Source organism: Ruditapes philippinarum, unplaced genomic scaffold (genome assembly GCF_026571515.1).
Source record: "Ruditapes philippinarum isolate M1 unplaced genomic scaffold, ASM2657151v2 ctg505_1_1_1_1, whole genome shotgun sequence".
Classification (NCBI taxonomy): domain Eukaryota; kingdom Metazoa; phylum Mollusca; class Bivalvia; order Venerida; family Veneridae; genus Ruditapes; species Ruditapes philippinarum.
Window position 1 is genome coordinate 39,738 of NW_026856897.1, and position 144,179 is coordinate 183,916.

The 144,179-nt window shown below is 32.1% G+C and overlaps 7 protein-coding genes across 11 annotated transcripts; 5 read left to right on the forward strand and 2 right to left on the reverse strand.

Annotated features, from left to right (window-relative positions):
- Positions 1–7,221: 7,221 nt before the first annotated feature.
- Positions 7,222–15,892, forward strand: LOC132748064 (large ribosomal subunit protein eL28-like). Its single transcript, XM_060737605.1, has 5 exons — positions 7,222–7,358; positions 11,176–11,270; positions 11,933–12,056; positions 13,767–13,885; positions 15,770–15,892. The coding sequence occupies exons 2-5, from the start codon at positions 11,184–11,186 to the stop codon at positions 15,851–15,853; spliced, it is 414 nt and encodes a 137-aa protein (XP_060593588.1). The 5' UTR covers positions 7,222–7,358; positions 11,176–11,183; the 3' UTR covers positions 15,854–15,892.
- Positions 15,893–18,804: 2,912 nt separating this feature from the next.
- LOC132748066 (uncharacterized) lies at positions 18,805–49,344 on the reverse strand. 4 transcript variants are annotated; one of them, XM_060737608.1, is made up of 11 exons: positions 49,149–49,344; positions 40,891–40,999; positions 38,155–40,506; positions 37,177–37,290; positions 36,571–36,649; positions 36,054–36,180; positions 35,597–35,722; positions 34,950–35,037; positions 34,061–34,301; positions 26,926–26,949; positions 18,805–25,715 (listed from the first exon to the last, which is right to left on the reverse strand). In XM_060737608.1, the coding sequence occupies exons 2-11, from the start codon at positions 40,909–40,911 to the stop codon at positions 21,925–21,927; spliced, it is 6,963 nt and encodes a 2,320-aa protein (XP_060593591.1). In that variant the 5' UTR covers positions 40,912–40,999; positions 49,149–49,344; the 3' UTR covers positions 18,805–21,924. The 4 variants fall into 4 exon arrangements, with proteins under 4 accessions (XP_060593591.1, XP_060593589.1, XP_060593590.1 ...); XM_060737606.1 differs by having other exon boundaries at positions 26,926–26,964; XM_060737607.1 differs by lacking the exon at positions 26,926–26,949 and adding an exon at positions 32,423–32,446.
- Positions 49,345–57,696: 8,352 nt separating this feature from the next.
- LOC132748067 (U4/U6 small nuclear ribonucleoprotein Prp4-like) lies at positions 57,697–73,366 on the reverse strand. The gene is made up of 16 exons (XM_060737611.1): positions 73,249–73,366; positions 70,882–71,058; positions 70,489–70,565; positions 69,713–69,785; positions 69,124–69,248; positions 68,569–68,648; positions 67,356–67,446; positions 66,589–66,683; positions 65,710–65,768; positions 65,269–65,392; positions 63,934–64,026; positions 63,056–63,178; positions 62,531–62,638; positions 60,138–60,256; positions 58,467–58,516; positions 57,697–58,090 (listed from the first exon to the last, which is right to left on the reverse strand). Exons 1-16 carry the CDS (start codon positions 73,250–73,252, stop codon positions 57,932–57,934), a joined length of 1,557 nt encoding a protein of 518 aa, XP_060593594.1. The 5' UTR covers positions 73,253–73,366; the 3' UTR covers positions 57,697–57,931.
- Positions 73,367–76,737: 3,371 nt separating this feature from the next.
- LOC132748068 (uncharacterized) lies at positions 76,738–80,848 on the forward strand. Its single transcript, XM_060737612.1, has 7 exons — positions 76,738–77,023; positions 77,350–77,532; positions 77,847–77,893; positions 78,292–78,333; positions 79,342–79,389; positions 79,823–80,002; positions 80,201–80,848. Exons 1-7 carry the CDS (start codon positions 76,890–76,892, stop codon positions 80,323–80,325), a joined length of 759 nt encoding a protein of 252 aa, XP_060593595.1. The 5' UTR covers positions 76,738–76,889; the 3' UTR covers positions 80,326–80,848.
- Positions 80,849–85,494: 4,646 nt separating this feature from the next.
- Positions 85,495–91,483, forward strand: LOC132748069 (uncharacterized). 2 transcript variants are annotated; one of them, XM_060737613.1, is made up of 6 exons: positions 85,495–86,789; positions 87,839–87,978; positions 88,329–88,367; positions 89,103–89,150; positions 90,308–90,466; positions 90,720–91,483. In XM_060737613.1, exons 1-6 carry the CDS (start codon positions 86,599–86,601, stop codon positions 90,911–90,913), a joined length of 771 nt encoding a protein of 256 aa, XP_060593596.1. In that variant the 5' UTR covers positions 85,495–86,598; the 3' UTR covers positions 90,914–91,483. The 2 variants fall into 2 exon arrangements, with proteins under 2 accessions (XP_060593596.1, XP_060593597.1); XM_060737614.1 differs by lacking the exon at positions 89,103–89,150 and having other exon boundaries at positions 85,497–86,789.
- A 1,468-nt stretch (positions 91,484–92,951) lies between these two features.
- LOC132748070 (E3 ubiquitin-protein ligase rnf168-like) lies at positions 92,952–98,462 on the forward strand. The gene is made up of 7 exons (XM_060737615.1): positions 92,952–93,058; positions 94,960–95,196; positions 95,906–96,027; positions 96,338–96,376; positions 96,740–96,787; positions 97,644–97,799; positions 98,071–98,462. Exons 2-6 carry the CDS (start codon positions 95,006–95,008, stop codon positions 97,703–97,705), a joined length of 462 nt encoding a protein of 153 aa, XP_060593598.1. The 5' UTR covers positions 92,952–93,058; positions 94,960–95,005; the 3' UTR covers positions 97,706–97,799; positions 98,071–98,462.
- Positions 98,463–108,277: 9,815 nt separating this feature from the next.
- On the forward strand, positions 108,278–113,494 carry LOC132748062 (uncharacterized). The gene is made up of 6 exons (XM_060737601.1): positions 108,278–108,512; positions 109,517–109,656; positions 111,129–111,167; positions 111,446–111,493; positions 112,348–112,500; positions 113,008–113,494. Exons 1-6 carry the CDS (start codon positions 108,319–108,321, stop codon positions 113,166–113,168), a joined length of 735 nt encoding a protein of 244 aa, XP_060593584.1. The 5' UTR covers positions 108,278–108,318; the 3' UTR covers positions 113,169–113,494.
- The last annotated feature ends 30,685 nt before the right edge of the window (positions 113,495–144,179 follow it).

Consider the following 144,179-nt stretch of genomic DNA (forward strand, 5'->3'; position numbering starts at 1 on the left):
TGTATGTATGTAGTTTATGCTTAATGAGGCACAAAATGCGGCCTTATTTGTCTAGTACGGACCCCAGACATATCACCAGTCATGCCTAAAAGGGTTAATTTTGAAGAACAAAGTGGTGATAATTAACCTCCATGCAATTTCCACGGAGTATTAGCCAAAGATATGAATTTTGAGCCAAAAGGAGGCCACTGTACGGCGTTCAATGAGAACATAAATGTACAGTAACCTGTGACAATAAGAAATGGTATCCCAAAAAAGGTATATGTTGGTGCCAGCAAAAGGCCTGCCGTTCAAGACGTCTAACCGGCTCACGCACCTTAGCACACCATCCTCGTCGATCCAAGAGCCTACTTTGTAGGGCATCGGCAGCTGGTCCGCAGCACAAGTTCTGATCTTTTTTCGCCGTCCCCAGTCTTCAAATCTTCTGCCGATGTCCTGTGTCTTCTCTACGACGTACATGTGCCGAGGGGAAGAGAAAGGCTATATTATTTTACTTCACAACTTATTTAATATGATCAGTGAACTTCAAGCGTTTGCAACATTTGATCGTATAATTCATTATACCTCACGCAAACTTTTTACTTTTTAGTGAAAACGTCACATGTTGTTATTTCGAGATGAAATATCACCTTGCAATATTAAACAGGGGCGAGTAATCTATATAGACTAAAGAAAACTTTATGTTCTAGTTCTCTTCCTTGGTCGCTATGCTCTCTCTTATAATAAAATAATAACATATGTATCTCTGGGTAATATTATATATATTGTAGTAACCATTTCCCTGATATAACACCATCTGCTCTGCACTATTACCCCGAGAGTATGTTTATCAACGATTTTCACTGTCAGGTATTCATGTATGCTAATGTGCGGAGTCTTGCATACAGATATTTTTTCATTAATCGCAAAAGTTGTTTGACAGTAAGATTAGGTAATGTATAAAAATCAGTCCATAAACGAGTCCTTGTATGAACATAATCAGGCTGCACTCGTTTTGCAAAATGATGACGTATCTCTAATACTGAGCCACTGACCGTCGAAATAAACCAATTTAGCCAGAATATCTTCACAATTGCTGGTTCGGTTTTTGTCCACTCACCAGCGCTGATGAGTGGATATTATAAATTTCATCCTTGCTGGTGGTAGGATGCGACGACAACTTTTTTTCAAAGCATTTCTTTTAACAAAATAACCCTTAAGGCTTTGAAGGACCACATCCTCCCGAGGAAGTCACAATTAAAAGTCTCCCAATCATCCCGGGTACATACGATGACTTTACCTTGACCTGTCGTGTGCTCTCTTCTCTGAGAGCCTTCCTCCCGGAGGCGGGAATGAGGAGGATTTGGAATAGTAATGATGAATCTCTACAAAAAAGAACTTAACATTATATTCCATGCTGCAGTTTAGTAAACATAAAAATATGTTTTAAACAATTTAAAATTGCGGTTTACCAAAATGTTTCAAGTAATTCAAGTGATGCTAATAGTTATTTACTTCAATAAAATGTTAGAATATATATTTTGTTTGATAATCTATATTCACGCTTCATTAGTAAACAGTACTTTTTGGGGGGCGGTTCACAAACGCACAAACTGTAATCTGTTGTACAAAAACCACGTGCGAGTAGTTGTTATTTTCATAGGTTCAACCAGTTATCCCCCCGTTTATTAGAGAAAAGGGTTAACACAATCATACTTTATAACGTACTTAATTGCTTCTTTCCCCTTGAAATGCTAAATAAAATGAATATGTTCGATAAAATGACAAGACAACGATTTGATAGCAGCAATGTACGTTATACGAACATAATAAGGGACAATAGTGGATTATCTTCCCCTTTAAAAAACCCGGGGGTTAAAAAAATTTTAAAGAGGTAAATTTTTTGGAACCCTTTTGCTTTTTAGGGTTGATTTTTATGTAAGACAGGTTGAAAAAATTTTTTTTAATCAATTTTTTCCACATGCTTTCAACAAATTTTGTAAAAAATTAAAAAAAAGTTTCTTTTTTATGCAACAGTTTCTAAAATTCTTATCGCAATATTTTTCTAATATTACAAATGAAAATTAATTAGCCCAAATTTAATTAAATTTTGCTAAAAAAAAATAGGGAAAAGGGTCCGAGTAATCCAATTTTGTTTGGGGACCATTATTTATACGGGGAAAAAGCCCGGACCCGGGGCCCCGAACCCCCCGCGAGGGCTGTAGCGCTTTTAATAACATGTAAGACGCGTATAAATTTCAAAAGAAATAAATTTTAAAAATTTTAATAAAAATTTTAAAAAAAAATTTTATATATCCCAAACCTAATGAGCTGCGAAAAAATCCTTAGTTAGCGAGCGCCGCCATTTTGAAATCTATGTTGTAAAACGCTTGACAAGCGCCTCTTGTAAAACGCTTAACAAGCGCCTCAATGGCTGAATATTTAGACTGGTTTAAATGTTATGAATAGCGGGCGCTTTTTGATTTTTATTCCGAAAAGCGTGTAAACTACACTGATTTTTTATCATTAAACGGCCCAGTCGTCTGCTTTTTTATCGCTGTCGTCTCAACAGACTGAACGGTACTATTTTGGCATAATTACATTTTCCTATTTAAAGTCCTAGAATTATATTTACTTTTGCATATTTGGACTTCCACAAATTTTACATGTTTCTTTTTGTACATTTAAATATTTTAACATCTTTAATTAAGTTACTTATGCAAGTTTATGCAATAACGTTCACGTCATGTCATATATATAAACGGGTACGCTGAAGACCTTAAGCTAGCATACTGGTAAATAACTATGTCTATTTTCAACAAGCATAATTATTGGCTGGACAACAATATTGTAGGAAATCAATTCCAAGAACTTCAAACAAAAAAAGTTAAACATTCAAATGAAATATACCAAGAAAACAATTATTGTACAGAAGTAAATAATGATTAACAGGCTTGAACTACACAGGTATATTTACTCTCTCCAAATCAATCTGAGCATTTACATATGCAGAATGATAATTACAATGACCATAATTATTGTCTGAACAACAATGTCAACCACTAACTGATACACTTTCACAAATATAAATATCAGAGAAAATATACTTTCCATTATATCTCCAACAACACATTTCATCACATTCAATTATTTTTCAATTAAACAACTGTTTCTTACAAGCATCTATGGACAAAATTAGATAAATTTAAAAGGGACTAATAACAGAAGATTTTTTGGTGGGTGGTATGTCAACCACTAACACTTTCACAAATATAAATATCACATAAAATAAACTTACAATTGTATATGTACTTTCACCAATACATTCAATTACTAGTATTCATGTATTTTTCTAAATCTACATTAAACATATTTTCATCATTTCGTCTACATCTTCCTCTCAACATTTTTGGTCATAATGATTTTTTTAATTGATGACATGTTTATTATTTCTATGTTTCTTTTCAAAATATTCCATGACATTAAATGTCATCATCACATTTCACCACTGATTAAAAGAATATGTCTAGATTTAGAATTTAACACCATGAATAGCTACAAAACTGTATAGCAACTATTTATTTAGACACTAATAAAAAGAATTTAAAGTCCTACCCATATGTTGCTCATTTTGATTATTTTCAATGTATTTTTTTCTTACTAGCATGCTTTTATTACTTAATCACATGTATATATATGTAATTCAAACATTCATGTTATTAATTCATATTGCATATTTCTTTTATGATTATTAAGCTAAATTTTATCATCAATTATTCACATTCGTAATCAATACTTTTAACATTTATTGATCACAGTTTTTGGAATTGGTTAATAGTTAGTCAAATTTTCTTTAAATATTGTCATATAAATACATTTTAATATATTTAAACTATGTAGTTTTTTTTCACATGAAACAGTGAAAAACTTTTTCTGTTTTGTTCTTTTCACAGATGAATCATCTGATATTTGCAACTGACTCAAGAGGGCGTATCATATAAAAATTTGTATGATGGTGTTCATGCAGATGAACATCTAAAGAGAAATGGTTCACATTTCTTTGTCATTCTGTAGAAAATGATTTAAGGTCTTGGGACTTTAAACAATAAAAAAACATTCCTGTTACACAGTACTTAAATACATAAGGACAATCATCAAAATTTCAATTTAAATTTGCTTACATAACTGAACGTCTTTTAATGTTAATAAATATTCTGTAGTGTGGGACATGTCAGTCTCTAACCAACAGAAACATTTAACGCCTTTCCCCCATGAGCATATTGTGAAAAATGGCCGTTTTCACTGAAAAGCCTCCTGTTACAAGTTCAAACTGCTATGAAACTATGAAAAATGCTTCAATACTAATTAAACTTGGCACAAATATTGACTGGACCATTGCCTTTGTAACGACATGCTCAGTCTTAAATTTCCTGTTACCATGGCAACGAGGGGACATCTCAAAAATTGCCAAAAATCACTATTTTTGCCTCGATTTTTTTCCATCAAAAATTTATTTCAAAGTGCTGCAACTTCTCAAGGGATTGAGATAGAGTCAAAGGCTTTTCAGCGTTTGGTTAAACGTTACATTATTGGTCGACCTGGGGTCATTTTAGCCTCTCACAAGTCCAAAATTTTCTTGGCGATGAGGGGGACTCCGCCCCCTTCAAACCCCCCTAACAGAAGGGGGCACATCCCCCTTCTGGCAAACCCCTGATGTATCTTTTGGATGGGGGGCGGCGCCGAAAAAGTGCTCCATTTTTTTGGCAACATTTCTCAAACGAAAACTTATGTTTAGGGCCCAAATAGGACATTTTTTCACTATTTGAGGCCCCAAAAAGGGGGGGGGGGTCGAAAGTGCGTTGTTTCGCGTATATATGTGGTAAAGGGTTAATTAAAAAGTATAAATCTATCGTTATTAAATACCAGCTATATATAAATACCAGCTATATTCAATAAATATACGGGGAAGTCAAAGACCGGGCCCGCAAAGCGGGTCCGGGTTTTGGCTTGCCCGGCTATTGACTACACGTGTATATTTAAAAGTAAATCAAATAAAAAACAATTAAGAAATATATAGAATTCTATACCTATCAACGAAATTTTCAGTGTCACTTTAGTCGGGCGCCGCCATTTACAATGTAACTTAATGATAATTGGCGGGGTATTCCGATAACGGAACAAATCTCAACTTTTCGGATAAATGATAATCGTCGAGTATTCCGAGTGAAAACGGTTCAAAGCGGTGCATGTAATACCGAATGACACCTTCAAAACGGAAAGAATGAAAGGAATTTTCATTATTACCATTACATTGTGTTAGATAATGTAAATATTCAAAATATATACATGTATTTGTTTACTATATATATATATATATATATATATATATATATATATATATATATATATATATATATATATATATATATATATATATATATATATATATATATATATATATATATATATATATACAAACACATTCCTCCATTTACGGGGCATCGGTCTATTTGAGACCATACTTGTGGGGTGTATATTTAATGTGGGGCATACATAAGGCCTCGCAACTCTGGCATGTTTAAAACGATGTATGGGGGCGTAGGCTACCCTTCTAACATAGTGCCGTAGGCCGGTTTTAGTAGTAAATGATATATGTCCCACAAATGTATATATTTTTAATGGGGTTTTATGTTATTGGTCAATATGTTTTCACCTATGGTAAAATTAAATATATAGTTTATATATATAACTTAGTACCCCTTAGTTCTGTTGTATGGAAATGTTCATTATAGGCCTATATAGTGGCGTATATAAAAACTGACTGCATGAAATAATGCCACTCAACTCGGTCTTATATATGGGCCCCGTAAGTGAAGATATGTGTGAAATATATATATATATATATATATTATATATATATATATATATATATATATATATATATATATATATATATATATATATATATATATATACATGTTTTTTTTTTTTTGTTTTTTCTTTAATTTTTTAAATGTTGATAAATGTTCTGAAGTGTGGGACATGTCAGTCTCTAACCACCAGAAACATTTCTTAAACAAAAAAAGTATAATTCAAATTTTCAAGGTTTATTATCTTTAAACACCAGAATATTTAAAAATGAAACAAAAATTCTAAAATCACATAATTTTGATCAGAGGTAGTGTTGAACATTATCAATATAATTCAGTTAGATAATTTCTTTGATACTGCATAATTTACATGAAGATCTACATGACTTTCCGCGCCATAGGTAGCACCTTATTTCATATTAGGGAGTACTCAGGGGAGGTTATTCACTAATGTCCCCCATTTCTACTGTAAATATCATTATAAGGAACAAATTGCACATTCTCGAGTCATAAAACATAAAGTGAAACAAAGATCGTGATTAAACTTATTTGTGTAAAAACCACTGCATTTAATTATCCATTACAGGGAGAGTATATTTAAATTTTACCTTATTTAATTAAATAAATTTGATTTTAAAGGGTATTATTTTTATTCTTGTAACAGTTAAATACTGGTTAATAAAAATATGATTACAATAAATAAAAAAATAACTTTAAGCTTTAACATGATATCACCTAAAATGTTAAAAATGCTGATTTAAAAGTTACTTATTTATTTTCACAAACACGCCAGATATCCCTTAAGTTAAACAATGTATGACCCCTGTCACTTATTATGCAATTATCCAATAAATCATTTATGTGTCACCTTCCCAGGCCTGTCTGGTCATATGGTCTAGTTCACTAGAAGTGCACACGTTGTGCACTTCTATTTCAGCTCTAGTACACTAGAAGTGCACAAGATAGGAAAGTTTAGTGAGAACTCAACTGTAACTGATAATTAAGTTTTTGTTTCAATTGAAATTTTGTCATATAATTCTTAATTAATTGAGATACGAAGAGTATCATACTAATAAGCATGTTTGCGTAGAAACTATCATCATAGAAGAAGTATAAGCATGTTGCACACAATTTTAAGAAAAACTGGCGATATTCCCTTCCATAATTGTTCCCTTCTATACTTTTTTCTTCTTTTTTTCAATAATCATAATGATCCTTAATTTTGCTTTAGGTCACTTTCTGGCAGTTCTTGACGTAGATCAGTAGAAACTTTTCTTTGGGTTCAAATGCTCTCTAATTAATCCGCAGAAAAATAGTTCTACATTATATTGAAATAAAATAAGACGTTTGCAAAGACAGATGTAAAAACAACATTGACTGAATATAGTTCTCTTTTTTCTTATGAATATACAACCGATAATTTTTTACCAAAATTCGTTTTACTTTCGTCTTATTTACTTCACCGGAAACGAACTAATTTCTGCCTTTTAACTCCGCGTAAGAAACAAGGTACCACATGTGAAATTTCAGTGTTCATTTTTATGGTATTTTTAAATGTTTTGCCAGTTGTCGGGCATTCTTTACATACTAATGATAAACTTTGATAAAAGGCAAACCTTGAAAGCCTTTTAAGCATAAAACTTGTGTCCTTCCAGTGACGCACCACTTATTTTTTATTTCAGCTTTCATCCCACCCACATGTTTATCATGGGATTTGGCCAAAAGGAATAAATCTAGGATATAAATTATAATCTTTAGAAGAAGTTATCACAAATATGAGTTAGCAAAGCCGTTAAACGAGAAGTCAACTTAAGAAATCAAATTGACAAATGATTCTAACTAGGGATTAAATTATTTTTTATGTCTGATTAATTAAACGTGCTATTTTTCCTGATGTTCTGCATTGTCCATGTGTTTAGCGATGTATATTGTCGACGTAGCCAGCCGGCATATATTTCTGAGTTCATGTGACTCAATGTAGAAAGAAGACTGAAATATATCCAATGAATCCACAGGAAAATATCCCAATTGAAAGTTACAAAAATAAAAATATTGAAATTTGAATACAGAATTGAAAAATCTTTGAAACTAATGGCTTCTTCGCTGTAATAGTGCTTAAATGTTTGAAGATGCCATCCTAGACAGTGATTGCATGCATTTAATCACTGAAAAATTTCAGTCATGCATTTTTCCCAGATTTTAATATAATATGGCTGAAATACACCCATAAACACTTTCAATATGATCTACGAAATAACCTAGGTATATCTAGTGAAGAAATACGAGTTGCTTCCCTTATCTTCGATACCGCTTATGCTAAAACAAAGCAAAATAAGCCGTTTTTAAACCGCTAGTTTGTTGTGTTTAAATGTCCGATTTTAACGAGGGGACATCTCAAAATTGCCAAAAATCACTATTTTGCGTTGATTTTTTCCATCAAAATTGATTTCAAAGTGCTGCAATTTCTCATTGGATTGAGATAGAGTCAAATGCTTTTCAGCGTTGGTTACATTGTACCTTATGATCGATCTTAGGTCATTTTTAGCCTCTCGCAAGTCCAAAATTTTCTTGGCGATGAGGGGCTCATCCCCCTTCTGGCACCCCCTTGATGTATCTTTTGGTTTGGGGGCAGCGCCGAAAAAGAGGTCACTTTTGTATTAACATTTCTCCAACGAAAACATGTGTTTCGGGCCCAAATAGGACATTTTTTCACTATTTGAGGCCTAAAAGAGGGGGGTCGAAAGTGCGTTGTTTCGCGTATAGGGCTGCAACGATACACCAAATGTTCGATTCAATTTCGATTTAAGACACTCCGATTCGATTTTTTTCGATTCGATACATTTCTGATTACTAATTTATTTTTGGTATATAATTCTGCTTGTCTGCTCCAAAAGTGAGTTGCCTTCAACCTAGTGCTCTGCTTTTCTGTTGTAATATAACTATTATATAAACTGATTTGACTTAATAATTGTGTTTATGAGAATAAAAAGCTCTTGTCTATTTGGAAAATAATATTAATCAGGCAAATAATCATTAATCTCAGTAACATGACTATCACAGATACCTTCTGCTGACTAGGAATTTAACAAAGTATGTAAATTGTAAAGTAAATAACAATGTACAAAGTTTCACAAGGTTGTCAGATCTGATATTCAGATATTCTGTTTATAATTCCCATAATATGTAAAACTAATGTCAGTGTTGCACACAATACTTCTTAGTCTAGTAAACAATACAGAAAAAATGAAATTCATGAAATTATCACTTTTTTCACAATTTACTAAAGAAATTATTATCAATCCCAATGTCAAATATACATACTTACTGTAGTACTAATCAAACTTATTTCGAGAAGGCCAGGACACGGATAAAGACGATGATGACGTCTTGCGACCTCAACTCCAGTAAAGTAAAGTAAAGATTACCAAACAAGTCCACATCGTGTTTTCATATGTTGCATTAAATTAGACGTACTGCCGGTACTTATAGTAAAACACATTGTTATTGTGATGAAACTTTGCACAGATGTGAATGTACTACGCACTATTTTATTTTATGTATGTATGTAGTTTATGCTTAATGAGGCACAAAATGCGGCCTTAGTTGTCGAGTACGGACCCCAGACATATCACCAGTCATGCCTAAAAGGGTTAATTTTGAAGAACAAAGTGGTGATAATTAACCTCCATGCAATTTCCACGGAGTATTAGCCAAAGATATGAATTTTGAGCCAAAAGGAGGCCACTGTACGGCGTTCAATGAGAACATAAATGTACAGTAACCTGTGACAATAAGAAATGGTATCCCAAAAAAGGTATATGTTGGTGCCAGCAAAAGGCCTGCCGTTCAAGACGTCTAACCGGCTCACGCACCTTAGCACACCATCCTCGTCGATCCAAGAGCCTACTTTGTAGGGCATCGGCAGCTGGTCCGCAGCACAAGTTCTGATCTTTTTTCGCCGTCCCCAGTCTTCAAATCTTCTGCCGATGTCCTGTGTCTTCTCTACGACGTACATGTGCCGAGGGGAAGAGAAAGGCTATATTATTTTACTTCACAACTTATTTAATATGATCAGTGAACTTCAAGCGTTTGCAACATTTGATCGTATAATTCATTATACCTCACGCAAACTTTTTACTATTTAGTAAAAACGTCACATGTTGTTATTTCGAGATGAAATATCACCTTGCAATATTAAACAGGGGCGAGTAATCTATATAGACTAAAGAAAACTTTATGTTCTAGTTCTCTTCCTTGGTCGCTATGCTCTCTCTTATAATAAAATAATAACATATGTATCTCTGGGTAATATTATATATATTGTAGTAACCATTTCCCTGATATAACACCATCTGCTCTGCACTATTACCCCGAGAGTATGTTTATCAACGATTTTCACTGTCAGGTATTCATGTATGCTAATGTGCGGAGTCTTGCATACAGATATTTTTTCATTAATCGCAAAAGTTGTTTGACAGTAAGATTAGGTAATGTATAAAAATCAGTCCATAAACGAGTCCTTGTATGAACATAATCAGGCTGCACTCGTTTTGCAAAATAAAGACGATGATGACGTCTTGCGACCTCAACTCCAGTAAAGTAAAGTAAAGATTACCAAACAAGTCCACATCGTGTTTTCATATGTTGCATTAAATTAGACGTACTGCCGGACTTCCGTAAAGCATATTTTGCAAGTAGCTTTATCCGTGTCCTGGCCTTCCCAAAACCCAAAGTGTTCCCAAACCGTTGATTTTAATTTTTAGGAGGATTTTTTAATTTTATTTTATGAACATTGTTGTTGGTAGCCATTTTGACTTGTTTGCCGAAAATAAAACATTACGCGCCCACTGATTGGATGACCGAGTTTTAACTGGCCAATCGTATGTAACGTGATAAAGCGCGAAGGGAAAGACTAAAACTCTCACTGTTTCCATGTTTATTTTTGGGTGGGGAATCGAATCGAAAATGTTACCGTTTGTATCGGAAATCAAATCGGCGCTTATAAAACCGGTTTTCGATGCATCGAAAGGTATCGTTGCACCTCTATTCGCGTATATGTGAGGTAAAGGGTTAAGTAAATCTAATAAGTTATGATAAAATTATAAAGCTTTTTAAAATACAAAGTGTAAAAATAATAGCAAATGAATTTATCTGTAAAGTCATTGCAGCAACTTTAGGGAAGGTCCACTGAATGAAGCCTGGGGAATTTGTATTTTGCATATATTTGCATCTTTGTTTTGTTGTTGACCATGTGAAAACTTGTGTACAATACTCTTTTAAGTATGTAATGAATTACTTGAATTAAACTTATATAATATAATTTCAGACTTGAAAATGTGTGCGTCACCAGACTTGTTGTGGGGCATCATTAGAAACAATTCCAGTTTCCTTCTTAAAGGCAGTGGACAGACCTACAGTCGGGTAAATAATCTGCTCTCATCTTTTGATGTTTTAAGGTTATTATAATACTGAATTCTGTTGGACAAGTACACAGTTGTCAAAACTATGTTGGACAAGGCGCTAGCAGAGTCTGATACTGGATTTGCAGCTGTGTACAAGGAGGAATAAGAATGAATTGATTTTCCTAAAGTGTTCAAATATTTTCTTTATGTTGAGAAAAGCTGATTTATGGCATTTCACTGTACATTCATATTGTGCAATGCTTTATGATAGATAACATTGTTTCATCATCATGTACATTGATTTGTCTGGTTTGAAACTGAAGGAAGTCATTTCTGAATGTTGAAAACTGACTTTAGTGAGCTGATAACAATTTATTAACTAAGAACATTTTAAGGAGAGGACTAGATATTTATAAATATAACCTTTAATTTTCAGTTGGGGCTAGATACAATTGCTTATTGAAATACTGTTAGAAACCTTACTATTTTTGAGAAAGTCTAAATTGATAATTTATATTACAAAAATTGAAGTATGCACTTTTTCTGAGTGACAGAAAAGTAACCAATGACAAGCTGTGTTTTTAGTGGCAAATGGCTATTTTTAAGGACATATTTATCATAATGTTTTTGTAATTGTAACGTAAATGAATGAATTTTATGATATTGTTATTTCTACAATAGGAGGCCAATAATTTGAGAGCCCGTAATTCATTCAGATACAATGGATTAATCAACCGTAAAACTATTGGTGTTGAACCAGCTAAAGATGGCAAGGGAGTGGTTCTCGTAACAAAGAAAGGCGGAGGTAAGGACAAGATTAATAACATTAGTTTACATAATGACGGGTATTAGAGCAAATACAGGCTTCAAAGTGCCCCATTGTCAATGACTTAACAGCTTTAAATGCAGAAAAAGGTCTGGTAGTGCCTTGAGAATTCAGAAGATCAGTTCATGTATAGTCAGTTTTTACTTTCATTTCTGCTTATATAAGCCAATTGCTTTGGCATATCTGATACCATTGCAGTGCTTTTGTAAAACTTTTTGATTTTTCATATGAAGAAACTATCCAGCTGACTTTTGGAGGATTAATGGTTCCAGAGCAACAGATAAGATGCGTATTTGCGTATTTACGCAATTAATTTTAGAAAAAAAACAATTGATTTTTTAAGAATGCGTATCAAAACCCATTTAAAAAAATAAAATACGCAATTGTCTTGAAAACCTGTGCGTATTGTCATTTTCATCACCGCAAAATTAATCTGTAGTACGCTCGTTGTTTTGGACAAATTATATCGATATGCATGCTATCCGAATAATCCCGAATCAATGCTAACTAATCAACGGTCCCCGGTCTCCAATGACCGACTAAGCAATATCAATAAAGCATGAGACCGTCGATTTGTCTACTCAGGTCGACGGTCTTTACAGACCGGCAGAGACCGTTGATTTTGCAGAGACCGTCAATAAGTAGGTCCCAGCTGTATCAATAGACGCTTTGAAAGCAATTTGGCCTCGTGCAAAAGGGAAAATGATTCGTAAATAATCAAAAATCACTCAGAAAACGAATTTGTTAAAAATATTATGAAATATAACATGAGCATTTTATATAAAAAAATAAAACAATTGTGAAAAGTTCTAGTAAATTGTTAATCCTATTTTCTTTTTTTGATATTGAAACCATAAGATTCATATCTTCATAATTGAATACCCAATTGATCTTGAAATCATAGGGTATCGAGTTTTTGGATACCCAATTAAATGGAGCCAATACCCAATTCCAAAGGAAATGATGGAGTAATACCCAATTCACTTTTAAAGCTTATCTGTTGCTCTGGGTTCTACTAAGTACCTGCTAAGTTCTTGCACCTGAAGTGATACTTAATGGGGCACCTGAGGTATTCTTCAACCAGTAAAGCTGAAAAATTGCTATGAGTCTGTGTGACTTGAAACTCTATAAAACATGCAGGATTGTCATGTATTAGGTTTCATTGTGCATGTCTTTTCATATAATTTTTGCACACCAATAACATTTTTGAGCAATTTATTTTAATGAAGTCACTATTTTTCAGTACTGAACCATTCTAAGATGGTTATATGTTTGCATTAGAAACCAAAACTTGTGTTTCCTTGAAAATTTAGACCACTGAGGTTCATTTGAAATTTAAATCAGTATGTTCTGCTTGCCAATTTGATATAACTATTGATGTAGAGGTGTAAACTTTTGCAACCCTAATCTCCTGAGTAGATTTTTTCTATGCCACCACACCATCTGTGGCATATAGCGATTCACGTGTATATCTGTTAAAAAACTTCTTGTAAAAGAACACCGGTTCAATTTCAACGAGACTTGCCAAGATTGTTCCTTGGTTGAAGGGTGTCCAAAGTTGTTCAAAGAATATAATTCCATGCAGAAATCTGGATGGCAACCAAAAGAAATTTGGTCAAGAAATGACCAAAAAATATGTTTAGATAGCAGTAAAAACAGACAGACAAATAAGTGACTGCTATGTTTCAGTTATGGGAAGACCTGGCAAAGCTTTCAACCGTATTGAGTTGAAGAAGGGTGGACGTAAAACATTGACAACCATCAGAAACTCCGTCAGGAAGGGCCGCTACAGGAAAGATCTTAAGATGGTAGCTATGATCATTTAATCTTTTTATCATATGTAAATTTGTGCGTATTGAATAGATATTTAAAATATATAATGCTTGAATTATGTAGAAAACAGTATAGAGCCTAGTCAGGTTGCAAAAATGTGCATACTAGTGTGGCTGTATATGGATGGCATAGTCTAATGAAAGGCATTCCATTATTGCTACCAGTTTAAAGTCAGGAATAAATTTATCAAAACACTTACAGGTCATAGATATCATGATTAAGTACTTAATGAAAATATAAAAAGTGTATTAACAGTTTTTTGTCTAGATTTTTAATACTCCTCAAACTATAAAGATAATGATAAGAGATGATTGCAGATTATGAAGCTTTTTAGCTTATCTATTTGAAGAACGGGGAGAGCTATTGAACTCACCAGGGTGTAGGCATTCACAGTCACTCTTTAATTAATTTTGCTTATGCAAGTTGGTATCTTCAGAACTACTGAAGGGAATTGGTTGAAAACTTAACACACATTTAAGAGCATAATAGGATTTGGTATCCAAAGTCCATTACTAACATGGATTTTAACAGAATTATGCCCCTTATCAATATTGCAATATCCAGGCCCTTGTTTTACTATCAAGCGCTGAGAATAGTCAATCACGCTGTTCGACTAACAACTCTTGTTTCAATTATTCCTCTTTTTGGTTAGTGTTAAATTTTGCCTTAACCCATTACTTCATATACACGCCTTTATCACCCCCCCCCCCCCCCTTTTTGTTGTCTCAAATGATGAAAAAATGCCTTATTTAGGCTCCAAACACTTGTTTTTGTTTGAGAAATGTTGTTAAAAAAAGTGACCTTTTTTTCGGCGCGGCCCCCCAACCAAAAGATACATCAGGGGGTTGCCAGAAGGGGGATGTGCCCCCTTCTGTTTGGGGGTTTGAAGGGGGGCGGAGTCCCCCTCATCGCCAAGAAAATTTTGGACTTGTGAGAGGCTGTAAATGACCCCAGATTGATCATAAGGTAACGTGTAACCAACGCTGAAAAGCATTTGACTCTATCTCAATCCATTGAAAAGTTACAGCACTTTGAAATCTATTTTGATGGAAAAAATCAACGCAAAATAGTGATTTTTGGCAATTTTGAGATGTCCCCTCGTTGCCATGGTAACAGAAAATTTAAGCCTGAGCATGTTGTTGCAAGGGCAATGGTCCAGTCAACATTTGTGCCAAGTTTGATTAGTGTTGAAGCAGTTTTTATAGTATTATAGCAATTTGAACTTGTAACGGGAGACTTTTCAATGAAAACAGCCATTTTTCACAAAATGCTCATGAAGTAATGGGTTAAGTTATTGTTAATTTAGTTTTGTTATTCATTATATGATGTATGTTGAGTAATTCATATAAAAGTCAAAAAATAAGTTAAATTGAACCAATTAAAGTGACAAGGTCATTTATCAGTGTTTAGTTCAGCTGAATTAGTTATATATATCTAAAGATTGACTTTTATAATGGCCATTGACCAATAATTGATAATTAAAAATGTTGAGGATAAAATATAAATACTACCCAAATTTAAATAAGACTGCCCAATTCTTTTTGAAATTGAGCACTAATTTGCGAGTGATATTTACAGAAATTTCCTAAATGGTAATGTGGATTAATTGATTATTTCAAAGGAATTTATGAAATTGAACATAATTATGTCAAAATGTAAAGTTATTTTGAGTTTTACCTGTGCTCTCACCACTTACACATGGATGGACATATGTCACCAAGTATTTGACCAATGCGAACTAGTCTAATGCATAGATTATTTATAGAGACCAGAAGACAAAGTCATGTTATACTACTGATTTCATATTATATATTGTATTTTAATTGGTATATAATGTGATGTTGCTGTTTATTTTCCAGGCTGCAGTACGACGAGCCAGCGCCATCCTCAAGAGTCAAAAGCCCGTTGCTGTCAGAAAAACTGTCCGTAAAAGGAAAGATTAATGTACATAAACATTACAAAATAAAATAATGACAAAGAAATTTAGTGTTCTTGTTGACCAATGAAGTAGTGAATATAGACTCATTGGTGTATTTGAATTTTTACCTCACATGAGCACAACATGCTTATGGTGAGTTTTGCTGATCACCCTCTGTCCTTGTGTGTTGTTGGTCGTCTACAATTTCTATAAATTACATCTCTGCAACCAGTGACTGGCTATTAAAAATTTAACCAAATGTCATGGGAATAATCCGTCGGTGGACTTGTATCAAAGTTGCTCAAGTTATTCTGGTCTATTGCAAAAGATGGTCACAGGGTCTGAATCTTCTCGGCAGAAATTTGATCTGCCTGGGTCATCAATTTTCCCTTTATGCATATTGTAGAAATAATTCTGAAACCTGTAAGATGGTCGAGGTTTGTCATTAAAAGTAGAATATCAATTTTGAGGTTAGTTGTAAAAGGTGATGATCAATGAGGCCTTGACCACTTAAATCTTGTCCAATAAGGTTATTGGCAAAAATGTTTTGGATTACAGGGTGGACACTGTTGAGGTCAGTAATGACTAGAAGATGACCCAAATTTGGGTTTTTCGAGGCTAATGGTTAAAGCTTCACGATGCACTACCAGTCGCAGTAAATTAGTCAACCTGTTGCACTTAATTTCGAAGCTGTAAAAGTTTGTGTGTAGCCCCGGATTGGCTCGGAAAAACCCAAATATTCTTATTTCTGGAGTCTTACACTTTTTGTTGGTCAGTAAAATTAATAACTAGAAGAACCAAATTGATTTGTGGGCATTGATCATTGAAAGCTGTCTTGACCAATAACTACAGATGATCCCTTTGATCTACAGTCCTTAAATTTAGACGATCCTTATCAATTTTAATGTCAGCTGTTAAGTTGGATATCATTGAGGCATTGACCACGTAAAAGCTTGTCACACCAGTAATGGAGAACACTGGCTAAGAGACCGAGCAGATTTGTCATGAGTAGTTGATGAACCCTGTCTAACCAAGTTATCCTGTTATCAGGTCATAAAATGTCTGTCAAATTAAGATAGTTTGACTAATAATTGTAGAATGCTTTGGAAAAAGTTAGGTGTAGCACTATTGCATTTGTGATATATGAACTGACTGTGAATTTTATTCATAGGTTATGTTAAAACAGGACTTTGCTGTGAGAAACATACACTTGCAACTTAACACTGATACCATTCTGTCCTCCGGTGAACACTTTAGGCTCATTGGCCCCCTTGCATTTAGAATTTAAAAAAATCTTGATTAACAAGTGAAGCTGCAGTTTTCTTGTTGTTCACTTGTGCTCAGAGATGAACGTGTGGGATGGCAAGTTGTATTTATTTATACATTGTAGAAATTGTACACTTTATCAAAATTGGCGCTGATTTTTGGATCTCTTTAAGTACATAGAATGTTTGTTAGACATAAGAAAAGGCATCTAATCATTTTGTGTTTTATAATAACTTGATAGTATAGTGCTATGATTTTGTAGCATTAGCTAGTTGAACTCTACAAATTTTATTAATCATGCCCTTTATCGAGTCCCAATCCATGATCATTTTGCTAAATTCATTTTTTTTTTAAATCAATTTAGATATTTCAGTTAACAACAAAATTCTGAGAGCTTAAATGTATGAAACAAAATTTTGTGACCCTCTGCAAAAGTTACATAAGTTATGCTATTGGGACCAAAATTAGCCCTGCTTTGAAGCCAAGTAAGAATACATTGACTTTTCATGCCCTATGCCTGCTATTCGTAATCAGATTTGATTGTTCAGCAGTACCATGTAGATGTACAGGGTGGCATGAATAAGTTTTAACTGTCTATCTGCCTGTCCATCCACTTTTTGTTCAGTCAGTAACTTTGTTATTCATCATGGATTGATTTTGAAGTAAATGCTACATTGAAACAATGTGCTGTTTGCAAGACCCAGGTTTGAGGGTCCTTCTTGCACTAGGTCTCAAACTCAAAGGTCAAGCCACACTACTATGACTCTAAAGTCATGTATTAAGTTTCATGTGAATACCTTCAGAAGTATCAGGCTGATGCTAAATGAAACACTTTTAAGAAAATCTTTTTTCAAGTTCGAAATGGACCGCTAATCAGTCAAAATCAAAGTTCATGCTAAGAGTTATAGGGCCTAAATTTTACAAAGCACTATTATTCTGTGAAAACCCACACTAGAGTTATGTGGTTTGGTCAGTGACCTCATATTGTGATGTCAGACGTGAAACTGCCATGGGGGTGAGTAGGATTGCCCGAATTTTCTTCATATTAATGCTTTGGGCATCTTTTGTTCTTCCTGTTTTTCTATATACAGCAAGTCATTGTACTCCAGCAATCCCTGTTATGTGGGCATAATTAATACAAGATTAACTTGTGGTAGAATGCTAAAATTGCTATACATATATATCCAAACTTTGGGCACTATAAATTTCGAGATTTTAATAGTCTGTTTCCTATACAGGTCTACATCATGTACATGGCAAGTGTCTTCAAAGCAATGCCATATTCGACTCCAAGAGCTTGATGCATAGAAGTTCTAGGCAATGCTACATGCCAAAGTTCTAAAATACATAGTTCCGCAGATATAAATTTAGGTTTTTGTAAATTAAGTGACTCCCCAAGGGTGACAGAAATTTTAACAGCAGAGAAAAACACTATAATTATGTAACCTATGTAGCAACGCTACAGGCCATATAACTAAGCTTCATTGTAACACTTCAAAAGGGAACTTTTTGTGAAAAATTTCAATTTTTTAATGTCTTTTGCTCTTGTACTAAGTCTTGTGCCTCAGAATGGAACCATTTATACTTATATAGTCAACTTATGAAAAGGACCATCAAGGGATCAGATCTTTAATTATTCCTTTAAAGGCTGGTCACAATCTGCCATGCACTTAAGAAGATGCATAAATAATACATAAACAACAGTTAACTCTTTGTTGTATATATTTCATTTATAATCACAATTTTGTACAATTTTAATCATAATAAAATATAACATTTAGAACCCATACTCTTTAACATAAAACAAGAGGTTTGTAAACTTAAATTTACATGCAGACTGACATGAAAATGAAATGTTCTTGACATTTTGATAAAAAAAAGAGCTAATAATATGTGTAAAGACTAAGCCTCATATTCATCAATTAAATAAATTTATTATATAATCTAAAAATAGCTTTGAAATGCCTTTCCCTGATTGGCTAACAACCAATTTTTGTAAAAGATGAGTCAATATCGGAGTATATTAACTGGTTTTTTCCTAATAGATTCTCAGAGTTATAATATTAATTGTTTTTCTTCTAAAAATAGATTTTCTGGAAATTCCCCGAAACACACGAGACTATGATGTGACATCACACCAATTCTGGAAAAATGTCGAGTGACACGTAAATAAGAGTCAAATTAGTCTTTTTTAGTTACCGGCTTTACATTTTAAGACCAATACGAATTGGCGTGCCAATGCTCTCATTTAAAAGAAAGGGCAAAATTATGGTAAAAGTAGACAAGCTGAAAAATACCGATTTCCGTTGTATGCAATGGCAGATTTGATAAGCAATATAAAAGCTATTTATAAATTATATAATAAATCAGATATGTACTTTTTAGCTGTTGAATATGATGTGATATGTACGGAAAAATTAATACCTTGGCTATCGCCCAAGTCAATATTAATTTTTTCAGTACATATCACATCATATTCAACAGCTAAAAAGTCCATATTTGTATAATGTGTACTGACTAATCCTCATAGTCATCAATTAAATAAATTAATCTTACCAACCAATTGTCATTCATCAGTAGAGAGAAAGAGAGGGGGAAAAAAGAAGATAACAAATGCCATTTTTTTCAAATTTGTAAATATGACAACAAATATTAGATTTGCCACAGGAGTGACAACCATTAGTCCCACCATCTAGATGACACAGGATTTCATGTAGGTCCATCTATCATTATTTTTATGAGTTTGAAAAAAGTCCTTTTCAAAGGCGTATAGAATTTTTGTGCAGACTCAAAATTGTCTGAATTTTGTTTGACTTTCAATGGTAACCTTGAGCCAACACAGTGGCGGTGTGGATTCTGACAATCAACTTGTTGAAATAAATGTAATGAAATCATGTAAAAGCTATGTCTAAAGAAGGGGTAAAAAGTGGACCCTTTGGAGCTGTAGTACTGACCAACAGATGGGACAAATTGATACTAATAAAGCCGCCTCTAAGTACCATGGTAGCGGTACAATTATCTCCAATATCTTACAAATATCCAACAATATACATGTAAATATGTAACACCAATTATATACAAAATTTTTCTTTGTACAATTTCAACACACATACATGGTATCAGGAAATAAATATGTATTTTCTAAGGTATTTAACCAGTTACCTGCTGAATATTTTAAACAATCTTGTCCAGCTTCTAGTTTAACAACATTACATATTCATTTTCAAGACTGAAATTGTGAAGTTTGTTAGCCACCTGCATAGAGTCTGGTCAGAATGCATGGTATTGTGCAAGCTTGCCTGGCTCTATACTGGTGACAGAGGCTAATTCCAGCAGGAAAAAGGTTAAAAGTATATCCCCTTAAGTCATAATATATTGACAAAAAATAAATAAACCAAAAAAAATCATGGAATTCAATTGAGCAAACTTAATAAAAGTGCTTAATTCAAATAAGTTATAAGTAAATAAATATAGAAAAATGACTTGAAAATATTGCTTAATGTCTGGTATGAAGACATTAAAAGCTGGTTATTAAAAAAGATTCTGTTTAATAAATGGCAGAAATTAAATGCATGTACATCCTTGATATAACAAATGAGAAAAGCATAGTTTCAAAGCCACTTGTTTACAATTTAACAAAAATTTTGTACAAAGGAACTACGTATCTCCTGTTACAAAAATTATTAACATTAAGATTCTTTAAAACATTCAGTAAGTTATTTTCTCTTTAGTGAAAATACAAAAATTAGGCTGTAGCATGACATTTGTGGCATTTAAATAAGACTGACTGAATTAAACATAAATAATAAACAAGCAAATTCGTTGAATTTATATCCCCCGCCGAGTACTGGTTATTATTAACACAACAACTGAAGACATAAGGCTTTATTTATATATTAATCATGGCATAAACTGTAATATTCTTTGAACTTGAAGCCTTGTACCTTCAAACAAGAAGATTTTTTAATTTTTTTAAAATACCCAGGTGCACAACTACACATGCTGATCAACATTCCTGTAAACTATCATGACTCTAGGTCAAATACTTTTTGAGTTACATGCAACACAAGTTGAAAATTATAAAATTTTACTAAGTCAAGGGCAATAACTCTAAAAATACTAAAAATATCCGGACGAAAATACCCAGGTGCACAACTACACATACTGATAATATTCCTGTAAAGTTTCATGACTCTAGGTCAAATACTTTTTGAGTTACATGCGACACAAGTTGAAAATTACAAAATTTTACTAAGTCAAGGGCAATAACTCTTAAAATACTAAAAATATCCAGACGAAAATACCCAGGTGCACAACTTCACATGCTGATCAACAATACCATAAAGTTTCGTTGAATTCCATCCATTAGTTGCAGAGAACTACTCCGGAAACGAAATTCGGACAAAATTTTACTGAGTCAAGGGCAATAACTCTAAAAATACTAAAAATATCCAGACGAAAATACCCAGGTGCACAACTTCACATGCTGATCAACATTCCCATAACGTTTCGTTTAATTCCAGCCATTAGTTGCAGAGAACTACTCCGGAAACGAAATTCGGACAAAATTTTACTGAGTCAAGGGCAATAACTCTAAAAATACTAAAAATATCCAGACGAAAATACCCAGGTGCACAACTTCACATGCTGATCAACATTCCCATAACGTTTCGTTGAATTCCAGCCATTAGTTGCAGAGAACTACTCCGGAAACGAAATTCGGCTGGACGGACGGAAGGACGGACGGACAACGCCAAAACTATATCCCCCTCCCGATTCCATCGGTGGGGGATAATAAATATTATAGCCAAATGGTAAAATGATGAACATTCACTCTGAATCTGAAAGAACAATGATATTTTCACTACTACTAGATGAGATCTGGTTAACTTCTAAACTATATGGTGTTGAGTCTGGTTCTTGGTATGTTTCTATAAGGCTCGCATTTTCATCCTCTTCTATCCACTGAGCCCTACCAGAATTACGCGGAGGTCGTGGGACTATGTCCTGAGGTTTTGCCTGAGATCTAATTTCTTGTTCTGGTTTCGATTTAACTATAGCTTTTTCCAGCTGTATAAGTTTATTTCGAATGTCTGGCACAATTTTTACATTAGCATGGCTGTCAACATCACAAGATGTGCTGCTTATGCTGTCGTCATTTTCGATGCCACAACTTACTTCATCATCATCTTCATTATCATCATCATCTCCACTTTCATCATCATCATCTTCATCATCACCCTCATCATCACTAGCCTGCAAATCATCATCATCATCACCTACATGCTGGTCATTGGCTTGAACTGATGTGTCTGACACAAGTTCAGTTCCAGTTTCAATATTCGTGATGGTACTTTTGCTATTTCTCTCCAAAGCTGACTGTTTATCATTGACATTTCTTAGATTTTCATACCCTTCATCCTGACATGCTGCATTCTCTTCATCATTTGAGACATCTAGTCCCTGTGTACAGGTAGATGGTTTGTTTTCCACTGTCACAACACCTGTAGATCCTAATGTATCATTAAGTTTTACACTATCAAGTTTTATGGCAGTGAAAATTTCTGTTGGTTCTGCTTCTTCCATGTCATACTCATTACTTTCTTCTTTTTGTAACTCATCTAAATCTTCAGGTTTTTTATCACATGATTCACTACCGTGGAATGACTCAATGCTTTCGCATTCATTACTTTCAACTGTACCTAATGAGCCTTCAAAGATGTCAGGAATACTTCGTAATTCCTCATCCTCAGCGACATTTTGTTCTAATTCATTGCTGCTAGTTCTTTCTACATCTCTTGGTTTTTCTTTCAGATGACTCTCCTGATTAAATTCTACACTACTGACTTCTAAATGCATCTTTTCCTTGTTACCACTTTCACAAATTTCTAGTTCACAGTCTTTATTTTTGTTACTTTTAACACTTGTTTCTTCAATTTTGGTTTTGCTTTTCACAAGTTTAGAGTTTGATGTGGAATTTTCAGTTGATAAAGAGCCCTCTAAATGATTTTTCTTTGAAGTTTCACCTAATTTAGAACACTGAGGGGAAATTGATGAGTTCTGAGCACATTTGGATTCTGTCTTTGTGACTTCAATTGTATTTGTTCTTTCTTTCTCAGTGTTTTTAATGTTTTCACTAACAATATATATTGCATCTTTACTAGTGTTTCCACATTCTGGCGGATCATCAATACAAATTACATCATTTGCTGTGTCATATTTTACAGCACATTTTTCTTTATGCTTGGAAGTTTTCTTCTTTTTTACAGGGACCTGATCTACCTCATCACAGTCTATTATCACAACATCATCAATAACTTTTGAAGCAGTAAAAGAGGCTTGTTGCGCTTTTGCCCTTTCATTTGAAACTTTCCTCACTTGATTTGGAGTGTTAGGAAATTTTTGCTGAGAATTCTGAAAACCAGTACTTCTTTTTTGACTAAATCTTTGTGTAGTTTGACCCTGAATGTTAAACCCTTTGTTTGAAACATGTTTAAATTGACTAGAATTTGTCCTGGCTGGAGTAGACCCACTAGAGCTGCCTCCTTTAAAAGGAACAGCTGTAAATCTTGGAGAAGACTGAGGTATATTGTAATTTCTCTGCACAAAATTGGAATGCTTTGGAGATTGAGCATTCCAGTTTTTATTTGTATAAGGATAAGGTTGGTAGGTATTTGACTGCATGCGAAATGAACTTCTTGGATTCATTTTAGAGCCTGTATTCATCTGTTTGAAACCTTGAGTGTATTGTGATGTATAAGATGGCCCACTAGTGTCTCTTCCAAATTTCTGCTGCTGTACTTTCAAAGGGCTGTTTGAGGTAAATTTCATTTTGGAATTCATATTCATAGGAGTCATAACTTTGGAGATCCCACTATTATTTTTTTCAAATTCATTTTGTTGAACTTTCCATGAATTATTGGATGTACACCGAGAGTTAGAACTCACAACAGTGTTCAGTTTTGTATTTCCCCCCATGAATCTATTAGTGTTATTCAAATTTCGTGGATACTGCTGAACACATTTGGACCCTGTATTACCTTTGTTAAAATTGGCTGGTGATTTTTGGGGCTGACTATGCCAGTCTGTATATGATGAAGGACTAATAATGTTAGAATTTGATGACAAAGGCGAACTCATTTTTGTGCCTCCTTTCATAGACAGTGTGTTCATATTGCTAGAATTAGACGATTGTTGTTTAGCAAATGATTGCATATTTGATGGTTTAGTGGTATTGTTTCTTGGTGGCGGTGACTGATAATTTCTGCCTCTATTCTGAACAGTAAAATCAGTTCTGGAATGCAATCCATTTGGACCTTGTACATTGCTGTTCTTTACCCTGTTAACTTTAGTGAAGTTAGAATTGTTTCTTTGCAAGCTACCTGATATATTGTCAATTTTTCTTGCCACATTTCTTTTCTGTATAGTTGGACAAACTGGCAAAACTTCATTTTCAACATCATCAATTATCATTACATCTGGTTCACTGTTTAATACTTCATTTATCTTTTCAATAATTTTATTATCAATATTATTTGAAGGTTTCTTTATTCCTTCATTATCTTTAAGAACTGGCAGTATTTGTGAACTCTCTTTGTCAATTTCTTTCTCAACCTCTGATGGGAGTTTTACAGATTGCTTTACACTTTCGCTTGAACTATTAAGACTCGAGGTATTTTCTTCAGATGTGTTTTTACCTGATACAATCCCATTGTCAACATTTTCATCTTCCTCTCCATGCAATTTACTTATATCACTTAAACTTACATGATGTGCGGAAACTATTTTCAGACCCAGAGATTGATCATCACTAACATTCTTGTCTTCATCTTCATCATCAGTTATAATAGTTACATTTGAAATATCACTTGTATTCTTCTCATCTTCTTCAGACTTGATCACCTCATTGTTGTCCTTTGCATTGCTATCAAACACTTGGCTGCTTTCTGAAACATTTACTGATATCTTTGGACTTGTTGAAACCATTGAACTAGCTGACACAATTAGACTTGTCTCAGTAAGGCTAACATTAGCATCCTTATTACTTACTGAAACATCTTGGTTTTCTTTAGAAATATCACCAAATTTGTCATTATTAGTATCAATTTTGTTTTCTTTTTCTGGTTCTTGAGAACATATTAACACATCATCTTCTTCATTATCACTCAAAATCATTACTGTTTCAGCCTCATCAACAGTGCCCTCATTAAGTGATGGACTACAATGCCCAATAGATTCAAAATCATCCTTCTGGGGACACTTGGTTTCACTAGAGGAAGGATGTGGTACACTAGGGGGATGACATTGTTCACTAGGAAGCTGATGTGGTTCAGTAGATGGCTGATGCATTTCCCTAGGAGGAGGAAGGACTGGTCTTGGGGGAGGAAGTGCTGGTTCAGTACTTTTAATGTCCTCTTCAATTACAGTAGGATTTTGCTCGATGTCTTTCACCTCTTCTTTCTCAGAAGTTCGGTACAGCCCAAGTTGTTCACAAAAATGCCTCTCTTTATTATCTTTGTTCACTACATCACGTCTATATGCAGGTTTCATAGGACTTAATTTCTTTACATCTTCGGGGTTGTCATATGAAAATGTGGATTTTTGTCCACTCTCTAAGTTTTCTGCAAAAAAAAAAGAACAGTAATGAATCAGGGTTAATTTTAGATTTAAAAAATACAACTTTTTATTAAAAAGGTATGATAAAACTTATCAAACCCTACAATAAATTTTGTCAAAAGTAAGTAAGCTTCTGGTTATACAAATGGTAATCACATATATATTTATAAATTTATGAAAAGTTCAAAGTTAGTATTTTACTGAACATTGTCTCTCATGCTATTGAAAGGTCAAATAACAAGAAAATTATATATCTTAAAATTCACACTTTGATTATCTGAGGTGAGATATCAGACAAAAAGAATATAAATTAGATATTTTATTTAGAAAAGTTTGTTTGTTTTGGTTTTTATTTTCAATTTTCATACTTAAGCAGTCATTTCCCCTAATTACCTTCCATGGATAACTACAGTAACATTATCAAATAACAATATTTGTATGAAAAAGACTGAACGACATTTCGCTTAGAGATTCTTAAAATCTGTAATATTAACTACAAGTGAACTCAGAAATCTTTATGAAAGCTAATGAACTGATAATAACCAACAAAAACAATGGTATTAACTATGGCTGACAAGAATGACTTTTTACTTAATAATTAATAAAACAATTTAATATTGTTTTTTCTTATTTAACAGGTGCTACTTGTTATTGTTGTTTTGTTTCTTATTTACTCAGTTTTAATTCAGATCAATAATATTTTAAGTCATATTTATGATTTAAGTAGTGCAGGGAGACCCTTTAATTTATGTCCGATCAGAGGCTAGAGCCCAATTAAGACCAAGCACCTTCCACATTCAAAAAGTATTATCCCACATGAAGATGTTAGAAAACCCAAAAAGGATTTAACCATTTAGTCAATAATGCATCCCAATTTATTATCTGAACAGCACTCATTTGTTTTTTTTTGGTTGGATTTTACATGGCACCAGTGCTGTAATGGTAAGGTCATATAGTAATTTTCTAGCTTTATTGGTGGATGAAGATCTCAGGTTAACAATTAAATAGTAATGTAAATCAATTTTTCTTTAACTGTGACAGGTATTCCTCAAATAAAAACTGAATTACTCCAGTAAGAAAAAAAAGACAAAAATGAAACTCAAGTGGGGTTGAACAATTTTGAGGCACATCAGCCAGTTAAAAAAGCTAACATTTCAAATTGAAACAAAAAGAAACAGAAGGAAATATTTCAACAAAATTCAAAAAATCAATAACCTGGTTTTGGTGATGATGTTCTTCCTGTATAATTTTTGGCTGTACAATATCATTAAGTCAAAAAGAAAAAGAAAGTGTAATAGAAGGAATCAAACAGAATTAAACAATGAAATAAAAGCAAAAACAGTACATAAACTCATGTATATTTTAAACCAATAAAACCAAGGATGTCTTTGGAAATGATGGATGATCCCTTAAGAATCACATTACAGAAGAGACAACGTGTAAGGAAAGTGTAAAGGGCAAGAGCAGTTTATAGACATTATTAAGGGGAGATTATTAAAAGGTAACATAGAAAGAGTTCTGCTCGTTGCACATTGCAAATCCACCATCCATATTCTATCATTGAGAATACTTTCAATAAACTCCCTTGAATATCTTTGAAATTGTGTTACAAACAAATTGAGATAGAATTTTTTTGTTTTGTTTTACGCACACCAACACAATTTAGGTCATATGGCGCCGAAACAGGAAATATGATTTTGGTAAACCTCAGGTGTTACAAACTTAAAGAAATACTAGAGGCTAAGGAATGCATAAACTGCAGTTAATTTGTACCTATTTAGTCGCCTCTTATGATCATGCAGGGCATAAACAGTGGCTGCAATTCTGATGCCTCAACCCTAAATCAAAGGCAACCCCTAGGGCACAAGGGGACGACTGTGTAAAATTAAGTAAACTTATTAATATGCCCAGCTTCTCATGGTAGTGAAGCCTCTGTTTGTGATTTTGATGAATTTCTAAATGAGCCGCGTCATGACAAAACCAACATAGTGGGTTTGCCACCAGTATCCACGCAGACTGATCAGGATCCATGCTGTTCACTATCAGTTTCTCTACTTGTAACAGAGTTTGTAAGTGAACAGCATGGATCCTGATCAGACTGCGAGGATGCGCAGGCTGGTCTGGATCCATGCTGGTCGCAAACGCACTATGTTGGTTTTGTCATGACGTGGCTCAAATATGGTTACGAACAAAATGTCTGGACAAAATAAGGGCTGAAAAAGCTTTAAAGAGACTTTAAAAACCACCAAAACAAGACATGTTGCCAATTTGTGCAGCTTCTCTTGAAAGTGAAGCTTCTTGTAAATTTTGAGAAATTGATGCAGTGGTTCATGAGAAACAGTCGGAAAAAAAAACTAACGGGGGGAAAGATGGATAGACAGATGGTCAAGTTTAAATTGCTCAGATAACATTATTATAAATTCACTCAAAACAAATTTTTGTGTTGTAGATTTTTAGTCAAATCTTAACAGATATCATGTTGCCATTTATTGGTGAATCTCTTAACAAGTAAGACACAACTAATTTACTGTAGTTAACTCTGAAAACAACTAGAATTTTAGTTTAAGTACAGCTTTAAGTGTATTCATTATCAGTGCTAGATAGGAAACTGCACTGGAGATAATTTGAATTAAAAGTACATGTAACAATGTCTTTGACCTTTGGCTGTATAAGCGAAAGTCTAAAATTCTATTTTTAGCACTGGTTACCTTGACCTTGTCCCCATAGAACCCTACCTCAATCCAAAGCTAAAAGACCATTCAAGATATTTTCCTAGCAAATATAAAAGACATTGGTTAATTAATAAAGGGTATATGAGCAAAAGTTTAAAAATCTATTTGTTAGCACTGTTGACCTTGATCTTGAAGGACGAAGTGGCATCTATAATATTATACTCCCAAATTTTTTTGAAAGAGCATTAATGAAAGAGATTCAACAAACTGACATTATACAAAATTAGTAATACTGAAAACATATTTATGATAACAAAAATGTAACACAAGATCAATAAGTGAAATATGACTTGATATAGGCCCTTCAGAAAGGATTGTTTGCTTTTATATATAAATCTATTATTGATAATTATTCTCTCAATTTTCAGAAATTCAATGGATTTTAGTTAAAACTGATGTGGACACTAGTGTTACTTATTCATTATCAGTCTCCACATCCGAGTTCTAACTTTGAATACATTTTACTTTGGAAGGAATGACTTAAATGATCATTTTATGATACAAATATATCACTTCTGACAACAATAAACTTATGTACTAATGCTATAATAACTATCCTGTTTTGCACTGAACAATAACATTTGGTTATTATACTACTGACAATGGAATGTTTTGTATAGAATCAGGTTAACATGCAAAAGATCAAATTAAATTTTAAAATATTTTAAGAACACAATTAAGAAAAGTATTTCTTTCTTTTTATGACATTTTACAACAATAATTTTATCAAAACTGCTAAAGAAATGGGAAAAAAACTTATAATATGACAAAAAGAAACTATACATTAAGTTTTTAATAGTCTAATCTATTTTTCTAGATCTTGCTTTAATATGTTAAGTTCAAAAGAAATTTTAGAATTTTAGATTCAGAAACAAGAAATTTTTTTTAAAAAAATGCAAAGCCAATAATTTTTAGTATCAGCCACATAGACAAGTGAAAGAACTGAATGAAAGTACCACCATTCTTAAAGCAAAGTTTTGTAATCACTGTGAATTTTTTTGGGAGGAGTGGGGGGTGATATAATTTCTGAAACTGTCAAGGTCATATGGCAACTTTCCAGTTTTATTTGCGGAGAAAGATTCTAGGTTTTGTTTATGCAAAATTTCAGGTACAAACAGGCATCTGGGTAGAACCACAAGTTTTCTTTAAATTAGCTGGTGAGATTCAACCTACATCTGTGAGGGGCAAGTGATTTGAAGAAAGCACAATGTGACTGCTGAAAGTGATTTACAGAAAAAGTTCCAACGAGCACAATAACAAGAGGAAAGGTGCAATTCAATTGAAAAATAAGTAAATAAATGAAAAGAAGAAACAACACTGGATGTCAAGGAAAATTTTTGGAAATAAAAATAAAAGAGGTTATTTGGGGATGATAAGCAACAATCCTTTCACATTATACAGCTTTCTAGACAAGCACTATCTATATAACTGCACACAATGGCCATCAAATATACACACAACAACTAGAGAATTCTGTCATGAAGTTTCAACAATGAATGATAACAAATAAAATAAAATGGCAACTGTTTTATGAAAGAATCTGTGATGATAATAACCCCAAACAACAAAATGGTCATAAATCAAGTAGTGCTTTTTATGTCACCATAACCTAGTGTAGACTGATATTTTATGGTTAGTTTCACCAACACTCTCTGGTCATATTGTCATCTTTGTGCAATACTTGGTCAACTCCTGTTAAATTTAGATGGACTTAACATGTTACTGCACAAAGGTGACGATATGTTAACTATTTGTGTAGAAATTATCACACAATCCTTTTATATGCATAAACTATGCATACTTTATATCCAAATAAAAAAATCAGAGTAAGTTTTATGAAACTCAATATTAAATTACTCTTACAACAGTAGACAGGATTGTTAAAAATAACAGACTTACAAATTAGAAAAATAGGATAACCATTTACTATGTTATTAGAAAACATTTTGACACTATGTAAATCAGTTTCCTTGATTTAACAAAATAAAACAAACTCTTGCATAAGTTAAATGAGCTCACTTCAACTATTTACAAAAGCAGCTAGCACAACTTTTACTGTTAGAACTGTTAATTTAAATGGTGCCTCTAGCTAATATGGTTATGAAGAACGCTAGATGAAAATAAATACTCTATTTATATATATAATTTGAATATCCTCTATATATTAAATGTGTTATTGAATATCTCTACATATTAAAGGTGTATAAAGTAATACTAATGGTGCACGTTTACACAAAATGAAGTAATGAACACACACAAATCTATATTAAACAGATAAAAACCAAACATTATAATAAGTAAAACAAAGAAAATCAATCGTAATACTTAAGTCCATGAAATCAATTTATCAAAAAATTTCTTGATGTAAACTGCAGCTTTAAGCCATAATTTCTAATCCTATTTTAAGTTTACAAATGAATATAAAACAATAATTCCTGGATTTAGTACATGAACCAGTACTGACCTATTTTTTTTAAGTAACCAACAGCCTTTTCACAACTGTTGTAATGTGCTCTGAACGTTCAATGAATTATGATTCTTTAAAATAATCCTAAACGTAACATCACAAAGTGAAAAATAAAATAAATATTTATAAAAATATAATAAGAATACACCCAAACACTTAACAAAAAGCAATAACCCCAAAAAATTGAAACCTTTAAAAAAACCGCCCAATATGATGATAAATATTTAACAAAAATGAAACCTTTAAAAATAAACTGCCCACTATGATGATGGAATGATATGGTAGTGCTATGCCACAGATATAAAGCAAAGATTATTTTAGACTGCTTTGTCACACTATAGGTACGAGACATTACATACCCCTACTTATGTGCTTCACTTCTTACTTATACAAAATTATCACAACAGTTCATTTCATAATTTATTGAGATATTTCAGTCCTCCCTCAGTCCCCACCCACAACCTCTCCCTTTCCCCCCCCCAACCTTATACATTCAGAATATAAACACAATGCAGTATTTGCTATTGATAATTCATGTGAAGTGTCATCAAGATCTTTGCTTAAAGGATTGAGCAAAAAGGAAAAATGTTTCCTTTACAGAATTATAAAGTTAGACTATATATGTATATAAATAGATTCCAATACTTCTTATTATAGCTATACAAAATAATGAAACCATTTTTTGCTTAAGGAAAGGAAGTGTGCACCTCATGCAGTGGCAACACTCATCTGTTAAAAATTCTACTTTAAAATGGGGCAAAACTCCTAAAGTATTGCTTTCAAAATTATGCCTTTGTCATGATAAGCAAGTATTCCAAGGAACATGTTGATAACTATTAAAATATTTGAATAATTGTTAACATTAAAGTTTTTACATGATAACGACAATGACAACAACAATAACGCAATGATCATGATAACTTTTTCTTCGAAACAGACAAGCTAAAAATGTCAAACTGATGTCAATATCGCTATTCAAAATAAAGTTCTTATGCATTTCTGGGATGTAATTAAACAATATTGCCTAAAAAAGTCTTATTATTTGTAAAAAAAAAACACAAAACATACTGGGCTTTTTTTTTCTCTGGAAAGTTACCTTTGATAAAAGAAAACATTCACAATTTATCAAAATATCAATTTTTTTTCCCAATTCTGAAAGTAAAAGTTCCCAATATGTGACTTTTGTTCATTTCACATTTTGAATGTTACTGATTTTATTTTTAGATGAATAAAATCGGTTATTTTCATCTTTATACAGCGTTTACCATTCTAAAACTCCCAAATAAAAAAGTTACAAATCACATTTCCTAATACCAAAGAGTTGGTCATATTCCCAAACAGATGGGGGGAAAAACACCAAAAAAACAAAACAAAAAGGAAACACCAAAAAATGTATGCACATAAACAGGGGTACATATTTATTGAAGAGACACTCTGTGTAAATAAAAATATAGATCTATGAAAAAAAAAAATACAAAAAAAAAATAAAAATGAAAGCATGCAATATTCTTACTGTTTTTTATGTTGTGTTGAGTAACTTTAAAAAGAAAAAAAACAAGAAAAATATAGGCAACAAGTTGATAGAATTGTATCAAAATAACAATTACTAAAATGTCACTTATATACTAAATTGTTTTTAAATAGTTTATTTATTTAACAGTTGTTTGTATTTCTGTTTATAAAGCCGATTTTATGGCATTTTTGTATTATATCTTGGCCACCTAGCTGGTTTCCTGGATAACTAACCAGTAATTACCAATTTCTCTGCAAGCGATTAACAACAAACTTGTTTTCATTGCAAAACAACTCGGTCTTCAGGGAATATTAGACATTAAATCAGAAAATTTCTTTATATTCTTTAAAATTAGCAAAACAAAAACATACCAGTTTTTATTTTTTATATCACACTGAGTTTACACGTAGAAAAATAAGTCATATTTACATTACCTTTAAATGGTATATTTAACAAGACTAAAAACTCTTAAAAGATAATGCAGATTTTTTTTAGTGTTTGTGATTTATATACAAATATCTATAGAGCAAGATAAAATATAAAACATTTACATTTCCATTTAACTTTTATGTGTCTAACTCTATTTCCCTTGAAGGCGTTTGACATTATTTGCATATAGACAGATAGGTAAAACTATTTTGTAATTCACAAAAAAAATATTACTTTACAGATTCTATACATAATTATTGTAGAATTGACCAATTTAAAAATAAAACCCCCAAAGACACCCATGTAGGAGGGTTGCTCTGAAAGTTTGTATAATTACCTAATGAAACGCTAAATTATCAGAAGAACATAGAAAAAAAAACCCCTACATTTGTAAAGTTAACCATTTGATATATTTTATCTGTAAAATCCAGTAAGACTATATATGCTCAAACTGATTTTTTAATAGTAAAATCAAATATGCATGTAACCTATTCCTACAGCACCTTTTACATCCCCAGTACAAAGATAGTGTAGCTCTAGAATTATAATTTTAGTTTGCTACACCACTTACGGGAATACTGTTTTTGAAGCTCACTTAATGAAATAAAATTTCATCTTAAAAAGAAAACAAAACAAAAAACAATTACCCAACCCCTCTAACATTTCCGATTAAAATTTGTCTTGGGTAAAAATCTGTACTTATTCAAATCTTGTTCATAGTATTTTAGATGACAAACTTTACTGAACAGTCACAACCCACAAATAAATTATTATTAATGAAACAAATCTACTCTAAGAGAACACGGAATTGATATATTTACCATAACTGCCTGCTAATGTCAGAGCTTCTAATTAATCAAATGATTTAGTATGCAACACACAATTATTTACTAAGATAAGATTTTAAACCACCCAACCTGTCATAGGTTGAAACAACTGGAAATTGCAACTAAAATTTCATGTAGGGACCCATATATATAACAAAATTTCAATTCCAAATTTTAAACTCACTAGTCTTGTATTCTTAGATTACCATCAAAAACACCAGCCTTAAATGTTAAGAAATATTGGTCAAATAATCTAAGAATCAAAGCAACAAAGCCATAACTTGTTTATCAAATACATCAACAAGTTATGTCACTGTGACACTAAATGCCATTATTTACTTCATTTACAGTAGTTGTGTGTGTATATTTGAGAAATAATCACCTATTTCGAGACATGGACCTGACTCCCAGGATTTATCACGACTCTTGTCTCCAGCGTCAACAATATCCTTATCATTGTCACCAATATCTTTATCAGAATCAGTGTTATCTACCCCTGACAGTTGGTCAAGATCCACATCAATGTTAGCAGCTTCTTCTTCTTCTTCTTCTTCCTCCTCCTCACTCTCTTCCTCAGTTTTATCTCCCACCTGATACTGTAGGGAGGCATACTTCTCCATAACCTATACATTAATATACCAAATACAGTTTTTTAAGAAACTTTTTATTACAAGGCAAATTTAGCCTCCAAAATGAATTTTTGATTTTGTAGACAGTGAAAACATGTGCTCTATAATGATGTACATAAGGATTATATATGCATGATTTTTATGCCTAATATTTAAGCTCTGGGCACTGTAGTTTTCCACAATGTTTGCAAAGTGACCATCAATTCCTGAAAACATATGTGTTTTGGACAATGACCTACAATTATGATTTCAGAAGCATGTGAATATCTATAAAGGTAATTTAAACACAAAACCTTAACAACAAAGCAATAACTGATGAGTATAATTCGGTCAAAATTCAATTCAGCCGAAATCGAATCGATGCTAGTGCTTTAAATTAAGAAAAAATGTTTGAAGTTTTGACTGGTTAATGAAATGATAATTACAAGTTGCAGCAAAACCTTCATGTAGGGTTCAGCAAATTTTTATGCACAAGCGGCCAAGAAAGCTTTTGCATTCTTCAAATACTGACCTAAACAAGAATAACTAATTATAGTCAATATTCAACTAAGATATCCTTGTTCAGCTAAGGTCAAAGGCCAATCCTTGTTCAGCTAAGGTCAAAGGTCAATCCTTATTCAGCTAAGGTCAAAGGTCACTAACCTTATCCATATTTGACTTTGCTGACTTTCTGTTAGCATCTAATTTCTTCTTCAACTCAATATCCAGCAGTGCTGGATCATCCAACAAACTGTAAAATAAATTGTTTATATTCATAAGTTTTTTTTAAACCATACAATTTTGTATGTTTAAAGTTTATATTGTAGATGAAAGGTGTAAAAGAACAAAAAATATTGACTTAGTTTCAAAGTAGTAATATTAAGTTTTACATGTATTATTTAGCTTGATTGGGAAGAAAACTTGAAACTTATCATGAAGACCAAGTGGTAAATATGTTGGACTAGTACTCTAAGGATGGCCAGCCATGTGGGTTCAAACCCCATCAGGGTCAAGCCATTGTTTTCTTGAGCAAGAAAATTTACACTCATTACTTAGTACTGGTTGGTTCAAGAGTTTATTTAGAAGCTTATAGCTTCCTATACAATCAAACTAAAATAAATTCTGTATAAACTAAAACTTATCTGAACCACTCTTGAGTCACGTTCCTATAACTTACAAATACTTGCATCATACATGGGGAACAAGGCTCTAAATATGACTCAAACCAATGATCCCTGGTTAATAAAGCCTAAGCCTCTAGGCCACCTTATAATTATCTTGAAGTATAATATTTTTATTCTACAACACACCCTAAAGATTCTGTATGACTTCCATGTGGTAAAAATGTAGACACAAAATCTTTTGTCCGACGCTTCTGAAGCTGATTGCCAATGTCGGTAAATGCCTCTCTTGATAAATCATCAATTTCTCGAGACCTGTAATTAAGACAAATCTACCTTAACACTGAAAACAAGCTGTAAAACAAGTTTTTTTTTTTTTTATAAAACAAGTTATCAAATACCGGTCATAAAATGAAAAAAAGTGAATAATTTTCCCTTTTAACATCGAAAGTGAAATGGAAAAATCTACATGTAAAATTAATTTTAGAAGTTATTTTTAAACATAAAACTGAAAAGTAAGAATGATTATGTATTCTTTTACTATAAATTAGCAAAAAGATGGCATAAAAAAACCCTAAAAGAACCACAAAGGCAAATAAATATAATACATGTATATTTAAGATGGTATAATGGGTTAAAATCTTACCTAAGATGTAGTTTCTTCTCTCTGTTCACTTTCATGATGATACCTCTAACATCATGGTAATCTGGGAACACTTTCTTCTTATTGATGAACTTCTCTAATTTCCTATCTATATCCGGATACCGGGTACCTTAAATAACATCAGTTCAAACAGGTGTGACTCAGTTTAAACAAGTGTGACTCAGTTCAAACAGGTGTGACTCAGTTCAAATAGGTGTGACTCTTAACTTGTAAATTTTACTCATCAGATGGGGAAACACATAAATGTTGGCTACAAACTGTGTTCTCTCTATTCAAAGGGGGAACTACATAACATATACAGAAGATCTGAATACATGTACTTGCTCTTTAAAAAAAAATGGCTTACTGCTATGGAATACTTATCGTAAATCTATCAATCCTTCAAAAACAAAATTTATTCAAAAGAAGACTATTTTTGTAAATATAATATCATTATTAATATCATACAAACATAAGTAAAAAATGTCTGAAAAGTAAAATGTACACCAATAATGTTTACCTTGATATCTAAAATATTTATCTGTTGGTCTTCCCGTGTTTTTAACAGCCTTGTGTAGTTCACACAATTTATCCCATACCTGTTTTGTATAATCAAACATGTAATGATTTAATTTCATTTACATTTTACCTGCAGGCAAGAAAACTCTTTACAAAATGTCAATTCTCTAATGTAATGTATTACATTAAACTGTGTGTTCATATCATATTCCTTTATTACATGCTTTTCGGTGGTTTATAGAAATATATCAGTGATATAAAACTGGTAAATTCACTGTTTGAAACAGTGAAATTACCACTTTGATAATTTCACTGTTTTGAATTTAAGCCCCTTACGTTGTTTCAGTGAAATACCAGCGTGCACAGAACTGGGTACCAACTTAATGACGTGACGTCGTAAATGACGTCACGTTGTATTATTATTTGGCGCGTTTTTCATTCAGTATTAGGTTTAATGTCTTTTAAAAACGTTTCTTTCTGCGCCACTCGTGAAATATACTTTTTGGTGCTCACTCGGTGAAATATATTCCGATCTTACACTGAACTAAACAAATATCCTCTATGTATTACTTTTTATTTTATGTGTCACTCATAAAAACTATGATACCTTCATAAACTTCCTCTGTAACTTATCCTCCAGTAAATAATCTGATACATCACTGTCTAAATCCTCCAGATCTAGCTCCCTCAACCGCACTTTCTCTATCTGGTTACGAATACTCTGTAACAAATTAGCATATCATTAAAACTAGCTCTGCCCCCTTGCCGTTTTTTTATCTAATTAGCATAAAATGAACATCAGCTCAGTCCTTCTTTTATCAATTGGCATGAAGTAAAATTTAACATCATTGTCTGCATTTATTTTTGTAAGGAACATATACATATCACAACATCTTGGTCTACCTTTAACCCTTTCACTGCCATAGGGACGGCTTATGTCGTCCCTGTTATTTTCGGCGTATTTGCCATATGGACGGCTTTAGCCTTTTCTATAACAATAATAGTAATAATAATAAATTAAAAATAATTATAATAAAAATAATAATAAATATAAAGAAAATTATACCATTGACAATAATTATTATTATTCTCACAGATTTGGAAACATATATAATTATTATAATACTAATAACAAATAATAATAATTATATTAATTAATAATATAGTAGTTTCTTAGAAAACCCTCTGGCAAATAGGTGATCAATAAAACAATAACCCTCTGGCAGCGAAAGGGTTAATAAAATTAAAATAAAATTACATATATTTACTCAGTTTCAGCTCTTCTTTTCACAAATTCAATTTAGTTTACATTCTTAAAATTCAAACAAAATAGAACTTTATTTAACAAAAACAACACAATTTTAAGTCCATGAGATTTCTTTCAGTGTAACAGAAATAAAATTGACATGTTGCCAGTAGATACAACAATATCAACCAGGTACCTTTAGAATAAATTAATATCATTAAAACTGAATGATAGTTTACAGACTTAAAAAAATATAACCATGAAATCTAGTACTTGTAATTGGACATTTCACAAAATCCCCACCCCAACTCCCAAAAAAATCACAAGTGAATTCATTACCTCGAGTAAAGCTTCCAACTTTCTGATCTGTCTTGATGACCCTTTCTTTAGTGCATTGTCAGTATCAGATGTTGAACTTGGTCCTGCATGTACATCTTCCCCTTCACTGACCGCTTGCTTCGAAGATTTTTCACCATTTTTGTACTGTTCTTTATCCCTATCTACTTGCTTGTTTTTCTCTTTAGGGGATTTGTCTTCACTTTTATGGGTTTTCTTGTCTTTGCCTTCATTATCTTCAAAGTCATAAGATTTATCATTTTTATGATGTTTAAATGCATTGTCTGATTTGCTGTTGTAATACTCCTCTGTTATCAAGTTAACTCTTTTCTTCTCTTTTCTTTCCCTATCGTCATGTGTAGCTGCCATGTGCTCTTTATCAGCAATTTTTGTAAAACGGTGATTTTCTTTACCAGAATGACACATATCTTCTTCACTATCAACATCATTATCTATTTCCATTTTCTGTGCCTTTTTAACAGGACTTTTCTTGGGTTTCAGTGGAGAATTTTCCTGAAACTGAATCTGTCTCTTCACCTTTTCATTAAACTTCTTCTTGAAGCCTTCAATATCACCAATGTCATCATCTGACTCGCTGTCAGTAAAAATGATAATTGGGGACTTATTTGGACTAAACTTCTTGTTGCACTTTGGGCTATTATTTGGAGTGTGCTTCTTGCGTGGACTTTTCTCTTTTTCAATTTTGTGTAAAAAATCAAATTTTGAATGGTCCTTGCTTGGACTTGTGAACGTTTTATGTTTTTTCTTGCCAACACTTACAACATATTTTTTCTTGCATTTTTCTCTGAACTTTTTGGCTTTTAATGAATCAAATTGGTCCTCTTCATCATTTGTTGAAAGATCACTATCCTTTTTCAGGGAAGTTTTAGAAAAATCCTTCAAAACCTTTACCTTATCTTCGTGGTCATCATCATCACTTTCTGATTCTATTTCGTCACTTAAATAATTTGTGTTTTTCTTCAAGGTTGTCTCTCCAGTATCCTTAACATTATTGTTACTTTGGAAACCATCACCATCAAATTCATTCTTACTTCCCTCTTCTGTCTTTTCATATTTGTTTTTTATAGTATTCCCTGAGCCATGATTCAAACCTGGATTTTCTACAATATCTTCATCCCCTTTAGCACCTTTAACACGTTTGATAGTCAAACACAGAGGTTTTGTGTCACTTTCAATTACACAAACACCATCGTCACTCCATTTTTCATTCCTAGAGTCTTGATCAATACAACTCTCAATTTCAGAGCAATTTTCTGAAGATATCAACTGCTTTTTCAATTCCTCTTTATCAGCTTTTTCTTCTTTTTCACTGGAAATATTCAAGATATCTGTAGGCCCTTTAATTACTGAATTTTTTTCATCATCAATGCTGTCTTCAATTTCATCTTGATCAATGCTGTCTTCAATTTCATCTTGTGAATCACAAACATCTTTATTACCTTGAACATGTTTTTTATTTTTACTGCTACAGGTTAAATTAGTACCCATATCATTTAAGTTATCATCTTTTGTTTTTTTAGTGTGGGACACTTCAGCTTTTGATATAATTTCTGCAGCCGGAAAATCTTCTAAATCAGGAAGTATTCCTTGATAAGCATTTATGTCACCATTCATTTCATTACTTTCAATCTCATCCGAGTCAGACACATTATTTGAATCAAATTCCTCCTTCCTATTAAAAGCCATTTCATGATCTTCACTTTCAGAATCATCCATGTCACTTTTGTTATCAATGGAACTGTCAGATTCACTCTTCTCTCCCGCAGTTACAAGCTCGCTTTCCCAAATCTCATTTTCAACATCATCCTCATCATTTTCAACAGAATCTGGTGATTTTTCCATTTCTTGGTCTGAATCATCAGGCTGCAACCCATCTTCCTCTTTTTGTAAAGCTGCACTATTTGAAAGAATTTCACACCCTGTGATAAAACCTGGTCTTCCATAGTTTTGATCTGAATTTTCTTCCTCAGAATCTTCAGTTTTTAGATTGTTTGTGTTATTATCAAATTTATCAATTTTTCTTCTCTTTGCTGCAAAAGCAACATCGCTTTCGCTCTCACTGCTCTCATGAATCCTCTTGGAAATTCCACCTTCAAGATTTGACTCAATGCTTCCATCTCTGGCTTTATTTTCTTTAAGTATACTTAAGAAATCTCTCAAGTGAACATAAAACCGCGACTCCTCTTTCAGAATCTTAGCTTCTGTACATAGAATATACTCACAGAGTTCTTGTGAACGCTTATATTCTACTTCACACTCATGATATCTCTTTTTTGCCAGTGTTAAAAGTTTTTTATTTGAATCATCCAGGTATCCTTCACAAAATAGCATAAACTGAAATACAAAACAAACAAGTTTCATTCAATAAAACAAAATAAAAGTATTAAGCAAAATATTCCTGCTTCATATCATTGGTCCCATTCTAATTGTTGCTCTAATTACTGGTAGGTTTTATGTGATAATGATCAATGATAACTGAATCCTCGCCATAATGCTATTTTATATACAAGTTTTTCAGTAATTTTTGAATTTATAACAAGCAAGGCTGGGATTAAAAATAAACAACACTCTGGGGTTAGCTAATTAATGAGTTTTAACGACCGTTATCTATTGCAACTATGGATATGTTAGTAAAAACAGATATTAGATTTATCAGTGGTATATATTGCATATTTTAATAATTTTCCTGAAGGAATTTATACTTTATAATATACTCACATTTTCAAACTGAACATCCATTTCCAACAATAATTAAGGACATTTGTACTCAGTGTCACAAACCACTTGCTTCCAGAATATCTGTGCTTTAAGTAACCTCTCTTTAACCCTAAAAATAAAATAATGCAGTATTTAAAATAACATTGATTAGATGGTTGAGATTAAAGTGATCTCTTATCAAAGTTACAGCAAATATCAAGCAAATTCAATAATTTGACCTTCAAAGTCAAGGTTATTTATGAACCAAGATCAAATTCAGTTTGATTCTAATGAAATTTTTGTACTACAGGCACTTTGTTTAAGTACAAAACTTATTTATCCATTAATGATCAAATTATAGCCAGTTACAGGAAAAACAAAAACATTTTTTTTTCATCCTGTCAATGAAAAATGTTGTTCTGTGAAAGCAAACTATTGATTAACGCTTCTATATAATTATGTAAGGAACACTTTGTTTTTTTGTAGCCCTTCGTATGGGATATTACAACTCTTCATTTAGCATCACTGCAATAGTGACTTGGTGAAGATGACTCTGTTTTGATCTTTTGAAAGAGGGAAACTGGGATAAAAAGCAGAAATTTTGTTCCCTCACAGTGTACACATTTTTAAACAAGAGGGCCATGATGGCCCTGGATCGCTCACCTGACACAACCGCATCCAAGAAATGTCTTAAACAAGCATCATGACCGAGTTTGATGCGACTGAGTCAAACATGTGACCTATAGTGTGTTATAAAGATTTTTCCATATTTGGGCAATGTGACCTAATTTTTGACTGGACACAACCCATATTCAAACTTGACCTAGAAATCATCAAAACAACCTTCCTGACCAATTTCCAGGAAATTTGGATCAAAACTGCAGCCACTAGAGTGTTTAAAAAAAAATTCTATTTTTAGCTCCTGTGACCTAGTTTTTGACCGGACATGACCAATCTTAGCACTTGACCCAGAAAACATCAAAACAACATTCTTGACAAATTTCCAGAAAATTTGAATCAAAACTGCAGCCACTAGAGTGTAAACAAGCTTTTTCTATTTTTAACTCCTGTGACCTAGTTTTTGACCTGAGATGACCCATCTTCAAACTTGACCTAGAAATCATCAAAACAACCTTCCTGACAAATTTACAGAATATTTGAATCAATACTGCAGCCACTACAGTGTTAACAAGCTTTTTCTATGTTTAGCTCCTGTGACCTAGTTTTTGACCGGAGATAACCCATCTTCGAACTTGACCTAGAAATCATCAAAACAACCTTCGTGACAAATTTCAAGAATGTTTGGATGAAAACTGCAGCCCCTAATGTGTTAACAAGCTTTTCTATTTTTAGCTCCTGTGACCTAGTTTTTGACCTGAGATGACCCATCCTCGAACTTGATCTAGAAATCATCAAAACAACCTTTCTGACAAATTTCCAGAATGTTTGGATGAAAACTGCAACCATTAGAGTGTTAACAAGCTTTTTCTATTTTTAGCTCCTGTGACCTAGTTTTTGACCGGAGATAGCCCATCTTCGAACTTGACCTGAAAATCATCAAAACAACATTCCTGACAAATTTCAAAAATATTTGGATGAAAACTGCAGCCCCTAGAGTGTTAACAAGCTTTTTCTATTTTTAGCACCTGTGACCTAGTTTTTTACCGGACATGACCCATCTTCGAACTTGATTTAGATATCATCAAAACAACATTCTTGACAAATTTCCAGAATATTTAGATGAAAACTGCAGCCACTAGAGTGTTAACAAGCTTTTTCTATTTTTAGCTCCTGTGACCTAGTTTTTGACCGGACATTACCCATCTTCCAACTTGACTTAGATATCATCAAAACAACCTTCCTGACAAATTTCCAGAATATTTGGATGAAAACTGCAGCCACTAGAGTGTTAACAAACTTTTTCTATTTTTAGCTCCTGTGACCTAGTTTTTGACCTGAGATGACCCATCTTCGAACTTGACCTAGATATTATCTAAGCAACCTTCCTGACAAATTTCCAGAATATTTAGATGAAAACTGCAGCCCCTAGAGTGTTAACAAGCTTTTTCTATTTTTAGCTCCTGTGACCTAGTTTTTGACCGGAGATGATATTCGAACTTCACCTAGAAATTATCAAAACAACCTTTCTGACAGATTTCCAGGAAATTTGAATCAAAACTTCAGCCACTAGAGTATTAGCAAGTTTTTTCTATTTTAAGCTCCTGTGACCTAGTTTTTTTTGTCCGGAGATGACCCATCTTCGAATTTGACCTAGAAATCATCAAAACAACCTTCCTGACAAATATCCAGAATATTTGGATCAAAACTGCAGCAACTAGAGTGTTACAGGCTTTTTCTATTCATAGCTCCTGTGACCTAGTTTTTGACCAGAGATGACCAATCTTCGAATTTGACATAGAATTCATCAAAATAACATTCCTGACAAATTTCCAGTACATTTGGATTAAAACTGCAGCCACTAAAGCGTTTACAAATTATTCTATTTTAAGCTCCTGTGACCTAGTTTTTGACCGGCGATGACCCATCTTCGAACTTCACCTAGAAATCAACAAATGAACCTTCCTGACAAATTTCCAGAAGATTTGTATCAAAAATGTTGCCACTAGAGTGTTAACAAAATTGTTCTATTTTTAGCTCCTCTTACCTTGTTTTAGAACGGAGATAACCCATCTTCGAACTTGATCTGTATTTCATTAAGACAAACATTCTGACAAAGTTTGATGATGATCCAATCAAAACTGTGACTGCTAGACTGTTAACAACCCAATTATTAGTGTTAACAAGCTTTTTCTATTTTTAGCTCCTGTGACCTAGTTTTTGACCGGAGATGACCCATCTTCGAACTTGACCTAGATATCATTAAAACAACCTTCCTGACAAATTTCCAGAATATTTGGATGAAAACTGCAGCCTCTAGAGTGTTAACAAGCTTTTTCTATTTTTAGCTCCTGTGACCTAGTTTTTGACCCGAGATAACCCATCTTCGAACTTGATCTGTATTTCATTGAGACAAACATTCTGACAAAGTTTGATGATGATCCAATCAAAACTGTGACTGCTAGACTGTTAACAACCCAATTGTTGACGACGCACGACGCACGACGACGGACGCCGGACATAGCCCCATCACTATACCTCACCTTGACCACTTCGTGGTCAGGTGAGCTAAAAATGTTAAAGCAGCCTTTACTACAGGTACTTGTGCTACTTGAACCTCACAAGCGTCTTTCAGTATGTATATTGGTGCGTCATTTTTCCGCGTTACCCATATTTCCAAGGTATCCGGCAGCCTCAAGTGCCTCCTAGACTTCATGCACCTGCCAGGAGTTTTACTTACACTTTCTTATTGTATTTTTATCAAAATTTTACATGACTGAGAAAACTTATTATTTTATTCAGATGAAGAGCAAAATAAATTGTTTCACCATTTTACTTTTAGTTTTCATACCTTTTAAGACAATTGTCTTTGTTAAACAACCATTGAACTATTTAATAGATGCCACAGCAGATGAGGCTAGGAATAGATGTATTAAAAATTAAATAATAAAGGTTACTATTGTTTTTGGTTTTGGAACTTTAACATGTAAATTGCCTTGGAAATATGAGTTAACAACTTTTACTCACTAGGCAGCAGATGCATGTTAATCGCCATGTTGTGTATTGTATCATTGCTTAATGCAAACATTAAATGGAATAAACCATGATGTTACTGACATGACTTTCCTACAATATTTAAGGTATTTTCCAAAATTTTATTCTTTTAACTTTTGCTGTCTTCGTTAAACTGTTAAGTACCATGGAAATATGAGGCACCAGTATACAATGTAAAAAGTTATAGGTACTAAAATGTTATTTATATTAATACTTAACTGCCCGATGAATAAAATGCACCAAAAATACATGCTATATGAAACAATCACATTGACTGATTGAGTAAAAACATTTAACTGTTTCAGACATTACGGAAATAAGCACAATAACATTAGATTATCTCTATCTATCTATATCTGAGTACTGCCAACCCCTCTCGCGAGTGTTATTATAACATTTATAGGCAGGAATAGTGCACGTCAGATGTGTTAGAGAAAATAAAAACCTGAGAATGAAAATTATCAGGACAGTGAGAGACAGCGCCAAAAATGCTTAATTTGGTATTTTCTTTGTTCAGTGGTTGTCAGTCACTTTTTTATCAACAGTAAATGCATGTCTCTTCTATAATTTAGTAAATAAATTTATTTCAACCTCCTTAAATGGTAATATTTTAATGTCTATTTCAAGAAAGTTGACGTTGAAATTCGGGGTCAAGAAAGAAATGCCTGATCTCATATACCAGCTGTAATTATTTGCAGTGTAAACAATAGAACTTCTAAAACGTCAGCATTTGTTGCTGAAATAATGTATATCATGTAAAAAATAGAAAAATAATACATCCAAGCTTTTATCTGAATTAAATCACGCCATGTACATATCTGTCTGGACACATGGTACTGAAGTGTAGATAATTAAGGCAATTTTGATACCCTCCTTGACGAGCCTCAGAAATAAGTGTCAATAAAATCAGAAATAAACAATCAAGTTTGTTAGTTAGGATAAGAACCTAGCTGTACTGTGTGAAATTTTTAGGTCTCTGGGTTGGAAATTATAAAATCTTTATGGAAAAATGTTCAAAAAGTGTCCGGTTGATGGTCCCCGACCAGTACTAGATTAATTATGGTAAATTTAAAAAACATAATTAGTCTAAAGTCTAATAGATCTGCGATGCTCGAGAGAACGCCAGCCAAGATCTCTCTGCATGGCTGAAACTTATGACAAAGGGGAGACTACAGTGATTTTTCCCAATTTTAAAAACAACCTGTGGTTTTTTGAAGGGGAAAATATGGCACGAAAAATCAGAAAAGGGGAAATCTGAAATCAAAATCAAACATTTGAGAACGTATACGATAAAATTTTCAATTATTTACTTTTTCCATTTCCAACAATTCAAATAAATAAACAATTATATATAAACACAAGTTCACAACATGTGATCAACATTTATATGTATATGTGTGTCCCATTTAAATGAGTATATTTCAGTTGTTTTTTCTTCATTAACATCATTAAGATCTCTCTGCATGGCTGAAACTTATGACAAAGGGGAGACTACAGTGATTTTTTCCCAATTTTAAAAACAACCTGTGGTTTTTTGAAGGGGAAAATATGGCACGAAAAATCAGAAAAGGGGAAATCTGAAATCAAAATCAAACATTTGAGAACGTATACGATAAAATTTTCAATTTCCGTTCAATTTAACATAGCAAAGGCTATATATAGGGACAGCTTTCTCATATAAGTCAGATGCTGATAAGTCATGATACTGGTTAAAAAAATGCACAGGGCATTTAAGGGGAACATATCACAGGGCTCATCCTGGGGGGAAATTTTAGGGAGAAGTGACGACCTCGCGAAAATTAGGGAGAAGGGAAACAACCCAATGTGTATGCATTAACATGCATGGCTATACATCATTTAATTATAATATAAACACAATTAACATCACTTATAATATTTCTCCAGTTTATTAATTAATAGTAGATTAATTAATAAGTAGTATTAATAAAAAGTAGATTAATTATTTAGTAGTAGATCAGGCAATGGCATCTAAATATTTTTGAGCTGCAAATATGAATATAAATTTTGAGCTGCAAATATGAATATAAATTTTGAGCTGCAAATATGAATATAAAAAATTATTTTTGATATCTATTGATCAGCTATTTATAAGCTTTCTCTAAATATGTGTTTATATATTTTCATGTACATTTGTTGATAATAATGTGTAAGAAAAGATATGATGATAAAATCAATTTCATATTTTTTACTTTACTTTCCTCACCCACCTTTAAAAGAAGATGAAGTCACATTGGATATTGATTAATAATATCTGGTCTATTCTGTTCTGGTAACAGAAATTTCTCTCAAAGTTCAGAATGTTGTAATGTCACATTTATATGCATATAAATATGCTTATAAAACAATTTTCAAACATCAAAGAATATGTAAAATATGTACTGCAAACATTTGTGCACATTATATTTGATCACTAAAATTACATACATTCATTTCTTATTGAAAAATTTGACTGAGAAATTGTAGAAAATTAATTTCTAATTACCTCCCTTTATTTTCATGAAATGTTAAATTCAGTAATATCTTTATAAATAATGCTTTTTAAAATTTACAATATTGATAAATCTTAATCTGAGCGTCATATTTACGAATTTATTTTGAAACAATAAGAACACTTCTTTCCAGACAAATGTTGTTGTTATATACACATTACATGATATACGACCGATATGTAGTTAAGCCGGGATGTCTTGCCCACGCGCGTAAACTGTGTCAAATTTGGCATTTCTACAAAGAGAACAATGCCAAACACCCCTACTGTCTACAACATACCAATCGCAAGATTTTTGCGAATTGGCTTTCTTAAATTTTCGCGTAGGTGTAACTATCGGAATCAGTAACTTTCTTACTGCTCGGTTTCGGCATTTCGCCTTGTAGCCATGACGTGAGCGACATAACAATTTTACAGTAAAAATTGATGTTAACAGACTGAAATCATTCAAAACTATGATTAAGTTTTTAATCTGGTCGCTGATCATTAATGAAATTGATTATTTTTAATTGACTAACAGTTTTGTGATAGAAGAAAAATCCATTGCACATCGCCTTTACTCGGGTTAAAAACCCACCATCGAAGTGCATCGTGTATATCAATTAGGGAAGATTGCACGTGTTTAGATAATCGGGGAAAAAACAATTTATAATTATCGCCAAGTCCCGTATTAAACTCGCAAAACTAGCACACAATTATACCGTTTCGGGCCGATGCTCTCATTATTTACTGTTTAGAGTAGGCGGTCTATCGCTTCGCTTACAGGTAGAAGGGTAGTATAAAGCGACGCTCTGATTGGATAATGATAATTAGCGGTCGTCATATGGGCGGATACAATCTCTGCTCTTTACATCGCTAAGTAATTACTATTTGGGAATTAAGATTTTATCGGCGATGTTGACTTCTCTTTGATCAATCGGAAGAGCGAAATTGGAATATACACGGCGAAGTTTTCGCCTGAATCGCCCTTCCGGATGAGCCCTGATATCAGCATTTTTAGGGGAAATATAATATATATTTTAGGCTAGGGGAAACAGCATTTATTTTAAGGGGCCTCCGTGGCCGAGTGGTTAAAGTCGTTGACTTGAGATCACAGGTCCCTCACCGCTGCAGGTTCGATCCTCACTCGGGTCGAAATCTTTCATGTGAGGAAGTCATCCAGCTGACTTACGGAAGGTCGGTGGTTCTACCCAGGTGCCAGCTCGTGCCTGAAATAATGCCCGGAGGGGCACCTGGGGTCTTCCTCCACCAATAAAGCTGGAAAAAATCGACGAAAAATCTCGACGGGACGCTCTAGGATGGCCCGACTTGAGTGTACGGTCGCCCATATGGGCTTTCCGGCAGCGACCTTAAATAAACGCAAAAAAAAAAAAAAAAAAAAAAAGCATTTATTTGGCTGTAAGATGTAGGGGAAAAATCACTGGACTATGATTAGAATTTTTTAGGAAATGATAAATGAGTTAAATTGATACTGTAAAGACATCTGAATATTTCACTTAAAAAGAAACAGCGGGAAAAGTCAATCAGTATTTACAGAACAACAAGAACTTTTGGCCCCGTACATTAGAGTAATCGGGTAAACATCAAGGTATCCAAGATGTCCCTAGCACAATAAGAACAGTATTTACTAGCATATTATACAACCTTATCCTCTATTGAAGCGAACACTTGAAGTAAACACTGCCACTGGTAAACATTCGTTACATTGTCATCAGAGACAAAGACATTTATGCATTTGTGCAGGGCTTTTTTTCACAGGTTGGGGAAGCAGCCCAGCCCTTAATTTTTGGGGAAAATTACACGGTATATTTGCAAAAGGGGAAGAAAAAACTTGATGTAAATTCAATTTTTGGGGAAAACTGCATGATTTTAAAGAAATTTTCTTTGGGGAAGCAGCCTTATACCGGCCCCTGTTATAGAAGGTAAAAAGGCCCTGTTGTGTCAAATGTCTGTATTTCGAGCTACAGATGCAAATTTCGCTTATGTTAGGATACCAACAGTGTCCAAGCGGGAGCGGCTTAATACGGAATTATATGCCTATAGAAAACTGAATTAGTTAATTTTAATAATTCATCTCTGTTCTATTTTCAATACTCACCAGAAATTCAATTCACAAGCAACGTCTGATTATTATATAAACTCATCATTGAAGACATTACGTCAAATTTGTACATATTTCAATCTCAAAAGGGTCTGCATTTAAAATAATTAAATAGATAAAGGTTTTTTGTTTATTTTTCACTTTTGTAAATGCAGAATTTCCTTCCACGGGAAATTGTTAAACGGTGCTACAGTAGAAATTGCATCAAGGTAAACACCACTAAATGATTTTAGTTGAACTGTTAGAAATGAACACCACTAAATGATTTATGCTTTTACCATTCACATTCACATCTGTTAAGTCTCTTGTCTTTAATATGTATCAATTTATCTCATATGAAACCTATTTGCAGACCTTAAATAAATGCTCTAACACAAATATTATGCAAACATATGTTGTCTTACGTGTATATAATAAAACCTTTATTAGTTCTATAAAAAAAACACCTGCCATACGTGTTCAATAACACGATGGCCTGTCTTAATACAGGGCCAATATCTACATCACTTTTTCGGTCCCGGGCCGAAAAGTGATATAGATATAAAGCCCGCATTTGAAGTAAATTGATTGGCTAATAAAGCAGGGCCAAAAAATGATGTTGATTTCTGCAAGAAACTGGGAAATGGCAGCCATTTTGTTTTGTAGACGTCGACAGGTTGCATAAATGAAACAAAATATTCTCAGTTTCTAAACATTCACAGTCTGACATTTTGTTGTACATGAACAATATAAGTAACAAAATGTAGGTTTTCCATACAAACTGATAAAATGTAGTTATGTTTTACAGTTGTTCTTTGTTATAATTAAAATATGTTAGAAGAAATATATAGAGGATTAAATGTGAAATCTTTTAAGTACACGTAGTTAGTTAATAAAATTGTCAATAAAGAAATGATTTGATATTGGCACTGTTATTTGTCCTCGGGTCAGTCGTATTGGCCCAAGGCCGAAGGCCCTCGGACAAATAACAGGGCCAATATCAAATCACTTATTTATTAACATATTGTATACGCCAGTTAGTTAGTTTGTGACGTTTCTTTATGCTAATAATGTTTTTGTAACATCTTTTAAAAGATGTTTGTCAATATTCTATATTCATTTATCTACTAAGACTTTGATTCTTATTGTGTTGATAAAATGGAACTTGAATTGTTGTTATATACATGTTGGGAATAATATTAAAGCATCCGATTTTACAAGAAATATAGTCAGTCCAACAAATTTGACAAAAAACACAGCACGCCCTTTTTTGGCCACTCCGTGGTACTTTCCGCAGATGTTCCACACGTGAACTATAGGACCGTTTTATTCACAGGGATGAGAAGAATATGATTAGTGAAAAGATATGTTCGAACAGGTGGGATACAATACAACGTCTGAAGAACGCCTGAACTACAAATTAAAGGAAGCCTTGTGCTTTTTTAAATCGGTCGTGTACATGCCATTTTCAAAAGTGACCACACTAATAAGTTTAAGTTTAACTTTTTTTTTAACTTAAGTTTGTCCAAGCACCCGTTTCTCCATCGTTCAATCGCACTCCCTACTATATCTTATATTATCTAAACTCTTGGTAATATTGATAAGTAACTCGAAATTTCGAGTTAGTATGTCGAAATTTCGAGTTACTAAGTCGAAATTTCGAGTTGATAATAAACACACACTTGGCACTAATGCTCTTCCGTACAAGAGCCTTAAAGATAAGTAAATGAAATAATAACTTAAAAAATTAATAACTAATTATTTGGTGATTGTGATAAATCGCCAATAAACATATATGTGTGTTTATTTATACTGGGCGTCGGAGCGAGTTTTAAGAAATAAAACGGCGGGGTCGCGGGACGAAAACACGCTAATAAGGGGGATCGCGGGCGAAGTTTAATAAAACACGAATGGCAAAAATCAGCCACCATACACAACCAAAACGACAGTCATTTAATCAAGCGATATAAAATCACAGATTTGGATTTATTATATACTTATAAATGAAATATTGACAAATATTGATGAAATAAAATGCTTATTTTCATTTTCATTTTCCTTATTTTCACTGTTAAAATTTAGTTTTTACTGCAGTGAAACATATTTTCCGTATTTTCACTGGTGTCTTGCTGGACTACTGCCAGTATACAAAGATTTGAGGGAAAGTCTTTCAAATTGTAATGTCAAGAAGGGACAAATGTATATAATAGATAGAAAGTTCAAGTTATTTTCTGAGATGATTTATTTTCATCTTGTGCCATGAAAATGATCATATTTCACTCGTGGCTACTTCGATTCTAACACGATATCAACAAATAAATGCTGTCGTACTTGATATAAAGATAAAGTGGGCCTAATTTGTTTCCGTACTTATTTTCAGCGCGTCGCATTTTTACGTCACGTGTCTAATGGTTACGTCACGTGTCTAATGGTTATGTCACATGTCTAGATAAAGAACGTCAATAGTGATTGTATTGCATAATATCCTTCTATGTTCAATAGGGGGAAATATGGGTCGTGTTAGAATATTTCTTAAATAACCAAACGCCAAACCAGTCATTTATTTCCTTAAGCTGACGTATATTCACAATGTCTATAATAATATTATTATACAGTACACGTTGAAATATGATTTTTGTCAAAACGGCTTATATTAAGTTTTTTATAAATATATATAATCAGTACATGTGCTGAAATTGACAAATATGCATATTATTTGGCTTAAAGTGGTTTTGAGCTCCACACCCCAAGTGTTATATTATGGTGAATACAAATCAGTGTAAAATTTCATGTTATCAAGTAGCTCGATCTATGTTAATGAAATATAATATTCATAAAATGAAATGCAGCGAAGCGAAACAACAAAATATGTGATTAAAACGACTTTTCCGGGATCCGAATTTTTACGAAACAAACGCTATATCACGTACTGCGCCATTTCGCACTAAGCATATATAATTGAGTAATTTTAAGTGCAGCTCGTAGAAAATTCTGGTGATAGATCTAATTATATGTTTGCTTAATATGCATGTTATGTGTTACATTTACAATTAGTTCTTAAATAAAGTGATAAAGAACTGATTTCTGTCAGACAAAATACCTATTTACCTATAAGAAGATGATGGTCTATATATAGCTGAATTGCCTAAATGAAGGCAAACTACATATTATTATTATGAAGAAAAAAGAATAAAACAGGTTGCTTTGCTCTTGGCTTTGAGCTCATTCTTATCCGAAACTATGTGTTCTCACTGAAAATGAACACTCTTTCAGATAGGAGAATTTGCATTAAGCATTTAAAACTTTAAATTTCATTTTTATTTGTTTAGGTCGTCAGACCAAACAAATAATGCTAGCGAAATTTCAGAGCCAAATGCTGTTAATTGCAAATGCCTAAAGTAGTCCACTTTAAGCGGTTACTTCCCTTTACATGTACACTAACGCCGAAATGCGTATAGATTGTCAAATGACCGGAGCATTAGTTTTCAAGCAAAGCAGTTCCCGAATGGTCGAAGATTTCTAATATTGTTTCATTCTTTATAGATATACATGATTATTTACATCTGTGTTTAGCGTCGAAATAATAAGAGTTACAAACCCTAATTTAGAATAATATGGTTTTCTTCAGATCGTCAACTTATAATTTCACCGTGGCCGAAGGGTTTTAACGCTCGCTTATGAATCGAAAAGTTTCGAGTTCAAATCCCCGTTGAGGCAACTCATTTTAAAAAAAAATTAAATCAAATAAACATTAAATTGACTATCAGTGTTGCAATTAGTCTTATAGCCAATTTACTACAGTTAAAACATCGGAAAGCATTGATGACACTATACAAAAACAAATTGGTTTATAATCTCACAACTTTCACCTTTCTGACATTCTGAGACCCAAACAAATTCAGCGCCTTCTGTGCTTTGATTTTGTTTGTTTGTTTGTTGCTTTTTTTTAGTTTAAGATTAAACGAACACGGGAGATTTGTTGCTATAACATCGGTTTGAAAGTCGCAAAATAACAATTTTTTGCTGCAAAAAAAATCAATATAAATATTAGAAAAGTTTTATGGTATATATAATGTACTTGTTCACTTTACATATTTTACATTTAATAAAAAGAGTTTTAAATCGTCACCAATATGTTGTCAATATAGCCTCTAGATAGTCACGAAATACCAGGATATCGCTTCCTCTTCCAAAAAATTTTTGACCAACAGATACGTTACCAACAGATACGTTACAAATATTTATTGTTTGAATCTTAATTGGCGATTTTGCTCAGTTTTGAAATGGTTTAATGTTAAAAATCACAGCATAACGTACGTGTAGCCGATAAATGATGCATTGATCTCGATTTTATTGGAAAACTGAAAATGTGAATCAGGAATTTGAAATTCAAGGATTAGTAGAGTTTTCTAGAAAATAAAATGTTGAAAACCAGGAAAGAAACATATAAAGATTTACTGTTTTATGTCCTGGAATAAATTTATATATGTTGATATCTTTTTGTTTTGCAAAATTTGTATTAAAAATAAAATGCAGAGGACTGTACAACTTCTGGTAACATATCTGTTTATCATTGTAACGTATCTGTTTAGAAAGAGATTTGAGTACTGTTTAATATATAAAACTAAATCTTCAACAAAACTTTGGTTTAAATTAGTAATATATGCCTAGGCTTTATATAACAGCACTGTTAATGAAAAAAAAACATATTAAAGTATTTTTAAATGAATGCCCGTTAGTTTCCAAATTTTAGTCAGCGTCGTATCAAGATAGTCTGGCTATGGTAGGAATGGACTAATTGGGGATGTTACGAAAACCTCAATTAAGCTAGTGGGAGTTTTCCAAACATTAGTTATTATTATATACTCCATATTAATTCTCGCAATGTAAACGGACAAAACCGAAGTGGGATCGAATATTTAAATGAGTGCTATAATGTAAACATAATTGACAGGTCAATAAAATCAGACTATAAGTTGTATCTCTAGTAAAGTCCATACCAGATTAGTTTTTTTTGCATTAAATATCACCTAATAACCTAAACTATAGAAGAGCCAAATTAATCTATAGACATTCCCTATAAATTAAATCAATAAGGATCATGTTTTTACTTTAAAATAACCAAACTCATTAAGATTCCTAAAAACAGAAAATATTTAGTGAAATAACACTAATTTAATAAGATTAGGCTTAATTAATCCCAAAATAACCAAAACAGTTATAAAAATCCATAAAACTGTATGATAACTACAAGTACATCGCTGATCGTAGAGCCGCAACGGAGGTCTTCTCAAGCCGTCTATCTTCATAGAGATCTTCTCCTGAGGACCAAATTTGTCAGAGCAAAGGAAGACAATAGCTGAAAGGCACCTCTATCGGGAGGCAACATCATCTTTTTAGTACCACACCATTAGCCATTACATGATTGTTCAGGTCACACCAGCAAACCTAACGCACTCCGAGCGACGTGCACGCCGCCACGGATAAATCCGTAACGCCGCGAAGGGATGTCGGAGGTTCATATGATAAAGGCTAAACGTATGTTAAGAAGACCATTCTGTTCTCTTAAATTTCCAACTATCATATTTATGATCTATGGCGTATAATCAAATCTAAAACTCTCTAAGATCTATTTTATGTATTTAAATGACCTGCTAAAATTTTATTGCACGTGCAAATCGTGCCAAAATAGACCGTTGGGTAGAAAATCAATAATCTGTCCAACATTACATTATACATGTATGTTCCATGATCAATCAGATGGCTGCAGACCACTATTTTTGTCTGTTTTGTTTTTACAAAAAAAGGGTTTCCAGATGGTAATGTTTTGATTCCTTGATTGATGATAAAAACGTGGTAGTTTATTTGAAGATCCATCGAGTCCACTTCATTGAATTGACCAGTATTGATACCACATGAGGAAACATGGCTGTGACCCCATTACCTTGCACCCACAACCCTTTGGTTGATGAGGCAGACACCTAAACCACTATGCCACCACACTCAATTCTTATTGTAACCAAGAACAGACCAATATTTTCCAACTATAATACACCGAATTGTCACAGCTTGTTCAAGTCTACGGCACTTTGTATTACTAAATGTACTTAGGAATAAGAGAAAAAAATTAACAATTTGTATAAAATACCATTTTAATATAATTAATGGTGAAAATTCATTCATTTTTGGAAACAAATCTGATAACAGGATGTGTACCATGTATATAAGTGGATCATGTTAGGTATATAACACAGAAAAAGTTGAAATAGAAAGTTAGCTAGTCTAGAAGTCTTTTTCAACACTTTATCATAATACTTAAATAAATTTGTCCATAATGTGAAGAACTGTAAAACCATCAATAAATATATTGTTAAAGGGACTCCACTGAGGTTTTTTGACATGATGGGACTGAAAGTATTTTTTCCAAATAAATGCACTATTTGATGTAGGTTTACACCTCTAATTATTGTGCAAAATTTCACTTTGTTTTTCCAGAATAATTATTCAAATTGTAAAAAAAAAATGACCCAAAATTGAAAAGCGTTTAAATGCTTTCCAATCAAATCCGACTAAGAAAAGCATAAAAATATGATTTTCTATTTATTTCAAATTATATTTCTTAACTATATTTGCATATATTTCTGTTAAAAGTGCCGCAGCTCATTTATGTGAGAAATTCAAATATTATGTTTTTAGGCTTTTAAACCTCAGTGGAGTCCCTTTAATATTGAGTATCATATATCCATGATGGCAACAAAATATGAAAGAATTTTATACATATGCTGTTGGTAAGTTGGTAAGATTTTCATATCTGGTTGTACTTTTACACATCTTTCTTTCAACTTAGGAAAAATACCAAAGAAATAAGAAAATACTTGTTTCATCACAAGTACACTACATTTTTATTATTCTTCCAGTATAGTTTTATCAATTAATCAACAATTTTAACTTGCATATCAAACTATAAAGATTAATAGGAGATCATCTGTTACTGCAACTAGGGTGACAATATTAAACCAACATAGACATGATAAAACATAATCTAAAATTACTATACATACGAGTAGTTACATGTATTTGGCTTTAACATATTTATTTAAGCTCAATTGCGAAACAAGTAAACAAGTTCTTGCAACTTATATCAATCACTTCTGAGTCCCCTTCCTGGAACCAACCAGTACTGGTGTCTTATGAAGAAACATGGTTGTGACCTGATTAGGGCTGGAACCCATGGCCCAAAGGTTGAGAGGCAGATACCTTAACCACTAGGCCACCGCTCCCCATTTCTATTATGTGAGCTTGACCAGAAGCTAATGATATCCTAACTCTGACGTCTTGCATTTTGATTTTCTGTGTATAAACTGTCTTTTTTCAGTGGTATCAATAAAGATAAACCTTTATAATCATACTATCAATGAGTAATGATTGTGCTTAAACAATGGGGAATTTACATTTTCATTTTCCATCCAAGCTCTGTCCACTTTTTTTCTCAATGTTAAATAATTTCTCAAATGATAAGACTTAACATTATTCATTAATTATTTATTACGGCTTAAACAAAATTGTATAACAAGAACTGTCCGAGGACAGTATTGGCTTGACTATTCAAAAAATTGTCACAAGGGTGTTTTATTGAGTATAATAATGCTAATTACCTATGAATACATAAAATTGACCGAAAACGTACAAAGGCTAAGATATTTTAGGCACAAACTCTTCAGTAGTTATGGAGATAACAGCTTACAAGCTAAACTTTACCATGAATTTCTAAGTTGAAAAAGGGGAGAAAAATCAGCCTAAATGCAAGATAGAATTATGGATCTTGGTCAGTGACCTACAATTATGATTCTAAATGCATATGTGAAGTTTTAAATAAATATCTTTAATAGTTATTGAGATATGTTAAACTTGCATGTAACATTAACCAAGAGACTAAGTAGAAAAGGGGAGATGAATCAGCCGAAATGCGAGTAGTTATGGAACTTGGTCAGTGACATAAAATTATGACTCTCCAATTATGACCCTAAGTACATGTGTAAAGTTTCAAGTAAATATCTTTGAAGACCTTTAAGTTGGGCTTTAACCAAAATTTTTAGGTTTCAAAGGGGCAAATAATTCTGCAAATATTGCAGGCAGAGTTATGCAACTTTGCAAACTGATGAACATTGTTACTATAAAAAAGTATTGTAAATTTCAATTGAATATCTCAAGCAATAATTGAGATATTTGACTTTACAAAAAACTTTAACCAAAATTTCTAAGTTAAAAGGGGGCATAATTCTGTCAATATTGTAGGCAGAGTTATCCAACTTGTCAATCTTATGTACATTGTTACTATAAATAAGTATTGTAAGTTTCAATTGAATATCTCAAGCAATAATTGAGATATTTGAACTTACAAAAAACTTTAACCAACGCAGACGCCGGCACGGACGATGACGCCGGGGCGACTACAATAGCTCTCATATTCTTCGAATAGTCGAGCTAAAAATGTACCACATTTAATTCTGTAGCAGAATTCTTAAATGCGTTCAAGTTCTAGCAAAATCTCACGATGCATTTCTGCGACAATAATGGTCCTTTTCTGCTGTACAGATCCAGAGCAAATGAAGCCCCATAAGTCATGTCCAAAAGAAAACAACGAAACTTTCACAGCTCTGTTATTCCCATCCTGTGAATTCACTGTATTCACAAAACACAATATAAACATAGTCTATACTGACATCTATCTTGGCCCCTTCACATTATTTTGTTTTTGTTATTAGAAAAGATATAGTCATCTGTGGATGTATAGTATTTCATCATAATCCACCTTTAACCTCTGAGGCCCACAATTTGAATGTTCTATCAAATGATACTGTTGCAATATACTGGAGGTCAGGCGATATGTCAACTCCCATTACTTTTCCTTCGTGACCAGCTAAATTCTTGATAGGTGCACCAACTGGGTGTGCCCATACCTGAAAAAAAACTTGTACAAGTTAAGACAATAACATTATGATTCCTCGAAATCTTTAGCTTTAATTGGAATGCATTTAAAACATTTTTTCAGCATTGAAAAATAAAAGCATGGCTGTTAAAGATAATACAGATAATCAGAAAATGTATGCTGGCCAATTAAAAAATTTACTAGAAATAAAAAGGAAATAATTTTTTCTTGAACACAAACATATTGGCAGTGACATATTTACCAATACATCATTATAAATTCTACCATAGCATATACAACTTTACAAGGTTTTTGTTGTCGAAATTATAACATTTTTTCAACTGCATCACAAGAATATCTGAATTTAAATACGCTCTTAAACAAACAAGTATAGCCACTGAAGTTACCTTGGCTGTAGAATCATAAGATGCTGTTACAAGATATCTTCCATGATTTGCTGAAAAAGGAAATGAATAGAATACAGTAATAAATGCTTGAATAAACAGATTTCTGGAAAAATAAACATCATGAGTAAGTACGTGTAAGTAAATTTTATTAGAGTGACTCTTAATTAACTAATCAGTAGCTGTCAAATTTATCTAACGATTTTTTAACATAGTGAAAAACGGCCAGTATTGTAAAAGTGAACTTTACTTTAACAAGAGGGCCATGAAATCACTCACCTGTATATAGGCCCCTGATCCAAGACCAATTATAAACCAGGGGCTTTTATTTGAACAAATTTGGTAGACACCCATTAGAAGATGTTTCATGATAAATATCTAAGCTCTAGCTCTTTGGAGTTTTTATAAGAATTTTTTTTTAAAGTTTTTACTATATACATATAAGGAAAAACAATGACCCTCCCCCTCAGAGGGGCCAATTTTGAGGTTTTTAAAAGAAGATTTTTTAAGTTTTTACTATATACATAAAGGGAAAAACAATGACCCCTGAGGCGGGGCCAATTTTTATTTGAACAAACTTGGTAGACACCCTATAGAAGATGTTTCATGCTTAATATCTAAGCTCTAGCTAATTTGGTTTTTTAAAAGAGGATTTTTTAAAGTTTTTACTATATACATATAAGGAAAATCAATGACCTCCCCGGGGCGGGGCCAATTATGACCCAAGGGCATTTATTTGAACAAACTTGGTAGACACCCACTAGAGGATGTTTCATGCTCAATATCTAAGCTTTAGCTATTTGTTTTTGTTAAGAGAAGAGTTTTTTAAGTTTTTACTATATACAAATAAGGAAAATCAATGACCCCCTGGGCAGGGCCAATTTTGACCCCAGGGCATTTATTTGAACAAACTTGGTAGACACTGACTACATGATGTTTCATGCCAAATATTAAATATTTTTATGGTTTTCTAAAAGAAGATATTTTAAGTTTTTTCTTTCGGTTGCAATGGCAACCAGAGTTCTGCTTGGAATTAAATTCTTTGAACAATTTTTAAAGTTGACTACCAAAGGAACATTCCTATGAAGTTTGGATGAAATTGGCTTAGTCGTTTATGAGGAGATGTCGTTTAAGTAAAAGTTTATGGACCAAAGGACATCCGGCCGATTTGGAATAAGGGGCCATTTCTAATGCTATTTTCTATTGTTTAACAGAGGGCCAATGGCCCCTTACTCTATTGTTACGGAATGAACTCTATCGTTTTCTTTGTTCTGTTTACAATAAGATGGCCCTCTAACCCTATTCGGTAGTGCGGCCGGACGCCACACGAAAAGCGATCACAAAAGCTCACCATGTCACTTTGTGACAGGTGAGCTAAAAAATTGTTATATTCAGATAAATTTGACAGTTACTGCATGTACTGATTAGCTAAAAGGGTCTTTGTCCCAAAACCCAATGCCTACTCTCAAAGCAGGCTAAAGTAGCACAAAAGTATGATATTCAATTGATTTGTTTTTATTTCCCTTAATTTTCTTGTTGTATGTACCCCAGCATATCTTATGTAAGAAATTCAAATTTTATTTTTAGGCTTTTGGATCTCAGTGAAGTTCCTTTACTCAGATTATTGAAGCCTTTTAATTGTAAACATATCAAAGAAAGAATATTAGAACATACGTTGAAATTTAATTTTACTGATGAGATTTTTATGGGCTGGTATTGTATATACACATTTCCTCTGCCGAATATCCCAGATTTTGGCCGTATTATCCTCACTACCAGTGGCTATATGATACCTGTAAACCATAAAAGAAAAAACATTAATAAATCCTTATAAAGATGTGTCAGTTAAAAGGAGGATATTAAAGTGTTTTTTTTCCCTATAAATACAGGATTTTATTTTCATCAAGTGGTACGAAAATAAATATTTCATGAATAGCATTAAGGCAGGAGTGAAATAAGTTTATTTTCATAACACTCAAAGAAAATAAATCATGTATTTATAGAAAAATCTTGAATTTTCTGATTATTATATACATGTACATTTTTCTTTTTTTAAGTTATGATTAGACAGACTTTTCCTTTAATTTTGTGTAAAGTGGAAATAAGGAAAATATGTTTTACAGCAGTGAAATTTTTTTTTCTTTACAGTGAAAATATGGAAAACGGAAAAATGCATTTTATGTCATCAATATTTTTCAATATGTCATATATACATTTACAATAAATGAAAATCTTTTTTAAATATTTTCTGGTTTTATTTGCCTGACAAAGCTGCTATTTATTCTGCCCATGACATATACAAATACATGTATGCAAAACCTAAGCCGGAAACCTTTCTAATCTGAACTTTTCTTCTGGTCCAGATGAGTTCAGATTAGACCGGTTCCACTGTACTACAAGGTTGTGGAATTTGAATTTATGATAATAATAACAAAAATCATGAGACACACCAATGAATCTATCTATTTATTACATTAAGATGATAAACATATGTTTAAAACAGTGAAATTATCAATTTTATGTCACTGATATATTTCTATAAACCAGCGAAAAGCATGTAATAAAAACATATAATTATGTATGTATACTAAGTTATCATGAATCAACAGCCTATATTTTGATTGTCATGAAGTTAAATGTCAATACTGGATTTGTCAAGGTATTGTTCACACATACATGTGAATGCAGAGTAAACAAGAACTGGTTGAGCCGGGTGATGCTACCCGAATAGGTTTTAAACACAGGAAAGTATATCTCTTGTAGTTTTAGAGTTATGTCCCAAACAAAGTTCAAAGTGCAATAATTCCAAACGGACGGACAAAGCAGTGACTTTATGCTCACCCTATGGGGAGCAGAAACAAGAGCTGTCCGTAAGACAGCGCGCTCGACTTTTTTAGTGCTTGCCTATAATACAAAACATTGACAGTTAAGGGCCATAATTCAAATAAAATCTTTGACAGAATTACCTTCTCCTGGACATGTTTGGGAATCATGATTGTAAACAAGTATTCCAACTTTCAAATTAATATCTCAAACAGTTCAGTCAAAAAGTGGACTGGTACTAAAAACTTAACCAAGATTCTAAGTCGATAAAAGGCCTTAATTTTTAAAAACAAATCCTTGACAGAGTTACCTTTCTTTGCGTACAGATGGGGGTAATGATGTGAAATAGCATTAAAAGTTTCAAAAGCAATATCTCAAAGGGTTAAGGCAATAAGTGGATTTTACCCATATTCAATGTATTTTCTAAGTCAAAAAGGGGCATAATTCTGTCAAAAACCTTGACAGAGTTATGTCCTCTTGTCTGTTGATGAAGGTCGTGATGGTAAACAAGTATGGTCAGTTTCAAAGCAATACCTCCAATGGTTTTGAAATAAAGTGAGGTGGTACAAAAAACTTAACCAAGATTCTAAGTCGATAAAAAGGCCTTAATTTTTAAAACAAATCCTTGACAGAGTTACCTTCTCTTGCGTACAGATGGGGGTAATGATGTGAAATAGCATTAAAAGTTTCAAAAGCAATATCTCAAAGGGTTAAGGCAATAAGTGGATTTTACCCATATTCAATGTATTTTCTAAGTCAAAAAGGGGCATAATTCTGTCAAAAACCTTGACAGAGTTATGTCCTCTTGTCTGTTGATGAAGGTCGTGATGGTAAACAAGTATGGTCAGTTTCAAAGCAATACCTCCAATGGTTTTGAAATAAAGTGAGGTGGTACAAAAAACTTAACCAAGCTCAATACACTTTCTAAGTCAAAAAAGGGCCATAATTCTGTCAAAAACCTTGACAGAGTTATGTACTCTTGTCTGTAGATGGAGGTTATGATGGTGAACAAGTATGGTAAGTTTCAAAGCCATACTTGTAATACTTCTGAAATAAAGTGGGGTGGTACGAAAAAACTTAACCAAGGTGTGACGCCAACGCTAACGCCGACGCCGACGCCGGGGCGAGTAGGATAGCTCCCCTTTTCATAGAAAAGTCGAGCTAAAAACCAGTATTCCTCTTATATTCTCCAGTTTAATAAGTACGGTATTAAAAATTAGTAATACATTAAGAAGATAATTTACCCATCTGGTCCAAAATCCACAGCTAACACTGATTTAAGATGACCTTCTAAGAACATTATACATCTTCCAGTGCGAAGATCCCAAACTCTCCCATATGCATCTAAACCTCTGTGAAAAAAAATAAAACAGAATATTAATGACTTATAAATGTTGCATTACATGAACCCCACTCTCTTTTAACTTTTAAGAAGTGCTTAAGTAACATATTCTCAAAGTAATATTCTTTTTGTTATATTCACTAACATAAATGGATGGTTCAAATAATAAATTTGGTTTAAACTACTAGACATTGTTACAGTATGAAAATATTGGAAGTGGTGAGGGGGTTTAAGTCTTGCCAACGGTGTAATGGTCATATGGCGTCTTTTGCGCTTTACAGTGTCATGGTTAGCAAAAATGATAACCGTTTAATTGGCGACTTAATAACCATCTTGAATGTATAACCGACCATAGTAAAAGAATTTCCTGACTGAACTGTTTAAACAGATAAATGTGACACCCCTATATTAAACGAAACAAGTATACCCTGTTGCAGCTAAAGCACCGTCACACTGGAAGCATATATCATACACTGGTTTACTGTGTCCTTCTTGATGCAATATCTCATCCTGGGCCTCCAAATCCCACAACCGCCATGAGTTATCAAAACTATAATAAACAAGATATAACTTACTTCACCAGTGAGATATTTTCTATATTTACTCATTGACTTTAAGTAATATTTTTAGTGATAACTATTATATTAATATACAATCAGTTTCTTTCTTACGTCAATAACAAGATATAATTTAATTCACCAGTGAGATATTTTCTATATTAGTCATTGACATTAAGCGATATTTCTGGTGACAACTTTTACATTAATATATAATCTCTTTCTTTCTTAGGTCAATAAAAAAATTATGATTTTGTTATAGAACAGTTAATTTCTACTTTCTATTAAGTTTAACATCAATTTATTTATTTATTTTGGCACCAGGCTACCTTATGCATAAATAGTCTGACCATGCAATACTTTTTGTGGCACAATTTTTGTTTAATACTTCTCAAAAGCATTTTATCTTTTGGTGTTCTTCAATAGTTTGCAAAAAGTTATTCATTGGCCAAATACTTGAACCATCTTTTGCTTCTGTTGTCTTTTGGTAATAGGTAGAGTAACAGTGATTCAGTATTTTATATGGAAGTCAAAATACTACTTTGTTTATATTTTGCTTCCTTTACGACACATTACTGCATGTTCAGCACTACTTTCTTCATGTGATAAGCATCTGACATGCTTTAAAATCAGTATTTTCACGTTTTAAAACACTTATGTTTGCCCTTTCTAAAGAAGGAAAAAAATATTTGATTCTAAGGCATAATGTGCCTTTAAAGAACATTTTTTACAGAATGTAACAACTCACCAGCATGTAGCTAGAAATCTACCAGAAGGATGATAAGCTAATCTTGACACCCTGTAAGGTGCATGACCTTCTATATCTGCTACTGGCTCATCTCTAGAACAAATCAATTCATTTACTGTTTATGTGAATGCTTATACTGTTTACAAAACAAAAATATGTTCACAATAACTGTTCACAGTAATACTTTATAAGACAAAAGAAAATGTGTAAGCATAATATAAAATATCATTTAAAATGTAAAAATATTCAAACTGTTTCACATACAAAGTTACAAAGCCTTTTTTAAATGGTTCTTTCAGAATGTCTATTAACTTTATTTTCAGACAAGATATATATATATATATATTTTATGTGAGTCATGTGGTGAGTTTACAGCTATGGAAAATAAACACAAAATGAAATAAGATCTCTTCCCAACAACTATGATTTACTTCCCCTTCTGAAATCAAAATTACAACCCCTGAGGTATACATCCTGTATATTTGATCTTAACAACTCAGCTTTGGAATGGATGCCTACTGCAGAACAAGTAACTAAAAATATACATCCAGGTATCATGCATGTTTATAACTATTCACAGTCAATTTAAAATTGAAAGCTAACTTCATTATTAAAAAAAACAACAACATCAAACAAATGATAACTATAAATGTGTCCATAGGACACAGATGCCCCCACACGCCACTGTTCTGTCTGTCAATCTTATGACTATAGGTCTAATATTTTTTGGACTACATGTGCCACAAGTTGAAAACTAAAAATCAACAAAGGGCCATAATTCTGTTAAATTTGGTCACAGCAAAAATTCCTTCCTTTACTACCATCTATACAGTAAGGTTTTTCATCCCTGGAAGTTTAAGCAAAATCTGCCATCCCGTTTAAGAGGAGTTGCATTCACAAAATTTCTACATAGTATATATTGAAAAAATCAACAAAGGGCCATAATTCTGTTAAATTTGGTCGCAGCGAAATTTCCTTCCTTTAATACCATCTACACATTAAGGTTGTTCATCCCTGGAAGTTTAAGCAAAATCTGCCATCCGGTTTAAGAGGAGTTGCGTTCACAAAATTTCTACATAGTATATGGTGAAAAAAATCAACAAAGGGCCATAATTCTGTTAAATTTGGTTGCAGCGAAAATTCCTTCCTTTACTACCATCTACACATTCAGGTTGTTCATCCCTGGACGTTTAAGCAAAATCTGCCATCCAGTTTAAGAGGAGTTACGTTCACAAAATTTCTACATAGTATATAGTTAAAAAATCAACAAAGGGCCATAATAAGTGCAACGCTATATGCTCCCACTATGTGGGGGCATAAAAACAATGTACTAACCCAACAAGGTTCCAAAGTTTGACAGCCCCATCTTGACTACATGACGCCATACAACAGGCTGTGTTATCAAGATCTATTGTAGCTCGCGGATGAAACACTATGGCACCTACATTACAGTTGTGACCTGTAACATATAATTCTTAAGTAAAACATAATGCTTTCTAAATCTTTTCACATATCAATTATGCTTTCAAAGTTTTTTCACATATTAAAATATTGTTGTTGCTGGGCAAAGGAGGAAATCATTTTGCTGTGATGCTAAGCATAGCTGTAAAAAAAAAATCAACAGATATTATAGCATTGCTTTTTTGTGTGTAAAATTAAGTGAGCTGAAAAAATCAAACCACATAATTTTTTTTTCAAAAGGTAGCCTAGGTAAGTATGGAAGGTATTAATTATTTCAGGATTCAATGATTAAAGGGTTGTGTTAACTGTACTAACCTCTAAGAGTTCTAATCTCTTGACAGTCTGGCACTGACCACAGCTTACATAACCCTGACCTGTTATAGAAAGTTCATACAAACTTATAACCATGTAATAATAATCAAATTATAAACAACCTGTTCATTCAAAAATGATACTGCTAAGGTAATAAAACTACTAGAATTTTCCAAGTTTTTCCTGGATAACTATCTCCCTGCATTATTTCAGAAAAAAAGTTGGAATCCAGGTAGAATCAATAACCTTTCACAAGCTTGTTATGGGTAAAAATACTCCAAATTTGAAAAGAAAATCAACCTGTTTGAAATTTTTGCCCCTTTACTCATGGATTTTGAGCCTTAAATGGGTCCCATTCATGTTTTCTCATATGTTGCCTGTGTAAGTTAGTCTCGCTTGTGAACTTTAAAAGATCAAAATCGGTTCAACAATCTAACTTAAGATTTATATATCTATACTTAATAAAATCTATCACTACACTGGTTTTCTAATTAACCATCATGATTTAAAACATCAACTGATTTATCATCTATGTAGCATTCACTGCCATAAAACGATACTTAATGCAGCTTTAATACACTTAAACAAAATCAATGCAAATATATTCCAAAAGATGCATATTCAAAAAGGGGAATGTTGTACTACTGACTAAAGTGTCTGCTTCACAACCAAGGGTTACAAGGGTTTGAGCTGAACTGGGGTCATGACCTTGTATCCTCCAATGACACCAGTACTGGTAACTAGTATCTTAAAGGACCAGAGAAAAAATCTTAAAAGAATTGCACTTGAAAGTGGTTGAAATTAGCTTAAAGTTGTCTTCACAATCAATATTGAATAAAAACAATAATTATTATAATGTTTAACTTATAAAAAATCACTTACCATGAAGCTGTTGCTATCATTTTACCATTTGGACTAAACTGACAATGAGACAGGGGCCGGGTATCTCCTATTTGACTACATTCATTTGTCACAGACTGAAAAATATAAAATATATTATTGTTACAAATGTATTTTATTGTTAAAGTCTTTTTTCTGAGACTACACAGCTTACATGATCAGTGCACATGGAATACTGTATTAATTTTATATGGTTTTGAGTAATGTTAGGAAAACGTCTCGACAATATATTCAGCATTTAAATAACATGTGTTTATGTTTAAAGTAAATTGTAAATCAGTAATTGGAGTGAAATTATAGTTCTGCAGTCTTCAGAACATATTACAGTACACATTATCAGATTTTATTTGTTTTTTAACACTTGTCGATATGACAAAGTAAAATTGTCAATATCTATAAAAATGTTTTCATCCTAACTTAACCAGAGACAATTGCCACTGCATATTTGTTAGCTTTTTTTGTTGTTGTTGTTTTTGATTGGGTTTTAGTATAGGTCAGTATAAGTCATATGGTGAATTTCCAGCTTTACTGTTTACTTGTATTATTTAAGGCACAAACCCGAGTAGAACCACCAATGTTTCGTAATCCGTTTTCTCAATCTAAATGCCTAGAAGGGATTCACACCCACAACAGTGAGGGGCAATTTGTTTGAAATCAAAGACCTTAACCATTCAGCAATGGACGCCACTGATATAGCTTTTCGAACAGAAAGAATAATTTTATAAAGATAAATGAAATATTGTGCTTACCCTCATTCTTTTTTGTATATCCTGAGAGAAAACAGATTTCTGAGCAGCAAAATGGGATTCTTGCTTCTCTTTGTGTATCCTTGCCTTAGCTCTGAAAGGCAAACAGTATTGATATTAAAGGAACTCCACTGAAGTGCAAAAGTCTAAAAACATAACTTTTGAATTACTTAAATTGATCAGCTGGGTCACTTATAACAGAAAGATTTGCAAAAATTATTAATAAATATGCCAGGAAATATATTGAAATTCGTATTTTTGAGCTATTCTTAGTCAAATTTAAGTGAAAAGTGTTGCAACTCCTCAATTTCAGGTCATTTTTCACAATTAGAATTATCATAATTCTGGAAAAACACACTTAACAAATGATCTAATATTTTGCACACAAGTTATTGGTCTACTAGACCTTCATCGAATGTAACATGACTCTTGAAAAATTATTTCCAGTCCTGTCATGTCCAAAAACAAAACTCTGTGGAGTCCCTTTAATGCTTCATGTTAAGATCAAGAATATTTACACCTTGGAAAAGGGAAGTGAATACCTGAAACTAGTAGGTTTTTAATAAAATTATAAACTTGTTCCGGCGTTGTCGTGTGCTCCTCTCATACTATTTATTGTTGTTATCTAAAATTATTAACAGTTAAATCAGTACTGAAACATTGCATCAATAGTTTGGATCTTGATTGGTCATTTTGAACTTGTGCCATGGCTCCAAATGAGTAAAATAAATCTTTAAATTAAAAAGAAAAAAAGTACATCAATAGAATATTCACTTTTCATATGAAACTTTGATTTTTTTATGTAAAATATGCCAGAATTTACCATTTTAATAGAGAAGTAAACGAATTTCTGCATTTTTTTTCCGGACAAATTATAGGTAATTCCTGAGTAAGACTGTCTCTTTGGCTAGATTTAAAAACTTTCTTTGTACATTTGAAATCATCACTACCCATAAGCACAAATGTTAAAGGTCCATTGTGCCTCAAAAATGGTTTTCTTTCTATTTCACAAAAGCTTATTTAATTTTGGGGTACTTTCATAGTATCCAAAATGTTCCTAATTAGCCAATACATTACCCAAAGCAACTTATCGTGGGTGCATAATAATATAATTGTTATAACCAAACTAAATTCAAGTCATTTATATTACAAAAAGGTGTGTAATATATTAACTTTTGTCCCTATACATTATCACTGCTTAAAACGTTGAACAAACCTTGGTATAGAATATTCAGCTATCCACAGTCTTGCATCCTTCAATGATTCATTTCCTTCATGATACCAGGTTATGTTTTCCTGAAAGTACAATTATAAATTATAATTTTTATAAAATGAGGATACTAAATGAGTGTAGATTTAATACTTAAATTTATTGGATATAATTCATATCACTTGAAGGAATTGGTTATGAATAAACATATCAACTACAATATGACAACAAAATTTTAATACAAACAGGCAGTGGGAAAAACCAGTGTCCTTTGGTATGCTACAAAAACAACTTCCTCACATGAAAGATTACAATGTTCATGGTGGGCTTCAATACCAACAGCTGAAAAATGGCTGGAGGGTTGTCATTAAATGTTTTCTGAGACGGTCCATTTGGAATTTGAGGTGGTCACATACAACAAAGACTTTTATCAAAGTTTGAAGGCAGTCCAAAATGCATTTGATACAGTCATTTGCCCTATAGCCACGAGCCATGTCCTAATGACAACTCAGTAAGAGCCTAGACTTTAACCACTGTGTTATAGAAGATTCTTATAAATACCTCTTCTCTTTTCTTTTTGTTGATTTCCTCCTCGACTTTTTGTTTTCTAAGAGTGTCTTCACCTCTTGCAGCTATAACTTGCCGCAGTCGCTCTCGTCGGTCAGCAGGACCCTCCCCAAATAAACCTTCAAATCATAAATTATTTCAATTATTATTACAGTAAACCAAACAATTATTTTTTAGTGGGACAAAATATAGTCATATAGTACAGTAACTTTGTCACAATTCAATCACATCTTATAGCTACTGATTTGGACTTTACAATAGGCAAAGGTTTAGCTAAATACCTTACTTAAGAAAAATATTGTATACATAAAAGTTATAATCAGTTGAGGTCATCCATTTCACTTTCCCTATAAATGTTTATCAACAAAGACCAAGGTTTCAAAGCTCCAAACATGCACTTTGAAATCTGCCCTGAATGTACTTTGATTGTAAGAAATATTTTCATATCCTCAGTCTAAATTGAGAAATACAATGTACTAATATAATTTAATTTCACAAATCACTCCTTGTAGAAATTTACTATATTATTCTAGTAAGAAATCTCATGTGTAAAATATAGCAAGTTCTCAAGGTAGAAACTTACAAATTGGTTCACCAAGCTGTCTTAGATGTGCTTTCACTTCAGAGTCATCTGTAGAGACTTGAATCTTTTTTGCCTGAATAAAATTTGAATTCATAATTATTCCTTATCGTTCCTGAACATATTGTAAAATGGTAAGCTTTTGCTTTAAATGTGTGTATGCTAGGATTACATACAGCAAAATAAAAACAATACAATAGAATTTATTTGAAGGGACTCACTCCACTGAGATTTTTTTACATAAAGGGACTGGAAATATTTTTTTTTTTTTTTCTAGTTTTTTTTATACCATTTGAGGAAAATTTATACAATAAATCCTTTTATTAAGACAATTATCTGGACTTGACCAAACTGGTCTTAATTAAGAACAGTCCAAAGTTTGAGGGATTTCAATATACAGACTTGAACTAGCAACATTAGAGCCTGGTATGACTGCACTGGTATAAATGTTTGTGTGCACCTCTATATTGGTGGTAAATGTTCATCTAGTTTAACAAAGAAATCACTTTTTATATTTAGATTAACCTATGATAATACGACGTTATCAAAGAGAATACATGTAAAGGTACTAAAAATATGTTATATACAATTTTGGTATTTACAGAAGTAAAAGCACAAACAATTGGGTCATGGTGATTCTGAAAAAAATTTATTCATATTATTCAATGGAAACAAACAGAAAAGTGTTTTTAATATATCAAAAAAGAGTTGCATTGAAGAAATACAGTGTGAATTAAATTTAAACTTGAAGGCTATGATTATAAAACAGCAAAAAATACCTTTTTTCTTTTTTCAAAATCTGCTAGAAGTTCAGCTTGACTTTGTTCATACTCTTTTTCAAGGTCCAAAGTAGCTCCTAAAATGACATTTTGCATAATTATGGCAAACAGAAAATATATAAAGTGTAAAATATCACTTGTTTACAATCTGAAGTGGGAAATTAAAAAAACCCATGAAAGCAAAGACATTGCATGTTGATATACAACACTACTTTGTAGAATTTACAAAATGGTTAATTCTTAACTTTATCATGAACAGCCATTCCTTGTGTATGCATCCCGCATTTTTTAAAATTTTCTTGCCACTCTAAAACTATTTAGGTTATTCAGCAGCACAAAAAAGTAAGTTAAGACATATCAAAGGAATACCTTGTATATTGTAATACTAACTACCTTTTGAGATATTAATGTTGCCAGAAGCTATTCCAATTTTAATGGCTTCGCTTGCAAGAGACCCTTCCATACCACCACCTCCAGCCAATCGTTGTTTTTCTTTCTGTTCCAAGCTGCCATATTGTAATATCTTTTGTCTCTTGGCAATGAATTGGGTTTCACTCTCTTCATCTGAATCTAAAAATACATACCATACAGATATGTTTAGAAAGAATCTGTTCAGTGTGCACTGTTTCACACCCTAAATAATATTTATGTGAATATACTTATGATACTAATGACAGTGATGCTATCTGAAGACAATGAAAATATAATATAAATTTCACAAAAAAATATTTATCTTCATTTACCTCATACAAATTTTGATTGTGAAATAACTTGTTTTACCATTCAGATATAAAGTCTGACATATATTGTCACAGTCTAGGACCAGTGGTGGATTCAGGCCCGGGCTTCAGGGCTGCAGCCCCACAGGTCGGCCCAAAGATACGTTTACCAGCTGGGCTGGAATATATTTTTGTCAGTTTCAAACTTTATTGGCTGTAGTGTACTCCCTTATCAAAACATTAATTGCTGTCATCCAGTTGTTAATCTCCTGCCTGGGGGCTTGGCAGAGATCTTTATCTATCAACATGCTTGAATGACTTCAATGTTTAAACTGCATAATTGATTGGTTTATTACTATCCAAAGGTCTAATGAAATTAATAGTCACAGATAGTGGCAAATATAGATGTGTAACATTGTACACCATAGTTCACTATCTTTGTTTTTTCCATTTCCTTTGTGTATAAGCCCTATAATTAAGAAATTGAAAATTATTATTTGTAAATTTAAAAGATGGCAAGTTTTATAAAGATAATATTTAAGGAATCACGTTTTAATAACTAGTTTTACTAAGATTTTTATTAAGATGAAATAATTGGTCATTAGCTTTTAATAACTTTTTATGGCAGTCAGATATTTTTAAATTAAATTTAAATTGTACTGACCTGTTTAGTATCTAAAATGGATTCATTGATGGAAAAAATTCTTATTGAATACTAGTGTTTGAAATTTGTTTGAATTTTTTTTTTTGTACATTAGGAAGGCAGTATTTTAATATCTCTTTACTTTGGAAAATGTCTATTATTTAGATGAGTAAATTGATCAAGTGTTTGAACTTATTTTTTAAAACAGTTGTGCATACATTGGTAAGTGTGCTGTTATTTTGTAAATGCTCACTTCTCAAAAATAAAACACTAGGGGAATTCTTTTTGAAAGACTCTACAAACACTAACCTATACAAAATACAGTGTTTTGTAAAACCATCCAAAATTAAAGGTACCATAAACAGAACTAGAAATCAAGGAAATAACACCATTTTCAACCTATATTTTTCAAATTTTTCTCGGTCTATGGGAGGGCCCACCCCAGTTACATATATTCTTATTAATTCCATATCATCTAAATATTTACAAGAAAACATTAGTTTACTCATATATAAGAGAAAAGTACATTGCCACTCATAAGATGAGCTATAAAACACATCAATTACAATTTTTGTCACATGAACAATCTTCAAATTCGCCTGTTGCATTATGTTTGTCTGTATCCGCCCCTGAGGACAGTAACTTTTCACCCCTTTCCCTGATTGGAAACATGAAGGCCTTACTTGCTTAATTATTTAAGTGAAACCATGCATAATAGCGAGTTCGAAGAGCTGGCGCGAAGTAAACTGAGTACCTGCTAGATAGTGATGGTTTTGAAAAGTTTTGTCCGAAGTACCGAATTGACACACATCTTTTTGAATTACAAGACAACGATAAAAGCCGAGGTATTCTGATTGAAAACGGAAGCCTAGACTGGTGTCCTGCGCACTTATATGGGAACCATAATAGAAAGGGGGAACCAGAATAAACGGAAGCAGTGTATAAAATACAGATTGACAATTTTAAAACGGAAAATGTAATATAAAATGAACGATTATTTTATACTTTTTCACGGTAAAAGAAAATCGAGCTCGATTTGAGGCTTTGGCTTTTTAATATTATAGATTTCCTACTCAAAAGGCCTTGTGTTTTAGTTGTGTGCAATCCTAGATTAACATACTCGGCTCTTTCTTTTAATTTGTAACATTTATCTTCCCTATTCTAAACAATTGCACATGACTAGCCACAACCACAAAAATTTGATGCAAACCATAATGTTATGATAAAATAACTTAAATATCATGTTCGACTGAAAATATTTGAGACAGATTATCAGGAATATTTCTTAATCGCGAAATTATGTTACAAACGGTGTTTTTTCAGAATCATATGAGCAATGAAGGATATGTGTTCATCACTATGCTTTGAATGTTTGCAAGATATTACAATAAAACCTACCCATTGTTAATATGCTTAATTTAACATTAAATTAAAACGATAATTTCAAAATTCAAAATTTAATAAAGCGTAACATGGGCGCCGCCATTTTGTTATAGGTATGACTACACTATTGATTTTCCATTTGAGAAACGGCGCAAAATGTTTATCTCAGTATCTCAGTATTATTGTTTATTGTGCAAAAGAAATATTTTAAAGCATTGATCAGAAATTACTTTGTGCTTATTTGAATGAATTCCCGCACCTTTAAAGCATTTTCCCTTCTTAATTTATAAGAAAATTGATAAAAAAAATTCCCAAGTAACTATCGTATCGATTTATTCAGGGAATAGACATATACACATACAATTTTATCATAGATATCAACTTGCATATATATAAAAACACACACATAAATGCAACAAAAATAATTATAAGATTAATTAATGAGTATGTTCTATGTAACCCTAGGATAGCCCATTAAGCTAAAAGCTTATTTCCAATGGGGTCCATTTTCCGTAAAATTATTACACTAACTTACATAATAAAAATTAGTTATAAAGAAGTTAAAATAAATGACAATTTTCAACAATCAAGACACATTTTTCAATATAATAAGACAAGTACACAAACAAAATGAAATAAATTTCGTTTAAACTAAAACACATCAAGTACACATAAACATGTTACAAAACCTTATCATAAGTTACACATCTACTTAATAATAAATAAACAAATTGTTCACTTGTTTATCAGTTTCATTACTTAAAAAAAAGTTTTACTTTCGTTTTAAATGTTTGGATATTGTCAATTGATCTAATGTTGTCTGGTAAAGAATTCCAGTCTTTTATGGCATTGTAGAAAAATGTATTTTTAACATAAGAATAGGAATGATTGATTTTATCACGGATTTATATTACATCCGTGATTTTATGAAAGCCTTTGATATATGGTAATTTGAGATAAGCTTTTGAAAGTTTATTTATTTATTTTACAGTTTTTGTAACTATTATAATAGTTTTATTTATCATTTCATTTTATTTCTTAAATGCGTTTGATTTCTTCAAAATTTGTTACTTACACGATTAAATTCAAATGCAATAAATAACTCATGATCCAGATGTCGTGGAATTATATTATAAGTATCATGTATCTTAATCCCTTGCTGTGTTTTGCATGATTGATACAAATGTGCAATACAAATTAAACCCTTTGTCTAGGCTAAAATACCAAACAGATTTTGACACTTGTGCAGAAAAATTATCAAAATTTGTAATTTTTTATATTAATTTTTGTTCGTTTATTCAAACTATTCCATTTGAATTGTATCTAGATCAATGAGATACGTTTGTGTCAATGAGATATGTAATGGTCCAGAATATTCAAATGATATTTTTTATTTCTTTTATCAATATTTGAAATATTTATAAGACTTTTGCCCAATGTAGACCAATTCACTTAAAAAAATATTTGTTTTTGTACTTTTAATTGTTGATTAATTATAAATGGTTAGATTATACACCCTAAAATTGTCATACCGAAAGCTTTATCCATGGCCAATTTCCCACAAACCTTAATTTTTGAGTGAATACAATCAAGGCAGTTGTTACATTGCTACATTTTTTCACTGAATTATAAGGTTTTCAGTTTTAACAGAAAAACATTGTAGGTGTAAATCAGAAAAAGAGCATTACTTGAAAGTTGAAACTTACTTAGAATTGTAATGTTTGAAGTGAATAGGTTTAGTAGCCCTGTACATACAATCAGGGATGTTATATTTCCGTTGTGTTTGTGGTATTTTAGTTCTGTCTATATTGGGCTTTTTCTACTTGGGTGGTTCCAGTATTCCTTACTCGAATACTATATATAATCACTCTTAGTATATGTGACCTGCTTTTTAAATCGGTCTTTTGACAGCTTATCTGTGATATGCAGGCTACATAACATCTGATCCCCTTTCCAAATTCAGTTTTGTTTAGTTCCGCCTATAATTGTTCTCGCGTTTGGTGCACAAGCATTTTTTACTTGGGGACCATACGCCGTTTTTTATGAAATGGCACTAACGGGTCACATTCAAGGTTCCATGATCACCGCCGTATGAACACATCTGCTCAAAACCATACCATTACATGTTTAAATGTTGAATACTGTTTAAGCCGCTGCTAGGGGGCGTGGACAGTAGTTTGCATTTTCCAGTACTTGTCAAATTTGTCATTTTGTAAGTTCTTTATGGATTCTATTTCTCTCTATTTTAGTAGCCTTAGGTTTTTAACAAAATAAATTGATGATTTTTATCAAAAGTTTCTTTGGGCCAAAATCTATGTCTACATTTATTTTGTATCTTTAAGTCTGCGAAGTAGATGCTGGCATTTTTACGTATAACTTATTTTCAAAACTGATTCCTATTCCTGAAATAAAATTAGTTCAACTATTTAAACATCCACTTCTTGTTCCAACCTAGTTTCTATTTTTTGTTTGTTTTGTTTTTATATTGATTATCTCTTAAAATACTGTCACAGTAAAAGTTGGTTGTTGCTAAAGTCTAAATGTTGTCCCTACTACTTGATTTAAGTACAGAACTTAAAAGGAATTTGTGGTGACAGGCTATTTCTCAGAGATTTTTGGATTGATTTATATTTCGGTTGCTCGTATCAGTAAAATATGATAAAGTTTAATGTTGATCTACACTCGACAACCTATGTTTTAAATACGTCATATCATTTTATAACATATACAAATAAAATACAGATAAAAATGTTTTTTACAATGTTGTAATAATCTACAGTTAACTGATGTAACTTTTTATTTCATCTACATGACATTGATGTCATTTTAGTGAATTCCCGAATTACCTGTATATCAAATTATTTTCAAATCTTGGATTTCCCATACGTAAAAATTACCGATTACCGAATTGCTGGACAATTTCCAAAATACCATATACGATTGTCTGTTTACAAGTAATTTATTTGTGGGGATTGGGGGGGGGGGGGAGCGGGATGATACTGTTGTTTTTTTCTTGAAAGACAGCGGAAAGAGTTGAAGGATAAATATTGCTTTGAAATAAGAAACATTGAAGAATTTGAACGCCTTCTTTTCTTATAGTATAATATAGTATACAACAATATAGATATCATAATACAATACAATGTTCTGTAAACAAAATCAATCGATGACGATTAAACTTATATGAAAATAGAATGGCAGTTTTAAACAAAAGGTATACTGTTATTTTGGTTAGGAATTCATATATAAATGTTAGATATGCTTCACGTGTACATGAAAAACAGAATGTAAGTGCGTGCACCATCTACGTGTATTTTTGATGTTGTTATGTTTAAAAAATAGAAAATGAAATAACGCTAATTTTGTTTGACATTAGCTTTATCAATGCCATTGTTTTATTATCAGATATAAAAGAACCATCACATGCCCGTTTATTAACAATACAAATTTATAATTATATATTTTGTTTACCTACCTAATGATGAGTTGGTATCTATAAATATATAATTAAGATATCATATAAAACCAAGGACAATATCATCGCTTTTTAATAATAATAACAACAGCATCTATGAAAATTGTTAAATATTGTTAAGAAACTATAATTACAAAATTGTGGAAACGTGATTACGAACTCTAGGATAATAAAAGGAAAAATGGAGTTTTCAAGTTCTGATGATAATAATGGTGACTACTGTGCAATATGCTTTGAAAACTACACGAAAGCCGAGATATTACCATGTAAACACAGATTCTGTAAGGATCCATGCTTTACAAACTTGCTGAAAAGGTATACATTTAACCAATCATAACTAAACCATATCAAAGCTTATCACAATAGTATTGATACTATTATTTGAAATCAGATTTATTATGAAATGAATTACTTTTTTTAGATTTTAGCAACATTCCACTGTATTGTTCAAAAATCTTAACATTTCTTGTTTGATGAATGATAAATGTCACTAACAGATGCTCGGAGAATGCATATTAATTGTTCATATGTACATTCTAAAGAAGTTATCGAAATGTATTAACATTCATATTACATAGATTAGTTTGGTCTTTGTTCAGTTAAAAAATATAATGTCTTTGACAATAATGTGTATATGTCAGGTCGCAAGGAGATATATTGAGATGCCCTTTATGTCGACAAAGTTATAAAATTGAGTCGAGGAGCCTGATTAACAAAACAGGGATATTGCGCGTGCATGAGAGTGTTGCTCATCTTGAGGAAACTATAGTGACTATTTCACAGATGGTCCAAGATAAAAATGAATCATGTTCATCAAAATACAAGTAAACAACTTCATTACTTTTAACACCTTCCTATTGCTTATGCTAAAATAAGTGCGTCATCTATTTTTCACTGTCCAGCTATTTATAAAGATGTTACAATATTTACCTTTGGCATTATCTATTATAGAATTATCAATATTTTAAAATCAAAATTGAAAAATATAAGTCACAAAAAATGGCTTATTATTCACTAATTAAAAAAATGCGTACGCAAAAGAATAGTAAAATAATGATTTAATTTAATGCTTATTTAATCAAATTTAAGCAATACCAAAATCTTATAAATAAAACATTTTCAAAAATGTCAATTCTAGATCAAAAGGCGAGTCCAGGCTCAAGTTTTCTTTAAGTTCCATTAAAGGTAAAGGTTACAAATAATTATTTTGTTCGTCTTTAGATCCGATGCTTCGATACAGTTGATATGTATATTTTACATTGTGAACATAGCTATAGTAGTAGATGGTTTTCTGATCATAAGACTTTCTGCAGTTTTATATCATATATCTTTTAAAAGAAATGTTCATTATTCCTAAAAATGTCACTTTATTGAATGCAGAAATTGAAAAGTTATTAATAATATTTATTTATTTATTTATTTGTTTATTTATTTATTTATTTATTTATGTATTCATTTATCTAATATAATAGATTTAATATAAAAGATAATAATTAATACATCGAGACATTCGAACAATCACTTTTACACATTTATACAAAAATACATAATGTTAAACTGTAGTAAAACTGTTTTATTTCCAGAAAGTGACTGTTTTAGATGCCTTGTCAACTTGTCCGTTATAGGTAAGATAAAAAATCTTTGTTATTTGTCTGATAAGTATGAGTTTGAATTTATTTCATTTATTCCTCATGACTTATCGCCCCATGAAGGCAATATTATCATTAATACATTTATCATTCATATCTAGCATAATATAAGTGCATAATACAGCGAACGAATATAAACATTACTGTTTACATTTTACATGTATTTTTACATGCGTCTGATGCTTACATTGAACTACTTAACCGAGCCTTCAAATGCACCAGATTTTTCCGTTGTATTTCTTTTCTTGTTGTTGTTTTTGGTTAAAATTATTAAAATATTTGTATAATTAGTATGAATCATTCACTTTTAAATCTATCACTTCCTGGTTTACATTTAAAGATGTATACACTATTGCCATGCTTTGTTTTGCAAAATATAAACTTTGTATGTTATGTATAATATTTGTGATACATTTATCGTGATTAGATATAAGTTGTTTTTTTTTGCCAAAAATAGATATCGAAAATCATATTATATTAGTATTTCAAGTAAACAAACAATAGTGCATTTTAAAGGTTTCTCTTTCATAATAATTATTGTAGTTGTAATTAAACAATGAATAATGAAGCATTTTGTGAAGGCGCTGCATTGTATATCTAATGTCTTTGTCAAGTTATTTAGCACATAGTCTTTTTTCTCTCTTTTCTTGTGAGAAGATTCTTGATGCTAAATGTTCATCCTAATGTTTTAAAAATCCAAGAAAAATATAATTTAGAAATAAATGTGTATATTTTACTTTTGTTGATTAACTCATTTTAGTCATAAATACACGAGTATACATCTTCAAACAATCAATCATATACTATTTACATATGCTATGTCATTGTAATCAATCAATTTGAAACTTGTGACTATTGTTACAAAACAGCTATATCATTAATAAAAAAACTTGAATCCAATGATTAATACAATAAAAATGTAATTTACATGTGCGAATGTTATTTTAATTGAATTGTATTGAATTTGGTTTGATATTTTTTCAGTTTTGTTCATTCATTGTTTGTTTGTTGGCTTAGGAAGGATCACTGCAGGTATAGTGAAAATAAATGACAACACAACATACTATTTACAAATAAGTATATGTATTCAACAGCTTATGTGTTATGTTGTGTTTAAATAAAATAAGTTAAAAAGGGTTTAAGCAATATCATTGAAACATGGACAATAAAGACTGGAAAATAAAGAAGTTTTACGTCTTAAATTATAATACATGTAATTCGTTGTTTCCGATTAACAAAAAAGTCAGTAATTTGAAGAATCCTATTTGGTATGATAATGAATTAAGAACTAAGGTAATAAAAAGACCATTAGGTGTGTACATTAAGGGTTAAGCCTTATTTCTACATTGAGCTCTATACCTGTTAATTACTATTTTAATATTTATGACTTACCTGATCTTATATTGACAGTTTTTTTAAACTTTAAATGAACAATATTGTGTTATTCTTTAATTTATTATAACAGGATTTTATCAAATCGAAAAAACTTCCCAATTAGAAGATGTCCTTGTCAGTGTTGCTATATTTCAAATTGCTGAAGGATTTCTTAATAGCATTATCATCACAACACTCTTGCTTGGAAACAATGTACGACGGAAATGTTTTCCTGTGTTGGTATTAGTTTCCGTCATTTGTCTGACGTACGGTGAGTATTTGTTATATATTTTCACGCTGTCTGAAATTGTATATATGTAAAGGTATAAGTGTATAAAACATTTTAGTTAAAGGTTACATGTGTCTGATATTAGTAACACGGTCTTCAATTAGTAGTACATACAGTATGAACAACTTCATAATAATTGTATTTCTGAGATGCTTTTGAATAGTGTTTAACGTATTTCAGGCTCTACGACACTATGGACTGTTAGCAGCAACAACATATTTGTATTGGTGTCCAGATATTATTCAGTATTTGATTGGGTTATGATCGTGTATCAAATCGTATTTGGATATTATATGATTGATTGATGCTGATTATGACAGTGCTACATGATACCACAAATGAACAATGAGCGGTCATGCCAGGAAACAGAAAGTAATATAGGAAAAGTCAACAAGTTCCAAAATGACTGTTGCAATACCGATGACAGTGGCTGAATAAAGAACTGTTTAGGTTGTTAAATTATATGCATGAAATCAACTCATTTATCATGATCTAAGAAACTAAGAAAAGCAAAATAAACGAATACTTTAAAATCATGTGTTGTGTATCAGTTTATTGTGCTAAGATAGTTACAAGAGATGTTTAATACTTTACCATTTAAGTAATTTTTCGTAATTAAGCTTAATTAACTGATATCTGTTGTTGTTCCAAAACTTTTATACATGTCTAATTTAGCGTTCATTTGTATTGCCAAAGTATGTCAGTTATTCAATTATGTAAGTTTGTGAAAGATGTAATGCCCGATTTTCATTTTTATCAGCTTTGAGAATGCATTTAAAACACTGTGTGTATTTAAACTTTGTTGTCAAAAATGATTATTATTTTTCATGTCTATGTACAGTAAAATAAAAAAAATGAAATGTATTCTAACGATTACATCAAGCATTGTACGAGGGATGATCAAAAATAAACCGGACTGTGACTGTCAATTGAAGAATTTTCAACCTATCACTTATTGTTATATATCACACATAATCGGAAAACAATACGTGTAAACTGATGCTTTATCTAATCTGATAACGCAATTAACTTGTCCGTAACAGCGAATTCAAAAACCATGGTAACGCACACCCGGCGCAGTGCGTAAAATTCGCCTTGACATCAGGCGCTTTAAGCTGCGTATATTTTACAATATGGCACATTTAGATTTCAAAATACGCCAAAACGTCATGAACCATATCTTTGACGTTGTCAGTAAAAATGACTTCATTTAAATCATATTTATATTCGCAATCACAATTCAAACGTCACATGTTAATGAAATACTCCCGTTAAAACTATGTCGTCGGAATGTCTCGAAAATCGATTAATAAGAAAAATTTGTCAAAAGTAAGACGAGAAACTGTTTAAAACGTAGAAAAAGAATATGGCTACCAAGGGAAAAGTTCCAGAAAGCCACAGCATATTTTTTGATTGGCATGAAAGATTAAGAATGGGTAATAAAGAAATAGAAATCAAGTAAGGGAGAGACAGAAAAAAGAAATTTTCAAGGACGTTGGTGACGTCAATCGCCAAGACGTTGAAAAATGACAGTCGATTGACTGCGGACATTGTCAACGATGTTCGACAGTAGCTACGGGACGGTGCAGTCAACTCTAAGGATTTTAAAATGTTAATAGTTAATGCATTAATTACATATATTGTATTCTTGGTTTACAATTGTATCAATTATTTTCTTATTTTACGCAGTAGTTTTTTGGAGAAATTGTGTCAACAATTAGACAGTCACTGTTCAAAATCGGCTATGCTTTTTATTCATTTTAAAATAATGACAATTTTGTTCATAGTTGTATTATTCTTTTATTTTTTCTTATGTATGATACATTATCATTCAGCAACATTATTTTACATTATTTGTTAATACATAATATAGTTTATCACACACCCGTTGCCGATTTTGCGACTCCGTAAAAATGGTATTGCACGGCCTTGCGTGTATTTTGACGTGACGCCATTTACGTTATACAAACAAAGTGTAAAGACGCGCTTAATGTTAGCGTTATATTATAGGCGCGTCAATGAAAAATGACTCATTTTACTTTAAACGGTATTTATTTATTTTGGGTATGTGATAAATAGAATATTAAATTCGTGTAAGTTCATTACTGAATTTATTGCACTCGTTGAATAAAATAATATTATGCTCGCCAGAGGCTCGCATAATATAATTTTATTCAACCCGTGCAATAAATTCAGTATTGAACTTACACTCATTCAATATCCTCTGTTTATTGCATGTGCAGTTTTTCCAACAATTAAGTTACAAGAGGAAAGAACGGAAATTTATGTCATTACATTGCGTCATTTTATCATCATCTATTCTTTTACAATACAATATGATACCCACTTGTACAGAAATATTTATAGGCAGTGGATCCGCCGCATCAACAACATGACTGTACCACTTATTGGCCTACTCCGTGAATGAGTAAAAACTGCTCCGTTAAGGAAAATACGCTTGTGACGTCGTTAACGTCAATTTCAAAGTTATACCGTGCGCCGCATTGCTTGACATGTACATGCCAATAACAGCATAACTTTTTTATTTGTTTATATTTCTTGTTGGTATTTTTTGTATCATTTAGGGGATAGATTCCGATTTATGTTCCATGTATTTTTATGTAAATTCATTTAACAGGTTAAGAATCATTTACAAAGTCCGGTTAATTTTTGATCATCCCTCGTATGTCATTATAAACCGTGTTTTACAGTATATAAATGCCGTTTGCATATTACTGTTGTTGTTTTAAAATTCTCATTTTATTATACTCAGATTATATCTTTATTAGCAGTCAATACACACTTGCGCTGACTAAAGCAAACATTAAAACACGATGTGTTTAAAGGAAGAAGCTAAAATAATTGATAATTTATAAATTTATAAACAGTATAAAATTTTTCACAAAGATAATATGAAACCCACGTTTCAGACGTTTCTGTATATATAACAGAAGAAAAAACCCAAAAACCCAAAACATTCTGACCAAATATACAGTAAATCTTACTCTTTATGATAACGTGGTAAAACCTGATAGTACCATACTTGATCATAAATTTCATCTATGTATTGCCATCCATTAATGACTTGATTAATGAAAACTTTAAAAGTTAACAATAATAAGCCAATCAATTTTACATATTTACTGTATACTGGACGTGAATTATACTTCTCCTTTCTAGCGGCAATTTCCAATCAGCTAATTCCAATATATTCAAAAGTGTCGGTGTTTTGTCTCCTTGCTAGAAACTATGATCAGCATAATATAAGTCCAGTCTGACTTCTATTCTCTACTAGACTAGCTATTATTAAATATCTATAACATATGACACTCTAAATAGAATTTTTACAGTGTAAATTACCATACATACGAGGGTTGTTCGATATGTTGTACGACTCAAAATATTAAATCCCTTCAAAATGATAAGAACTTTTTCAGTCTTAAGAAAATGAAAAAGTCACATAGGGCAAAGTCTAGAAAGATTATTTGGTGTGCCAAGACAGTAATCATGTACGACTTCAAAAATACTCAATGATAGAGCATTATTATAAAGTAGACAAACATACATAAATCCTGACATGAGCCGTCGTTTCTGTTTGGTATACCATCTCAGTAATACGTACTGACCTATGACACTTTTGCCCTTCAGCACCTGAATTGGGATGGCTTTACCATCATGGAAAAAAAAACACTTTCAATAACGAACTTTCTTTGTGTACATGGTCCTTTTGGCTACTACAGGCTTTCTACCGTGTTAAGATTTATTTTGATTCCATTTTGTCTGACTATTTCGAAAAAGTGAACATATGTTTTGTAACTATGAATAATGTTTGCAAGTTTCTTTGATTGAGGTTTGGAAACACTTTGAGTAATTGCTCAGCGATTTGTACTCGTACCTTTTGTTGGTCATCTGGCAATTAATAGGCTATCCATCGTTCGTACTGTTAAAAACGCTTTTAAGAAAACGTACTCAATAGCAATATGCCAGCAGCTTGACAATGTCCCGAATCGTGTACTTGCCATCACTTTCAATAATTTACCTTTTGTCTTGCCTGTTATTGTCACAGGTCGGTCAGACAGATTTTGCTATATCTTGGACGGACTCTCTGCCAGTCATATATTACTTTGTCCAGCTACCAACTGTCTCATAAGATTACTTATCAGACCCATAAATCTCCCCCGATTTGGTGAGTGTCTGCTTTACCAAACTTATATATAAGCTCTAACTTCTTCAACACATTCAAATTATTTTCCAACCATTTGTACAACAGTGACCGACGACTTGCTATATTACACTTGCGATTCATTTAAAATACTTTAAGCTGAAAACAGGTGTAAATATCTTTGGAAAAGCTATATATTCAGCTATTCAGGCCTATGAAACATGCACGAAAACGTGCAAAGCGTTATCGCGCAATGGTACAAAACACATTACATATCGAACAACTTTCGTAGAAAATATGAATATATTTTCGGCCACGGCGGAATGTCCATTTGTTAATGATATATATCTGCTTAAACAGTTCTGACCTGTTGTAATCATACTGATGTATATGATATCTCAGCTATGAAGTCAACAACTCTGTGTCACATTGCTTGTATTGTTTCATACAATAACTGGATTTCAGATTCAATTGTTATGCAACATCATTACAGATAGGTTGGCTCAATTTAACTTTGATATTCTCTCCTTTATCTTTTCAAAACTCATGACAAATGTATTGATACCACAATTAATATATAACTCATGATTAAATGAATATCATTTATACTTCCTGTTTAAATATGATTAACAACAAATTCATTTGCATTATGTCTGCTATGCCCCTTTGGGTGCTGGTGATTGTTGATATTGTAGGAAACTGTGTTTTGTGTTGCCCCACTTTGTAGATCTTTATTCTTTAATTTTAATTGTAATTATCATTATATTCACCTCTCTGTTGTCTTACAATGATCTTGGCTAGTCCTTATTGATTGCTATGTTGTTGTTTATCAATATGCATATTCATATTTCTTATTTATTTCCTTATTTAATATTTATTTTCCCGTCTCTTTAAAAATATCAATTGGTATGTTATTCGACGCACTTCCTAAAAAAAGCTAAAAGGAGAAGATTCTTATAAAACATATGTCTTCCGTTCTATTACTTTTCTTTTTTATATATGATAATGATTTGTTTTATAGTTGTATTACGTTTATATGTATATATTCGGGAAATAAATATGTAAAAATTATCATCTTCTATTAGTAAAATTTGTCTGATGTTATGATGATAAATCAGTGTAATACTATAATATTATGTTAATGCTATCAAATTTGTTGGTGTTTTCGATCAGATAAAAATAATCACGGACCTCAGCCTAAAGAACAGATTGTTTTAGTTTAATTTTAACTTTATCAAAATTACAAACGCGCATATATGCGTGTGATCCGTTCAAAAATCTACGTTGATAGATGACATAAAACGTTTTATCAAAACTATCGAAATTGCAGATAATATTTGTGGATCATGTGTTATCTAAAGATACGAGATGGATAGTATTAACTTTGCATACGGTTCGTGACTTAATTTATGCATTAGTTCTTCTAACATTAAATATAAGCGATGTCTTTGTAATCAATAACCGCTAAATAAATAAACATTTAGTAAAATATGAAATATCATAAATTGATTACAAATGGAATATAAACATAACACAGCTTTGTGTATGATGTAGATAATTGAATGACTTGTACAGGAAGCACAATTGCATATAAATATCACAAACAAAAATGGTAAAGATCTGAAATTTTCAACTAATACACAATTGAATTAGCACTTTATCAACTCTGTACTTTGAACGTGAGATTTTAAGATTATTTTATTAGTAAGAACATATTTATAAACATGCCATAGCATGCCTTTCAAAACATCATCACAATTGCAAGGGTTATGAACTTTCAATCCGATCATATCACACAATATATAATCAACTTCGTTCACTTGCATTTTTACAGTGTGCGCTCCAGTTAATTTTGAAGTAATTTTATCCGTAATATTTAAAGTGTTATCAAATAAGTTTCAAACACTCATTTCTGATCTTTTTTGAAAAATATACCCGTTCTACAACCAATGGAGCGTTGTGATGCGAACACGATCTAGATTTTTATTGTGTACAATTAATGGTGCTTAATGTCATACTGACTTTGGAGTAAAGGACACAAAGGCGTCAATTTGTTTTCTTGAAATGACACCACGTAACCAGATTATTGAATAAGAAGAAAACATTTCTTTCGACACATGGAACGTCAATATTACTCATAAAATAGGATTTTATTAAAGTATATGTTCTGCTAATGATACGTCAATGATGCTTCTCTTTTAAAAAAGGAATATAGTAATAACAATACAAACCTTGTTAGACTTATGATCAGTCTTTGAATAAAGAAGAAAAAGGATAAATTTATTAATTTTTAATTTCCACATTTTATCTTAATAACTGGCCATGCACAAAACATTTCTGAACCATTTATCAATTCACTAATTTATTCAGTCTTTCTTTTCTGAATAACACACAAGAACCATAGCATCCAACGAAGATGAGTTCTTCAATTGACCTTGGAAGCGACAGAAGAGACCATTTTGAATTGTCATTATCGGGCAGCAAAAAATTCAACAGAAGTAGTAAAACTGTTTGTGCAATATGCTTGGACAAATACAGAAACCCAAAATATTTAGAATGCTTACATGCGTTCTGTGAACAACCATGCCTACAGCGTCTGATTGACAGGTATGTCCAATAAATAACTACATGTATAAGGCATATGGTTATACCACATGTAAGACAACATTTTATATCAGATATGTAACATTTAATAATGTGCAATGTAAAAGATGCAATGTTCTGAAACAACTGCAACTAAAACAAAAAGACAATTAATATATTTCGTTGATAAAACAAAATAGCATAATTCTAGATATAGGGACACAAACGCAAATAAATAAATAAATAAATAAATAAATAAAACATTGAATTGATCTTACTTACCCGAATCACGATACAAATGAATTTTTTAAATGCCCAGCATATTTGTCTAAATAATTGATATATAATAGGTTTTGAATGAAAATATTTGATAAACGAAATTAAAATGCAGATAACCCTGTCAAGTTATTTCTAAACACGTCTAAATATCGAAAGACTATAGGATGAAAATTTCAGAAAAGAGATCAAATAAAAATTTGCCCTGTGGTTTAATTGTAAAATTCTTTGAAGAATCTCAGATTGAGTAAGATTTTATTATACTTAGATTTCAATTATTGATAAATAAATTATCTGTATATTATGAATTAACATACAATGCATCAATGAAGGGAATAGCACAACCCTTTTGATTCTAATAAGGACTATTTACAAACAATTCGAGCGCATAAAAATATTTTAAGTGCTTTCCCATGCTGAGAAAAATATGTAGAATAAATAGTTTTATCTGTGGTCATTGGCTACAAGTTTCTATTTTCCTAACAACATGTGGCGTATTTATATGAATGTAAGCGGTATACAGCTGTTATTCAGAATAATACCCCACTAGCGGGTGTTGATTTATACTGATGAGGCGGATTTAAATGTTTTGGTCGATAAAATTTTGCAATGACTTTTGAATGACTTTTCTCTGGAACCTGTCTATCCCGAATTGCATGTCCAACCGTTGACTTAATTCTGTGTAAGTAGTAAATATCAGGGAATATAACGTCAATTCTGCTTAATGTATGAAGGTTTTAATTTTTGAATGTTAATTTTCGATACGTCGAATGGTTTCAGTCAACCTAATATTTCAGATCGGAGAACAACATTTTTAATTGTCCCTTATGTCGACGAAGTTATAATGTGCGGACCTTTGAATGTGTAACTTCAGACTCTACAGCAAATGAAGGCGTGCCTCTGCTTGGCGAAAGAACAGAGCAAAGCACATCAGAGGGTAGGAAGTTCATTTCCTTTTTCCACCATTCATGCTAACAAATAAATTTATACCTTTTTTACACGTTTTACACGTTTTCCAACGAATGATATGAGTAGTTCGGTTTTCGTAATGGACATTGGGGATTGCACAGTCGAAATCAAAACTAATTCATGAAGAAACACCAAAGGTTTTAACAACAATTGATACAAAGGCCCTCGTCGACATTGAAAAGAAAATATTTGATTTTACAAAATTAATAACATTATGGAAATGCTTATTATTTCTACAAATATATAAACTCAATAGCTAACGTATTGACGTATTCCACAGATTTATTTATCGATTTAATGCACTTTTCTCTTTTCCAGTATCATGTCGTCAACTATTGTTCTCATTATGCGTTTTAGGTAAGGTATATATAGCGTCTGTATATAAAGTGCATTTGTTTGATTTTTGTGTGTAAAATGATGCTAACTATCAAACATATTTTTAAAATCACTCAGTAAAAGTAAGTACATGATATCTAATTGCTCGTTTTAAAATGTATTTATTTATAACCCCTTCTTAAAAACTTTTTGCCAGTCTACCTGTCCGCCCGTTCGCCTGTTTACCCACCCACTTATGTACTTTACACTAACCTAACATAATGTAACGAAACTCAACGTAACCAAACCTAACCTACGAGTTACTAACCTAGCCCTGCCTTAGCCTGACCTTCATACCTACCAAACTTCCTAACTATCTTCCTTCGTATCTTCCCATTTACCTATGTATCTTTGCTATTATTTTTATCGTGTTCATTCTTATTTCAGTTGCCATGATTCATTTTGGTATGAATCTAACCTAAAAGTTACAAACCTAGCTCTGCCTTAGTCTGACCTCCCTACCTACCAAACTTCCTAACTACCGTCCTTCGTATCTTTCGATTTACCTATGTATCTTTGCTATTATCTTGATCGTATTCATTCTTATTTCAGTTGCCATGATTCATTTTGGTATTAATCTAACCTACGAGTTACTAACATAGCCCTGCCTAAGCCTGACCTCCCTACATACCAAACTTCTTAACTACCTTCCTTCGTATCTTCCCATTTACCTATGTATCTTTGCTATTATTATGATCGTATTCATTCTTATTTCAGTTGCCATGATTCATTTTGGTATTATAAGCATTGCTAGAGTTGTATTAGGTAAATATGAAAAATGCATTTTTATTAATACATGATCCACAAAAGTTAACACAAAGACATATATAATCAGCCTTTTGATATAAATATAATTCATTTTAAGTTTTGATCAACGGGTTACCCCGACCATGTTAAAATGAAAGGATTCGATTAATAAGGCATGTTGCCTTTTTTAACCATACATAAATTACTGTAATTTATGACTAGTATGTTGCGATTTGCCGAGAGGCGCGGTCCGGTCACCCGAAAGAGACACAATAGACATAAGGTCATTTAAAGGTCCATTATTCCTAAGAAATGCTATCATTTTTTTGTCACAAAAACTGTTTGTGTTTTTGTTTTTGTATCCTGTTACAGTTTCCAAAAACATATTCATTTGCGATATACGTGATGTACGTTTTGCATCTTTAGTTCTGATGACAATTGGTATAATGATAGTGGATTAGTATTTTGTCAAAATTTTACTTTGTTTACATTTTGCTACATTCTACACATCACTGCCTGTACGTAACAGTGCTGCTTTTTTCATTTGAAAACATCTAACATACTCTTAACCCATTATTTAAACATTATGAAAAACATGTTTGACATTTCTAAATAAGTAAAAGTGGATTTCTGAGGTAAAATGTGCCTTTAAACAAAAATTATAAAATGAAATCGTTCATTCTTAGAATCAGTCGTGGATTGGTTTACATGAATAGGTTCTAGCCACCATTCAAAAACAAAGCGGCATCTATTTACGCTTTGTAGAGATGAAAGTCTGAGGTTTATTAGCAAACTTCAGCTCACTTGATGGAAAAATCAATTGCCGGAGTTGTATAATGCACATAGTTATAACCTTAGTAAGGCTCGAACCTACGATCTTCACGTTGAAAGGCTGATTTTGTAACAAATAGGCAACCGCACGCAATACATATTGTTAATAATATTCAAATTAAGTAATTAAAATAGATAAATACAGAATCCCTAAAGAAAGCCCAACACGGCAAAAGTGAAAATACTGCAGACTCGGTTTGATTGAGCCTGTTCATTAAGTTCATCGGCCACTCATATGATTTTCTTTATTTAATTGACCCCCACCAAAAAAAAAAGACCATTAATTTGGCTACTCCAATTGAATGAAACGCATCAACAAGTAAAACATTGAAATTTCTTTGCAGGGATTTATTATTATGGATATACAACGAGACTGCCTGTTTATCAAATTGCAAAAGGAAGCCTAGACATTCTAATTGCAATGTCTTACAGCATCAGAAAGTATACGAAAGTTTATATTGTATTATTATTGTTGGCTATTTCTACATTGTGGCTTATATATGGTAAGATATTATTGTTAGATGTGTCTCACTGTCATCTCTTTTTAAAAACTTTTCAGATCAAGCCTTGTACGAAAATTATCAATTTATTATGGCTTAATATTTCTATGGGAATTTTACATACTATGTATACTTTAAACATCTTTGTAATGAAAGTTTTGTGACATAAAAGTACTGGATGTCTATGAAATGTACATATCATATACATTTAACAAAAATATTCACCATTACAACTGTAAATAACTTTGTTTTACAGGCACGAAGGAGGCATGGCAGAAAGACGACGACAGTCAATATCATTTTCTAACAGTATTTTCTCGCTATTATGTTGTTGCTGACGGCATAATGATCGTCATGATTTTCTGTTTTTTAGGATGTATAAGTGAACGAACAAGGAATATCCTTACCGAAAATGTAAACATGTCACATGCGTCAATGGATTATTCTTGATCATATAAATTATAAATGTTCAATATTCAGAAATCCTATCAGAGCATGTAGAGCAAACCTTTCTCAGAGACAGCCGTGAGATAAAAAAATATTAAATTTTGACTGAGATGCTTTATCTTTTTATAATACTAGACATTTATTTATTTATTAAAATGATGAAAATATCATTCATTCAAATTATCCATTAAATCGTTTAATCTAATTTTAATTTAAATAAATAATTTATTATATAAAACAATATACTGAAGAAGATAAACGTTCTGGCCTTTTTGCCCCTAATCAATTTTGAAAAACAACAACAAAAATACACAAAATATAACAAAAAAAAACGATGCTGGACTTTATATGATATATTCGATGCGCTTATAACGACATTAAAATGCTTGGGACAGGCGAATCACAATGAGCAATGGAAAATGTCCAGATATTGTAAATTGATAGATTTAGATATGATTTTAAATTGCGGTTCTCATTACCCAAACACCATAACGAATTCTTGCACAAACTTATTTTGAAATATACTTTAAAGGCTTTCGTTAAAGTATGTGAAAAGAATGTGGTTTATTCTGATACATTGTCAGACGATCCATTCATTTATAACCAAAATATATTGATTGGTAAAAAGCATATAAAAAGTCATGGGTTTATGCTGGTGTTCAGTGTATAGTTCCTACTTTTAAGATGAATTGGGTTTTATATGACATCCAAGAATTCATAAGCCGCGTTTAATTAACATGGTAGGTAACTGATTCTGACTTAACAAATGTGTTCTTAGGGCATTACAAAACGTTATAGACAATGAAAGTAAATATAACATTTTCTTTCCTTTTTTTTCATTCTGAGACATTGATAGATCCCTACCCTGACTGGTAATATAACAAAAGATTTAACAATAAACATTGACATGCGCTCTTTTTGTTAGCAAATACGTTGTTGTGAAATTCTCACTGTAATCTAATAATTAAAACAAGACAAGCTAAGGTTCTATGCAATGCCTAACGTGTATGTAATCTATCCGTATTTTTGTAACTTTATGTGAAAAGAGTCTGTAAAATTTCATAAAAAACGTGCTCAACAAGGTTTATCATTTTGTCATTGCCTTGACACTGATTTGGATTAGATAAACATATTTTGTTATTACCGATACTAGTATAGGAACATGATATAAACATGTTGCTTATCAAAATAGTATATGCATTATCAAAACAGTTATAATAAAAACCGAAAAACTGATAAGATCAACTTGTTATTCTTTTGTATTTCACTCTCGCTTAATGCCATGTAAGCTGTATATTTACATGATCTCGTATATGTGATGTAAAGGAAGTGTTTTGTTAAATTTTAAATAATAAAAATGCCCCTATTTTGTAATGATATCACAATTGATAAAGATCATGATAAACAAATACCATTTAAACTTCCTGTTTTGATATGACACGCAACATTTCTTTCGGCATCCACTGACCTTAGGATGCCCGTTTGGGTGCTGATGATTGTAGGAATCTGCGTTTTGTGAATGTTCATTGATTTTAATTCTTTAATTAAAATTGTGATTATCATTATGTTAACCCCTCTTTCTTGCCATTTCTTCAAGTGAAAATGGACTGATTTTATGATAATAAATCAATGTGAAACCATTTTTCACTAACATCTATATTGTGTTTATCCTATCGGCATTATTTTGCGTATCGATCAGAGCAAAAAATAAAATACATGGGCTACAGCTTTCAGAAAGAAGGGAAAAACTAAGATATGATAATGTTAATTGTTGATACTGTTTTATGTTCTTATTCGTTGATATTTGACTTCTTTTAATAATCAATAAAGTTATTTCTATTTTACTGACCACATTATACTCATGTATTATATGTAATGCTAAAGTATGTTTGAGAATAAGTGTGACAGTATTAATTCCCGTATCACTTTAATATACAACGATTTTTGAAATAACCATACCCTTTTTAGTTTAATTTATTTATCAAAATTTAAAGTGTTAATATGTGTGTGATCTGCCTAGATAAGATATGAATAAAGATACGTTGATAGATTACACAAATGTTTTATCAAAAATGTCGATATTAGAGATAATAATATTTGTGGATCATGCATTAATTAAAGATGTGTGATGGATAGTGTTAGCATGTGGTATGTAGCTTTTAATTATTCATAATTATACTAACAGTATAAATATTTGTCGATTGTAACAGTTCCAAATATCATCCCGGATACCTCGGGACAACAGTTTGACTGTTTCACAAAGACCCATGAAGTAACTGTTTTATTATCTCATGCTTTGCAATCAAACTGTTATATATGTTGCAACAACACACCAATAACATTTTTACAACCGTTGTAATTGTGAACCGCTTACAACTAAATGCCACCAACGTTTGGTTTTCTAAAAACCACTACCGCACATTAAGCTGAGCGACGTTCAACTACCGAATAGTTGCGGACGGCTTTAACGGAAATACCCGGTGACAGCAATGAAACAATTTAAAATGTTGACCGGTCAACAGTTCATTTCATCACTGTGCATGCATAGGATTTCAGTGGTTCAGTTGAAGCAAACAGTTGTAAATAATGAATTAGTATCAACAGAAGGCATTAGGTAATAATAGATATGAGTGATGTCCCTTGATATTATTACTAAACATTTTAGTGAATATATGAAATATTATTAATGGAATACAAACATAACACAGTCGTGTGTTTGCTGTAGACTAGACATTGAATGACTTGTACAGAAAGCATATTAATTGTTTTTAAATAATGTTCAACTAATTGCTACACAATTGAACTAGCACTTAATCAACTCTTTACCTTGAACTTGTCATTTTACGATTATTTTATTATGTAGAACAAATTTATAAACATGTCATAGCATCCTTTTCAAAACATCATCACATTTATGTTGTTATGAACGTTATTTAATTTGATCATATGACCAATCTGACTAAAATTTAGATCTACTAATTTCTTTAATGTATATCGTATGACGACCGTATATATTTCGCCTCCTTTATAATTCGGATTTTTCGAGAAAGCTATTTTTAGCCATGCAATCAAACCGGTTTTTACATAGGATTAAGAAAAGGTATCAACATATAGTTTTCCGTTGAAGTTAAACAAATTGTTGTTTTTTATTAGAAAAATATGTTTGAAGTTATTTCTATCAAATCAACTTGAAACAAAAGAATCATTTTTAAAGGGCAAGACTGTTTTTGCCAGATTAACCAGTCGGCTATATGGACAACGCCATGTTTGTTCTCGAAATCGTGAAAATTACGTTCTCAGTATTGTTTTTACAGGTTTAAAATTAGATATCACATCGCTTTCAAAATTATGAAAGCTCGCCGATGTGAAAGCTCGCCATAATGATTTCGTATTTGGTCACGGTCAGATCTAAAAGCGGAGCGTTATTATTTAGAGCTGACTTTTATTAGAAAGCTCATATCACACAATATCTAATCAACTTCTTACACTTGCATTTTTTATAATGTGCGCTCACATTGATTTTGAAGTAATTTTACCCGCAATAAGTGCTATTAAATCAGCCTCAAAAACTCATATGTTGCATTTTTGTCTGTTCTTATTTGAATAAATATACCCGTTCTACAACCCGTGAAGCGTATTAATGCGAGACAGATTTAGGTTTTAATGTGTAAAATTAATGCCATAATTATAGACTTTGGAAATTGGAGGAAAGGTGTTGAATTATGAAAAATTCTTGAAATAATACCACGTAACTAGATTATTGCATGAGAAGAAAACATTTATATCAGTGTATAGGAAGTAAAGATTACTCATAAAATGGGATTTGATTAAAGTATATGTTCTGCTTATGATACGTCAATGATGCTTCTCCGTAAAAAGGAATAAATTAATAACAATACAAACTTTGTTAGACTCATGATCTGTCTTTGAATAAACAGAGAAAGGATAAATTTACTAACCATTTTTCATTTTTACATTTTCTCTTAAAAACTGGCCGTAAAATGCACAAAACAATTCTGGACCATTTACTAATGTACTTATTTATTCAGTCTGTCTTCTCTGAATAACACACAAGAACCATAGAATCTAACGAAGATGAGTTCTTCAATTGATCTTGAAAGCGACAGAAGAGACCATTTTGAATTGTCATTATCGGGCAGCAAACAATTTAACAGAAGCAGTAAAACTATTTGTGCAATATGCTTGGACAAATACAGAAACCCAAAATATTTACAATGCTTGCATGCGTTCTGTGAACAACCATGCCTACAGAGACTGCTTGACAGGTAGGTGCATTAAAGTAGCAAATATTTACTTAAAGACATATGGTTATACCACACTGAAGATAACAAATAACATTTTATATCAGATATGTAACAGATAATAATATTCAGTTGCTTAAAAGATGCAATGCTGTAAAACAGCTCCAGCTTAAGGAGAGACTTAATTATAGATTACTCTGAAAACTCTCAGATTGAGTAAAACGTTATTTATTAAGATTTCAATAGATAAATAAATTTTTGGTATATTATATTCCTCAACATATCAAGAAAGTGAATGGCGAACCTTTTTTATTCTAAAAAGGACTTTTTACAAAATATTTAATTACTTAAAATATATTCTAAATAAAGATATACCCCTTACGTATTTCAAAGTCCGACAGTGCTTGAAATGTAGTGTAAACAGCTTTACCTCTTGTCATTGGGCTTTCAAACAACATATTGCACTCAATATAAGCGGGATACACTTGTTTCTCAAAATTATATCCACTAACAGGTATTCATTTATAAATCCCTGAAGTGGAATAAAACGATGTGAAACTGAAACCTGTCCATCCCGAATTGCATGTCCAACCATTGACTGCTGTCTCCGAGCTTTAAATGATAATGAAATATAATGCCAATTCTGCTAAATGTATAAAAAATTTAATTTTCGACAACCTGGATTACATAAGTAACTTAAGTAAGAGGTGTATGCCTATCAAAAATATTTCAGATCGGAGAACAACATTTTCAAGTGTCCCTTATGTCGACGAAGTTATAATGTGCTGACCTTTGAATGTGTAGCTTCCGAGTCTGATCCTCTGCTTGGCGAAAGAATAGAGCAAAGTACAGAGTGTAAGTAATTAGTTTTCCTTTTTCACCATTGAATGTAACGAATATAGTTATACTTTTCATTACGTTTTTCAACAATGATATGCGTATATTGGTTTTAGTGATATATTTTTTTGATTCACCAGTCAAGTTAAAAAAATTATAAAGAAGAACATTCACCATTTCTATAAGAACTGGGACGAATTAATTTACACAACCATTTACAGGGAACGCTATTGAAATGTTATAATATACTGAATAAGTATAAAAATAATAATTGATACAAGTCGTCTGATTTAATAATTCACTTTAAATGAATTGTTTTCTTTTCCAGCGAATACATGTGAACGATTTTACACTTTAAGCGTTTTAGGTAAAGTATATTTATAGTTCGTAAGACAAAATTGCATCTATTTGATATGTATGTGAAATACTGCTGATTTTTATACATATTCTTAACATTATTCAGAACAATACAATTATATCTATTCACACGTTTTCATATGTTTTTGTAAATGTTATTATACCTTAATAACCTAACCCAACACTGCAGTACCTACGCTTCCTTCGCAGCTCACTGAATACACTCACGTTACTTAAGAAGTGAGCGATAGTGGAACATTCGACCGATGCGCAGGAGAGTATGCAGTACCCTGCCCTACTGCCCTAGGCTACTTACCTACTTCCTACGGTACCAACACATAGCTGTGGATCTAATCTATTTTTTTTATTTCAGTTGCTGTGTTTCATTTTTGCATCATTAGCGTTGCTAGAATAGTATTAGGTAAATATACCAGAAATTTGATAAGCTTTCACAAACATTACATTTTTCAATATTTATACGACAAATAAATTCCCCTTGCTGCGATTGGTCGAGACACAATCTCATTTATAACGAACATTGAAATGACATAAAGGTCGACTCGAAGTGATGTTCATCTAAATAGAGGGTATTGAATAAGTGAAGGATCAATAGAAAATTTATTTAACGAGTTGAATAGAATTATATTATCCCTACTGGCGAGCTTAATATTATTTTATTTAACAAGTTTAATAAATTTCAGTAATGAATCTACACGGCTATAATATTTTAATGTATCACATACCCAAAAAGTGAAAAAGAAACATATTGCATTGAGACGCCTACAGTAAGCGCTCATTACGATATGTTTGTTAAACTCAAATCATGTGTAAAATATATTACCATTTTTACGGAGTCGCAAAAGCGGCAGGGGGTATGTGACAAACAACTTTAAGGCATTAAGCGTGACAGAAAATTTTACCGTCCCTTCATATGATGACTTTACGATAAATAGGAACTAGGCAACTCTTCCTATTGTGATCAATTATTGTGGTGAAAGCTCGAAACTTCTTTGAAACCTTTAGAACTACCCAGCACTAGTGTCATATGAGGCACGTAGGTATTGGCACTATAAAGGAATCGAACCCAACGATAAATATGTTGAAAAGCAGATATATTAACCACTTGGTCACAGTTTCCTTACGAATTGACAGTGTAATTCAAAATCAACGGTAGTTCATGTAATTTTGTTGTTTAATAGCAAACGAAGCAGAAATTAATGCTCGCGTGTATATAATGAAACACGATTACATTTTGTATCATTTTCTGTTATATGCAGGGTCTTATTTTCATGAATTTGTAAAGAGCTATTGTATGCTTATCAAATTGCGAAAGGGTTGATAGACATTTTCATTGCACTGTCATACTGCCAAAAATCAAACAGGAGTATGCACTTCAATTCTGTTGGTCGTTTCAATCATTGGGCTTATATTAGGTAAGACATTATTTGATATTTGTAGTGTTAGGAATGTGTTACTGTCACCTCATAATAAAAATAACCCTTCGTAATAATCTTTGTTTGAAATTTCTATGTTATTTTGACTTTTGTGTTTGGGAAGTGTACATTACTATAAGTAAGTATACATTTATCATAAAAGTTTTTTTTTGAATAACATAGAATTACTGAATGTTCCGAAGTATACATATTTCCAACAATAAGCAGAATACATCCATTTATATGACAAATAATTATGTTTCTTGTACAGGTACTATGGAAGCCTGGGAGACAACAGAAGACGACAGTCAATGTCAATTTCTAATAGTATTTTCCCGCTATTACGTTGTTGCCGACGGCATTATGATCTTATTAATCTTCATTTGCGGAAAACGATTAATCACAATAATCTTGGACTTAATACGATGTTAACAAAACAATTCTGTATGATGAATATGCATATTTAAAATTTTTCAAAGGAAAATAAAGTCTATTTCGTTCAAATAATTATTCACAAATATGTGTGACAATCAATCAATTATAACATAATAAATGTCAATAGATATCGGTTTCTTTAAACAAAATAATAAATAAAATGTATATAAATACGAGTATATAATTGCTAATATCTATGAATCTACATAATTTAGGTCGACTTTGACATGATAAATTGGAATAAACGTAGTCAATCCACTTACTTTTTGTTATCGTGTTTAGTTTGTTAGTGTAGGTTAGACAGAATTACCGTATCCGTTCTTTGCACGAGCGTTGTCCTACAATTGTGTTCAATGTCCCTAGGAAAGTTTTGAAAAGTCGCGATTGGTAGGATTAATGGCATACAAATCGATGGAAAACAATAATTACTCATATATAAAAATCGTATTTGAGCAAAACTTTCCCAGAGAAGCACATGATTTAATTTAATACATTCAAGATATTAAACATGTCAACATAGCCTTTCAATTTGTGTTTTACTTTTCATGATTTTAATTGTTAGTATTATAATAACAATGGTATGAATCTCCCTATGTTTTGTATTCATTTTCATTTACTAAGACTTATTTTTACATAATTGTTTTTCAAAATATTATACTGACTATTTGTAGTGCCACTATTTTAATGTTACATCTGAACCATTAATTTCAATGGAAATACAATCACGGCTTACTCATTAACACGTCATTACCATCACTGTCAAATTGTTGAAGAAATAATAAAAAAAAACATGGGACAAAAAATCCTTATTGATTCGCGTTTTATAGTAATATATGAAAGAAAAAAATCATAAAGTCTTATACCAATTATATTCCGGTTGCGGCACTTTGCCCAGTAACCAGATCGCAAAATCATTTTTTCGCAAACAAGTATTTACAAAAAAAATCACACTCTGTGAAAACAGACGAATAAGTTCTACATTTTTAGATTGAATTTTACAAATCTAACTTAGACCGCAACGTGTCAGTCTTCATTTTCTTTAAGGACTAGACAAGAGCCCGGAGAGTTTTTTCCTGGGTTTTGTGTGGGAACCCTGTTCAAAATGTGCATCAAGATAGTGTTGAGCCTCGGTAGCATATTGCCATAACGTTTGGAGATATCTTACAATGAACTTTTTATGTGCCCTACACCACTGCATTGAAGATTTGAAAAATACACGTTTTTCGAGTATAAATAGACATATTTTCCAATCATTGACGTTAACCAACGTAAAAATGAGTAAAATAATATCTACTCAAATTGAATGAAACGCATCAACAAGTAAAACATTGACATTTATATGCAGGGGTTTATTATCGTGGATATACAAAACAACTGCCTGTTTATCAAATTGCAAAAGGAAGCCATGACATTCTAATTGCAATGTCTTACAACATCAGAAACTATACGAAAGTTTATACCGTATTATATTATTGCTGGCTATTTCGACATTGTGGCTTATATATGGTAAGATATTATTAGATATTGTTATTGTGAGAATTGTTTCACTGTCATCTCTGTTATCAAAACTTTTCAGATCAAGCTTTGTTCGAAAATTATCAATTTATTTTGGCTTAATATTTCTATGGAAATTTTACATACAATGTATAATTTAAACATCTTTGTAATGAAAGTTTTGTGACATAAAAGTACTGAATGTCTATGAAATGTACATATCATATACATTTAACAAAATATATTCACCATTACAACTGTTAATAACTTTCTTTTACAGGTACTATGTAGGCATGGCAGAAAAACGACGACAGTCAATATCATTTTCTAACAGTATTTTCCCGCTATTACGTTGTTGCTGACGGCATAATGATCGTCATGATTTTCTTTTTTTACGATGTTTAAGTGAACGAACAAGGAATATTCTTACCGAAAATGTAAACATGTCATATGCGTCAATGGATTATTCTTGATCATATAAATTATAAATGTTCATTTATAAGAAATCCTATTAGAGAATGTAGACCAAACCTTTCGTGAGATAAAAAAAAGCAATGTAAATATAAAATTTTGACTAAGATGTTTTATCTTTTTATAATACTAGTATTAGACATTTTTTATTTATTAAAATAATAAAAATATCATTGATTCAAATGAGCCATTGAAATTGTTTAATCTAATTATAATTGAAATAAATAATTTATGATAAAAACATTATACAGAAGAGAATAAATGTTCCAGCCTAATCGATTTCGAAAAGGCTTTTGATTCTTTGCCTTGGGTTTGTGTAAATAAATCGTTGTCACTTTGTAAATTTGGATATGATATAAAGTAAACAAACAAAAAAAAAAAAAAAAAAACAACAAAAAAAACAAAAAAAACAACAACAACAACAACAAAAAAACAACAAAAAACAACGATGCAGGACTTTATATGATATATCTTAATGCGCTTAATAACGGCATTTAAATGCTTTGAACAGGCGAATCACAATGAGCAATTGAAACTGTGCAGGTATTGTTGCTAAATTGATATATTTAGATAAGCTGCTAAATTGTGTTCTCATTACCCAGACACTATAACGATTTTTTGAACAAAATTATTTTTGAAAGATAATTTAAATGTGTTTTTTTTTCAATTATGTGAAAAGAATGTCCTCTATTCTGATACATTGTTAGGCTATACATTGTTTTATAACCAAAATATATTGATTAATAAAAAGCATATAAAAAGTAAAGTCATTGTTTTATGCTGATGTTCAGTGTATAGTTCATACGTGTAAGATGAATTTGGTTTTATTATTATGATATCCAAGTATTCATAAGCTGTGTTTATTTAACATGGTAGGTAACTGATTCTGACTTAATAAATGTGTTCTTATTATGTTCTACTGAGTGAATAAGTGATATAAATCAAATTTGGGGAAGTTACTGTGTCATGTTAAACCCACATAAGAGGCATTATAAAACTTTATAAACAATGAAAGTATTTATTACATTTTCTTTCTTTATTTTCATTCTAAGAAATTGACAGATCCCTACTCCGACTGGTCATTTAACAAAATATTTAACCATATACATTGACATGTGCTATTTTGTCAGCAAATACGTTGTTGTGAAATTTTTATTGTGATTGGCGTCCGCGCCGAAGCGCGGCGCCCTTATGGAATGAAATCAGATTTTGTGAAAGGGCGACAGCAACTTCTCGAGCCTTTAAGTCGGTCATAATAAAAGCCGATCATTCCGATCGGTATGAGGGTGCTTGATTATTAATAAAGAATGAAATGTCGCGATATGTAAAATGAATAGCGAACTGGAAAATTTCGCAATGCAAACATTTTCAAATGAAATAGCCTTTTCCGTCAATAAATCGCGCTCTTCGGGGTTTTTTATTTATCATTTTGTAGTACACAGTGGGTTATCATGGTACGTTATTGTTGTACATGTATCCTAAAATGATCAGTTGATGACCTAAATATTCCAAAAATCTATTTATAGATATATCTATTTATCACTCCTATCGGTAATTACCGGTCTCTCCCGGTCTATATTGACCGGGATTTACTAGTGACCGGCTAATAGTACCACACGTTTATTGTCCGGTCTCTCCCGGTTTTGGAGTAGATGTTTGATATTGTTAAAATTAGAAAAAAAAACAACAACAATAGCATGTTTCATTTTATCTATATGAGATAATAACAATAAATATGTACAATATGTATGTGATATGTACAATAATTGAGAAAAAGGTACATTTTTATTTGGTATTAAAATGACATTATCAACTTTGAAACATTTTATTTTAAATTGTTATCCGTGTTGTAGTAAAGATGCCGAGGGAAATTATTCAAAGTTTACAAATTAGATTTTATGAATTATTCAATTGATTTGATAATTTAAAAAATGATAAATGAAAAATACAAATGTAACATGTACATGGTTTAAGAATAAACAATATTATATATTGAAAAGATAAACCATAATTTACTTGACTTTTTCCAGTTAAGCCTTTGACTTATTAATCGTCGGTCAATATGACAATTGAATTCTTAAAAATTCTATTTTACAATTTTAATAAAAAAAGAGTAGTAAAAACTCAGTATCAAAAAATAGCACATAAAACAAAAAAAGAAAAGAAAACAATATTCATTAAAATTTGTTATTTTTTTTTATTAAAATTAATAGATATTACAATTATTGTATAATAAACAATTATGCTCAACAGTGATCAACATGGTAATATAACCAGTGTCATTTTTTACTAACTTAAAGTTGAACAATACCTTAAGAGGGGGTCTTCGCTAATAGCGATAACATAATAAGGGAAATTACAATGTTGTGGTACGTGTTGATCATGCGTTACACAATTATGGGATTATAAAATGATTGCATACATGTATATCCGTTGCTATTAATAACCACGATCATAAAAAAATAACAAGTAATATTCTAATCTCTAGCATGCCAATTCAAAGTTCATAATGAAACAATGTCTTTCGTCCGCTCATTCATAAGTGATATACAAATTTTGGTAGTTTATAAGAAATATCTTGTCATCATATGTGTACTAGTTCATCTTCACTTGCTGCATTTCTTGCTTGGACGCCCTTTGATGCTTTGCATCAATGCTTTTCTTGTATTGATAATTAGAATAAACAAGCTTTAGGATCTATGCACAGCATAGGCATAGTGTATAGTAATCTATCCGTTTATGGAAAAGAGCTTGTTAAAAATTTCCTAAAACATAGGTTGATTCATTTCTGTCATTGCTATGACACTTATTTGGATTAGATATAATTATTTTGTTAATCACCGATACTAGTGTGCGAAACATGACCAAAATAGATTATTTATAAAAAAAGTATATGCGTTATCAAAACAGTTATAATATAACCGAAGAAACCCGATAAGATAAACTTGTTATTCTCTTTGTATATCACTCTTGCTTAATGCCATGTATGCTGTATTTCACATGTATATATGTGATGTAAAGGAAGTGTTTGTTAAAATTTTAAATCATAATTAATGCCCCTATTTTGTAATGATATCCGCAATTTAATAAAGCTCATGATAAACAAATACCATTAAACTTCCTGTTTTAATATGACACGCACATTTCTTTCGGTATTATTTCTTTTTCTTCCACTGCCCTTAGGATGACTGTTTGGGTGTTGGTGATTGTAGGAATTTGCGTTTTGTGAATGTTGCTTCACTTCGTTGATCTTTATGCTTTAATTTAAATTGTGATTATCATTATGTTAACAACTCTTTTTGCAATTTCTTAAAGTGAATATGGACTGATTTTATGATAATAAATCAATGTGAAAAATGTTTTCCCACACATCTATTTTTTGTTTAGCCTAACAGCATTTTTTTGTATCGATTAGAGCAAAAATACATGGGCCACAGCTTCCAACTAAGATATGATAATGTTAACACTTTCCCCCTTGAGCATATTGTGAAAAATGGCCATTTTCACTGAAAAGCCTCCTCTTACAAGTTCAAACTGCTATGAAACTATGAAAAATGCTTCAATACTAATCAAACTTAGCACAAATGTTGACTGGACCATTGCCTTTGTAACGACATGCTCAGTCTTAAATTTCCTGTTACCATGGCAACGAGGGGTCATCTCAAAATTGCCAAAAATCACTATTTTGCTTCGAGTTTTTCCATCAAAATTTATTTCAAAGTGCTGCAACTTCTCAAGGGATTTAGATGGAGTCAAAGGCTTTTCAGCGTTGGTTACACGTTATCTTATGATCGACCTGGGGTCATTTTAAGCCTCTCACAAGTCCAAACTTTTCTTGGCGATGAGGGGGACTCCGCCACCCTTCAAACCCCCCAAACACAAGGGGGCAACATCCCCCTTCTGGGCAACCCCCTCATGTGTCTTTTGGCATGGGACGGCGCCGAAAAAGTGCCACTTTTTTAGCAACATTTCTTAAAACAAAAACATGTGTATTGGGCCTAAATTAGGACACTTTTGCACTATTTCAGGCCTAAAAAAGGGGGGGGGTCGAAAGTGCGTATTTTTTGCGTAAAAATACGAGGTAAAGGTTAACAAAAAATGATGAAAAACTTTTGGAATCACTCCAAAATCTAGTTTTTCCATGTTAACATGTGTTTTTTTACCTAATTTTGGTAAATATTGTTGTTTTTGTAACATATTTAAAATTTTTTTAGTTATTCCTTTCCCCCATGAGCATATTGTGAAAAATGGCCATTCACTGAAAAGCCTCCTCTTACAAGTTCAAACTGCTATGAAAATATGAAAAATGCTTCAATACTAATCAAACTTGGCATAAATGTTGACTGGATCATTGCCTTTTGTAACGACATGCTCAGTCTTAAATTGGCCCTGTTACCATGGCAACGAGGGGACATCTCAAAATTGCCAAAAAATCACTATTTTGCCTCGATTTTTTCCATCACAAAATTTATTTCAAAGTGCTGCAACTTCTCAAGGGATTTAGATAGAGTCAAAAAGGCTTTTCGCGTTGGCTTACACGTTATCTTATGATCGACCTGGGGTCATTTTAAGCCTCTCACAAGTCCAAACTTTTTTCTTGGCGAGTGAGGGGGGACTCCGCCACCCTTCAAAACCCCCCCAAACACAAGGGGGCACATCCCCCTTCTGGCAACCCCCTCATGTGTCTTTTGGATGGGGACGGCGCCTAAAAAGTGCTCATTTTTTAGCAACATTTCTCAAAACGAAAACATGTGTTTGGGGCTCAAATATGACATTTTTTCACTATTTCAGGCCTAAAAAGGGGGCGGGGTCGAAAGTGCGTTGTTTCGCGTATATATGAGTAAAGGGTTAACAAAAAAAATGATGAGATAACTTTGGGAATCATCCAAAATCTAGTTTTCCATGTTAACATGTGGTCTTTTACGTAATTTTGGTGAAAAATTTGTTGTTTTGTAACATATTTAATTTTTTTAGTTAACAAAACATGATGAAAATCTTTGGAATCATCCAAAATCTAGTTTTTCCATGTTAACATGTGGTCTTTTACCTAATTTTGTTGCTTTGTAACATATTTAATTTTTTTAGTTAACCCTTTCCCCCATGAGCATATTGTGAAAAATGGTCATTTTAACTGAAAAGCCTCCTCTTACAAGTTCAAACTGCTATGAAACTATGAAAAATGCTTCAATACTAATAAAACTTGGCACAAATGTTGACTGGACCATTGCCTTTGCGTTGTTTCGCGTATATATGAGGTAAAGGGTTAATTGTTGATTCTGTTGTATGTTCTCATTCGTTGATATTTGACTTCTTTTAATAATCAATAAAGTTATTTCTATTTTACTAACCACATTATACTCATGTATTATATGTAACGCTAAAGTTTGTTTGAGAATAAGTGTGACCGTATTAATTCCTGTATCACTTTAATATACAACGTTTTTTGAAACAACCATACGCTTTTTAGTTTAATTAATTTATCAAAATTGAAAGTGTTAATATGTGTGTGATCTGCCTAGATAAGATATGAAAAAAGGTACGTTGATAAAATGACAAAACCTGTTTTAATATCAAAAAATATCGTTAATTATTATAGGACTAGTAACAATTTGTTGATATCATGCAGATTAATTATAAGATGTATGATGGATAGTGTAGCATATGGTATTAAGCTCTAAAGTATCATAATTACTACATAACCAGATATAAATATTCTTGTTCAGATTGTAAACAGTTTCCAAATACATAACCCTGATTTACCCTCGGGACAAAACAGATAATGACATAGTTTCAACAAAGACCCAGAATAATTTGTTTTTTAATAGACTCTGATGTCTTTGCCACCACTCAAACTATATATATTGTTTCATAGCAATTACCAGTTCCCTACTTTTGCTTTTTAGCAAACACCATATATACATACTAATTTACAACCATGGGTTTGTTCTGTAAATATGTTGGTTGTATGAAAATATGGGGGGTGGGAGAAGCTTAACCACTAAATGTCATTACATAACACGATATACTTCACGTACAGGCAACATTACAGCTGTAGCGACGTTCAAACTACCCCAGAATTTCAGCAACCATCAGACCCGCGCGTTAAACGGAAATACCAATCGTGACAGCAATCGAAACATTTTTTTAAAATGTTGCCACGGGCGGGTCACAAGTTCATTTCATTCACTGTGCATGCACAGGGATTCAAGAGTAACAGTTAAAAATAATGAATAAGTATACTAATCAGCGCCATAAGTTTAATAATACGATTATGTTAGATGACGTTTGATAGAAACTATACTGATTATTTGCGAAAATAATTTTTTTTACCAGAATCTTTTGAAATTCCAAAAAGACATGCGAATGAAAAATAATATAAGGCGGCATAGCCGTCATTCTAGAGATTATTTCTCCCCAAATGATGTGACCTTATCCCTATGAATGTTTTGCATTTTCGATCCCTTACTTGACACCCCTAAATCACATATACTCATTTTTTTAACTCACATTTTTTTTTTTATATTTCTGATTCATGTTTCTTAGTCTCTGTTCGATTAAGAAACAACCTCTACCCCATTTTACAATCTATTTGTCAGCTTTCTGACGAAATCCATAATCGTGCGATCTTCCGAAATGCGACCGCATTCGAAATTATATAACTTAACAACGTGAACTATTTGAATCATAAAACTTCGCTGTACTGACATAAATATAGACAAACTGTGTGTAATGACTTGACATACAGACTTGTACAGAAAGCAAAATTAATTGTATTTAAATATCATGAACAATAACGATAATGATCTAAAATTTTCATCCAATTGTTACACAATTGAACTAGCACTTAATCACACAATTGAACTAGCACATACTCAAGTCTTTACCTTGAACTCGACATTTTACGATTACATGTATTTTATTATGAAGAACAAATTTTTAAACATGCCAAAGTAGGCTTTTCAAAAGGCATCACATTTATAGGGTTATGAACTTAATTTCACCATTCTGACTAAAGTTCAGATCTTCTAATTTCTTTTATGTAAATCTGATGACGACCTTATAAAATATTCACCTTTATAATTCGGATATCTCGAAAAAGCTACATTAAGTCATGTAATCAAAAACGGCTTTTACATAGGAATTAGAACAGGTATCAAAATTCAGTTTTTCGTTGAAGTTCAACAAATTGTTGTTTTTGAAAAAAATGTTTGAATTTATTTGAATCAAATCAACTTGAAATAAAAGAGTCATTTTTAGTGGGACAGATTGCTTTTACCAGATTAACCTGTCCATGTTTGTTCTCAAAATCGTGAAAATTACGTGCTCAGTATTGGTTTTCAATAAGGTTTAAAATAAGATACCAGATCGCTTTCAAAATTATGAAAGCTCGCAAATGATTGGCTGTGTGAAAGCTCGCCATAAATGATTTCGTATTTGGCCACGGTCAGATCTAAAAGCGGAGCGTTATTTAGGGCTGGTTTTTATTAGAAAGATCATATCACATAATACCTTATCAACTTCTTACACTTGCATTTTTTCATAATGTGCGCTCACATTGATTTTGAAGTAATTTTACCCCCTTTTAATTCAGCTACAAAAACTCATATTCTGTTTTTTTGACAAATATATCCGTTTTACAACCCATGAAGCGATGTAATGCAAGAACGATCTAGGTTTTAATGTGTAAAATTAATGCCATAATTATAGACTTTGGAAATTGAAATAAATGTGTTGAATCCTGTAAACAAAGTCGGTCACTCTGTTTTCATGAAATGATACCATGTAACCAGATTATTTAATAAGAAAAAATATTTCAATCGGCGTATAGAAAGCTAATATTACTCACAAAATATGAATAAATATATGTTTTGCTAAATTAAATGAACTTTGAATTTGCTTCTCCGTTTGACATAACAATAAATTAAAACAAGACAAACTTTGTTAGACTCATTATCAGTCTCTGAATTAACAAAGGATAGAATTGCGTACAAAATCTCGTTTAAACATTTTAATAACTGGCCATTTCATGCACACACATTTTTTGAACCATTTATAAATGCACTAATTTATTCAGTCTTTTTTTCTAAATAACACCGAAGAACCATAGCTAATAACGAAGATGAGTTCTTCAATTGACCTTGGAAGCGATAGAAGAGGAGACCATTTTGAATTGTCATTAACGGGCAGCAAACAAATAAACAGAAGCAGTAAAAATATGTGTGCAATATGCTTGGACAAGTACAGAAACCCAAAATATTTACAATGCTTACATGCGTTCTGTGAACAACCATGCCTCCAGAGCCTGCTTGACAGGTAGGTCCATTAAAGTAGCAAATAACCTAATATAAGACATATGAGCCGTGCCATGACAAAACCAACATAATGGGTTTGCGCAGTCTGATCAGGATCCATGCTGTTCGCTTACAAATTCTATTACAAGTAGAGAAACTGATAGCGAACAGCATGGATCCTGATCAGACTGCGTGGATGCGCAGGCTGGTCTGGATCCATGCTGGTCGCAAACCAATTATGTTGGTTGTGTCGTGGCGCGGCTCATATGGTTATACCCCTCTTAAGATAACAAATTACATTTTATATCAGATATGTAAGCAGTTGCTTAAAAGATGCAAAGCTGTAAAACAAATCCAGCTTAAGGAGAGACATGAAATATTGGATGAAACATTTAGAAAGAAGATAATTAAAGATGTGCCTGTATATCAATTTCATGAATAAATTGGCGGAATTATAGATTATTCTGAAAATTCCCTGATTAAGTAAAATGTTATTTAATTAAGATTTCGATAGATAAATAAATTTTCTGTATATTATATTCATCAACATATCAAGAAAGGAAATGACGAACCTTTTATTATTCTAATATGGACTTTTTACAAAGTATTTGATGACTTGAAATATATTATACATAAAAATATACTCCTTGCGAACTTTAAAAGTCCGATACTGGTTGAAATGTAGAATGAACAGCTTTACCTCTGGTTACTTGGCTACAAGTATCTATTTTTCAACAACATGTGGCGTATTGCACTGCATACACTTGTTACGCAGAATTATAACCACTAGCAGGTATTCATTTATACACCCATTAATTGGAATGAAGCGGTGTGAAACCGGAACCTGTCCATCCCGAAAAGCATGTCCAACCGTTGACTGCTGTCTCCGAGTTTTAAATGATAGTGGAATATAACGCCAATTCTGCTTAATGTATAAAGTTTTTAATTTTAAATTTTTAAATTTCGACAAGCCGGATGACAAAAGTAATTTAATTAAGAGGTGTATGCCTATCAAAAACATTTCAGATCGGAGAACAACATTTTCAAGTGTCCCTTATGTCGACAAAGTTATAATGTGCTGACCTTTGAATGTGTATCTTCCGAGTCTACAGCAAATGAAGCTGTTCCTCTACTTGTCGAAAGAACAGAGCAAAGTACAGCAGAGAGTAAGAAATTAATTTTCATTATTTCACCATAAAATGTAACGAATATAGTGCAACGCGAGCACGGTGCTTGTTCGTATGTTCGTTAGATTCTACTTCTTACTTGGTTTGTTGAATTTATAATATTTTTAGGGGATTTCGTTAATTTAAATTTTAATGATGTACTCGCGCATCAAAATGGGCGGGAAAAATCTCTCTAAATGTCTCGGGTCCATTCTAATCAAGGCTGATATTTTATGTTGTTCTCTGCTTTGTCCTATGATCTCGAGTGATGATTGTTGATGTTGAAATTCAGACGAAGACACAAAGTCTTGTCTTTCTATGGTTGGTGACGGTGACTAAAAATAAATGTCAGCGGCTGGAGAGTCGTAGTTTAACAGTTAAAATATTTTATTTAAGTAACAATTATATTAAGAATTTAAAGATGCAACAATTAACAATAATATTTAAAGTTTGATTACTACGCGGACTGTCAGACCTCAAAATAAAAACAGAGTTAAAAAGTTGAATATTTTGGAATAAATGTCCCAATAAGCTGGACATAAAAATTTACGCAAAGATCTAAACTATTTAAATGTGATAAACTTTACCTCAAATTCGGAAATTTAATTATTTAAGAAAAATATTTTCTTTTCTAAGAGAAATGAGACAATGCTTGTGCTCAGAAGAAAATCTAAAAAACGACTGCTCAGAACTGACTTTGGGCGTTCCGAGCCGATAGCGCGCATGTGCAGTCACTGTGTCCGAGCCGGTGCTCATGCGCAGTACATGTAAAGGAGCCAGAGATGAGCCGATATACATGTACAATGTATGTTAGGGAGCCGGGACAGAGCTGATGCACATGCGCAGTGTAAATAAAAGAGCCGGTAATACGATCCGCATAATAATACAAATCTGACTATTAAACTATGACCGAGATTAAATAAATGCATTCGCAAACAATGCAAAGACGAAAATGAAAGTTAAATGTTGTCAACAGACATGAAATTAGCAAAATACATCCCTTCCACGCGATGTCAGTCATGAGCAGCGGTGTATAATTAAAAGCTTCAATTAATATTTACTATAGATAATATTAATTCCCATGTTGGACGTTTCATGTATACAAAAACAGATCGAAAATAATTCCATAAAAATAACCGTAGTTTCTGTCGTAGACATTGTATATTAATTAGAGTATTGCATAGAAACATGAACAATAGTTATACTTTTCATAACGTTTTTCAACAATGATATGAGTATTTTGGTTTTAGCGATATATTTTTGTGATTATCCAGTCAAGTTAAATAAAAACTTTATAAAGAAGAACATTGACCATTTTTATAAGAACTTGGACAAATTAATGTGCACTACCATTTACAAGAAACGCTATCGAAATGTTATGATATACTTTATAAGTATAAAAATAATAATTGGATACATGTATCAGCGTCTGATTAACTAATTCACTTTAAATGCATTATTTTCTATTCCAGCGAATACATGTGAACGATTTTACACTTTAAGCGTTTTAGGTAAAGTATATTTATAGTTCGTAAGACAAAATTGCATCTATTTGATATGTATGTGAAATACTGCTGATTTTTATACATATTCTTAACATTATTCAGAAGAAAACAATTATATCTATTCACACGTTTTCATATGTTTTTTGTAAATGTTATTATACCTTTATAACCTAACCCAACACTGCAGTACCCTGCCCTGTCCTAGGCTACTTACCTACTTCCTACGGTACCAACCACATAGCTGTGGATCTAATCTATTTTTTATTTTTTATTTTTTATTTCAGTTGTAGTGTTTCATTTTTGCATCATTAGCGTTGCTAGAATAGTATTAGGTAAATATACTAGAATTTTGATAAGCTTCCACACATATTACATTATTCAATATTTATACGACAAATAAATTCCCCTTGCTACGATTGGTCGAGACGCAATGTCATTTATAACGAACATAGACAATGACATAAAGGTAGACCCGAAGTGATGTTCATCTAAATAGAGCGTATTGAATGAGTGCAGGTTCAATACAAAATTTATTGAACGAGTTGAATAGAATTATATTATCCCTACTGGCGAGCTTGATATTATGTTATTTAACAAGTTTAATAAATTTCAGTAATGAATCTACACGACTATAATAATTATTTTCTGTATCACATACCCAAATAGTGAAAGAGAATCATTTTGCATTGACGCATCTACAGTGTAACGCTATATTTTGCGCTTCTTTACGCTATGTTTTTTTAACTCGATGACGTAATGTGTAAATATATATTACCATTTTTACGGAGTCACAAAAACGGCAGGTGTATGTGACAAACAACTTTAAATTATTAAGCGTGACTGAAATTTTTACCGTCCCTTCATATGATGGCTTTTCGATAAATAGGAACTACCTATTGTGATCAATTATTGTGGTGTAAGCTCGAAACGTCTTTGAAACCTTTAGAACTACCCAGCACTAGTGTCATATGAGGCACGTGGATATGGCACTATAAGGAATCGAACCTACGATCAATATGTTGAAAACCACTTGGTCACAGTTTCCTTACGAATTGATAATGTATGTAATTCAAAATCAACGGCAGTTCATGTAATTTTGTTGTTTAAATGCCAACGAAGCAGAAATTAATGCTCGGTGTATGTAATGAAGCACAATTACATTTGTATCACTTTCTGTTATATGCAGGGTTATATTCTCATGAATGTAAAAAGCTATTGTATGCTTATCAAATTGCGAAAGGGTTGATAGACATTTTCATTGCACTGTCATACTGCAAAAATCAAACAGGAGTATGCACTACAATTCTGTTGGGCGTTTCAATCATTGGGCTTATATTAGGTAAGACATAATTTGATATTTGTAGTGTTAGGAATGTGTTACTGTCACCTAAAAATAAAAATAACCCTTCCTTATAATCTTTGTTTGAACTTGACTTTTGTGTTTGGGAAGTGTACATACTATAAGTAAGTATACTTGAAACATATTTATCATGAAAGTTTTGTCTTTGAATAACAAAGAATTTCTGAATGTTCCTGAAATATACACATTTCCACTAATAAGCAGAAAACATCCATTTATATGACAAATGAGTCGTGTCACGACAAAACTAACATAATGCGTTTGCGACCAGCATGGATCCAGACCAGCCTGCGCGTCCGCGCAGTCTGATCAGGATCCATGCTGTTCGCTTACAAACCATATAACAAGTAGAGAAACTGATAGCGAACAGCATGGATCCTGATCAGACTGCGCGGATGAGCAGGCTGGTCTGGAACTATGCTGGTCGCAAACCCATTATTTTGGTTTTGTCATGACGCGGCTCAAATAATTATGTTTCTTGTACAGGTACTATGGTAGCCTGGGAGTCGACAGAAGACAACAGGCAATGTCATTTTCTAATAGTATTTTCCCGCTATTACGTTGTTGCTGACGGCATTTTGATCTTATTCATCCTCATTTGCGGAAGACGATTACTCACAAAAATCTTGGATTTAATACGATGTTAACAAAACAATACTGTATGATGAAGATGTATATTTTCAATTTTTTCAAAAGAAGATAAAGTCTAGTTCGTTCAAATTATTATTCAAAAATATGTGTGACCATTAATCAATTATAAACATAAACATGATATTAGGTAATATGTTTATAGATATATAATTGCTTATATCTATGAATCTACATAGTTTAGGTCGACTTTGACATGATAAATTGGAATAAACGTAGTCAATCCACTTACTTTTTGTTATCACGTTTAGTTTTTTAGTGTAGGTTAGACAGAAATACCGTATCCGTTCTTTGTACGAGCGTAGTCCTACAATTGTGTTCAATGTCCTTAGGGAAGTTTTGAAAAATCGCGATTGGTGGGATTAATGGCATACGAATCGATGGAAAACAATAATTACTCATATATAATAATCGTATTTGAGCAAACCTTTCCCAGAGAGCCAATGATTTAAATTAATACATTCAAGATATAAAACATGTCAACATAGCCTTAACTTCGCGTTTAACATTATTTATGATTTTAATTTTTAGTATTATTATAACAATGTTATGAATCCCCCTATGTTTTGTATTCATTATCTTTAACTAAGACTTATTTTTACATATTTTTTCAAAATATCATACTGACTTTTTAAAGTGCCACTATTTTAATAATACATCTGAACCATTAATTTCAATGGTAATACAATCACGACTTACTCATAAATTCGTCGTTACGAATAAACGGGCATATGTTTCAATTATAGATTATAATATCATTTCTTTGTTTGTGATTATTGATAACTGCCGAGTTGTATTTCCTTGTTTCACTTAAAATAAATAGCAAGATTAGATTGTATTTACAGTTATTTATCCATTTGTCTATTTACGAAATCAGGCATATATTAACTTATGTATTTTTAAACATGATATTATGTTATTTTATGTGCTTTGTTATCTTATTATATAATCTCTATATTTTAATTTGATCCAAAAACATAAACTGAACAGCATCATGTTCTTCTAAATAAACTAGGTATCAATAACAATATTTTAACATAGTTGGATAGTTCAAATTATATAGCTTGAATAAGTATATGAGATATTCATATAAATACATTTGCAAGCACTACAATAAAAGAAAAAAAATTTCAATTGTTAAAAGTACACAAAATATTCAACTCATGTACATTCATCAAAATACTTCTTGTTGCATCTTTTATCGACTTGACATGATGGCCAAGATTGAGAACAAATCTCAAACCAGGAAATGTATCTTTGATTATCATGAATAAATCAATAACAAAGTAATATTAGAATTTTGTCACATCGTCTGATAAGATTTTAATCTGATAAGATAAGTAATGCAAAATACAATTTGAACGTGACATTTTGGCTAGAACACAAGTGTTTCTTGTTGTGATTTCTATGGTTTTTCTTTTCGTAACAGCTGACAATACTGTGATTTTCATGAAAAGAGAAAGCTCTGAAATCAAAATTTGAAATATTTTCTTTAAAAAAAACAGTAAAAATAGCTTGCAATAATAAGAAGGCGGAGAAACTTCCATTGATACGAGAATGATGATTTGTGCAATTCAAATGTTCAGAAATAAAGGATAACAGGTTGTAAGACAAATATATACAGTTGTGGACATATCTTTTAGCTACCGACCAACATGTTTGGTTTTTATACTAATATAGAGGATGTCAAATAAAGATGTGTTTTTTTTTTCAGTCTAAATTTCATGACGACCTATGGCAAACAAATAGTACAACAAAAGAAAATTCCAATCACACTGAAAACAAAATTTTGAATGAAACGATAAATATCACAAACACCTTTTTCTAAAATCACTTTGAACTTAAACTCAAAGATTATATTGTGGTTCCAAATTGGGGTGTAGGAAATAATGAGGTTACATACTGGAAATATATTGTCTCATGAAAACAAAGGAGAATGGCGTTACATTTATCTTCTGACACTAATGCCTCTTGACATTATTAGGCTTCTAAAACGTCAAACAAAATATAACAATGGTTCTATTGGCCAGGATATTAAAGTATGTAAAGCTATAAATATATATCTCAGAACGTGATTTTGTGAAAAATGTTACATAAATGCAGTCTAATAATTATAATTCATTTTGTAAATTCATCGGTTAGTACAAAGAGATTATACTATACACATTTAACACAATCAGACTACACCGATGTTAAGACAGGTATGGTTCTACACTTGTTACAAAGTCTTTTCACTTTAGGTTCAAGCAGGATGAAACCAGATGGTAAATTTATATTTTCATTTAATGATTGTGAATACATGTCAAAAAATAGTATTTCTCTCAATATTTTGAGCATATTTAACGAACAAGGAGCATGACAAAAGAACAATCATAAAAAACATGCCAGATATGTGCGAACATACTAAAAAATAGTATTCAACGACTATCAATAAAAACAAGTCATTTACTTATTCTTCATATAAAGACCAATGTTAACAGAGGTTTCCCAATTACATTAAGAAAATTGTACTTTTTCCAGTGTTATAGATAAAAAGTGTAATGCAAAGTAAAGGAACTGGAATAATTTTGTATCTGTATATGTAAATGTTTATTTTTGCAATTAGAAAAGTAAGTTTTAAAGTAATGTCACTTTCTATTGTATTTGTTATTCAAAAATGAATTTCATCCTTTGAAATGTTAAAATCAGTTATATGTGGACATTCACTTTTTATGATTTTTTAGACTACAAAATTGCTTTGTATGTTAACATTCATTAAACAGATGAATGATAGTTTCATCTGCCGTCTTGCAAAAATGAACGGTCTTTGATGACAATTACAGTCAAGAACGTGTTGTTACTAAAATTCTATTAGTAAGCTTGAAGTAGAAAAATTCAAGATTTGTGTCAGATGTTGTTTTTTTCCCTGCTAATATAGGCTGTAAATATAAACTTACGTATATCATATAAATCTTTCGATACATTGGAAAATCTATAAAATGCAATACAATGGTTCTTGTAATTATGTTACAATACAGGCTTATCTTAATGTAAGTTGAGTAAAAAATGTGACCACTAGAGTGTTAACAAGGATTTTTCATATTTGAGCAGTGTGACATAGTTTTTGATTTTACACCAGTTGACTCATATTCAAACTTGACCTAGTAATCACAAAAAACTTTCAGATGAATTTCAGGATATTTGGATCAAAACAGTAGCTACTACAGTGTAAACAAGATTTTTCTATTTTTATCTCCTGTGACCTAGTTTTCCATCCAAGATGACCCATTTTCGAACTCATCCGAGTAATTACCTAGACAAGCATCTTGACCAAGTTTGATGACAACATTATTGAGTCACAAATGTGACCACTATAATGTTAACAACTTGAAGGTTTTTCAATATTTTGGCGGTGTGACCTAGTTTTGACCCCAGATGATCCATATTCGAACTTGATCTAGAATCATCAAAAAAATAATTTCAGACCAATTTTCAGGATATTTGGATAAAAACAGTAGCAACTAGAGTGTTAACAAGATTTTTCTATTTTAGCTCCTGTGACCTAGTATTTTTTATCCGAGATGACCCTTGTTCAAACTCATCGGAGCAATTACCTAGACAAGCATACTGACCAAGTTTGATTACAATTGAGTCACAAATGTGACCACTAGAGTGTTAACAACGTTTTTCTATACTTGGGCGGTGTGATTTATTTTTTTAATCCCAGGTGACCCATATTCAAATTAGACCTAGAAATTATCAAAACAACCTTTCAGATGAATTTCCAATATATTTGGATCAAAACAGTAGCCACTAGAGTGTTAACAAGATTTTTCTATTTTAGCTCCTGTGACCTAGTGTTTCATCCGAGATAATCCATGTTCGAACTCATTCGAGCAATCACCTAGACAAGCATTCTGACCAAGTTTGTGGTCGAGTATAAAATGTGACCATTAGAGTGTTAATAAAAAGTCCGTGACAAATCTTACGGACGGTTCATTTATAACGCCAGTAGATATTAATTCACACAAGTTTTTCATTTTAAATTACAACATATCATTTACAAACTATCTAATCGAGTTACTTATTTTTTATATTAACAAGATTGGTTTGAGTTCCCGGCGCACGTCAAATAATTTGCATTTTGTTATGAATATGCTAAAATAAAATACGTATATTTCAAATTTCTGATGATGTGTCAGCACATTATCACTTTGATTTCCTCTGCTATCAGCTGTTTCGTGAGTATTTCGAGATGACACCTGTTAAGATTATTCAACTAATGTACCGGATAGAACAGTTAAAAGCATATTCCTAGCATTTATTTACAAAAATATGAACGAGACCTGAGTTATGTACAACAGAAAGCGAAAATAAGGAAAAGACGAATAGGAAGACCGATCTCCATCGCCTATTTCCCACAGCTAAAACAGATGCAACAAGACCTGAAGTCCGCTTCTAGCAAGAAATTAGTGTATGCTGTCCAAACGTTCAACAGAGATAAATTTCTACATAATATCAGTCCGTAGTTGACGATAAATGAGTAAATCTGCACCGTTTATGCGTTAAATGCTATGGAGAATATTTGAGAAAGGCGTTTAATATAGATTTAACGACTGACGTGCGCCGCGATACAAATAGATTTCATGGTATTTATGGCATATTTTGTTTTTTGTTGATATTCTTCTATGAAATGATACCATATTATGTGTTTATATGACATCGAAATATCAAATTCGTAACTAGTTTATTTAGCTTTTAAACAATATTGTTACAGAACATTGGGACAACCCTCGTACATGAAACTTTAACGCTTTTTTCTGAGAAGGAGGATGTTTTGGATCATTACATAATTTAATAAATATCTTATAATACTATTATATGATGAAGTTAGATTCCAAACATGCAAGAAAATGATAAAGTTATAATTGAGATTCATAACCATTTACACAAAAAATGCAGATAAAGATGAAGTTTAAATACGCAATGAATGACCCGAATGCATCGTAAGTTATATAACACTTTTCATGGAATAAATGATTTGTTACGGTTAATCTTACATCAGTTCAAATAAACGCAAAATTATTGATATCATTTAAATAAGCACATGAACTCATTTCTAAACTGGCACAATGTATGTATAATGTCTTGTTTCTTTCGTACGATATTTTAAGCATGTAAAACAGAAATGGTTTGTAAGTTATTCACACCATATGTCGCCATTAACAGTAGACAGTAGACATTTTATTTTATTTATTACCCCATGAGGGTACAGATATGCAAAATAACGAACAGTGTATGACATCAACATATATAAACAATATCAACAATCTTCAGATTTTTGGAGAAGATCAATTTTGCTTGTTAAAGAAAACTGCATATGTGTACCAAATAATACATAATATCATCAACCAGTCCACAATTGTATACCATGCCATAAATGACATAACTGTTCTGTTAGAAATATCTGTCCATGTACCAGACGTACATAAAATAGATAAATCTAATTATATGTTATGTGAATATTTTGATTCCGCTTATTGCCATAATACAACTTAACACAATACAATCTTAGCTACATAAGTAAAAACCAAATCTCTGTTTATAACAAAGATGAATTGACTGAATAATAAGCAGTTACACTGCTGCAAATGTCGTTAATTAAATTAATAAAAACAATACGACCTTCAAACCTTATTGGGAAATCTGATATTGCTTATAAAGAACATGATCTAATATTCTCATCCTTACCGATTTTCTTTCACAGCAATGAAAGGTGCCAAACAATGGAACTCTTGTGTTACTAAAGACATACTAAAACCTGTCACTGTTACAGAAGCCAGTATCGGAACCAATAAAAGATGCTTACAATAACGCCGTTTCACTTCCACTTCTTTAAGAAATACTTTTATTGTTTATTCTTGTGTCTGTACCACAGGTTTTTTATGTATTACAAATGGGGCGTTGTTGCCATATTTCAAATACTTAAAGGCGCAACTGATTTCATTTTTGCAATAACAATTTGCATAGAAGTGGAAGTGAAACGGCGTTATTGTAAACATCTTTTATTGGTTCTGATACTGGACAGGTTTTGGTCTGCAAGCTATTTACATTGTATTTGTACAGATATTCTGTCTAAATGTATATAATTCAAGCCAAGTGCCAAAATCAAAACATTATTTTTATAATTATATATTATTGTTAATGCAAAACTAAAATCATCATCATCAACATCATCATCATTATTATTATTATTACCGTTATATTTATCATTATCATTATTATTATTATTATTATTATTATTATTATTCCATATTCAAGACCATAACAAAATTTAGGCTACTGTTCGATATCAATAACGAAATAACTATTTTGCTTGCAGTCTTAACATTTAGTAGTGGTGTTAATAATGACAACAAGATGACACCTATTGTGGTAGTGATGGTCGTACTTATAGTCATAAAAGTAGGTAGTAGAATTAGTTTTACTTGTCGAAGTCATTGTGATCGTCCTGGTGTTATGTGTATACGTAAATTCTTAGTCGTACTGCTCATTGTTGTAGTCATCATCGTCGTGATCCTGATTGTCGGCGTATTCGTACAAAATAATAAAGTAGTGTTCTCAGTGTTGGTCGCAGTGTTGGCATAGAAATGAAAGTGTCGGTTGTCGTTATCGTAGACGTAATTTTCGTAGTCTTCAAATTCTGAGAGGTCATAATAATCGTTTGTGAAATTTGCCGTCTTCATGGTCGTGATAACACTTTACTTGAATGTGGTCGTGATAACAGTTCTGGTCGTAGAGTGTTGATAAAGTCTTAGCCTAGACGAAACACTCATAGTTACCTTACAAGTATGATCTATATGCATAAACGATTTAACGGCAAAATGCATTCAGAGTAATTTTGAAAACTGTACACTGTGTTACGGTCAACGATAACAGCTTACGCGTATTGTAACCTATATGTGCAATTAGCTGTACACAATGCAGCATTATAAGTGTTTAATTCCTAAGAAATGATCAATTTTCAAACACTAATTAATTACCTGATTCTTTATTAGAAAAGGTACGTGTTTGCGGTATCTGATTCATTACTTGGTCATCATTGCCCCTGGAAAAGATAGTGTATCTTTAAAGTTTTTTATTATTATTCACCAAGCCGTTTTATATACATCATTCATTTTGCTTACAAATTGCAATTATATTAAAGAAATTGAGCACTTCAGATAAATTACCACACTTTTTAAATTTTTTTTCAATTATACGCGTACTAATAATTTAAAACAGTTGTTTTACAATTGAAAAAGTAGCACGGAACATGCACTTTTGTGTCGTCAAAGGTGTAAAATGTAAACAAAGCAGTGTTTTGACTTCCGTACAAAATACTAATCCACTATAATTATACATCTTGCCAACAGAAGTAAATGCAAAAGATAGTTCATGTATATAGCAAATGAGTATGTTTTTGGAAACTGTAACAGAATATCAAAAATAAACACTGTTAAAATAAAAGCATTTCTGAGATTAAATGGGCCTTATATTTTCTAGTTTCACATTAAGGGAAAAAAAGAACTGATAGATTTAGCTTACGAGTGAATCGTATCGAACTATACAAATGCATACAAAAGTAAACAATATATGATGAGATTTTTTCGTAAACTGTTAACATTTGCGGCCGACATAAAACGTAAATTGTAAATTCGTTTTTGGAGAAAAGGTATTCTGTCATCATGAATATCGCTTACAACTAGCGACAAACTGTAGTCATACATGTATTTATTACAATCGTAACTCTTAAACCTATTGTTTTACAGATTTAGGAGGGGTAATGATCATCACTAAAAAAATTACCCGCTCAATTGACAAAATGCCAAGCCCATTCTTATCATAACAGTATTGATCAATAACAAAAACAAAATGTTTTGCCTGCAGATTTAATGTAACGTAGAAATAAATGTTTATGACGGCAAGAAAATAGGCCGAATTGCTTTTGTGGTACGTGGTAGTACATGAAGAAGTGATCGTTGTAATAGTTGTTTAACTAGAGTCTTTCTTTTAGTTAATTTAGAAGTCATGGTCGCTGTTATAGTTAGAATTGTGGTTGATAACGTAGTAGTATTTAGCTATACAGCTATACCCTTTTACTAAATAGTATTAACAAAATTGCATATTATGAGTTTAACAATACATAGTTAATACATACCAAACGTTTGAGATTAACTTAAACCTTACAGAAAATATACATGGATATTCATATTGTTGGTAATGGCAGTGTCTTCGTTCAGTTAAGGCAACAACGTAAGTCATTCCATTTAATCAAGTCTTCAAGACATGGTTCACAAATGACTTGCATACATGGAAGAAACCTGGTTCGTATTTCCCTTTCAAGACAAACAGGGCACAACTCTTTGTCGTTGTGTGGAATTGGCAACTGAGTATGACGCACACTGTTCTTCGCAATCATTTTATACCCGAGACAAATTAAAAATCGACGTTGAAGAGTGTTTGATAATTGTAACTGAACATGTAGAACTAAGTGTATAAAAAATTTTCATAAAAGTAGGAAAACGTAAACAAAGTAAACTATTATCTCTTCCACACAAATAAAAAACACTATAACTTTACTATTTTACTATTTGCCATAAAGCAACGTAAGACAACAGTTGGTCAGGTAATTTTCCAATGAGCAACATTTTGGAAACTATAAAAGTGCAACAAAATTAAAACGGTTTTGAGTAATAAACATGAAAGCATTTCTGGGGCATAATAGGCCTTTAATATAAAAGAATTAATGGATTTAACGTTTTCTGGGATTGCATCTTTTTTTTCAGTGGAATGAGATTGATTCAAATATGCTACTAGCTTTCAGAATTTAAAATATGTTTAAACTTACTGGTATTTAAAGAGTTTTAAGTGTGACCTTTAAAGTACGAGACCCTGGTTACATCTTTTTAACAATAACAAAGTTGTTTCTGAAAGAAAGTCGCCTTGGATGAATTTATCAATTCCTTTCACGACTTGAGAATATATCAGCATGTTGTAAATGATTTCTATATAGGCGACTGGCGCGGCACTGCAAGCACGCAAAAGGTCTCGGACATATGGTTTATTTCGGAACCGAGTAAACGCTAAATCACAGATGCTTTGGACTTGTTGCTGCTATTGCCATTAGTAGAAAGGTCATACAAATAGAAATTATTGATGACCAGCTAACGAAAAGTGATATATAATAGCAAAAGCTTTTGAATTATATAGGTTATAGTATGTCATTGACAACACTGTCACTTAAATGTTGCAAGGTTACATAATTGAAAGCTAGTACCATTAAAACAGAACGGTATTACAATTATCTATTGACTTTAATGCTTCCGGACTCATTAAGGCTACAAAATGGAACAATGTTTTAACTGTAAGGCTATGAAAATGTGTAAAGCTATATGTTTATTTCTTGCATGTCAGACATGATTATCTACCGTTTACACCGGTGCTAGAAAACTCTGTCTTACACCCCCCATGTAAGACAAGTCGCGTGTTTTAAATGACGTCATTGACGCGAGCCTTTTATGAATGAATCGCGTTCTTAGGATGACGTCATTTTTCCGTTATGAATAAAGTTGTAAGTTCATACGCTACTTTAAGAAAAAAGTGCGTAATGAGAGTATCAGTTTTCATAATTTCTTTTCCGAAAATAATTGGCATGTAATATGCAAGAAAACGAATCAAACACCGGCTGTTGGTACAGACCGGAATATCTAGCTCTCGGGTAACTGTTTAGCGGAAACTCGGCAAAGCCTCGTTACCGCCGTAAACAGATACCCTCGAGCTATATATTCCGGTCTGTACCGGCCGCCGGTGTAAGATTCTTATAATCTAAGGAAGTTAATAATGTTCACAAAATGGGAACTGATAATGGTAATAATATCATTTATCAATGTTTTGGTTCATTTAATATTAGCGATTTATTGTTATTGGGCAGATGCGCATTTGAAACAAGTAGACTGCACGGATGCTGCTATAATGGTGATAAAGTCTTTTCTTTTTCGGTTCCAGCAGGTAAAAAGCAGAAGCTAAAATGATATTTTTTTAAATGATGGTGAATATATAGAACAGACAGTTTAAAGCTGCATGCCTCCAGATGAGCCGAAATATTTCAAGAAAATTTAATTTTAGAAAAATGTGCTATAATTTTAAGAAAAGTAAAATGTTTAAAGATTCGAGTAATAATTTACATGTTATATGCGATTAAGGGCTGATTTTGCGGTATTTATCACCATATCTCTACTGCGTTACTAACGCAGTAAGGGCTAATTTTGGTTATTTTGACCACTTTTTGGTAATTTATGTGAATTGCAAGAGCTGTTTGCAATGTGTAAATTATTTTCTTTGTTCACTTTACAATATTTTACTTTTAAATACATTTTTTAAATTTTCCTTGAAAATTAGCGTGAATCCGGAGGCATGCTGCTTTAATATCAATTTTGGATACATTGGCAGATCTTTGATATGCAAAACAGTGGTCTATGTTATTATATTACAATATACTATATTCGCTGAACTAGATTTTAAAGGAAAGTCTGCACGGCTTAGACACGGACACGGAATTTATGAAATTCTAACATAGACACTCATTTGAGACTCATTTAAATATTCAAAATGGAGATGCCTTGTTTATATTTAGGGGCGACAAAATAAGATAAAATATGACGATCACAATCTTTTTATTATCTTTTTTTAATATTTTGTATTGCTTGACACTTTAATGCTTATTATTAAGTTGGGCGGTTATTTGGATCATAATCTAATTTTATAAATATCTTATAAAACTATTATATGTTAAGTTAAATTTCAAACATGCAAGAAAATGTTAAAATTATAATGAATATTAAAAACCATTTACGCATCAACTGCAGCTGAAGGTGTACTTTTGCGTTTATTGTTGGTCTTCATTCTCCTTTGTTTTCACTTAGCAATTAAAAAGCATGAATGCATGAACGGTTATGTAAAACTTTCCATGGAATAAATTATTTGTTACGGGTATGCTACATCAATTATCATAAATACCATTTTATAAGATATAGCATTTAAATAAGCACAAGAAATCACTTCTTAACAAGTACAATGAATGGATGATGTCTTGTTTCCTTGTAAATATGTAAAGCACGTAAGACAGAAATATTTTGTAAGTAAATAACTTATATATATCACTTTATATTCTTCTCCATTCTTGAAAGACAGAAATATTTTGTAAGTAAATCACATCAAGGTCATACGTCGTCTTTAACAGTAGACATTTGTCATTGTTTTTATTCCAATAGGCTTAAAGCCCATACGGACACAAACATATAAATTATAACGAAATGTTTGGAGAAGATCAATTTTGGTTGGTAAAAAACAACACATATATGTAACAAAACATGCAGAATATCATCAACCAGTCCACTATTGTATACCATGCAATAAAGGTTCCGTTATAATCTGTCCATACAAAATACGTACCTAAAATAGATATAACTAATTATATGTTATATGGTTATTTTGATTCGGCTTATTGTAGTAGGTGAACTATATTGGTAATGAATAAATCTTTGATTAAAACAAACTTAAGATAAAGTGACTGATAAGCAGTTACACTGCTACACTTGTCGTCATATCAATTCATACGGACTTTAACGACCCTTAATTTGGATATTTTATATTGCAGATAAAGAACATAATCAAATATTCCCATCCGTTTCCCTATTTTCTTTTATACAAAAATTAAATGGGCCAAACAGTTTAACACGTAAAGTAAAGTAAAGTAATTGCATTTTATAGTCTAAGTTTCATGCTTACGCACGTTCACCGGCTTTACAGCTATTACCCCTGGTCATCGGGCTACTGGTATCTATCTATCAATCTCCCTGGGGAGTCTTTTAACTCCGCTTAGTGCAGCCGACACTTTGGCGCAACGGATTTATACCACCCTCGCAGGTACCCATTTACACCTGGGTGAAGTGAAGCAATCGCAGGTAAATTTCTTGCTCAAGGAAATTAGCAGTGCCCCTAGTGGGGTTCGAACCCGGGACCTCTCGATCCCTAAGCGCGCGTCCTACCACTGGACTACTGCTCCTATAAACACGTGTGTTTTACATTAACAAAAAGGACAAAGTATAGGAGAAATACATACCAAACCCCGTCACTATTGCTGATGCCAGTATCAAAACCAAGAAAAAATATTTACAATAACGACATTTCACATCTCGCCAAAGTGTTATTGCAAAAATGAAATCAGTTAAGCCTTTAAGCATTTGAAAAATGGCAACACCGTTCCATATGCTTATGGCAAGACCCATGTAAAAACCTGTGGTAAAACACAATGATAAAGAATAAAGAATAACACACATTAGAAAGAACAACATAAACCGATGGTCTGTTAAACGTTTAATTTAAATTACATGTCAATATGTTAAAGTCTGAGGAGGCAGTTATCATGGAAATTGCAAAGTTGTCTCAAATTAATTCTTCTTTATAGATAAATCTTTTTATAAGTAAGTTGAAAAATAATTGTCTAATTTTAAAGCAGTAAAGATTACTTGATCATTATGAACAAAAACGTCATATACGTTACCCAATACAAATCTTGCAGCGGCAACTAAGATTAAATGGAACCAAAAAACTGAAAACATTAAATACAAAATATTTGTGCATATTGTTACAACAACAAATAAGAAATATAAACCTCTTCCCCAAACATACTATTGTACAGTTAATAACTACATGAGATAATATTTTGCAAAATTTTTATTCCTTGCTTCACATTTTAATTTCTTGTTTCAAATACGCCATATAATTCTGAGCAAAATAATTTATATTCTTCTCCATTCTTGAAAATCAAGACTTTTTGAAGGTTTGATTGAATTATGCATACTATTTCTGCTCAGCAACAAATTTGAGTTGGTAAAAATATTGTATTATGTGCCACATTATCCGTTTGGCCTCGTAGTCTAGTGGTAATGCCACCAGACTAGCAGTCTAAGGATTTGAAGCATTTTGATTAAAATAGAATTCTTTTAATTTTATGAAATATAATAGGTTTTTGATTATTTGCTGTTGTCAGGTTATAGGTTAAATGGTATTGTGTCAGATTAAAGGTATAACTACGTCAGTGCAAATAGGTAGTAGATTTTTGCCACTGAAGATAAACACTTTTACAAATTTAAGAAATGTGTTGTAGTTAAAGGGTTTACTGTGAACCACATTCATATTCAGATATTGTAGTCATTTGATTTAATCCAGGTACGTCCTTGCCCAGGAAGAGAGTTAGTGCTAATACAACTGATGCAAAGGTATTTGGATTCGTTTCAAATATCAGAGGAATAATTGTCCTTTTAAGACTGTCCATGTAGTTTCAGATAAGGGAGACACAACTCGTTTTGCTAAGCACATCTTAGCTACGTGCTGGGACTTGGATTAGAAAGAATCACCGCATCGGGAATTCACTAGTCCTTCCGTCATGCAAATTAGTGATGTTCCATTGATGCTGCGTCTAGAAAAGATTTGGCCAAATATTGTGACAGAAAGTTTGGCAGTTCTTCAAGGCTACTTTCAATACTGATTGTTTTGTATCAATTGTAAAAGTTGTAATGTCTGTTTTGCAGTGCACACACAGGACCGTTACTCAGCCTTGCCGTATTTAGTTCTTTAATCCCTTTGGGACTGAAATGCCTTAATGTCCGTCTTCTGCCTTTCTTCGTTGGGCCCTTGAAGGTGATTTTCTTGTTACTCTTTCATCCTTTAAGACATTGAGTACTTTTGTTCTGGTCATTGGGTTTTACTTTATATGTTTCTACGTGATCATTTTGGTGTTTTACTTATTTTACCTTTTGTAACCATGATAACTGTTAGACTTTCACTTGACGTGGATTCATTTATTTACACTGTCTCGTTTATAGGAACATAGTGGGGCTAAGAGTGAAGTTTGGTGCACCATTAACCGGTTTAAACTCCCCAGTAGTACTGCTGCCGACCGTTCCAAGGCGACGCCCTCTATGTTCCTCAGATGTACGTCTTGTTGTTTCATACTGTTTTTGTGACACTTTTGTTTGTGTCCCTTGTTGGTTTTCGTCTACGGTATGTACCTTTCCTTTTGCCCTTCGTTTAACTTCATTAGTTTTGCCCCCCATCCCCGAATCTCCTCTCTTCTTCCCCTGTACCGTTTAACTTACTGGGCCTATTAATCAATCATTAATTTGTTTCTTGATTTTGATTTCCTTGTCGGATAATGTTGTTTCTTCTTGTGTGTCGTTTAAGTGATTAGCCTGTCCGTGATCTGCCTTGCACCCTGTCCTGTTTTTGTTTACGGTCCTCCTGGAATACTTGCCACTGGTTCTTGTTGCTGGGTCGTTAGGGGGTTGCGTTCGCTGAACGCCGCCTTTCCTGATTGATCTTGTTTATCATATATTATTTGCCTTATGACTCAATATTTAATCATGATCTAGAAATCTCCAATATCAAAATTGTTGCAAAATTTGATGAAGATCCAACGACAAGTGATACCTTTATAGTCCTTAAAAGCGAAATGTTCATGCAGACACAGACATAAGTGATCAGAACTAAAAATAAAGTCTATTTCTTAATTGCAAAGACATTGTATATGCCATAAAATAAGATTTTATTTCAAGTTTTTTTATTTTCGTCACCCAATAATTTTCAGTAATATATGACTGACTAACAAGTGTTTATTATGGCATCAATCTCTGACTTAAGCTGCATAAACAGATCTATATATTCAAATACATTATAAGGATTTCTCAATGACATGTTAGCCATCAATTGTAGACATATATCTGCATAGTCGTCACTGCAACATTATTCATTGACCAACGGTATTCCTGGAAAACCACTGAAGAATACTGTTGGTAAAAGTTAACAGATTTGACTGTCTTGGTTGTCTATATTCAGATTTAATATACTTTTCCGGCACAGTGTAAAGTATTTCTATTTCTTAAGGGCAAAACAGCAATTGGCATATAAGCAAATACGTAAAACCGCAATTAAAATATAAGCAAATTAGAAATTAAGCGATTGGCAAATAAGCAAATTGTCCATGAAGCAAATCAGCAATTGGCAAACAAGCAAATGAGCAATTAGCATATAAGCAATTCAGCAATTAGCAAATAAGCAGATTGGCATGTCCCTACCGGCATTCCATATTATATCGGAAAGAATTTTATTTGTCAACAAAATAGAGAGAGCAAGTTTGTTTAATAGGGTTTGACGTCACATCGACACAGTATAGGTTATATGACGACGTTCCAGCTGTAGTGGTGGCGGAACACATAAGCAGCTCCTCCGAGCAGCATTTATTTCAGGCATAAACGGGCATCTGAGTGGAACTACCGACGTTCCGCAGGCTAGCTGGATAGAAGAATTCAAAGTTCCTGTTGGAATTTGGACCCACAGTGGTGAGGTGCAAGTGATTTTAACATAAAGAAAAACGGAATCTTAAAAGAACGCAAAAAGACACAATTTAAAATGTTGCACACTCGGTTTTATTGAGCCTGATCATGGACGGTAATGGAAAGTGCAAGATACCTTCCACGCCTCCTAGCACCGGCTTAAGCAGAATTCAAGTTGAACATTTAAAAACATAAAAATGAAGATATATTGAACTTGGAAACATCCATGGATGTCTTCATACGGTGTTATCATTGAACTTTCAATGTGACACGTTATTGCCATTCTTTCACTTTTCGGCCACGGACACACCTTGTTGTCAGCAAGTAGAGTAGATTTGCCAATTATGAAAAAAAATGTTATGGATAACGATAATTTCTTTTTTGCTGGGTTATGCTATACGTAATTTTATGAATAACTTGTGCATAATATATGTTCTGTGTATATCTCTGTTACTCATTGGTCAAGATGTATAACTAATAAGCAGCATCCACCCAGTTTATTTTAACATGCCAAGCTCTATATCAAATCAGTTGATAAATGATAGTTGCTTCTCAGTAGAAAACACTGCTTCCCGTTTAAAGGAGGTATTTTACTTCTTTGAGGTTTCAGGAGAAATGGTGATGGTCACTTGACGTTACACTAGTTCTTGGTTAGGTTTTTATCTAGTCCGATATCACATTGCTGTATTTTTTTTTAATTCTTGTTCTGTGGTTTTCGATTCCATGTTTCCTGTTTGTTAAATTGTTTATTAAATTCGATAAACAAGATAATCAAGAAAGGCGGCGTTCAATGAACGCAGCCCCCATATGACCCAGCAACAAGAACCAGTGGCAAGGAGCCCAGGCGGACCCCAAACAAAAACAGGACAGGGCAAAGACAGAGCACGGACAGGTTAATCACTAAATGACAAACAATTTGTAACTGATTAAGAATTCAATTCAAAGAAAACAAATAAATGATTGAATAATAGGTCCACAAAGTCAAAGGAGAAGGGGACAGGAGACTGGGGGAAGGGGGGGGGGGGGGGTAATCAAAGAAATAAAAACTAGGGGTAAAGGGGAAGATACTTACCGTAGACGAGGAAACAACAAGGGATACAAGCAAAAGTGTCACCAAAACAGTATGCAACAACATAGACATACATCTGAGGAACACAGAGGGGAGCCGCCTTGGAACGGTCAGCAGCATAATAATGACTGCTGGGGAGTTTAAACAGGTTAATGGTGCACCAAACCTCGCTCTTAGCCCCACCATGTTCCTATAAACAAGACAGTGTAAATAAAATGAATCCCCGCCAAGTGAAATTCTAACAGTTGTTATGGTTACAAAAGGTTAAATAAGTAAAACACTAAAATAATCATGTAGAAACATATAAAAGTAAACCCAATGATCATAACAAAAGTACTCGATGTCTTAAAGGAAGACAGAGCAACAAGAAAATCACCTACAAGGGCCCGACGAAGCAAGACAGAAGACAAACATTAAGGCAATTCAGTCCCAAAGGGCTTTAAGAACTGTCCATCATAGAGTCTCCTTCTTAGTCCGTCAGATGTAATCAAAAGAGGAAAGCGCAGCGTCCAACTGTAAATGGATTGAACACTAAGCATGCGGTATGTCTTAAAATAGTAGGCTTAAACCCCTTTTAATAAAACGTTTAATTAATTTAGTAAACACAACAGAAAAATTACAATGACCCAAGATCTCACGAAGTTTGTAAACAGCATCCCCGTAAAAATCAGGCTGGCTAATCCCTTGTCGCAGAAGTGTTTTTAGATCACTATTGAATTTTGAAATTAAATCAAAGTTACGATTGTAAAATTTTGTAAAATATGTACGTAATTTATAATAGCGGTAGCCCTGTTTGAGTAGCTTACCGGCAATGAAAATATTTCGCTCATTAAAATCCTTAACGTTGCTACAAGCTCTAGCGAATCTAATTAACTGAGATATATAAACCCCGTAAGATGATTCATGCGGTACGTCTCCATCCAAATGAGGATAATTTACTATACTAAAATCAGTCATCTCTTTTATCATAGATTTTCGTGTGAATAGAGTTGTTTTTGATAGTGATATGAAGATCCAAAAATGATGTAGTTAAATTTCAAGAATTTGTTTTATTAAGTTGTAGCTCAGTAGGATAAATTTTAGACACCATTTGATCAAAATAAGAATTATCTAAATTAAAAATGTCATCAAGGTATCTGGAAGTGTTATTAAATGCTGATATAACCTCTTGTTGTGTATTTTCAGAGAGACTCAACATAAAATCTCTTTCACAGCAATATAAAAACAAATCAGCGACCAGGGGTGCACAATTAGTACCCATAGGAATTCATATTATTTGTTTGAATAGGGTATTACCAAACCTGACATAAATATTGTCTAAAAGAAAAGAGAGTGCTTTACAAACTTCGTCACAGGTCCACATACTATACTGTTTTACAATACAGTTTGTAAAGAAGGCTTTTTGAGAGTTACATGCAAGAAATGTAACTTTTTCCCGTGCAAAGGTTTTCTGAATAAGGGAAATTAGTTTATCATTAATTAAATTATGTGGCAGTGTAGTGTAAAGGGTAGAAAAATCGTATGTACTGACAGTTGAAGCTGAAGCCGCGTGCCTTCAGGTAAACAAAATTTTGTTAACATGTTTATGAGCTTTACTGTATACGTTATATATATACTGGTGCCAATTATTTCTATCTATTATGCGGAATTGTTGTATTCCATACTAGTTATTTAGCATTTATAAGTCACTGTAACATTATCTGTAAAATGATTTGATTCTGCTTTAAGTGAATTATTTAGCTACTTGAGATTTAAAGGGAATTCATTTAGTGAATTATTTATTATCCTGCTTTTGTTATTAATGTGTCTTCTTGTTGTAAGAAAAGTTATTACTTTGTATTATTTATTATCGTGTTTCTGGTTATGAGGTAATTGCTTGCGGTGTGGGTTTAAACGCTGTTAGGGTCGTTGTTTCCGTGAGCAAAATACGTTAATCTCATTGGTTAGTACTGGCTAGTTCAAGATATGCAATTGAAGATCTTTCAATCAGCTTACAGCTTATATTATTTTTAGTTTGGTTTGACGTTGCAGCAACACAAACACAATCGAACTAAAATGAATAACAATAAACTAAAATGTCTGTTAAAAGAGCACCAATAGATGTCATGGTATACGAGGGATGTTCAAGTATGAATGCATCTTAGTCAATTGTCAGAAGTGCCCAATAAACAGTACCAAAATAATTATCTCAGTCCTTTAAAATACTCAAAATGTGACCTTTTTGGCGCTCATGGTGCATTTTGCTATGCAAGGTTGTTGACTTCTTTTGGTTGCCCATATTTTGTTATGTATCCTTCACTTGGGCTCATAAAAGTGAACCCACCCCTCATCGCCAGTGATGATATTTGCGACAGATCGATTGTTCTACGTATTTAGGGAACTGTTTCAACAATTGTTTGGAGATACTTATAGGAGCACGTTCTTGCTCTTTTGTAAGAAGATAGGGTATCCATCAGGCACTTATCCTTCTTATTTTTCAATCACGCCTGATAATTGTGAACGGCTCCTACAGAGATACCAACGCATTTAGATATAAACCTAGTTGTAAATCTTGCATCAGTAGTTATCAAATGAAGGGGTTGCATCTTTTACTGAATCCACACCACTTTTTAATTTCTTACACCATCGTGTGACAGATGCAATACAAAGTTCCTTGTTCCCATAAAGACGATTTGATTAACTATGTTTTCGCCTGTATACTAAGAATACAGCGGTTCTTGATATATATAGGACCGTATTTGTTCAGTGGAAGCAGACATTTTCCGAACCATTTTAGTTTTAGTATACATGAGTAGAAAGCGTCAATCGAGCTATTGTCAAAGCTAGACTGAACTGATATACACATGTATTGTATCCATTTAGAGTTTACACAACCATCTATGCAATACATAAACATAGTTCGTGCAAAACGTGGTTTAAACAATATACTAATCTAAAATGTGAAAATAGTTAAAATTTACTCTGGATGTCCTGTTAAAAACAACACATGTAATGAAGTTTTACTTACACCTATCCATTGATGACACTAGTAGAGTGACACTAAATTAAGCGTATTTCATGCTTCATCATTAGTACATTATGTTTGCTTTCTTGATACCTTCATTTGATACAAATTTTGTAGTTAAAATCATAGTTATTACGTAGTAACTGCCAAATAATTTACCAATCTATCGATGTAATTTTGTAAATAATGTCAGTAGTGAGTTTACCTCTAAATGCCACGGCTTTAATACACGGCTGACAACAGACACATTCTGAAAAAAGTAAATGCGTGTAGCTGACATATATTTGTATCAATAAAACTGACTTAAAAACGAAGGTGAGAACTAAACGAAATATAAAGAATTATTTAAATTTCTTTCAAATATATAATCGCATAGGACTGTTCCACCATATATAAAGCTTACCACAAATTTAGCCTACGCGTGAGCTGTACACGTTAGTGTACACCTCACGTAGAGCTGACTTCCTAAATTCACAAAAATGCAAGCTACAAATGTATATACGTTTGATTTTTACTATTCTAGTCTGTCTTAATGTATAAAGTTCTAGCAAGTGTCAAAATCACTATCACAATAATGAATTAACTATTTTGTCTGCAGTCGTAACCTCAAGTTGGGATGTTAGCGATAATCAAAATGACACATTTTGTGAGTTATAAATTAAGTAGACCTCCTTTTACGTATCGAAGTTGTGGTGATCGTCATGACATAAAAGTCGAAGTCATACTGCTCATTGTTGTAGTCGTCATCGTAGTCAAGCTCGTAGTTTTTGACGCAGTCGTAAAAATAAAACTTCTCAGTGGTCTCAGTGTTTGTTATACTTGTCTAATACTAATTTTGGTCATAGAAATCATAGATAGTGTTTGTTGACATTATCGTTGAAGTAGAAATTCTCGTAGTCCTAACATTCTGAGAGGTCAGGTCATAATTATCTTAAGTGAAATGTGCCGTCTTCATGGTCGTGGTAACACTTTTTGTACATGTGGTCGTGATAACAGTCCTGGTCGTAGACCGTGGATATACTCGTTGCCTGGACGAACGACTCTAGTTACCTTACGAGTATGATCTTTATGCATATACGATTTAACGGCAAGATGTTTTCAGAGTATAATTTTGTACACTGCGTTACGGTCAACGTATAGTAACCTAACGGAGCAACTTTAAGGTCTACAAATCTGTAAACTGTGATACGATCAAGGTTAACAGCTTACGCATACCGTAACCTATATGCGCAGTAAGTAGTCAACAGTGAAATATAATAGAAGATTTTGTCCTAAGATTTTTTTATTATTATTCACTTAATGGTGATTAGCTCATAGGACCAGTAAGTTAAGGTTTGCTTGCTGCATGGGTACAAAATCCGTTTGGGTCTAATAGCTAGAAAATTTACACTCATTATATAGTACTGGCTGGTTTCAGAACGCATTTGAGAATGTCTCAATAAGCGTACAACTTCTAGTTTTGAACAGCAACACAAATACAATTGAACTAAAATCTATTACAATAAACCAAATTTGATAGATGCCATGGTATACAATAAACCAGAACACCGATCAAAAATGTGAAAATAGTTAAGCTTTACTGCGCTATTGTGCATTGAACAACAAATTAAATAAAGTTTTAATTGCACCTATCCATTCGTAACGCAAACAATCGTTAAATTAAGCGTCTTTATGCTTTATGCGTCTATATAAAAACTATTATATTGGCTTTCGTTATCAGTTAATATTAGTTAAGTTATTACATAGTAACTTTTATATAAATTCCCATTCTATCAATATCTTTTTTGTTACTTATGTTACTTATGTTAATAATTTGTTTACCTCCACACGAATGGCAACAGACACATTCTGAAAAATGTAAATATACTATTTGATGAATAGATCATAACATTTTGAGAGGTCATAATTATCTTAAGTGAAACTTGTCGTCTTCATGATCGTGGTAACATTTTTCGTAAATGTTATAACAGTGCTGATCGTAACCCTTGAATATTGTCGCAGCCTGGACGAGACACTCTTAGTTGCCATACAAGTATGATCAATATGCATATACGATTTAACGGCGTGATGCTTTCATACTGTATTACAGTGTACGAGTATTGTAACCAATATTCGCATTAAGCTGTAAACGATGCAACATTAAAGGTATGTGAAACTGTATACTTTGTTTCAGTTAACGTAAACATTTTACGGGTAATGTAAAATTTTTAGCTGTGAGCTGTAAATGGTGCAACATTAAAGGTCAGTAAAGCAATAAACTGTGGTACGGTCAACAATAACAATTTATGCGTATTATTACTTGTTTGCGCGGTGCAACAATAAATACATGTAATCTGTATACTTTGTTACAGTCAACAAGAAAAGTTATGCATATTGTAACTGTATGCGCAGTATGGGTTAAACAGTACAACATTAAACATTATAACTGATTTATTTCTAAGAATGATTATTTACGATCAATTATTAATTACCTGATTCGTTATTAGAAACGGTACGTGTTTCCCGTCTCTGATTGATTCTTGGGTCATTATTGTCCCTGAAATATATTGTGTATCTTTTAAATCAGAATAGAAAGTGCGTGGTTATACTGTTCATCTAATCATCCTTACTAAAAATACTGTAATATCTGATTCACTTCTTATTATAATGCACAGTTCAATGTGAATATTCTGAATGAATGTGGAGCAACCAAAAAAGCATCATCTATACATATCCCAAAGGCAAGATAAATTTGAATACAAAGAATTTAACCAATTGTATAATTTATCAGTCTACTTTGTAATTAAAATTTCCGACTAAAACCTTTGCAAAAAAAACCACAAAAAACAAACAAACAAAAAACGTACCTGATCAACCGGTCAGCCAACCGTCTATCTGCGTTTTGGACTCTTTCTGAAATAGTTGTTAAATTCCCTTGACTTGAGAAAGATGTTTCCGCATAGAGATTATTTTGTTCTCCGTATTGTCGACTTTTCACTGGAGCAACGTAGTACTCTTTTCGACATAAGGGACATTTGAAAGTGTTTCCCTCCGAACTGAATTATTGTTAAAGATTATCATTATTGCATAGTTGAAATTATATGCTAGCATTTACACATTACATATTTTACGGTGATTTAAATCTGCAATTTTGTGTCTTTGCCTTCAAAAGTCGAAGGCGCCGACACTAGACGATATTCAAATGGGCAAATACACGTGATATTTTCCTGCAGAATTATCGTGTCATCGGATAGAAATCTTAGTATCGGCGCCCTTTATGTGTCGTGCCTTTGCCTAAAGATGCGAAAGGCGAAGACACGAAAAATGATATGAAAGCTTAAATTGACATTACGCCGCCTGACAATCAAGCTGTCAGGGATCTCAGAGATAAGCCAATAAGCGATCTTTATCAGTTTCACGCTAAGATTCCTGCGAAGTCCACCATTTTCCTAAGACAAGATACTTGTATAAGACAATGGTGCAGAAGTAATTTAAATGGAAATTGTTTTGAATTTCTGTCAATTTAAAGCTATTTAGTCGGTATACATTGTATTAATTAAGTTCCAATTAAATACAGACATGTTGACAGATCGAGTACGTTAGTTTATTATACAAAAAATCAATAAATTTCTACATATGGTAATAAGTTTTTTAGCAGGTACAAAACATTTTGAATCCTGGCTATAGCACAATGCATTCGAAAGGAAAAGGTTTAAACAAATCCACTTTTTTCATTACCATTCTATCTATTTATAATCACGTGTTATATTATAAGGTCCCAGAATATCCAGAAGATGTGATATTTTTTCGTTTACAACATATAGTGTCATTAAAAGCGCAGCCGTAAAAATGAAAATATAATGAGTAAATACAATAAAAATGGGTTAAACTATCTAACCTGAATACTTCTATATATATTTTTAACTAATCCGAAAAACATCATGTATGATGATTTTGAAGCTTATTTTAAAGAGACTAACATTGTTTTTGTTGTGAATTATTTCAAATGTACAAACAATATAAAACATAATCACATATCATAAAAGTTACACAAGGACATGCCATTTTCTCAATCAATAAACCTGGGACAGAGAGATACACTGAGTTTCGCAAATAAAACCCTAAAATGAGTTTAAATTTTATTGTGTCACTAATATAATTTTCCTGTTTTTGTTTCGCTTCTTCATTTTTAAAAATTAAAAGATCATAATAAAACTTTTCTAAATATAACCTCCCTTTGAATTTGTATGATATAATGATATTTGCTAGTTTAAGATTTACATTGAAGTCAACGAGAAATAACACGATCTTTGCAAAACGATCTATTCGTCATGCATACCAGAATGCAGCTATTTTTTCTTTTTAAAATGCCATGATACATTTATACATTTAATAATACTATTCAATTAAACCATGAAAGCATCAAAATTTTATATATACAAAATTATATCAGTAAATTCATTGGTAACATTAGTGGCATAACAGTTTTGCAAAAACATCTGTACCAAATTTTGTTTAAGGTTCTTACTGACCGGGTCATGTGAATCAGTGGCCGGAGCGATCCCTTCACTGGCGTAATGTCAATTGACTCCCTTAGATGCCATGAGCGTGATAATTTTATATTGCGGCATGCCGATATATATAAACCCCATATGACGTCTTTTAACATGAATTAAGGCATCTTCACAACATCTGATATAAGACATGCGACAAAGCTTTTGTACGAGAACTATCGAAAAGTCTAATTAATATTCGGAAACTAAATTAAGATAAATACGAACTGCATTTATCGTTTTCATCTGAAACAAACTAAAATTCATGCTTCATACATCTGTACAAAACACTACTCCATTATAATTATACCAATCATAATCGAAGTCGTTGGCGTAGTAGTAAGACATACCTGTTTACTAGATCAACACAATTGCATATTACGAGTCTAACAAAACTTAGCTGATGCATATTAAAAGTTTGAGACTAACTTATACCTATTAGTAAATGTAGATGTGTATTTATATATATCATACAAAGGTTACATAATTATTTGTTGGTTATTTGTGACAGGGGGGTTTGTTCAATTAAGGCTATTATAACTTAAATTATACCATTTGATCAAGTCCTGAAGACATGGTTTACATATCATGTGAATACACGGAAGAAACCTGGTTCGTATTTCGCTTTCACGACAAACAGGGCACAACTCCTTGTCGTTTTTTACGTCGTTAGGGATTTGCAAATGAGTGCTGATCTCCAAACTCATTTTATACCCGAGACAAAATTGACATCGACGTTGAAATGGGAATTTTAAAAATCCTGGAAACCAAACGGAAATTCTTAAAAGTCTTATTTACAACAACTTGTAAACGATTACAACGGTTCAATGTGTTAAAAGTACACGTTTGTGCATACCAAAATGGCAACGTAAATATTAATATCGTTCATTTACGTTCTATCAAAGATCAAAATGTTTTCTAACTTGCCTATAAACTCTGAAATAGACACATCTAAAGCTTAGGCATGTTTTAAATGATATTTAGATATCTATAGTATGTAATTAAATTGGCATAAAATGTTCTAGATTCAAACAAAACCAAAGTTCAGGCCGAAAAACAAATACATGTTTAAAATAACTAAAAACGATTTCTGCAAATACAAATATAGCGACAAAAATATGAAATCAGAAGCATATACAAATACAAAAAGCATGTATTGTGGTTATTATGAAAATTATTGAGTACAAAAGAAGAAAATGATGTATTGATAAATTTTAGTTTTATATTTTTTAAATTACAAATAATTTATAAAACATATAATGCTTACCTTAAACCAATAAACACAAAAGATGACTATTTGTTATATGTTATCGATATTGATTGTATTGTTTAATTCATGAAGTTTTACATTTATTTGTCTAAATGATTAAAACGTACTTCCTTGTTCATATCTGCATAGCTCGGTTGTGAGGTGACAGTGGGCTTTCAATCACCTTGTAGTTTCTATTGTTTTTATATCTAGATAGTATTTACAAATGTGTTCATTGTGTAATTTACTATATGAATAGATACATAACAAAACAAATAAACAAAAATGTTTTGGAACTGTGTTTGTGGTAGTGTTAAAATCACTTTTCTTGTGGTTTATATATCGAGATAGTATTTACAGATATTTTCATTTCGTTATTTACTTTATAAAGTTAATAGATACAAACCAAAACAAAACACTATTTCGGAACAATGAAACAAGCCTTGTGTTGATGGTTGTGTAAAAAGTTGTCCACAAATTCCATAATGTTAAAGATTCTTTGTGATGATATCTATGTATAATATATGTTTACGAAGGAGAGTAGGTATGTTACTAGTATGTTAAATTGTGGCGGATGAGTCTATAAATTGATATACCAAGCGTGGTTTTCATGTTACAAACTTAAAGAACAGAGAGACGTACCCGTCGAATGATAACCTAAAGAGGTATCATGTAAAATATGGGTGTTATCAATTTTTGTGACTTAGGTTAATATCAAAGTTTAATCATTCAAGATTAAACTCTTTTATTTTACATGAATGACACATGTCTTAATCTATCGATCAGTTGTTCTGCGTATCAATACGCATTCTCAGTCTGAGAGCTATATTAAGAACACTCAATAGCGAGCCTGCTGCATCCTTTTCGTTCTGGATCTCTATGAGAAAGCTTTTTTTTTTCGTTCTGGATCTCTATGAGAAAGGTAGCTGCTGATCATATTTTAAAATTTTTGTTAAAATCTTAATCTAGGTTTTCAAAATTTGGATGTAAATTGTAAAATTTTAATTATAATTTAAAACCTTAACTATCGAAGTGCTCTTTATATTTAAATCTTTATAAATCTCGCTTTTTGATTGAATTTTAAATAAACGAAAATAGAAAATAACCACGTGGCCCTATTCATCCGAAAGGGACAATGCAGTTACAATTATTCCAAATTATAATAGTTAAAAAATAAGAAACGTTAACCATTTGAATTGCTCTTTATAGGTATATTTTTGTAAATCTTGCTTTTGATTGAATTTTAAATAACGAAAAAAGAACGTGGGTCTATGTATCCGAAATGCAGTACTGTCATAACTATCTATCCTAATTTATCCTATTAACCAAATGCAGTTATAACTATTTCCCAAATTATCAATAGTAGGTCTATAAACATATATTATAAAACATGGCAAGGTTTTTAGGTTGTTTATATAAGACATTTTTTTGTTTTTTCTTTTGATCAAAATGCCCAAACGACGTGCGGACGAAACTGAGAAACTGGCCAGTGCTGTAAATGAGAAAAGACGATAGCACAGACGACAACTGGCTCGAATCCGAATCAACGTCAAGAGTTGTTCAACTGATGACTTTCCCCCAACTTCAGGTGAAGTAAAACTTTCAATCTAACATTATTTTTGTCTACTCAAGTTTCTCACTCTATTAAAGTGACAATACGGTGTAATAGTTATATTAGATCTACAACATCAACTTCCTAAAATTAAACCAGAATTCTGCAAGAAAACAAAAAAAAATACATTTTTAAAATGGAGAGCTGATCCTATATCTTTTCATATATTCCATACTTTAATTATCGCTGTACATATTCTAAGCATCCTATTTGCTACAATATATGGTAAACATACGACAGGCAGCAACCAGGCATATTGGTTGAGGCCGCCTACGACTCGAGCTTTAGACTGACAAAATGATGATGTTAGCCATGAAACCAATTCAATCGGTTGTCTTTCAAATACCCCCCCCCCCATTCCCATTCTCGAAAAGTATTTTACGTGTAATAATAAGGGCTTTTGCGTCTATACAAGTTCTTTTGCACTTAAGTGTATAAAATAGTAAGCAGACACGACACCCAATATGCTTCTTCGATATTTAATAGAAGGCCTAATCATTTTCAGTCCCTGTTCCTATAACAAGGTTGTTCTCCTCGACCATATTATTTAAGGGGCCTAGGTTCAACGTCAATTAATATAAGTTGACAGGCTTACAATTAAAAACGATGCTTTTTTTTTTGTAGTTTTTATTTAATCATTGGTTTTTAAATTAAATTATACTGATCCAAGAGCACCAAATCCAGCAGTTTTAAATAACAATTCAGTTTTAAATAACAATTATATGAGGACAAAGCATTTGGTTGGATTGTCGGACCAATACAAATAACCACTTATTTCCAATTTTCAAATTAAATGCTGCTTGGCTCGTTCCAAAAGTCACGGGTGCCCAATTTGTTATTTCCACCAAAGTAACAGCTTAAATGAAATTTATCGAACCAGTCTATTAGCATGTCAAATATGCACAATTCGACGGAGCATGTATTATCATTGTTCAACGTAGTAGGTAAATATGTCTGTTGCAAAACTGATAAAAATCAGCGTTTAACTTGTGTCCTTTTAAATAATATGGCCAGGGTGACTTAAATCTGACTTACCTGGTACAATTATATTACCTGGTTAAACAAATAAATAAATTAAAAAAAATGTTAGCCTCAGGGTTCCCGCCTACCCTGTTTCATTTTGAAAAAATTGTTTCTTCTTAGATTGCCTTGTTTAAAAAATGATTTTTTATGGCAAACGTGATTTTTTGAATCGCTGTTTAGATATTTAACGTATTCAACACGTTTGTTTAGACCTTGGCGTTAAGATCTATTTAAAAACTATCAATTACTCGGGGTTGAAATAAATGCGGAGAATCAAACCATTCATGTACCCGCATAACAGCCATAGACGAGCTTTTGCGGCTTATATCATCAAAAAAATATATATCTTTGAAGGAAATTCAGTCTATAGCATGATTATTTAACTTTATCACAAAGGCTTTTCCTACTGGCAGAGCTTTCTTGCGAAGATTTTTATGATTCTATGTCCTAAGATTAAAAATATTTTTATTTTATGCAATGTAAAAGGGAAATGCGCAAATGCGCCATGACTGGCTCTATTTACTGAATCAATGGACTCGCAATGTTACATGGTAAGAATTGATCAGAGAATACATTTATTGAAACCCCTTACAAAACCGATTGGGGCCGTTTTTTCCGGGTTTTTTGGGTGATGCTACTTTAAAATGTCAGTGGTGTGCCCTTTAAGATGGGGCCAGCCACTGGAGGAGCTTATTTTTTTAAGGAATCACATATCTTGAAACTCGTGCTATTTTTTCTAGCACATCCAGTAAGTGGGCAATGAAATGAAAAACAAAAAGGTCATGTTTTCCGTCTCTAATAAAATATTCGTAATCAATATTAACACCTGCCACATCTTCATATTCTCAAATTTTGAAGTAATTTAATTGGCGTTTCCAGATAGCGAAAATAGCTTTCATGTCCTTGTAACAGTACGCTTATAAGACTATAAAATAGCTACACATCTGATATAAGTTATGTCAATAAGCTTGCCGATATGGTTGATAACACACACGCACGCACGCACGCACACACACACACACACACAAAAGAAAAAATATTAAGGTTAAACGTAATGCTTGAAGGTCTAAGACGAACAAGAGGGTCTAATGACACGTCAGCTGTAACATAACATAAAAAAAAGTTAATTTCAGCTTTACAAAGTTTCTGTCGCTTTCTGTAGGGGAAACATGTTATTTGAAGCTGCATTTTCACTCGCGTATATTTGTACTTTTAGAGTAAGTGAAATCACTTGACGGTACAAGAGGTCATCAAATCATTTCCTGTCAACACATGACATTATCATGGGTTCGAAACATGAAACATTTGAAAACTGACCAAAGAGGTCATGGGGCTTCTCTCGATATCGAATAATGATAATAATAATTATGATAATGATAATAATGAATAAAACTGCTACAAGTTTTGTTATGATAATATTTACTCTTATCTGAACTACTGTCAACATAATGATGACCCCCTTTTTTTCCATTTTGATGGGTCTCCTCTGACGTCTTACCAGTCCAATTTTGTTTTCAAAAAACTGTTAAAATTCATTGGTCTGCATAACAACAAGATAAGATCTCATTCTTTAGGATAGGATGAGCTTTAGGGATGTATAGAGTTGAAATGTCTTATAGATACTATCAAAACACATGGTAGGTGGAGGTCTGATACCTATAAGTCATATATTTATATTCGTTAATTTCAGACAATATTATGCAAAGTATCTCTATGGGTTTTCCCTGAAGCCGCTATGTTTCGGTGATCATTTAAATCGCCTTTGTGGCCTGTAATTCTTTAAAATGACATAAATAAGTAAGTTCATAATATTGAATTCTTCTCGCTAGTTCCTCTCTGTTTTGCATTTTTAATGATGTCTTTGTGCGAAATTATTTTCGTGTTGTCTAATTTTTTGTCTTATAATAGTTGAGTCGCGGAGCTTAAAATTAGTCAAGTGATAGCAGTTACTTATTTTTTCTAATTATAAAGATATTGTGAAGGATCTGCCAAATGCCAAATGATAAAGATAAAGTTGTGTAATGAAATGATAAAGATAATGATGAAAACTAATAAAGATAATTAGAAATGATAAATGCCAAAGGATAAAGATACAGGTGGTGAAATAATAAAGATAATGATGAAACATAAATTAATATAATGTAAGAAAATAATAAAGATTAAAAGATGGGAATGTTGGTTAAGAACATCAGAGTGTTTGTGTTTTTACGATAAATTATTTCAGATTAATATTTATTTGATAAAGATAAGAATGAAATGATGGGTGATTATTTTCATTCAAAGGAAAATTTTTGTTTGTGTTGTTTATACAATGATTTCAGAAATTTTAATGATAATACTTATAAAGATAATGAGATTGAAACATCAATAATGTTTGTGTGTTAAAAATGATTTTAAGAATAATAATTGATAATTTGTTAAGAATTTAATGGTATATTATGATTTAATTTTTAAGATAATTGATGATTATTGTGATGTTAACGACGAAATGATGTTAGTCGTTCGCTGTATTCTGATAAATGATAGTTTGAGATAAATATAATTGATGAAATGATAAATATGAAATGATAAATGATAAGATTTAAGAATGATAATTTGGTTTAATTTGAAAAGATAAATAAAATACCAATCGATTCGATTGGTATAACATATTTTATTATTTATGTCATAAAATTGGTGAGGGGTGATATGGCTATAGAGTCTAAAAACGCAATGCAATTTATAATTTGTTATTGGTCGGCGATCCGCTTTTGGCAACTTAAATTGTAACATTTTGCTATCCACAGTATAGCGTAGACCGCTGGCGGATACCTTTCCTTTAAATATTGACGGGATTAAGCCTCCAAAATTTCCAAGTCTCTTTAAGGCCATTGTAAAGGTATTGATAATTGGGTTCATTCTTTAATACTGGGTTTCATTTTTAAGCGGTTGCATATCAGAGACTCTGTTCAACACCAACGGTGTTAATCTAAGGTTTTAAGGGAACACTATTGGTGGTAATATTGTTGGGGAACTATATGGGTGGTATTAAAATCGAGATCTTCTGGAACAAAGTAATAGGCCATTAACTGTCCCTTTAAGCGCAGAATAACCCAAACCCTGTATTCC

What these genes read in the sequence shown, in the direction of transcription:
- LOC132748068 (XM_060737612.1), top strand. Translation starts at nt 76,890, where the DNA reads ATGGAGTTTTCAAGTTCTGATGATAATAATGGTGACTACTGTGCAATA. An exon ending in TGTCAACTTGTCCGTTATAG is followed by an intron (nt 78,334 to 79,341) that starts GTAAGATAAAAA and finishes ATATTTTTTCAG; the next exon opens with TTTTGTTCATTCATTGTTTG. An exon ending in CTTAGGAAGGATCACTGCAG is followed by an intron (nt 79,390 to 79,822) that starts GTATAGTGAAAA and finishes TTATTATAACAG; the next exon opens with GATTTTATCAAATCGAAAAA.
- LOC132748070 (XM_060737615.1), top strand. Translation starts at nt 95,006, where the DNA reads ATGAGTTCTTCAATTGATCTTGAAAGCGACAGAAGAGACCATTTTGAA. An exon ending in AATAGAGCAAAGTACAGAGT is followed by an intron (nt 96,028 to 96,337) that starts GTAAGTAATTAG and finishes TTTCTTTTCCAG; the next exon opens with CGAATACATGTGAACGATTT. An exon ending in TTACACTTTAAGCGTTTTAG is followed by an intron (nt 96,377 to 96,739) that starts GTAAAGTATATT and finishes TTTTTATTTCAG; the next exon opens with TTGCTGTGTTTCATTTTTGC.
- LOC132748066 (XM_060737606.1), bottom strand. Translation starts at nt 40,911, where the DNA reads ATGGATGTTCAGTTTGAAAAT. An exon ending in AGTTGGAAGCTTTACTCGAG is followed by an intron (nt 37,291 to 38,154) that starts GTAATGAATTCA and finishes AATTTGTTACAG; the next exon opens with AGTATTCGTAACCAGATAGA. An exon ending in CAAAGTCAAATATGGATAAG is followed by an intron (nt 34,302 to 34,949) that starts GTTAGTGACCTT and finishes ATTAATGTATAG; the next exon opens with GTTATGGAGAAGTATGCCTC.
- LOC132748067 (XM_060737611.1), bottom strand. An exon ending in ACAAAAAGAAAAGAGAAGAG is followed by an intron (nt 68,649 to 69,123) that starts GTATTTATAAGA and finishes TTGTACTTTCAG; the next exon opens with GAAAACATAACCTGGTATCA. An exon ending in AGAGATTAGAACTCTTAGAG is followed by an intron (nt 65,393 to 65,709) that starts GTTAGTACAGTT and finishes TATATGTTACAG; the next exon opens with GTCACAACTGTAATGTAGGT.
- LOC132748064 (XM_060737605.1), top strand. Translation starts at nt 11,184, where the DNA reads ATGTGTGCGTCACCAGACTTGTTGTGGGGCATCATTAGAAACAATTCC. An exon ending in GTGGACAGACCTACAGTCGG is followed by an intron (nt 11,271 to 11,932) that starts GTAAATAATCTG and finishes TTTCTACAATAG; the next exon opens with GAGGCCAATAATTTGAGAGC. An exon ending in ACAGGAAAGATCTTAAGATG is followed by an intron (nt 13,886 to 15,769) that starts GTAGCTATGATC and finishes TTTATTTTCCAG; the next exon opens with GCTGCAGTACGACGAGCCAG.
- LOC132748062 (XM_060737601.1), top strand. Translation starts at nt 108,319, where the DNA reads ATGAGTTCTTCAATTGACCTTGGAAGCGATAGAAGAGGAGACCATTTT. An exon ending in CTCCAGAGCCTGCTTGACAG is followed by an intron (nt 108,513 to 109,516) that starts GTAGGTCCATTA and finishes AAAACATTTCAG; the next exon opens with ATCGGAGAACAACATTTTCA. An exon ending in CGTTGCTAGAATAGTATTAG is followed by an intron (nt 111,494 to 112,347) that starts GTAAATATACTA and finishes TGTTATATGCAG; the next exon opens with GGTTATATTCTCATGAATGT.
- LOC132748069 (XM_060737613.1), top strand. Translation starts at nt 86,599, where the DNA reads ATGAGTTCTTCAATTGACCTTGGAAGCGACAGAAGAGACCATTTTGAA. An exon ending in CTACAGCGTCTGATTGACAG is followed by an intron (nt 86,790 to 87,838) that starts GTATGTCCAATA and finishes CTAATATTTCAG; the next exon opens with ATCGGAGAACAACATTTTTA. An exon ending in TACATTGTGGCTTATATATG is followed by an intron (nt 90,467 to 90,719) that starts GTAAGATATTAT and finishes TTTGTTTTACAG; the next exon opens with GCACGAAGGAGGCATGGCAG.